Source organism: Sorex fumeus, unplaced genomic scaffold (assembly GCF_029834395.1).
Source record: "Sorex fumeus unplaced genomic scaffold, SorFum_2.1 ptg000008l, whole genome shotgun sequence".
NCBI lineage: Eukaryota > Metazoa > Chordata > Mammalia > Eulipotyphla > Soricidae > Sorex > Sorex fumeus.
Window position 1 is genome coordinate 88,771,359 of NW_026606065.1, and position 122,917 is coordinate 88,894,275.

The 122,917-nt window shown below is 43.7% G+C and overlaps 3 protein-coding genes across 14 annotated transcripts; 2 read left to right on the top strand and 1 right to left on the bottom strand.

Annotated features, from left to right (window-relative positions):
* The first annotated feature begins 37,602 nt into the window (after window positions 1–37,602).
* Window positions 37,603–74,777, top strand: SUPT20H (SPT20 homolog, SAGA complex component). Of its 12 annotated transcripts, none has more exons than XM_056109299.1 (26): window positions 37,603–37,715; window positions 39,500–39,593; window positions 42,682–42,717; window positions 43,347–43,405; window positions 43,640–43,706; window positions 45,404–45,533; window positions 46,759–46,862; window positions 47,612–47,728; window positions 47,835–47,888; window positions 48,834–48,973; window positions 52,453–52,609; window positions 52,698–52,754; window positions 53,618–53,689; window positions 54,449–54,606; window positions 56,257–56,283; window positions 56,828–56,860; window positions 58,166–58,283; window positions 61,036–61,138; window positions 61,268–61,426; window positions 63,186–63,492; window positions 63,987–64,141; window positions 66,807–66,862; window positions 69,563–69,682; window positions 72,141–72,246; window positions 73,476–73,579; window positions 74,298–74,777. In XM_056109299.1, exons 2-26 carry the CDS (start codon window positions 39,591–39,593, stop codon window positions 74,430–74,432), a joined length of 2,577 nt encoding a protein of 858 aa, XP_055965274.1. In that variant the 5' UTR covers window positions 37,603–37,715; window positions 39,500–39,590; the 3' UTR covers window positions 74,433–74,777. The 12 variants fall into 12 exon arrangements, with proteins under 12 accessions (XP_055965274.1, XP_055965282.1, XP_055965310.1 ...); XM_056109307.1 differs by having other exon boundaries at window positions 61,039–61,138; window positions 74,295–74,777; XM_056109283.1 differs by having other exon boundaries at window positions 37,604–37,715; window positions 74,295–74,777.
* EXOSC8 (exosome component 8) lies at window positions 74,689–82,908 on the bottom strand. Its single transcript, XM_056109399.1, has 11 exons — window positions 82,871–82,908; window positions 81,902–81,938; window positions 81,678–81,741; window positions 80,779–80,852; window positions 79,396–79,441; window positions 78,461–78,566; window positions 78,285–78,330; window positions 77,087–77,183; window positions 75,721–75,841; window positions 75,200–75,306; window positions 74,689–74,900 (listed from the first exon to the last, which is right to left on the bottom strand). The coding sequence occupies exons 1-11, from the start codon at window positions 82,885–82,887 to the stop codon at window positions 74,785–74,787; spliced, it is 831 nt and encodes a 276-aa protein (XP_055965374.1). The 5' UTR covers window positions 82,888–82,908; the 3' UTR covers window positions 74,689–74,784.
* A 1,004-nt stretch (window positions 82,909–83,912) lies between these two features.
* ALG5 (ALG5 dolichyl-phosphate beta-glucosyltransferase) lies at window positions 83,913–120,924 on the top strand. The gene is made up of 10 exons (XM_056109388.1): window positions 83,913–84,035; window positions 89,313–89,484; window positions 90,040–90,086; window positions 91,491–91,559; window positions 96,710–96,802; window positions 101,528–101,641; window positions 108,113–108,172; window positions 111,784–111,935; window positions 115,468–115,553; window positions 120,720–120,924. The coding sequence occupies exons 1-10, from the start codon at window positions 83,970–83,972 to the stop codon at window positions 120,833–120,835; spliced, it is 975 nt and encodes a 324-aa protein (XP_055965363.1). The 5' UTR covers window positions 83,913–83,969; the 3' UTR covers window positions 120,836–120,924.
* Window positions 120,925–122,917: the final 1,993 nt, after the last annotated feature.

Consider the following 122,917-nt stretch of genomic DNA (forward strand, 5'->3'; position numbering starts at 1 on the left):
AGGTTGAGGGTGGGGAGGAGCCCTCCTCCACATTCTGCCGGAACAGTGAAGACCCTCACTCTGGGCTCGCCTCAGCCCAGAGCCCCTGAACACAGGACGGCAACACGGAAACATGTCAATTTCTTCTCAATGCAAGTGAACTAGACGGTCACTTTCTCGAGAATGAGCCCACTAGGGAACCAGGGTTCCAAGGCAGTTGGGGATGGTCACTAGGGAAGTGAGGTCACTTTCCAGGGTTCTATGAGCTCATGAATTCCCTCCATCCAACCAAATGGCCTCCCCTGCTATGGCACCCACTGGCTGAACCACGGAGTTGAGAGCTTTCCCCCACCATCTGGAAACAGAACGTGGGTCCCAACTCTGAGGATTCAGTTAACTAGACTTTCCATGTCACCCCTGTCTGGGCAGACCAGACCCCTGGGCCCTAACTCCAGAGAAGTGGCCACCCTTCCACAGGCCTGGGAAATCTCTCCCTTCTCGGGCTCCCTCTCCTCTGAAGAACCGAATGTCACTGAGGGTTGGGAAAGGCTGTTGGGCTCAGGGAGGCAGGGTCTGTGCATGAGACAAGGGCTACTACTGTCCCCCATAGCCCCCAAAACTCAGCCCCCTGTCAGGTCATGACTTCCTCCCTCTCTGCAGCCTGCAGTGGAGGCAACTGTGCGTCAAAGTGTCCAGGATCCCAGTGTCCTACTCATTCTCCTCATTCTGTTCTAGACGCATCGCACTTATTGCCACAGCAAACTGCCATCCCTGCAAGTGCCCTCCCTCAAAAATAAGGCATGATGCCCAAGGAACATGGCCCACTCAGTGACCATGCACTGGCCCCTGCATCTGGGAATCACTTGGGATACTGCATTTCCAGATGGTCCACAGGCAAAAGGTTCTCCAGATGCCCCCAGAGAGGGTGGAATTCGAGGTCTGGCTGTCCTCTATTGGGATATGACTCGGTCATTCCCTCCTTCAGGGACACCAACCTCTCCTGCCCTCAAGCACCCTCCGTCCCTGCATCTTGCTTGATCAAGATCTTCTTCTTAGGCTGAGACTCCCTGGGCCAACAGAACGGGCCCTGTGAGGCCGCCTGCTGGGAAGTTGCTGTGGAGTCATGGGTGAGGGGCAGGTGCCCAATGGGAGACCACGACTCTCGCTTGCTAAATGAGTACAAAATGGGAGCCATGTTCAATGCCATTTTAATGATGTCTGTGACAAGAGTCATGATCTGGAAGTAATCATTGGCTAGTGCCCGAGTCCATGTGAAGCTGTGGGACATACACAGTCATCCCTGGCAGCTCAATAAAGAGGACACCTCACATTCAAAGGAACACGGGGAGAATTGGAGGGGCTCCAAAAGAAACAGACGAATGCTCAATGCTTCCACGGCTCCCGGGAAGATAAAGATGTGAAGCAGAAGGCCAGTGAACCTAGCCCTAAATCTGAGGAGAGAGAGAGAGTTATAACGGAGGACATGGTAAAGGGTTCGACTGGATGTTGGTAGAGTGCTTGTCATTCACAGTGGTCTGGGCAGGAATCTGTTCTGCCTGAAGTACCCACAGTGATGTGATCAATGTCATCTTTCAAAGTAAACTCTGTCTGTCTATCAAAGTAAACTCTGATTGCGGTCATAGCTGTGAGGTGTCAGAGACAGATGACTAAAGGCACTGAGAACGCCAAGGTGGGAACCTGGGACAGAACAGAGAAAATAGGGGATGGAGCTATGGCACAGTGGGTAGGGCGTTTGCCTGGCATGTGGCTGATCCGAGTTCGATTCCCAGAATCCCATATAGTCCCCTGAGCACCACCCGGAGTAATTCCTGAGTGCAGAGCCAGGAGTAACCCCTGAGCACCGCTGGGTGTGACCCAAAATGTAAAAAAAGGAAAAATTTTTAACAATAAAAAAAGGAATGAGAAAATAGGACAAAGCAAATTACCCTTAATGAAGGACTGCATCACATTCTTCACACGTTTCTATCAGTATCAGGCATTACGAGTAGGGGCCACGATTAGTGGGGTACTTGAACTCTCGTGAAATCCAAAGCTGTTTTAAAAGACTCATCCATCCAAAATGTAGAGTGATTACACAAAAATCTATGTGTAAGTCCATGGTAACTATCTAAGAAAGAAATGTAACCATGGTGTGTGTGTCCCTGGGAATAGAGGTTGTTTCAGACATTATTCCCTCAGTGTTTAAGGTTCAGTCCTGGTGCTGTGCTCCTGGATGACTCTGGCAGTGCTTGGCAACAATATCCAGGGTTGGCATCCAACATGGCTGTGAGGTGTCTTCCTCACTCTGTGATCTCCCCAACCCTAGAAATGTGGCATTCACCTGATTGAACACGAGGAATAGTGAACGCAGTCATGTAAGTGACTCACTGATAGGAAGTCGACTGGCTGCTACGCAATGAGACCATTTCAACAGTCCTTGGGTACCAGCCACCGAAGCTGGAACTCAGCTGAACATGCACTCAGCCCTTGAGCCCTCTCCTACCTCCAGAGGCATGGTTATTTATGAGGAAACATTGAGTGAATTAAGTGTGATAAAAGATAATATACAGAACATATGTATTTTATGTACATCTGTATAACTTTACAGGTCCAAAAGTACTGTGTGCGGTAGAGACTTATGATCTGTGTTTTCATGAATCTAAATTTCTTACACGAATCTTGGTTAGCCAAACATTATGTGGAAGTTAAACAATCCTGCTGACACGCAGTCCTGCATGAACGGGAATAGAACATTTCGTTCCTTCCTGTCCAACACAGTAGCCAGCTCTCACCTCTGGGTGTTGAAACACTGGCATGGAGCAAATGGGATTGAGGGCCCAGATATTTTTGGTTCCTTCCATATAGGTTCATTTACACATAAACACTGGCAGAGTCGGCAGTTGGGGTATCAGAGTAGAGCTCCAGACAGAAGATATGAATTGCTTTTGGATGACCCTGTCCCCTCCTCTAGTTGCTACTGTGGCTGTGACAGTCCAGGGCCCCACGCCTGGCTCTGGGGCTCACACAATCATAGTCGTGCTTTCTGGGTCTCACATCAGGCTGTAGTGCTCACCAGACATCACCGCAGTGCTCACACACGGGCACACCTGGGCTCACACTTCCCAGCTGTGGAGCACGTGTATGGGTACTGAAAAGAGACCACGTGACCATAGGCTGGCATAGCAGACCTTCTAAAGCCAGGACTGGCAGAAGCAAGATGTGTATCTGAGGCAGGAATCTGAAGAACCCTCAGGTGGCATGATTATTGCTGATTTCTATAGATGAGATGATAGGAATTTGGAAACTTCCTTTAGTGAACAACCCAATGCCCTCTTGGGCAAGACAACACCAAGAAGAACCAGATCAAATTGGCCAGGCCAGGTGAACCCTAGAGAGAGAGACTCACATAGACCTGAGTTGAGTGTCAGTTCCCAGGGTCTGCACAGACTGGGGCAGCAGCGGTTTTAGGCCATGCTGTCTAACTAATTTTTCCTGTCAGAACATTGTGGACAACATCAATATTGGGGAGCAGGTGTGGACACCCCAGCAGTCCTTCCAGAACCACGCGAGGGAGGAGAGAACCACAGCGGCTCTGAGCTGGGAGGCAAATGCCGCTGGATTCCTCAGGAACAGAGGGTGGGAGGCACCTGCCCGCCTCTCTCTCTCACTTCCAATCTCTCCAGGAACAGTTCAAATATCGCCTTCTTCTGATGCTGGAGGAGGCTTTCTACATGCCCAGAATAGAGTTGCAAAAAATAACAAGAGAGAATTGCAAACTTGGAGGCCAGTGAGGGTGCTGTAGGGTCCCTCAGTACCGTGGCTAACACAAGTCTTTGCTGATCACCCGGCCCCTTCCTAGGCAAGGACAGCCCCTTGGCTTAGCTTCCTTGCCCTGACTCTGGATCTAATAACTGTCAATTCAGTGACTTGGCCTTTTGGCCTTGGAAATCAGTGAAAGTGGGACACATATTTGCCTTTTCAGGTCCAACCATAAATAATGGACACCTGAAGCGAATTTTATAATGATTTATGAGAAATGATTTCTATGTTTCTACATCTATTAACACAGATACATCAATCTTTCTATCACTGCCACCTAGTCCAGGTGTATCTAAGTGAATGTTAAGCTTCAATAATTGTTTGAAGGCCTGTGGAAACTTGTGGGGCCAGCAGCAGTACTCTGACCAGCGTTGTTGACCACTGGCCTACTCGAAAGGACTGCCATTGGGTTCCTAACAGCCAACTCACACCTTGGTCCTCATCTCACCTTGTTCTGCGTGAGCGTGACAAGTCACAGCTGACAGGCTGAGAGAGGACTTGACAATGCCTAGAACTGACAGTGGCTTCATTCTAAAAATGCAGGTGAGGGAAGTCAGAAGAAGGAAATCTAAGAGGGAAATTAACAGAAGTAGAAGATGCAATGCAATCAGCCTCCAAACACCTAAGAGGTCCATAAATAGATTCTGTCCGCAATGTTATCAGAGCCACATCCAGAGAAAGAGCTTCCACACTCATTAGAACACAGAGGTAGGTCCTTGTTCTCATCAGATGGTAGGAAAAGTAGGAAATTAAAACTGGACTTGATCTCACTATTGTCTGGGATGGGATAAAGTGTGAATCCTCAAATCCTGCTGGGGGGAATGAGCTTATGGGTTTCAGGAATGGGGAACCATCTGGATTTTTTTTGGTTTTTTTTCCTTAAATTTTTATTAGTGAAACACCATGAGGTACAGTTGTAGACTTACAAATTTTTGTGCTTGGGTGTCAGTTATACAATGATCGAATACCGATCCCTCCACCGGTGCCCATTCTCCACCACCACCAGTCCCAGTATCCCTCCCACCCCTCATCTGGTTTTTAGGTGTGAAATCAGCATGCTGTTCTTACAATGGCAAGAAATCAAGCGGTTCCTAGTGACTTAACCTGAGTATATTTTGGTTTTGCCTCTGTGACCAGCGTTGGCAATATACCTACTCCAAGGTCCTACTTTCTCTCTCTTTTCGAGGCTCTGTTCTTGATTCCTGTCGCGTTCAGTCTATGAATATGATACTATGGTCACAGATACACTGAGAATACATTTTATCAATGGTGTGTGAGAAGGATAAAATTGAATTTTCCCCTGAAGATATGCAATTGATCATTCTTTTAGAATGGAAAGAGATTCCCTTCCTGCTAATTCTCAGAAACACCTTTGGGGTGTTGGGGAAATTGCCCAGACTTGGGTTCTTGAAAATGTCTCATTTTTCCCCTTGGCTTTTTCCAGCCTTCTGCCTCAGGGAATATGCTCTCTAAAGTTCTAATTTGTCTACTCTGAAGACACCAATGGGGATGTTGGTTCTAGACAGCTTTGCTTCTTCTGGTGTTTGATTGATTTTTGCTTTGAAGTAAGATATTGAAGCAATTTATGTGTCCATTTCTAGCAGAAATTCAAATCCTGCACTCACATCACTTTGTTGACGGACACCTACAAAGCAGTACAAATGGCAAATACTTAGATTTCAGTTGAATGACAAGGGGTAGTTCAGATGCGCAATACTGAGTGAAAATGATTTTGTTCTTTTTTTTTTTTTTATGGATAAACATGGATCACCAACCAACATTCACTAGCCATTTTCCATCTTAGAAGCCAACTACATAAGAGCCACAGAGGAGTAGAACATCACCAACCACGGATCAGGACATCATCGTCATGATCATCATCATCATCATCCTCACCATCATCTTCATCAACATGGTCATCATGATCATGATCATGTGATAATTCCATCCAGGTTTCTTATTCATGCTTATTACAGAATGGTGGTGTCCTAAGCTCTATTGTTTTATCGCTGCCTTTTATCCTCACCCCACCCTGTGTTGCAGGTATATTGACGTCCCAGTTGCACAGACGGGAAAACCAGGACAGAGACAGTAAGTATTTTTTGTGAGAATCACTTTCTTCCGTGGAGACCACAGGGTCTCAAAGGCAGTTCAGCTTCCTAGTGCTTTCTCTCTCTCTCCCTCCCTCCCTCTCTTTTTCTCTCTCCCTATCCTTCCCTCCCTCTCCTCTCTCTCTCTCTCTCTCACTCTCTCTCTCTCTCTCTCTCTCTCATTTTTTGAGCCACATCCAGAGAAAGAGCTTCCACACTCATTTCTACTGAGTGTCTGGAATCCAAGAGTTAACCCATCAAGGTAAGGGGTGAAAGGGATATAACACATGTACCAGAATAAAATCCCCAGCGCTTTACTAACATCTGTGCCACCGGGGATGACCTAGCTGGATGTGAGTGATGTCTTTACACAGCTGAGCATTGGCCTTGCCTAGGTCCACTACGTCCAGCATCTGTCTAGTATAGAGCTGTGAAGTTAAACTTAGTCCAGTTCTGCACTGACAGAGACATGGGGTACAGGGGTCCGGGGAGGGGGAAGGGGCAGGGGTACTGTGTTGGCGAGGGCAACAGGAAATCAACCAGCGTGTCCCCTGGTCCAGTGATTTTATCTGCACACTGTCTACAAAGGAGTTTGTGTCCAAAGTGGTCTGAGTGTGGAGGAGCAAAGTTCCCACCGTACCAAAACCTTGGCAGCCACACTCACACCCCAACAGATGCCACCGTGTCTCTGCCAGACTCCACAGCCTCATGACTAAGCTCCACAGAGATGCTAACCTGCCAAAAATCTCAGGTACACTGGGCCTTTTGGGGGCCGACAACTCCAGACCTTCTCAGTGTCAGGGTGGGTTACCTCTCTCCATTTCCCTGTACTTCCAGAAACTCTGGTAGCCACATCATATCCTACTTCTGCTGTCATGCAAACTCATGCAAGCTCATCTTGCATGATCTGTTCCAGAGACTCATCATTAAATCTTGAAAGTGATCAACTCCCCACAAAAATCTTTCAGATACCTAATCCCAGCTGAGACCTCGAAGGTGATCTCAGGGGCTGACGGGATCAGTGTCTGCCCTACCAAAGCCCTGGCAGACGCACTCACACCGTAAGAGCTGCCACCATGCCTTGGGCCAGACAGCCCAGTGAAATCTTCTGGATTTTCTGAAGCTTGAAATCTCCAAACTCTACAATTCTAACATCGCAGAAGGCGCACATCAGATTGGATGGGAATGTAAAGTAGAAGTCAACTAATTTCGACTAACAACAATACTGATGCAGAAAAATTAACTAGAAAACAGCTTAGTAAACCCTCAGATACGGACTTAATGTCCCCATGGTGAGATACAACAATTTTCACAAATTTTCTTTTACTTCCGTATTTTTAAAAAATTATTTCATTAACCATTTAGTGTAACAAGCAGTATAAAATAAACTATAGTGGGCCTGCTATGGGGGCAGGCTTGAACGGTGGGTGGGAAAATGGAGTCATAGTAGAGGGAAGATGACAGTGGTGGCGAGACTGGGGTGAGAATATTGAATGCCTGTAACAAACAACCCCAAACAACTTTGTTATCCACGATGTTTAAATATAGTGTGTGTGGAGGGGGAGAAGGTTTGTTGATGGAGAAGCAAGAAGCAAAAGTGTTGGGCTCTATGGAGAAGGAAGGGCATTTGCCTTGCACACATCCAATCTGGGTTTGACGCCCAGCACCCCATATGGTACCCCAAGCCTGCTGGGTGTGATCCCTGAGCACAGAGCCAGAGTAAACCCTGAACACCACCAAGTGTGGCCCCCAAACAAAACAAACTTGAACTCTCTTCCTGCTCTGTAGTCCCCTGTGGGTAGACAGGAATGCAAACAGACAGTCCCCTCAAAGGTGAGCAAGCAATGAGGGGTCGCTTCATTTGCTTTGTAACCAAAATCCCTCTTTTTCTCACTCAGGCCCTTGAAAAGAGACAGACTTTGGTCGGCCACACTCGGCCCACCACCAGGTTTGGTCAAAGACAATGAAGCAAATGGGCTTGCAGAGCTCCAGCTACATCTCCCTGGGGCAGACACAGTGACGCTCTCTTGTCTGGGGCTTTCGGTGTGCAAGGAGACAGGGCAAGTGTCACCCCGAAGGGGAACGAGCGGAGTGCTCAACACATTAGCCTTGTCACCACCTGTCACCCAGCAGCGTTCTCTCACAGAGCAAAGGAGTTTTAGAAGAACTGAGTACACTTTCCTTGTCTTATGCCGGAGTTCCCTCCAGGTGTGTATAGGGGCCAACAGGGTCACACCCAGCAGTGCTTGGAAACCACAATACAGGGAAGAGATGGAACAGGGGTGAAACTCGGGGTCGCACACAGGTAAGGTGTCTGCACCTGAGCTTGGAGCTACCTCTCGTGCCCCAACTTTCTCAGCTCCACTCAAACCTTTCCCTGCTGGGGAACTCGCCTATGCTCACCTCTGCACTCTGTCAGTCTAAGCCGAGGGGACAGGACTGTGGGCTCCTGGGTGAGAGGTTGATCAGCACTTGTACAGTCCAACACCTGCCCCTGCAGCTCCATCTCTGTCACCCTGATGAGGGTGTCAGTGGCGAAATCCTCCAGCAGGTACCTGCACTCCTGACCCCGTTGAAATCTTCACTTCTGATGTTTGTGCGCACCAGCGTCTCGGGGGTCCCTGTCTCCCCACCCACTGCCGGTCTTGGAGCTGGAGGGGAACATCATGATGCTGTAAGTCATCTGTGGTCACGGTCTCTCCTTCAACCAGGCATCTTTGCTCCTCCTCTTCCTCTTGGCCTACAGATTGTCATCCTAGGAAGAGGAGAAATGTGCTTGAGCAACTGCTGCTTCCTCCAGCACTGGAGGCACCATCACAGACCAAGAGGAGCGAGGCTTGGGGTGTTCAGCAGTCGACGTCCACCTGACTGGCTGAGGACCCCTCTAGTTGAATCTCCAGCACTGCCCTTGGACAGGACCCAGATCGTAGCAGCAGCACCAAGAGGGGAAATAAATAGTCATCGGAGGGACCTCTCAAGTGGTGTTTACAGAGCCCCTCCCAGAAACTCTGTCAACCAAGTGATTCAGTTGAAGGTTAAGGTCCACGGATGTGGTGCTGCCGAGGTTGGGGGCCAGTCATGCTAATGAGGCCACAGGATGCTCTGGTCAAGCCAGGGTCGGGCACTTGCAGGGCATGAGCCTTCACCCTGCACTAGCTCTCTGGACCCTAGAAAAAGATTTTAAAGCAAAATAGCTTAATGATTCACCCAGATTCGTTCCTATTGGGCTTTTACAGATTTTCCTCCTGCTTTCTGGCATAGAGTATTTCATATCAGCTCCCCGTGTCCCTCCCTGATACGCTTCCTGCTCCTCTCCCCCCTATCTTCCCCATCTTATCCCCTAGAATCATCTACCTGGAAAGTTCCAGTTGTTTCTCACCTTTTCTCTTCGCACCCTCCAGGCCGCTACTCACCTGCACGGCTCCCAGCACCTCATCATACTCATCTGTCCTCACATGTGGTTTCGAACTGCTGGGTTGATGATGTCACACCTGTCTCAGGACATCCCTGTGAAAAGTATCACATTTACATGTGATGAGAAGGAACTCAGGCTCATGAGTGGATATTCTTTGTTTTTAATTAAAGTTTTTAAATATATATTTCGTTCATTATCAGCATTTATTTTCATTAAGACACCATGGTTTACAAAGTTGTTCCTAATAGAGTTGTTTCAGGCATACAATATCCTAGCATCAACCCCACCACCAGTGTGACCTTCTCTCCACCAATGTCCCCAGGTACCCTTTTACCCACCAGCCTGCACCCCTGGCAGGCACATACATAGCAAATTGATTTCACATTGTTTGCTCCCACAAAACTTAAAAAGAACGGTCAATGGAAGTATCAGAAAATAAGTCAATTTGAGGCGATTGAATGCTGTAGGATTTTAGCCTATGTAAAGAAATTAAAATCATTTCATACAATATAAAGGCTATTCGCATTCACATAAATAAGTTTCCAACTCTGGAATCTAAAATATATTGCATTAGATTTTAATTTGTACTTGGATCTCATTTGTAATTATCTTAACTTCCCTTTCATTAATAAAACATTTTAAATTATGTGGTAATATATTTTCTTTATTTATTGTAAATTTATTTATTGAATTACCGTGAGAACAGTTACAAAACTTTCGGGTTTATGTCTCGATTATACAATGATGAAAACCCATCCCTTCACCAGTGTGCATTTTCCACCACCAAAAACCCCAGTACATCCCCCACCCCACACCCTCCCCTTACCTGTGTGGCAAATGATTTCCATATTACTCTTTCTCTACTTTGAGTATATTCAATATTTCCACACCAGATCCACCATTATTATTTGGGATATTCCCCCAACACTCAGACCTGCCAAAAAGGCAACATTAGACAATTTGTTTTCTGTTGCTGATTGTGAATAGCATATGATGCCCTGTGGCTGACATCATATCACGTTCAGAATGTGTAATTCTGAAATTTGAATAATTAAGTCTGGAGCGATTTCTGCTAAAAGCCACTGGGTTCCAAGATTCGTTTCTGTGTCTCTGGGATCTTGGCCATTAAACAGATTAATCAGTAGACAGAGGGGCCATTCGTTGACTGTGACTCGGAGTCTTATTGGAGCAGGGGAGGACAACGGCCAGCTCCACCCCAATCCTGTGAGGCCCCACGTGTCTCATCACTGCTGGCCCATACCTGACTGTCCAATGGCCTCTGGAAGATGGGTGCCACTGAGCCGCCAGGGGGAATAGGCAGAGGGACGACATCTTTTCCCACCTAGGGTGGCCCAGCACCAGTAACCTAATGTAAAGTCCGGACACATTTCTGCCAAAAGTTACTGGGTTCTGAGTTTCATTTCTGTGTCTCTGGGATCATGGCCGTTAAGTAGCTTAATCAGTAGCCAGAGGGGCTGTTTATGGGCAGCGACTAGGGATCTCATTGGGGCAGGGTAGTGGTAATATATTTTAGAGTTTAAGATCACTTGATCACTTGATACCCCGTTACTCATTGATTTACTCGAGCGGGTGCCAGTAACGTCTCCATTCATCCCTGTTGCGTGCTAGCGTAGCCCAATGGCATCTGCTCATTCTAGGAATATGCAGAGCCTCAAACTGATCATGCAGGGTCTTGATGAAGAAGTCTGACCATCTTGTAGGTGGGTGTCCACGCGATCTTTTGACGTCCCGTGGAATCCAGTCAGTAATGGCTCTAGTCCAGCGGTTGTCTCTAAACCTCATTACGTGTCCAGCCCATCTGATTTTTGATGCCTTGGCAAATGAGACAGTGTCCCTGATTCTTGAGCGTTGACGGAGATCAGAACTCCGGATTCTATCTCTCATTTGAGTGAAGCGTGATACTCCAAGCATAGCTCTTTTGATTCCTCTTTGAGAGACCCAAATATCATTCTCATCCTGTTTTCGTAGGGCCCAGGTCTCTGAGGCATATGTTAATGCAGGAAGAACAGTGGAATCGAAGAGATGTGCTCAGAGCTGGAGGTTCTTTGTCCTCTTAGTTATTTCTTCAACACTCTTGAAGGCATTCCAAGCCGCTCTCTTCCTCCTTTAAGATAAACTCTAAAATTTGAAATAGGTAAAACCTAAAACATAAATTTAGTAAAAGTTAAGAGAATTAAGAAAATTTAAAGGAAAAATTCTGAATGGGCCTATAAATGTACTAAAGTGCTTTATCCTAAGAAAAATAATATTGATTTTATATTAGAAAGTATTATGTTATAGATATTAAGTGTCTGCATTAATAACTAAAAGATTGTAATGAAAATCACTTTGGATGCAAAAAGACTGATCAAACATAGAATTTTCAGTATATATGAGATGTTAACTTATTACTAAATTGTTTAAAACATCCCTTAGGAAGCTAGGAATAAACATACCTTTCTTTTTTTTTAAATTTATTTTAATTTTTATTAGTGAGATACCATGAGGTACAGTTGTAGACTTACTAATTTTTGTGCTTGGGTTTTAATTATACAATGATCAAGTACCCATCCCTCCACCAGTGCCCATTTCCTACCACCACTCACCCAGTATCCCTCCCACCCCACATCCCACCCTGACTCTGTGGCAGGGCATTCCCTTTTGTTCTCTTTCTTCTTTTGGGTGCTGTGCTTTTCAAAAGAGGCATTGAGTGCCAATCATGTTTGGTCTATAGTCTACTTTCAGCATGCATCTCCCATCCTGGAAGGATCCTCCCAACACCCTTTATTTAGTGCTCCCTTCTCTATCTGAGCTGCCTTTTCCCCTAGCGTGTGTGACTGTCTTCCAAGCCATGGAGTAAACCTCCTGGTAATTATCTTGGCTATTCTTGGATGTTAGTCTCCTATTTTGTTACTTTATGTTCCCCAGATGAATGCAATCCAATCTTTCTATGTCTGTCCCTCTCTTTCTGACTCATTTTGCTTAGCATGATACTTTCCATGTAGTACCATTTGAAAAAATACCTTTCTTAATCTAGTAGAGGACAACCATCAGCATTTTGAATGAGTGTCATACTCAACGTTGCAAAACACGGGAATTTTTCCTGTCCTTTACAGAAGCTCTTCTAAAGCTTCTTGAAAAACTGGTTTCAAGACTTTGAATTCCCTCCATCTGCAGGAAATCAAATCGGTTGCTTGACTCCCCCCCCCCCCCCCACACACACACACCATTCTTGCCAGCATTCTGGCGCAACTGTGAGCTGTCCATCCTGGGGCCCCTTTTAGTTGCAAAACGGTGTTGAACCATCGCTGGTCTATCTGTCCTGCTATTAACGGAAGCTGTATGAGCAGAAGCAGCTGCCCGAGGAAAGTGCAGCGCAGGGACCTGGCCCCGGTGTCTGACAGCATCCTTCCTGCTATTGGAGTGTCACAGGGTGCTCTGAGCAAGACTCAGGCCTTTCCGGTGCCCACAATAGCACGTCTGTGCCCCACCTAAGGTCCCATCCCTCTGCTCACACTCTCAGGTACTCAACGCATTCTCATCACTGACCACAGACCAGGTCATCTGCAGCACCGCTTACTCTCCCTGCTCAGAAGGCTCCTGCGCATCCTCGTTTGACTCACCTTTATGGCCACTTCCAACATCTGGGTGAGTCACCCGTCTTCCTGAATCTGTCCCCAGGTCCTGCTTCTCCAGTGGGAACAAGCGGCGAAACACTTTGGAAACTTGGCAAACAGGGGCAGGCCTGCACTCCAGACCCTGATTTAGTGAGTCTGGGGAGATGCCAGGAATCTCAATTTGACACAAAGTCAAGACAATTCTGAAGCCGCGCCCAAAAAGAGTTGCCTATAAAAGTTCTGTATGGGGGCCAGGGACTGCTCTGAAGTCCCCCAAAACACCACTGAATGTGACTTTAGAGGAATCTGAAAATCACTGGAGTCGCCCTGATGTTCCATGGCACCTCAGGTAGTAAGCAACACTGCATCCTCATTGAAGCAGAAGCCAGGTTAGTCAAGCTAGTACAGAGTTCGGTGTTGAATTCCAAAGCTGTGTGAGTAACCACATATATCTATCAGTCCCAGGGTTTCAGAAAATTGGGGGCTCAATGAGACTGAGTTATCCAATTGAGTTTTTTCAAAGTGTGTGTAGTAGGCCAGTGAGATAGTGCAGGACAATTGGGCACTTTCCAATAAGCACTGCTGTGGGTTCAGGGGTGGACTGAAATTTTAGTACAACAAATAAGACTTTTGTGATTGAAATTGTTCCTCTTTCTATTTTAAATGTTTGTGTTTTTGTCAACAGAAAAGGGGGAGATTTAGGATAACATTGATTTTTCCTTCCTCCCTGGCTCTAGTGATAGCACAGCGGTAGGGCGTTCACCTTACAAGCGGCCAACATGGCCAACCCGAGTTCTATTTCTCCGCCCCTCTCGGAGAGCCCGGCAAGCTACCGAGAGTATTCGATATGCCAGACACAGTAACAACAAAGTCTCCAATGGAGACATTACTGGGCCCGCTGGAGCAAATCGACGATCAATGGGAGGGCCTTTACCTTTACCTTTACCCTGGCTGTAGGGAGTTTAGATTTATTGGGTTGCACCCATCACAGTGCTCCCATGACATTCCCATTCTTCTGTGTTTATTTGTAACCGCTTCCCTGTGCTCTGCTTCCCCTACCAGGCAAACACCTTTATCCAAATCAGGCTCTGTTGACTCGTAAGATCAAATGCTTAGAAGGACTCTGCATTTGTAAGTTAAATAATGCTTTTCTTTTCTTCTTATGTCCTTTGCATAGTTACTTTAGAGCAATGTCCTTTTTGTATAGACACAGGAAGACAATGATGCTTTTGTAACTTGGGAGTGAATTGACCTCGAATAATATATACTCCTGGACATCTGTTTTCTCAACTTAAGCCTCAGTTGCCCTCAGCTCCTAGCACCCCAAAAGCAGGGTCCCAAAGAGAGGCTGGATGGGCACAGAGCAAGCTGTGAGCTACCCTGGCATCGAAATGGGCCGGGCTAAGCTCCATAATACTTAACTCTAAGTTAAGAGCATGGTCACGGACAAATTCCGTCATGATCCAAAGAGTAACAACAGAATAGGACCCTGCTAGGGTTAGGAAAGACTAATCTGGCCTGAGTACTGTAGTCTGAGATCTATAACAAGATGTCCCAGAGAGCCACCCTACAAGTTTAATGTATCTATTACTGTGTCCAACAAAATGACTAATATTATTAAGAAGTAGAGTTAAGATGAATGTTTAAATGGTTGTTGGACTAAGGAAAGAAGAAATATACCCCTAGATGGATTGCCCTTAGGTGGGTCACCTTGCTGGATTTGTCCAAGGAGAAGCTTTCCCTAAGGGTAGAATTTTACATCTGTTGATCATATGACCACACCTATGTGTGATTGCTACCCCAGCCTTTCATGATTTGGGGATATAACTAAGGCTGTAAGAGTGAGCAAGGAGAGGAAGATTGAGGAGGAATCCAGGAGAATCAGGAGGAGGAGAATAGAGGAGGAGGAGCAGAGAGGAGGATGGGGTGAGGTGAGGATCAAGGAGAATCGGGAAGAGAAGGATAGAGGAGAATCGGGAGGAGAATGGAGAGGAGATTGAAATATACTGTAACTGCTCACCAACCAGCCTCGCCCAGGTTCCTCCTTCATCCACCCATTGCCTTCAGCCGTCCCAGGTGCGGGAACTAGTGCAAGACCACCACAGGTGGTGAGAGAGGGCAGGGCTTTGTATTCATTTTTTCAATACACATCATCAGTGGAAATGCTTTGTGTGTGGAGGGTTGGGCTCAATCCACAGCACCATGTGGTCTCCAGAGCAGAACCAAACGTGCTTAAAAATAGTGTGGGCAGATTTGGGGAACCCAAAATGGAAGCTCTGGTTTCCTGAGGCTGGTGTCAGTGGTGGATCAGCCATGATCTTTAAGCCAGAAAGTCAAGGGTGGGAGTCTCCCGAAACTTGGAGATCGGAATGGTTTGGGAAGTGTTCCAAGGGGCTTTGGTAGAGGCTGCAGTTCCACAATGAGGGCACTCATAGGGCAAAGACCCTGGTCTCATTCTCTTCCCACAGTCAATAGCCAAAGAAAATCCCAGTGATCAAGAAAGCTTGCTTATGGGTCAGGTTCCCAGACATGGAGCAGGAAGGCAAAGATGAAGCAAGGGCAGGGAGCCTACCTGTGCAAGCCTGAGTCTCTCATCTCAGCATCTACAAACCTCAGCAAGCCCATGTTGGCGCTTAGATGCACTGTGATGTATAGGAACTTATGCCCAAGCGCCCTCCAGCAAAGTATCACAAGGTCTCAGGGTGCATGTTAAAAAGAGGGTGCTCTCTCTCTCTCCCAAAGAAAATGAGAGCCTCTGACAGAGTGGACAGAGATCTGCATTTTCAGTAAACACACCAGGAGACTCTGCTGCGGGAGGTTAAGGAACGCAGTTTGAGGAAAAGCTGTCCTACTCAGCTCAGAGATACTTTAGACATGGAGTCCTTCCTCTGGCTTTTCTGACAACCTTGCAGACCAGAACAATTGAGCTGGGCCAGGGTGTTCAGTGGTAAGGCATCGGCCTTGCAGGTGTGACACCAAGAGGTCGGTTTCAGGAACCTCTTCACAGGCCCCTCACAGGCCCCATCAAGATCCTGGGACACTTGGGGGTATGGTGTCGCCAGCATGTTAATCTGTACCTGTGAGGCAAGTGCATCAGCAGCCTCATGGCACCTTCAGACATCCAGATATCCCAAAATTGCTGCTGTGCCTTTGGCCAGACCCCAAAAACTTGGGGCCAAGTTGACCAAGAAAGTAAACGGCCAAAAGTTAGGTGTGTGGGAAACACACCCACAAACCACCTTCGGCTCAGCTATATAATTGGAGGCAAGGCCTCTCTGATTCCTGATCGAACTGCTTAAAGGCCATGATCCCAGAGACTCAGAAACAAATCTTGAAACCCAACGGCTTTTGGCAGAAATACGTCCGGTACCTGCAGTAGGTTACAGGCACCAGGCCACCCCAGGTGAGAATAGGTTTTGTTCCTTGGCCTGTTCCCCCTGGTGGCCCAGTGGTCTTCATCCTCCAGAAGCCACTGGACAGTCAGGTTTGGGCACACAGTGACAAGCCACGTGGGGCCTCACGGGATGGGGGTGGATGCCACGCCGGCTACGGCGTCGCCCACGTAGTAACATGCTGCAAGGGGGCTCAGATAAGGGCCTGGGTCCCTGGGAATGGGAGGTTCGCAGCCCACGGGTCTATGCCTCCAGCAGCCCCCTTTTTCTGTTTTCTAGGCGCCTCTGACATGCAGTCTTCACTTGCCATTCTGTGGGAATAGGAGCCTGCTTGTTAGATATTTTTAACTTTTGGCCTTGGAAAGATGCTTGCTAGTAGAGTTAATATTAGTTTTTGTAAAGTCCTGATTTTTATATGCTTGCTAGTAAAGTAGAGTTAATATTAGCTTTTGTAAAGTCCTGATTTTTTTTAGTTTATGGGTAGGCGTTTTTAGGGGAATAAAAACTTAAATGTCAGTAAAAGTAGACAATAAAGGAATTATAAGGAACATAATATTTCACTCAGATATTTTATTGGAACAAGCGGATCTTCTGCCCTAATCTTAAAACGGAACGTGTACGTGCCCCTTGATGTCTTGGGAACAGGACCCATGGTCTGATGTAATGTGTGCTTTGCCACATTGTTTCTGTAACTGTATAAAAAGAAGAACTCTGGATGCAACAAACCGCAGCAGCACTCAACCTCTCTTGTGTTGGTGTCTGTCTGTCCGACGCGCCGAATCTCCTGCTTTCCTGTGCACCTTCGCCTGGTCTCCCCTCAGCCTGGTGGTCTTCGACCGAGCCAGTCTGCGGCAGGTGGAGCCTGCCCTTTCCTCCTTATCCCAACAAGACCCTGAGTCACCGCCTACAAATGGCCTCTCTGGCTCCTGATAAAGCTGCTTTAAATGGCCATGATCCCAGAGACTCAGAAACGAATCTCAAAACCCAGTGGCTTTTGGCAGAAATGCGTCCTGACCCGCAGTAGGTTACTGTCGTCGGGCCACCCTAGAGGGGAAAGGGTGTTGTCCCTCTGCCTGCTTCTCCTAGGCGACTCAGTGGCTGCCAACCTCCAGAAGCCTTTGGACAGTCAGGTTTGGGCCCTCAGTGACAAGACACGTGGGGCCTCACGGGATGGGGGTGGAGCCGGCCCTTTCCTCCCCATCCCAATGAGACCCCGAGTCACCGCACATGAACAGCCTTTCTGGCTCCTGATCAAGCTGTTTAAGGCCATAATCCCGGAGACTCAGGAACAAATCTTGGCACCCAGCAGGTTTTGGCAGAAATCCCTCCAGATTTGTGTTAAAATTTTGGAATTTCAAAATCGTGCAGCCACTACTGCAGCCACATGACATCATATGTTATTCATAACCAGCAGCAGAGAACAAATTGTCTACTGTTGCCTTTTCAGCAGATTCAAGTGTTGGAGTAAAATTCCACATAATAATGGTGGGTCTGGTGTCAAAATATTGAATGTAATCAAAGTAGAGAGTAATGTGGAAATCATCTGCCCCACAGGTAGGGGGAAGGGTATGAGATGGGGGTATACTGGGGGTTTTGGTGGTGGAGAATGGGCGCTGGTGAAGGTACAGGTGTTTCATTGTATGACCGAGACATAAAATCGAAAGCTTTGTAACTTCTCCAATGATGAAACAATACATAAAATTATAAAAAATGAAAAAAAGTAAGGTGGAGTTCATGCCCAATTCAATCAGCTAATCAGTGGCTGAATAAATAGCAGTACTCCTACATAAAAAAGATCCAGGGATACTGCAATTAGAGATCCCTGGCACCACAACCAAGCAAGTGACCCCCGCAAACATTTTTTTAATTTAAAAAATTTTAAATTCTTTAAAAATTCTTCTTCAAGCTTATTTATAAACATTAATTACATCCTTCTCTCATTTTTAGCATTTATGAGATTTCATTATATTTTTGACACTATATGTTCTGATAAATAGTAGGTCAGAGTAAATAGTATGGAAAGGGTAGGTCGGTGGTCTTTAGTCTTTGGTCCACAGATGTAGAAAGGTTGAAAACCCCTGTTGTACTCTCTTGATTGCCAGTGTGTAGAACAGGTCTGCAGATACGAAGAGGTTGAAGAATGCTGCCTTAGGTGGCATGGTTACAATCATCTTAACATTTATGGTTTTCATGAACACAGTTACTGCACCCCACCACCACCAAAGTTATTCGTGTTTCCTAGTGTCCTTTCCTGGAAATGTTGAAAAGACCAGAAAGAAAAGGAGAAATACAAGCATCCTACAGAGACTTCGAGCATCTGCTTTGCAGCCAATGGTCAAAAGTCAATTCCCGGCATCACACCGAAGGGATGAAGGGACCCTGTTCAAACATCTCTGGAGCTGTGATCTTGAGCACTGCAATTACTTTCTTGCTACAGTGTAGCCAGGTATGTGTAAGCACCACAAATGGAGTGTGACCCCTGCTGGGCATTACAATAGAAAATAAGGAGTGCAAGCCCTGCATGAGCACCCCAACAACCCCCACTGGCAAACATAACCTGGTGAATCTCTATGAAGTGTGATATCTGGTAAGCTCATGAGAGCACCCCAACTAAAGCCCTCAGAGCTCAGAGAATACAGCCTCGTCCCTAGCCCCCCACACTTGAGAATGAATCTGCTGAAAAACCCAGGTATGCAGGACCAGTGACTGAAAACTCCAGGCCTCACCGGTCAGTAATGGGCAGTCCCTTCCCATCATCCCGCCCTTCCGGAATCCTGGCTGTCACACCCACGAACTGTCTCTGGGCACCATTTAAGCGCATTAACCACCCTGAACCAGACTCACAAATGATTCCGGAACCAAGCAGCTTGCTGCAGGAATGACTCTGGACCCCAATTTGTTAAAATGTTAGAATTCCAACAGCGTGTGGCCACTTTCACAGCCACATGACATCTCATACTATTCATAACAAGCAATAGAAAATAGATTATTTAGCATCTACCTGTGGGTCAGGCTTGAGTGGTGGTGGGAAAATTTGAAATAATGGTGGTAGGATTGGTGATGAAATATTGGATGTAAAAAATCAATTATTGTGAACAGCTTTATGGAAATAAAATTTAAATAACCTTTTTTATTTATTTATGTTATTTATTGAATCACTGTGGGAAAAGTTACAAAGCTTTCAGGTTTAAGACTCGGTCATGCAATCATCAAACACATTTCCCTTCACCAATACTTATTTTTCACCACCAAGAACCCCAATAAACCCCCTCTCCCAATCCTCCCAATGCCTGTGAGGCAGATGAATTCTAGTTAACACTATCTACTTTGATTAGATTCATTGTTTCGACAAAAGATGCACCATTATTATTTAGAGTTTACACCCCCAAATCAGACATGCTGATAAGGCATTGTGAAATAATTTGTTTTCTACAGCTGGTTACAAGAATCAAATGATTTTGGATTTCTGGTATTTTACTTATTAAGCCTGGAAGTGTTTCTACTGAGAGTCAGATAATTATGAGATTGGTTTCTGTGGCTCTGGAGCCATGGCCATGCTGGAGAGCCGCTCGTGGGGGGCAACTCGTGACCTCGGTAGGGCGTGAAGGACGAGCTGGGAATGCCCCCCTTCCCATGAGGTTTCAGTCGCCCCATCACGACCGGCTCATACCTGGCTTTCCAAAAAGCTCCAAAGCGGTTGCCATCTTTCTTTCCAGCTAAAATAACCTTTTTTTAAAATGCTTGGTAAAGAGTGGGCTTAAATGTGCAAAATGCGTAGCCTGACAGGTGATTCTAGGCAAGCACCAGAATCAGGTGTGTACGCAACCCCCTCACTACCACGGCAATAACAACTAAAGTCCAGTGAAATGAAGGTTGGTGCTAAACAAGAGAGTAAATCAATTTATTCTTCAAGTAAGCTGTTGTATATGTGTGATGCCAAGGATCAAACTCAGGCACACATACACGGAAGGCAAAAGCATCTGATGCCAGATGAGCAGTGGTGGAGGGTCAGAGAGAATGGGATTGTGCTGTGGATGGCGCTGTCCAACCCAGAAAAAAAATGTCTAGGGCTGGGTGACATTACTGGCTGTCCCCTTTCTTCCTCACACCCTATCAGACAGAGTCGGTGAAAGGTATGAGTCAATTTTTGGTGAAAACCCAATGAACTATGGTAACAGGAGGACCAGGGTCTGCGTAGAACTACCTCTTATGAAAGGCAAATGCACACACCCAAGATTATTTGTAATACAAAAAGTCAGCAGGCCAGGAAGGTGGGTCCTGAGCCACAGAAATAGCCCGTGTTATAATTAGTTTCATGCCTGCCCCATTCCAGCATACCTACCAGAGCGCTGTGAATAGCGGTCAGAGGGCATCCTCATAGGATCAAGGGCCTAGATACCAAACCACCTCTGTGTGACAATCCACAGATCAGTGAAGACCAGGAACTTACTCAGGAGTCCACAAATAAGAAGAATGACTATGGTGAAACAGAGCCTGGAGACAAAGAGACTTAAGTGTGCACCATTCCTCACCAACCACCTGTTGTAATTTCACTCTGCCAAAGCCCTTTACACCCTTATTTATTCTATGTAGATCTTTCCAGTGCCTTCCCCACACTGACTGGTCTGGCCTTGGGCATGTGAGTTGTCACGCTATCTAAAGTGACTGATTAGAAATTTATTTTCTAGAGAACAAAGGGGCCATGTCCAGAGAAGCATGAGGAGAAAGGGCAGGGGATCAGGCGGTTCCTTCCCTCAAGGAGAACAGGGGGCAGGAACCCACGGTCTGGTTTCAGCACGAGGTCCTCCTTCCAGGAGGGTCACCTATACCTCTTTGACTTCAGTTTCCTTGTCAATAAGTGAGAAGAGTTCAGAGCTTGTAAAAATCCACTAACAACTGTTTAGAGATTTTAGAAACTGAGTTCAAAAGTTGTTGGACAAAACATGTAGCACTCTAAGAAAAGTTTACAAAAGAAGGAGAAAACTTGGCCTATCCAGGCTCAACTGAGAGGGAGATTGATCGGTGCCCACCCAACCTGTGTCACAGATGGAAAATTGTGTAAGAATTGACAGCTGAGGAAATCGGTGGAAGTAGGCCAACTTGTTTCAAGCTGTGTCATCGGGATAGCAAATTTGAGAAAAGATTTTCTCTACAACATAGGATAGAACCTTGCTCCCCTAATATTTAAATAAAAGGAAAACCAAAAAATCACTGGAAAAATTGAGAAATCAGACTATGCTTCTGCCTAACCAACTAAAACCTCCAGGTGTTTATGCCTTGGATCAGTGGTATCCAAACACTTTTACATGGAAACCCACCTCTAGTCTCTCATCCTGTCCTGTAATCGCTCCTGAAACTCTGAGCAGTAGTCCAGGGGGTCAAGGCTCAAGGGCCAGATGTCAGCTCCATGCCAGCCTCACTCTGGCTTGCAGTCAGGGCCCTGGTTGGGGTCCTGCTGTGGGATGGTCTCAACTTTGAGCTTCACCATCTCCACCTCCTCCCAGTCTCTGCTGCCGGTGCCCTGCCCAATCCCAACCATTTACCATTGCCATGCATGGAGCTCACAGGGTTCAGCACACTTCCATTTCCCAGGCTACCAACACATCCATCCCCCAAATACCTAGGAATTCATGTGCCTCAGGGTCCACAGCAGAGAACTAGAAATTCAGATGTGAATCCTCTCCTCCGTACACTAGCATAAATTCCAGTCAAGCCCCATTGAGAACCTAGGACCTCTCTGCAGGACTGAGCCAAGCTTCCCTGGAAACTCACTTGCTGCGACTCTGTGGAGGGGGGTGAAGGATGCAGGGAGTCAGGAGTTACTCCTGGCTCTGCACTCAGGAATTATTCCTGGCAATGCTCAGGGGGACCAGATGGGATACTGGGGATTGAACACAGGTTAGCTGCCTGCAAGGCAAACTCCCTCCAGGCTGTGCTATCACTCCAACCCCTGCTGAAAAACTCTTGCTAAGTTTCCTTTCCTCTTTTTTTTTTTAATTTTTATTAGTGAGACACCATGAGGTACAGTTGTAGACTTACAAATTTTTGTGCTTGGGTTTCAATTATACAATAATCAAATACCCATCCCTCCACCAGTGCCCATTTCCCACCACCACGGATTCCAGTATCCCTCCCACCCCCCATCCCCTCCCATCCCACCCTGCCTCTGTGGCAGGGCATTCCCTTTTGTTCTCTCTCTCCTATCGGGTGTTGTGGTTTGCAAAAGAGGCAATGGGTGGCAATCATGTTTGGTCTATAGTCTACTTTCAGCATGCTTCTCCCATCCGGGGAGGATCCTCCCAACACCATTTATTTGGTGCTCCCTTCTCTATCTGAGCTCCCTTTTCCCCTAGCATGTGTGACTGGTGTCCAAGCCATGGAGTAAAATTCCTGGTACTAATCTCGGACACTCTTGGGTGTTAGTCTCCTATTTTGTTACTTTATGTTCCCCAGATGAATGCAATGTTTCTATGTCTATCCCTCTCTTTCTGAGTCATTTCACTTAAAATGATACTTTCCATGTAGTACCACTTGTATGTAAGTTTCATGACTTTGTCTTTTCTAATAGCTACATAGTACTCCACTGTGTAAATGTACCAAAGTTTCTTTAACCAGTCATCTGTTCTTGGGCACTCAGTTTTTTTTTCCAGATTCTGACTATTGTAAAGAGTGCTACAATGAACAAGCAAGTGCAGATGTCACTTCAACTATTCTTTTTGCCTCTCTGGAATATATTCCCAGGAGTGGTATTGCTGGGTCAAATGGGTGAGAAAGGGACCCTCCTTCACTGCTGGTAGGAATGCCGACTGGTTCAGCCCTTTTGGAAAACAGTATGGATGATTCTCAAAAAAAAAAAAAAATTTTTTTTTTTTTTTGCTTTTTGGGTCATACCCAGAAATGCACAGGAGTGTTACTTCTGGCTCCTGCACTCAGGAATTACTCCTGGCAGTGCTTGAGGGACCATTTGGGATGCTAGAAATCGAACCCAGGTCAGCCGCTTGCAAGGTGAATGCCCTACCCACTGTGCTATGACTCCAGCCCCTTCTTTTCCTCTTTTTCTCAACTCCCAGCTCTAAGGACTTTTCCCGGGATCTCCTTTCAAAAACAGTTACAAAAAATCCCTTTCTGGAAGTCTGCTTCTAGGGATCCAACCCTAAATCAGGGTGACGGTGGCTTTTCTGAGCTGCCTCAGTATCCATCTCCCAGTTGGCTTTAGCAGCTTCACACAAGTTACCTCTTTGTCAAACATCTCAGTAGTTCCGACTCTCCTGGCTGGACTCTAACTGATAGCATGATTGATGTTTAATGACTAGACACAGTTAATAATAAAAGAAGGCCCACCTCAAGGAGGATTGACTCTCTGTCATTTTATTCATCCCAGAGATTTAATGAGCACCAATTATGTAAGGAAACAGAAGCTGATGCTTATAAAACAATACCAAAGAGAAAGGGACTCTGCATCTGTCTGCAGAGACCTCTTCACCTGCAGTTATGGGGGTTGGGGGGGGTGGGGAGTGGGAATGGAAGCAAGGATGAGCACAAGTCTATCAGGCAGGACTATGTTTTAACTGAAGATCATTATAGAGCGACCTATGCATTCCGCATCTCTCCGCAAGTTGTTCACAATCTTTAAACGACGATTTGGCAACATGGGATATACAGAGCGATATGAATGTTCAAATTCTCTTCTGGGAATTTCATTCCAGTGTGTTATTTAAAGGAGACAATGATGATGACCAGAGAGATGGTATTCAGAGGGTGCAGAGTCCGCCTTGCATGTATCCAGGATTTCAATTTCTTGCACCACCTAAGCACCACTAGGAGTGAACCCTGAGCACAGAGCCAAGAATAGTCTCCAAGCACTGCAAGGTGTTGCAAAAAACAAACAAGAAAGAAAACAACATCTTCAATGGCATGTTCACCTTCAAGTTAGTAACATCAAAAAATGAAAATATAATGTCCAAAACTGAAGAAATGGTTGCAATTATTTATTTAGAGTTAAACATTTATTATAAATTATGACTAGGCCAGGGATAAAGTTACCTGTGGAAATGATAATTACCAAAACTAATTAGCAGCATCAAAAAGCAGCTTCAGCCCAAAAGTTAAGACTTACTACCTCTATGTTAAAATATGTATCGCATGAACGAAAACTAGAAGAAAATAGGGAAATATATAGGTTAGTAAGAAGTGAATATGGGGAAAGGCTCGAAGAAAATGGGAGGGGGAGAGAAATTACTAAAACTATGAAAGACTTTTCTTTTTCTTGATCACTTGACTTCCCGTTAATTGTCGATTTGCCCGAGCGGGCACCAGTAACATCTCCATTTGTCCCTGTTGCATGCTAGCGTAGCCCAATGGCATCTGTTCACTCTAGGAACACGAAGAGCCTCAAACCGATTCTTCAGGGTCTTGATGAAGAAGCATGACCATCTCAGAGGTGGGCGGCCACGCGGTCTTTTGACATCCCATGAAATCCAGTCAGTAACGGCTATAGTCCAGCGGTTGTCTCTAAATCGCATTACGTGACCAGCCCATCTGATTTTTGACATCTTGGCAAATGAGACAGCGTCCCTGATTCTTGATCATCAACGGAGGTCGAAACTCCAGATTCTTTCTCTCGTTTGAGTGAAATGTGATACTCCAAGCACAGCTCTTTCAATTCCTCTTTGGGAGACCCAAATAGCGTTCTCATCCTGTTTGCGTAGGGTCCAGGTCTCTGAGGTGTACATTAATGCAGGAAGAACAGTGGAATCAAAGAGATGTGCCTGGAGCCGGAGGTTCTTCATCCTATTAGCTATTTCTTCGACACTCTTGTAGGCGTTCCAAGCCGCTCTCTTCCTCTTGCGCAACTCAGGTGCCAGGTCATTTGTCATGTTGACTTCTTGATCTAGGTACACATAACTGTTGCATTCGAAGATGGTCGTTCTGTTCTTTTTCTATTGACTCAATATTTTTTTGTGCTGGGGTTCAAATCTAAGCCCTCATGCATGCAAGGCATGCAATTTATTATGGAGCCACATTCCAAACCATCATTTAATATTTAATGAAAAACATAAGCTGTAAAGTGCTAAGTTTCTGCAAACTGAAGTATTCTCATCATTTCCTACAAATGAGAGAAATCTAAAAATCTTACAAAAATCCTGAAACACTCCCCTCCAGACATTGATTCTGTTGATCTGCAGAAGGTCACATGTAGCAGAACTAAAAAGCCAATCAAACCAAGCAAATGCTCAAGGTACCCCTAAGTCATACTTCGGGGCTGAGGCAATAGCACAGTGGTAGGGCGTTTGCCTTGCACGCAACCAGCCCAGTCAACCCGGGTTCAATTCCTCCGCCCCTCTCAGAGAGCCGGGCAAGCAACCGAGAGTATCTCGCCCACAAGGCAAAGCCTGGTAAACTACCCCTGACGTATTTGATATGCCAAACACCATAACAAGTCTCACAATGGAGACGTTACTGAGCCAGCTCGAGCAAATCAATGAACAATGGGAGGACAGTGCTACCCCTAAGGTGCAGCTGCTGTTTGGAACAGTTTCCCAAAGGAGACAATTCCACCTCCAGAGGAAGCTGGAATAGTCCAGGAAAGCAGTAATAGCCTTAGATGCAATTGTGGGCAGGAGCTTCCTGTCTATTGGCTGAAAGAAGGAAGGTTTCCAATGGGGGTTCTGAGTGATTTTTCATGTCTGACAACACGCAGTAGAGCCAAATAAATTTCTGGACTAGACAATCACTTTCAGCTAGATTTTCTAGGCTTTGATTGTAGAGAAAAGGGAACCAAAGCCAGAAAGCTTTCCTTATTCACCCAAAGTCGCAGTCTGTCAGTCTCAGGGTACATGAATCCAGGAGCACTAACTGAGAGCACTTTTCATATTCCATTCCCAGACTATGCTGATTGCCCTAGTCTACTGGAATTCATCAAAGACACTGTTCCTTCCCCTGTACCTCTCTGGAGTGCCTGTCCTGTGACACACCTGTGATACTCCTGGGGCACTCTCGGGAAGAGACCAGAAGAAGGCAGCTTCTTCCTCACCTGGGGGGTTGCACAAACTGAGGTGACTCATCTACTGCTGCCTCCTTCATCTTTCATCTCTGCTCCTCACACAGGGACTTGAAATCACACATAGCCTGGAAAACATACCTGTTGGCATCTGTCACATTTGTGAGATTGATTTCAAGGCCAGGAGAGAAAATTCTGACAGTTGACTTGGGTGGGGGTTAGGTTACAATCCCAAGAACTTTGTCCCAGAGCTTGGTGATGATAGTAGGAGTGAATTTATGAGATATGTTCTCAATAATCCTTGTCTGGAGCAGAAGTACTTGAAGCATCTGCAAGAAGGCATAGATGGATGGATGGATGGATGAATGGATGGATGGATGGATGGATGGATGGATGGACGGATGGATGGTGGATGGTTGGATGGATGGATGGATAGACAGGCATGACGACTGAACAGTCAGGTGGATCAAGATGTGGATCTTCATGGGTAGATGAATAGGTGGGAGGTGAATGGAGCTAAGGAAGAAAATAAAAATATCTAGTCATGAAGTACAATTTTCTATACTTAAGGAAAGTGTGATCCTCTGATTAAATCTCCTTTATCTAATCTTTTGGTTAAGAAAAGTATGAGGTCAGGAAGAGCGACAGGAAAAAGGATGAATATGAATGGACGAAGAAAGAACATTTCATTATGTTGGTGTCATCAGATAGGAACTTATTTGTCATACTTTGAATATTTTATATCCTCATATTCTTTAAGAATAATTCCTGGAAGTTTTATTCTTAAAAAATAATAAATATGAGGCCCCCATAACCATGCCACCAGACTCTGCCCCAGGCTGTTTGCACTCAGGGAGCCCCAGAGAGGGGGCAGGTGAGAACCCTCCCTGCCCCAAGGGATAGAGCTTCAGCAGCTGACATCCAAAACCCAACCACTGTCATGCTCCAGGCCACCTTCTACAGGCTTGGGCTGAGCCTCACGCATGAGTGAAGTCCCACTGAACCCAGGTAATGCAGAACTTTGTGACCTTGGACTCTGGACTCAACGTGACCCGGGAGCAGAGATCCTCTGCCTGCTTTCCCCTGTCTCTGGCAACCCTGGGATCATGCCCAGAAGCCACCTCCTTCCAGTACCAGATAATCTCCTCACCAGCAGCCACTGTCCAGAACTCATGGCCTCTTCTCCCGGAAGGGAAAATAAAATAAGGCCCCCATAACCATGCCACCAGATTCTGCGCCAGGCTGTTTTCACTCTGGGAGCCCCAGAGAAGGGGCGGGCGAGAGCCCTCCCAGCCCCAAGGGACCCAGCCCCAGCAGCTGACCTCCACAACCCAACTGCCTCCATGCTCCAGGCTGCTTTCCACACGCTTGGGCCCACATACAAGTGAACATACAAGTGAACATATTCCTGGACTGTGCTACTCATTTTCCATAATTACCAAACCATATTTGATAGGGTTCAGACTGTAGGCAACAAATCATAGAGCAGAAATATATATGCATATGCCTATATACATATTTTCAGACATATATACTAAAGCTCAGAGAGCCCGGCAAGCTACCGAGGGTATCCCGCTGGCACTGCAGAGCCTGGCAAGCTAACCATGACATATTCGATATGCCAAAAACAGTAACAATAGTATCAATAACTGCTCTTCCTATTCCTGGAGCTAGCAGATGCCACTGGGCTACACAAGCACGAGACAGGAACGAATGGAAAAGTTACTGGTGCCTGCTTGAGCAAATCAATGAGCAATGGGATGACAAGTGATAAAAGTGATACAAGAGATCCTCATATTCTTTAAGAATAATTCCTGAAAGTTTTTATATTTGCTTTGCCTTGCTCTCACCTCTGCCTAGGGGATATTGCTTTACTAGTTCTCTTTATTAATTTGTTACATATGTGCCTTGTCTTACTTAGACTTAGAATTCTCCACGGGCTGGGGACTGGAACCTGTTTCCCTTTCATCTGCCTTTCTTAACTCGGCCAATTAACATCTTCTAAGGCCCCAGTATGTCCCAGGTACAACATTAGTTGTGGCTACAGAACTGTGCCAGGAACTGGTCCTTCATACAGGTCCTCAACAACTGAATCAGGGAAAAACACAGTAAAATGGTCATTGGGTATATATCTCACCTGGGAAAAGATTTACTTCTGGAGTCTTGCTCCCTAAAACAAATTCCAGGGTCAGACAGCACTGGAATCTCATGGGAGCTGATCCAAAACTCAGGATTCAAGTGCCACCGAGCCTTATTGAATTAGCATGTATTTTAAATAAGATCCTCAGGCAGGTGGTACTCAGTAAAAATTGAGACGTATTTCTCTGGAAGCACCCAAAAAGACAGTAATCTGGAAAGAGAAAAAGAGAGAGAGAGAGACAAAGAGAGAGAGAATCATCTATTTGTTGCTGTTGTTCAGCAACTTATTTATCAGCTGGGGTCTTCAAGACCTACAGAGAAGATGCAACATTCCATGCAAGCCAACACACAAGACCAAATCTTTTTCACTGTGAGTAGGTCTTTTGATTATGAGAGCTAGACAGCACAGGGCTCATGTAAATCAATTTTTATAAATGACTAATTCTTCTTTTATAATGTTTAATTTTTTTCATTTTTTGCAATAGTATTAAAATTTATGATTTGATATTTTAAAGAAGTTGTTGCAGAGATAGAGTAGAGAGCTAGTAGAATGGGTAGGGCACTTGCCTTGCACATGGCTAACCTCATGCATCTCCAGAACTGCAAACACTGCTTCGAACACTGTCAGGAGGGATCCTTGAGCACAGAGCCAGACATGAGCCCTGGACACAACCGAGTGTATCTCAAAATCCAAACCAAGAAGTCATTGCTCCTTGTCACCGCCAGTTCCCAGACTTTCTTGCACTTTCCTTATGTCTCATGTCTAATCTGCCACTTTGTCACATGATTTTCCTTACTATTTGGTTTTTTCAGTGTGTGCTCAACACATTGATTGTCATCCATCAATATTGACATTCCCTTGCTTTGTTTCTCTACATGCAACAGATGAGTGAGACCTTGCAGTATTTGTCCTTCTCCCTTTAACTTGATAAATGGTTGCTTTTGAAATGAGTAAGTTGGATAACTGAAGATAACATGGATTGTCTGTTTAGACCAAGGGAAGAATTCCAGAGTGATTTAGGTATGATTGGAGCAAAAGAATATAGAAAAGAAAATAAAAGGTGCCTATGAAGCCATAAAACTAGTTTAGAGATTCCTCCAAATATCTACAAAAGTTCTAAGTTAGGGGAAAGAGATCAGTTAAAAAGACTACTGATAAAACACCGTGGAAGCCATCTTGAGGTCATGGTGGACATTGAGGCAATTCTTTCTGGATGAGTTCATCCTATTTGATTTTCATTATGATACTCCCCATTGTCTTGAAGACAAATAATAGAGATTTGGAAAATCCAAGAGCTTCAACTTCTGGGGGTGGGAGGGATACTGGGATAATTGGTGGTGGAGAATGGGCACTGGTGGAAGGATGGGTACTCGATCATTGTATGACTGAAACGTAGGCACAAATCTGTAAATCTGTAAGTGTACCTCATGGTGATTCATTAAAAAAAATTTTTTAAAAAGAGCTTAAAATTCCTGGTCATGCTATTTGGTTCAAGAATGGGCACATGAATTGTAGCAAAGAGGGGGGATGCCTAGATCAGCTTCGACACAGAGTTTAGGGAGAAGGACAGAGAAGGAAAGAAATCAAGGCATAAAGAAGAAGAAGAGAAAGAGAAGCAATGGATGAACAGCAAAAGGGTCAGGGCTTCAGTTATGGTGATGTGGGAGAGTGGTAGCACTGCACTGTAGCACTGCCCTCCCGTTGTTCAACGATTTGCTCAAGCAGGCCCAGTAACATCTCCATTCTGAGACTTGTTGTTACTGTGCTTGGCATATCAAATACATCATGGGTAGCTTGCCAGGCTTTGCCGTGCAGGAGAGATACTCTCTCGGTAGCTTGCCAGGCTCTTCAAGATGGGCGGAGGAATAGACTCCGGTCAGCCAGGTCGGCCACTTGCAAGGCAAACGCCCTGCCCTCTGTGCTATCGTATGGCCATATATCCAATACACAGACTCAACAACACTGAAGACATGAGATCTAAGCTGCAACCACTGTGCCTTTATAAATATGCCTGTCAAGATGGCAGACAGGGCATGGGGAGCACAGAATATGGGAAGTTGACCCTGGTGATGGATTTGTACTGATTAGTATATGCCTAAAACTCAACTATCAATATCTTTGTAAATCATGGTTCTTTAATTAAATGTAAAAATACTTTAAAAAAAGAATGGGCACACAGCTAAGACCTGGCCAATCAGTACCCTCCCCACAGTGCAGTAAACTATAATGAAAAAAATTGTCCTTCTTACAGAACTTGATCAATCATTTGATTATGAAATTTCGGTTACCTTTTTCTACTTATGAAAGTAGTCTGCCTAAGTAGGGGGTAAAAATGAATTATTGGGACTTGACATTTTCTGCTACATAGATTAAATTTTGCTCCAAACCATCACCCCTTGTGCTTTCCAATTTCCTGAGTCAAGAATTCCCCCTTCTTGGTGCACATTCTGCCCGAGCCCATGTGCTACTCGAGCCCACGTGGCCAAGCACAAGGGCGCCCAAGCACATGTGGCACCCACATCTCCCCTCTTGAGATGTGTACTTCCATGCTTTCATGCCTAATGTTGGGATGTGTGTAAGGCCTCTCTCCACCCTTGGAGAAGCCCGCTTTCTCTCTTGAATGCATTACTCTCTCTCACTCTCTCCCCCTCCACACCTTAAAACCCTCCAAATAAAATCTATTTACTTCAAAAAAAATTCCCCCTTCTTTTGGAAATTTAGCTAAGCTTATGTCACTAGCATACAGAAGAGCTTAAAATATAGAGGAATAAGGAGCCAGACACAGCTGAGCTTTCCACTAGGGGCAATTTTTGCCTCCCTGAGGGCAAGGGAATACCTGCAGACATTCTTGATAAATAAGAAAACAGGATTCTATTAGCATCTAACGGATAGATGCCAAGGGTCCAGTTAGTGCACAAGACAGTCCTGTAACAAAGAAATCATTCCACCAAGGTTGAGAACCCTGATTGTGGGGTGTAATTCACCAAAGATTGTGGGCTGCTCGACATGTGCATACGGTGAGGGCCACTTGCAGTCCTCCCCAGGCCTCCCCAGCAGAGAAACAGAGAGACAGGAAGATGGGGGACCTCAGACTGATGGTGGAAATGGTTCATTGAATGCAGAGCTGCTCGCATACTTCTGGAACTTGTGAGGGGGATTGAGGTAAGGACATAGGTGTGATTGTTCATTTACAGAGATAAAACATTTGGAGGAGGAAATTCTTTGGGGCGATTAACTCAAGGAGACACACTGTCTCCCAGAGACATCTACATTACTTTTATCTTTCCCTCTAGTTGTGTATGTTACCAATACTTGCAGTTGTTTGAATAAACACAGTAGGAGACAAAGATGCCAACACTTAGTTCTCTGGGAGCAAGCAAGGCTTTTACCGGAAATCCCAGACTAAGTGTCCTCAGGCCAGTCAGCTTGTCCTTCCCCTCGGGGGTTCTGTCTCTCAAGTCATAACAGCTTGCATCAAGACCATGCATTTATGCTTTCTAGACTTCCCATTTTGATGCCAGCGTAGCTTTGCCACGCGCCCCAGGTCTATCCTAGTCCCATTTGGAGGAACTACAGCAACTGAAGCCTGAGTCAAGTGATGATGACCAATGCCCAGGAGTAAATATATGTCAGAGTCAATCAACTGCCAAGTATTAGGAGTATGGCATTAATGGTATTTCTGTATTTAGCCAAAGAACATCGTTCTATAGTAAAATATAAAAAGAATATAGGGAAATCGAAAATCAGGTACAAATACCCAACACTTCAAATACAAATCACTACAAAGTTCAGATTTAGGGGTTGGAGATACAGCACAGCGGGTAGGGTGTTTGTCTTGCACCCAGCCGACCTGGGTTCGATTTCCTGCATTCCATATGGTCCCCCAAGCACCACCAGGAGTTATTCCTGTGTGCATGAGCCAGGAGTAACCCCTGAGCATTGCTGCTGTGGCCCAAAAAGAAAAAAAAAGAGAAAAAGTCCAGAATTACCAGAAAGTTTTGACTTATAAGGAATCAAGATTGACTTGGAGACCTGAGACAATGGGCAGTAAAACACAAAGGAAAAGTTCAAGATAAACTTTAACTAAATTAGGGATGCCAGATGAGCACGGTAAGCTTCTCTGGGAGGGGGAAGAGGGGCAATTCACTGATGAAGCCTAAAACACTTAGGGTTAATATTCAACAGGGGGAAACAGTGTCAGTCATACTCTCAAAGGTTGAATCTGGATAGCCACCTAGAATTAGAAATGATTTTCTAGTTTTGCCTGTGGGTGCTTTGCTGATGGGAGTATCAAATAAACTGAGGAAAGAAGATTGGGTGTGCGTGTTCAGTTGCATGCAACAGGGCTTTCCGTGTATGGAGGTCTGAGATACCAGCCCCTCTGGAGCACCAAATTGTGATCTGTACACCAAAACTGTAGCCCTGGCTCCTGCTACCACTACTTTTAATACCACTACTGCTACACACACACACACACACACACACACACACACACACACCCTAGAGTCCACAGGCAGCCATTCAGAAAGCGCCCATGAAGAAAAGCCAGCAGCTGCCCCTTTAATAGGCTCCTGGGCTCACATTACAGCACACCATGGGGTTACACTTGGATTGGCAGGAGCTCCTGCAGAACCAACACCTAAGTCTGGCCACAGGAAGGCTCAACTCAGGGCTCCTGAGGATTTTGGAAGGAAGCCAAGCTTGAAGGCCAACTCTTCTGAGACTAGACTTCAGTTGCTGAGAAACCTCGAAAACAGGTTCCTGAATGATTCCCATGAATTCTAGTCAAATGCTCCTCTAAGCAACAAGTGAGCAGAGGCTGAGGGTGACCTTCAACCAAGTTTCTTTCACTTATTTATTTACATAGTCACCAAACTGAGAGATAGTCTGGATCAGGCTTGGTGCTAGGCTCAGCAAAAGACACGTGGACCCCTGAGAAGGCTCCAGAGTCCCATGTGACAGCTCGTCTGGGCCTTGCCTTAGTTCTTGGGCACCTGATTACAGAGAGAGAGAGAGAGAGAGAGAGAGAGAGAGAGAGAGAGAGAGAGAAGAAAAGAGTATGCCATAGACAGCATGGAGGGTGGCAAGAGGGAAACTGGGGAAACTGGTGGTGGGAAATGTGCACTGGTGAAGGGCTGATTGTTGGAACAGATGAGCTGTATAAAGAAACCAGGTAAGGAAATAGAATAATGGCCAATGAAAACAAACCCCGAGATTCTACATACAGAACTGAAACTACCAAGTGAAGGTAAATAGAGAAGGAACCTGGAGAGAGTGGGGAAGGTTAGAGGTGGCACCCAGGAGGTGGGTGTGATGTAGCAAATTAGCATTGTCTGCACAACTGTCCTCCCGTTGTTCATCGATTTGCTCAAGCGGGCCCAGTAACGTCTCCATCATGAGGCTTCTTGTTACTGTGTTTGACATATCGAATATGCCTTCATACACTTGGTTGTAGTGTTTGGGTACTCAGCCACCCTGTTCAGGTGTTAGGGAAGACACACACATTCTGTGGTGATGCTTATACATCTGACTGCACTGAGTTCAGAAATAAAATACGTCACGGGTAGCTTGCCAAGCTATACAGTAGGGATGAGATACTCACGGTAATTTGCCGGGCTCTCTGAGAGGGGCGAGGAATTTAACTTGGATACATCAAGTGGGCTGCGTGCAAAGCAAACACCCTACCCACTGTGCTATCAATCCACCCAGAGAATTAATATTATTATATTAAAGTAGCAAATTTATATTAATTTAATATTATTTTATAATTATATCATTACATTATATTAATATTTTATGTTATAATTTTAATATTGATAATTATTATATAATATATATGATATTATATAGCACCGCACTGTCCTCCCGTTCTTCATTGATTTGTTCGAGCAGGCCCAGTGAGAAAGAATATAGTATAACAAATTAAGCTTCTTTTTTTTTAAGCTTAATTATACAGGGCTGGAGCAATAGCCCAGTGGGTAGGGCGTTTGTCTTGCACGCGGCCAACCTAGGAAACCCAGGTTCAATTCCTTCGCCCCTCTTAGAGAGCCTGGCAAGCTACCTAGAGTATCTTGTCCGCACAGCAAAGCTGGCAAGCTACCCATTACGTATTTGATATGCCAAACACAGTAATAAGTCTCACAATGGAGACGTTACTGGGTCCGCTCGAGCTCATCGATGAACAGCGGGAGGACAGTGCAGTACTATATTATACATATACATATATATGTATGTGTGTATATATATATATATACATATATATATGCCTGTCTGTCTGTTTTTGGACTTTTGTATTTCATGCTCCTTCCACCATGGTCCTGTATGCAAACACACACACACACACACACACACACTGAGTAATATTTTATCAAAGTTTGAACACTGGCCAATTATGTCTGATTTATTTGGGACACTCATTTGTTTTCTTTTGAGGCCTCACCAGTAGTGCTCAGGTGTCACTCCCAGCTCAGTGCTTGAGGGTCACTTCAGGTACCAGGGATCTATTCTGGGCTTCCTGAATGCAAAACATGTGCTCCTGCCCAACAAGCTATCTTTCTGGCTCCTGAGATACTCACTTCAAACACAAAGCGGAGAATCTTTTTTTTTTCCTTTTTGGGTCACACCCGGCGATGCTTAGGGGCTACTCCAGGCTCTGCACTCAGGAATTACTCCTGGCAGTGCTCGGGAGACCAGGTTGGGTTCATGCAATGCAAATGCCCTACAGCTGTGCTATCATTCTGGCCCTCAATATTGTCATCTTAATGGTCAAGGAGAGAATGATAAAAAGAAGGCAACTTTAGGAAGGCATGTTCTGAGTGTCGGAACACACTTTGAGTGGGAATTCTTCAGCTTGGAAAGAAGCTGAGCCTGGACCACATCTTCCAGTCCCTGGTGATCCAGTCCCTGAAATCTCTTTGTTTTAGCCACGCGTGCGTGGCATTTGTTTTTATATATGAGGTTTCAAGGGGCTACATAATAAAATATCACAGGGCCAGAGAGATAATTCAGGAGTTAATGCATTTGCCTTGCATGCAACCAATCCAGGTTCAATCCACAAGTAATGCCAGCAATGATCTATGGTTCCTGAGCATAGAGCTAGGAGTAAGATCTGAACACAACCAGGTGTAATCCTAAAATAAAAACTAAAACTAAACTAAAATACACTGGAGCTGAGTGATAGTGTAGTTAACAGCAAATCTTTATGATGCAGTTACTTCATACCAAATGTTCTTTGTATAGTGTCTACTACATTACATATTGGCAAGACTATTAACATAGTGTAATATATATGTTACTCTTCAAATAAACAGATTTGAAACATTTATTGGAGTTATCTTCAATTTGTTTTTGTCAAAACATTTCTATAATAATACTATGAAACATATTAGATTGTGAGGCTAATAGTATTTGTTTTATTTGTCACTATTCATTAGGGAAATGCAAAAGAAAACCAGAATGTAAAACAACCATTTCGCACATCATAGGAGGGTTATTGAGAAGAAAAGCAACAAGAACAGCAACAGGGAAAGTGTTGATGAGAATATGGAGATACTGCATATAATGCTGTTAACATGTAAAATATCTCAAGCTCTGGAAAAATTGTTCAATTCCTAAATATTTCAGCATATAACAACCATATGACCCTCAAATTCCACTGTTTCACTCCTAGATACTGAAAAACTCGACAAAACTTTAATGTGGCCCCTATGATTCTGCTTTATTTCCTCCCTGTGGGACCCGAATCAAGCAGTTGTATTTTTAAAACGTTCCTTTAAATCAGTTTTAGACTAGAGACAAGTCCCACCATGTTAACTCAATATCTGACCAAATTCTTCATCTCCCACAATATCTGACCAAATTCTTCATTGGTATCTGATCACAGCGATCTAGCTTAAATAAGAATCCTGTCAAGTCCATTTACCCGGAATCCTGCATGCCAACCTTATTCCTGACATTTCCTCTTAGGAAATTTCTATCCACTGACCCTTCTTGTTCCTAGGCCCTCTGCCCCCTTGTTCATGCTGTACTTGTGATTGAGCACAGTTCTACAATTTAGGTCTGTTTTCCCCTTTTGGAATCATTCTGGAATAAAATGTGGCTTTCTTAAGTACACACACACACACACACACACACACACACACACACACACATCCCAAGGGACTTGGAGAGATGAACTCCACGCAAATATTAGCTATAAAAAGAAGTAAAATAGGGCCAGAAAAATAATAGAGGTAAGGAATTTGCCTTGTATGGGGCAACACTGTTGCACTGCCAGCGGCTCACTGCAAGACCAGAAATACCCCTTGAGCAACTCCATCTGTGGTACCTCTAACGCTCCCCCACCAAATGGAAAGAAATATTAATACTGTTATATGGTGCGTAAGCCTAGAAAACGTAATTTTCAAAAAGAAGACAGACATCAAAGGATCATATGCTCCATTGCATGAAATAAATCCAGTTCATTGATGTCCAGGAGAGGCATACTTTATTGGGAAAAAAAAGTGCTAAATGGGAATTATCAAAGTGGTTTGAAACTACACATCTTTTGGTGCATACACTACAAATGTCCCAAGTGACATCGTATCCTTTGTACAATCCGCGGGGAGTCGAGCCAGGAGAGGACAGAGGCAGCAGCCGCGGGCGCAGATGCCCCCAGCACAGCCAGCGCCAAGCTTGGGCTCTGCGGACGCAGCGTCGGCCTGCACAAGCCCCGCCTCCAAAGCGGCACGTTAGCCCCGCCCCTTCCGCACGCGGTCGCCCGCTCGCCCCGCCCAGCGCCCAGCCGGAAGTGCGGGTGCGGGTGCGGGAGGCGGCTCGCGGCGGCTCTGCGGCGGCGCGTAGGCGAGGGGGCGGGAAAGGCAGGGCCTGGGCTGCGGCCGGCCGCGCAGGCTCGAGCTAGGCCCCGCCCCGGACCCGCCGGCGACGGGGTCCCAAGGCCCGCCTCGGCGGAGGCCCGCGCAGGTGCGCCGAAGCGGGTGGGCGTGGCAGCGGGGAGGTCAGGCGCGCGAGATCTGGCCGGGGTCGGAGGTGAGCGAGCGGCTTCCGGAGCGGCTCTGGCCGCTTTCCGGCCCCGGAGCTCGCGGAGGAAGACGCGCTTCTCGGAGAGGCCGGGCCGGGCGCTCGGCGGGGCTCCGCGACCGACCTCTGCTGTCGCCTCGCGCCCACGACTTGCCAGACCGCGTTTTTTTTTTGTTTTTGTAGTTTTTTTGTTGTTGTTATTATTTCCGGTTTTTTTTGTTTTTACTTTGAGGTTCCAGTTCGAGGTATTTCCAGCACCTGCAAGCATTTGCAGTAGCGCCTGGGGGCGGGGGCGGGGGCGGGGGCGGGTGTCAGTGTTGAATCGAGGCCGCTAGCTTCGTGGCCGCCGAGAGCCCGAATCGGTACGGAAGCGCAGTTCGCTGGCAGGGTCCGAGCCCGCGTTGGTGGTGGGATGCGCGGACTCGCTGGCCGCCTCGGTCACTGCAGAGAAACGAGCCTGGCGACGCGGACGCTGTCTCCTAGCTACCCCGCCCCCCGCTTCGGCCCCGGGAGGGGACGGGACCGTGTTCCCAGAACTGGTGGGGAGCCCGGGAGAGGGGGCCGCGAGCAGGGAGGGGGCGCGCCCTGCTCGCGGCCGATCCGGGTTCGGTCCCCGGCATCGCGGCCCCCGAGCACGGCGCCAGGAGTCGGGCCCGAGCGGCCCCGGGGGTGGCCCAAAGACAAAGCAGAACGCAAGAGCCCTGGCGGGAGACACGCGAAGGGGATGCTCCAGGGCGCTGCTCCAGATGGGCGGTACCAGAAGCGTGGCCTTAAGTGGGGAGCCGTCGTCCCGGCCGGACGTCATCCCGGCGGATGTCGAATGCCGGGCCTGTGGCATGGACGGGATCGAAGGGTCTGCAGGCGGGAGGAAGAGGGGGAGGTGAAAATCGGAGAGTCCGGTTTCCTATCCTTGTGTGGCCCGGGCGCACTCCTGCAATTAAAATGCAGATGACTGCGGTAGTGATTTATCCCTACGCCTCTGAAGTGTTGGTTTTTTTAAGTAGCACGCTTAAAGACTAACCTCCGCAGTGTAGGTAACAATGTAACTAGTGTACGTAGTGCCAAAGTCACCGAGCTTTTTTCACGATCCTTTATCATTTTTGCTTTTTGGGTCCCACCTGGCGATGCCCAGGGGTTGATTCCTGGCTCTGCACTCAGGAGTTACTCCTGGCGGTGCTCAGGGGACCCTGTGGGATGCTGGGGAACAAACCCGGGTCGCCGCGTGCAAGGCAGCCGCCCTCCCCGCTGTGCTATGGCTCCAGCCCCCACAGTCCTTTATTTTCAACCTAAACTGGCAAAGCCCGAGCTTTTTATTTTAGTAGACCAAAAGCCACCAAAACATTTTTATGTAGATGGCAATTCTTATGTTTGGAGCCTGTTTGGAAGGTCGGTATTTACCCCGCTGTGTATAGACATAGACGCGCGGAGGTCAGAAGGTGTCCGGTGGTTTCGAAAGCAAGCGTCTCTCGAGCAAACGAACGCAGCAGGGAGTTTGCAGGCTGCTGAGCGCCGAACCAACCAATGGGAATCTCGGAGGAGGTGGCCGCGTGGGCAACCCACTTAGGCCACCTCCCGAGTTGAGACTCCGTATTTCAGAGGAAGGAGCTGCTTCGGTGCCTGGGTTGCTGGAGGAAAGAGCTGAAGGGTGGGAGCAGTTGGGCATTTAGGGGGCTATCCTGAGTCTTGTATCGTGACGGTCAGGAAACCTGTTTTGTAAAACGGAACTGGACAGTGAGCAGGGCCATGGGGTAAGGTGCTAGAGTACCAAAAACGAATAGTAATGGTGACACCAGATTTGATACACGGAATTCAAAAACTTCTCTCTCCTGGATGTTATTTTTTAAAATATTACTTGCCGAATTTATTTGCCCTGCCTCCTTAGAAAAACTCAGTAAGAGTGAATTGTGCAACACGAATCAGTGATCATGAAGAAGTATTAGGAATATATAAGCCTTGAATAGTTTTCCTTTATTTAAAAAAAATTTCCTTTTTCTCAACTTTTTAATGGGAATTTTTCTTGTTTTTGCAGTACTCTTAAGATCTATATTCAAGAAATGGTTTTCATTCCAGTATATCAGCGCACCTAAGTTTATCTTCTTGAATGTCCATTTGATACCACAATGGTAAGCCAGAGCTCATATTTGTGTTTCAGAACGTTCACTTTTTTCATCTCCATAATAACACCTATATTAAGGGAAGGCTTATAGGACCTGGTAGAGGGACCTGGGGATCTGGTGATGTCTATGGTGCTGAAACAATGTATGCATAAAATTACCATATGCAGTATTGCAAGTCACAGTACTTCAGTTTTTTAAAAAAATGTAATCATATGCACAGATAATTTTTTTTTTCATTGTCCTGGTTGGGAGATTACTTAGCAGTCACATGCAAATGCTCTTTACAAAATATGAGCTTATTTATGTTCCTTCTTATAATCCAGATCATTAGTGAGAAGCATGGGTATAAATACAAATTGTTTGGGGTAATAGGTACGAATTTCTCTTTTTTAAAGTCTTAAATATATATTTTAAATTAGAAAACATAAGATGCTTACTAGAATTACATTAATTTTTGCAGCACAGTGTTAGCCTTTTGATGGTATATTTGTTTACTAACTTAGAGGTACTAACCACATAGGACAAGGCTATTTTTGCTTAATGACTTTTCTATTAATGATTGAAAGACAGTGAGCTAAAAAGATTGTAGAAAGTTTAAGGCTCTAGCCTTGCATATGATCAACACCAATTCAGTTCCTGCCAGGGCCTATGGTCACCCAAGCCCTGCCAGTAGGGAATCCTGAGCACCGCCAGAGGGTGTGACGCCTGCCCCCCCAGAAATTTGAATAAGAACGTTTTTGGATGTTTTGAAAGATTAGCATTTATTAGTGAAGGAATAATTACCCACCACTGTGTTGAATAAACTTTGGAAAATGAATTTATCTTCTTTGAGCTCCTGTCAAGTATGGCCCCAGTTACCCTTGAGCTCAGCCAGAATAGACCCTGAACCCCACAAAAATTTTTAAATGATACGGTTATATCCAAGATTCCCTTGGCAATATACTTAATTATAACCAAAAGTTTGGTCTTTAAAAATATAGCCCTCTTAGTGTCTGTCAGGCCAGGATTGTTTCCTACTTCCCTTGCATGTGAGGCCCTGGCTTGAAACCTGGCACCGTTCTTCCCCATCTGCCCTTCAAAGAATAAAACCTTATTGTCAAAGAGTGTAGAGTTAACGGTTCTGTTCATGTGTTGGAAGGTGGCTTATGTTCAGAAATGTAATTTTGAATATTGGGACTCTGTTCCTTACAGGATTTTAAAAAACTCATTTGTTTAATGATCTTCTGGAATGATCTGGTATTTTGTACCCTTTCTGCGTTAATACTTTTTGTTTTGTTTTGTTTTATTTTGTTTTGGGGCATACCCTGCAGTTCTCAGTGCTTATTCCTGGCTAAGTGCTCAGGGGACACTCCTGATTATGCCTGGGGCCATATGGGATAGTGGTGTTGACTGCATGTAAGACAGGTACCCTACCCACTGTACTATCTCTCCAGTCCCCACATTATAAATGCTTGATAACATGGGAGATTTTTTTTTTATTATTGCAGTCTGTAAAAAAGTTAGCTATATTTGTCATTGGAATTCTCATTCCATGGGACAAGGTTGACAGGGTCCCTTAAAAGTTTTCAGTGATTCTCAAAGACAGGGCTGGAGCGATAGCACAGCGGTAGGGTGTTCGCCTTACAAGCGGCCAACCTGGCCAAACCCGAGTTCGATTCCTCCGCCCCTCTCGGAGAGCCCGGCAAGCTACTGAGAGTATCTCGCCCGTACGGCAGAGCCTGGCAAGCTACCCGTGAGGTATTCGATATGCCAAACACAGTAACAACGAGTCTCATGATGAAGACGTTACTGGGCCCGCTCGAGCAAATTGATGAACAACGGGAGGACCGTGCTTACCGTGCTCAAAGACAGTGATATTTATATTCTCTGTCCTATCTTCTGTTTCAGTGGGTGCCATGAATTTTATCCTATGCAACTTGTAGGTAGAATTATTGAAAGCAGAAATAGAAAAATTTAGGTCATCATAAATTAAAAAATTCTGGTCATCATAAATTAAAAAATTCTGTGCCTCAGAATTAAAAGTTACTACTTTAATTAAAAAATACTATAACTCTGTGTGGTACTTACCCTCAGAGTTGAAGGAATCTATGAATATTATGTTTGCTTGTAACCTTAGTATACTCTGGTATTCCAAGTGTCACTACAAAAGAAAATTTTATAAATGAATAGGCTAGAGTGTACCTTTTTATTTCTTTCCTTTGCCTTAAATAAGTGGGCTGGAGCAACAGCACAGCGGTAGGGCGTTTGCCTTACAAGCGGCCAACATGGCCAACCTGAGTTCGATTCCTCTGCCCATCTCGGAGAGCCCGGCAAGCTACTGAGAGTATCTCGCCCGTACGGCAGAGCCTGGCAAGCTACCCGTGAGGTATTCGATATGCCAAACACAGTAACAACAAGTCTCACGATGGAGACGTTACTGGGCCCGCTCGAGCAAATCGAGCCTTAAATAAGAAATGGATAAAGGACAGGGTTCTATTGGTAGATATAAACCAGGCAGCTGTCAAGTAGTAATAGTAAAGTGTCATCATTTTAAGATGAATTTCTTTTTTTAATATTACTGAATTAATGTCTACAAATAACATGGTTGACACTATTTTTTTTGAAATAGCATAACTGATTGTATATTAAACTTAATAAAATGGGGTAATGATAATGATCATTTGCTGCATTTGTTAGGCACTGACCTAGAAATTCTGTAATACAGATTCTCTGCTTTATATAAAACTTTGGTTATTAGGTAATTAACATAATAGCACACCAATTTTCAGAACCCCTAGCAGATAAGGAGGTTATTTTACAGCTTAATTCATGTATTTTCCTGAATTCTCATATTTCCCTTAGAATGCTGAAGAAAATGAAAGTTACATATAATTCCCCCTCTCCCACTAGCCACAGAGAAAATAGTTTCAAAATTTTTTTGTCTAATTTGCTATCATTACATGTTCATGATTGCTATTTCTTTCATAAGATATTACATAGAGTGGAGTTAAGAAAGAAAACATGTTAGAACTTTTTGTTGAAGACAGAAATGTTATGTGTATTTTATTTGTGTGAAAATAGCTAATAGCCAAATATACTTGTTTACTTTTTACAGCAGCAAGCACTAGAACTAGCTTTGGATCGTGCAGAGGTGAGATGTGCCTAAGCTATGTATTGAAATAACATTGTCTTTAGTTGACAAAACTCACTTTTAAGAGATATTTGTGTATGATTGTCAAAAGGTATTATTTTAGGACAAGTATGCAAATAATTTGTTGTCATTATACAAAAATAGCAGGTGATGTTTGTGTCATTTGTTACTTGGATTTCTCAGAGTGCTACCGGATAAAAATTAAAGTACTTAGGAATAGATGCTTTACTTGCAAAAGAATATAGAATTTCTAAAATCATGTTTTCCTATTCTGACAAGTTTTCTCATTATTGAATTAAAGGGGAAAATAGCTTTAAAAATACAGACTTTGCAATTGAATATATCATGCATAGCTTATTGAAACTTTCTGACCTGTGAGATGACAGTTGTGATACTATATATTTTACAGATGCCATAGTAGTAAGATAATTGAGCTGAGTTTTATTGCATTTTAAAGTTCACTTTAGCTTAATTAAAAGTTGCCATTTTTCCTACAAGGTAGGAGTTAATACTGTTTAGACTTGAATGACTATTCTTTATAACCTTATATCTGTTTTAATTAAAGTTAATATAGTTGTTCATACAAAAGACAATCTGTTTTCATAAACTTTATTTATTTATTTTTTTAGTATGTTATTGAAAGTGCCAGACAGAGACCCCCTAAAAGGAAATACCTATCTGGTGGAAGGTATGAAAACTTACTTGTTGACATACTAGAGTCATCGAGAAAATATGATACCCAGCATTTAACCTTCTATATGGGACCTGAGCTAAAAGTACTTTGAATGTATCAAAATAAGAAGTAACTAGCTACCATATTCTATTCTACATCACCGCTAACTTTTTTGATGAAGACTTACAGAAAAATTCAAATAGTATTTGTTTTATGATGATTCACATTTTATTTATTATTAAATTTTAGAAAATCTGTGTTTCAAAAACTTTATGATTTATATATTGAAGAATGTGAAAAAGAACCTGAGGTTAAGGTAAGTATAGACTTTTTTTTTCTTTTATAGTTTTTAAAAGGAAAAAGAAAGGGTAAATTCAGAGTTTTACTTGAGTGTTTGAGTGTAATTCGGTGTTTTTGTAGAATAGACTCTCTGTAGCCATGGCTAATGCCAGCCTGCTTCGGTAGGAAAGGGGACCCGTGCTTACTGTCTCACTAGGAAGTAAAGGGAGAGTAAAATCTGTGTTATCTTTTGCTTCCCCCTCCCCCCAAGAAATTATTTGCAGACTAAAGACAGGATGGGAGAAGGGGGTGGAAAGAAATTTTTCTTCACAATCATTTCCATGGGAAAGTGAAAACTAATAAAGCAGTGTGTAGGTTGGCTGGGGAGATTGCTCAGAGCTCTGGGGCGCCTGCTTTTCAGGCTGCATTATCCCCAAGCACTGCCAGGTGTGGGCCTTCTCCCTCCAAGCAAAAAAACAGTAGGAAATTGAAGTATGATAATAAAATGTGAATTTGATCACGAAGACTATCATATGGTCAAGTTAATTCATTTGTATTTATCAAAAATACAGCAGAAATGAATTTGATTTCTTGATGTCTTTGAGACTTTTTGGTCTGATTTTTGATGTCGGTTTTGGGCGCCCCATCCCCAGTGGTGTTCAAGGTCTATTCTCGGTGCTCTTGGGTCACCCCTGCATATGCTACATAGTTGATGCATAAGGTGCCAGCTTCAAACCAGAAGCTCCTACGTGGAGATTTGGATCGACTTCCTCAGCCCTCCTATAGCTCACCTTGAATTAAATTGAACCCAGACTGTTTCTAGAAGTGCTTTTTAACACTGCCAGTTTATCTGGTCTGTCATGCCAAATTGGGTTTTCTAGATACTCAAAATATAAAAATTTTTTTTCACTATTTTTTCTTATATAAAATGGTTTGCCCTTTTTTTTTCTTTACAGTTTTCAAAATGCAGGGATTTTTTTTCTCTTATGGTGACAGTAGAATAAAGATTTGTTTCCTCTCTGTTTGACTGTATATAATGAAATATTCTAAGCCTTTGTTTTTCACCATCATGGCAAAAGTGTTTATTGACTAATAATCTATGTAAGTAAGAATTGATGAACGAAATTGCTCCATATGTTACATTTTTGTCATGCATTGCTAAAGCAATGAATTTTGATGTATGTGTATTATATTTCTTAATTTATTTTTGCTTTGAACTCCCTGATTTTTAAAGAAGCTTTTAATTTGAATTCATAGAAAATTGCTTACTTTCTCCTACCAATTAGTTATTTTTAGCATTTCATCTTAGCGCTATTAAACTTATTTGGATCTCATTTAGGACATAAAATATCTAAGAAATGATCACCTGTAACAGTGAAAAAGATTTACCCAGATTTTTATTTGTATTGATAAATGCTAAGAGTATAGCATGTATGCTTATTAACAGTGATCTGCTTATTTTTAATATTTGCTACTTTTATACTAAAAGGTACATAGTTAAGTAATTGTTTTATAAATTACTAGATTTTCTTTGTGATATGAATTAATTTGCATAAAACCTAGTAATCAAAAACTAACGTAAATGTCCTATTTGTTGGCTCTAATGTGTGAATCTTTCTCTTATAGTCAGAATTACAATGTAGGCATACCAATCCAGTTTGATTTTGTTAAATTATAGCATTATTTGTTAAGGTGTTATTGGATTATTTTAATGAACTCTACTTCTCTTTAAAGCAGAAGTTACGAAGAAATGTGAATTTGCTAGAGAAGCTTGTGATGCAGGAGACATTGTCATGTTTAGTGGTCAATTTATACCCAGGAAATGAGGGATATTCGCTAATGCTCAGGGGAAAAAATGGATCAGGTAAGAACCTCCAGAAAGCAGAAGCTGTACAAGAATTGCTCTTGCAAGTGGAATGTGCTTTCTTTAAGAAATAGTTCTTTAAGGTAGGGAAGGGAACACTAGGACATGGGGAAGAGAAAAGTGCCTGTCACAGGGCCAGGCTGGTGGGGCAGGAGGGAGACAGGATATTGGTGGAGGGTCGTGGGCACTGATGAAGGGATTGGTATTAAAACAATGGAAGCCTGAAACTCAGTCATCTGTATCTTTGTAACTTTAATTCATAGAGATTCGATTTTGTAAAAAGTAGTTCTTAGCCAGCTAAGTGATCATTCATTAGAGCAGCAGATCAGTAATAATTTGACGATAAAACTTTGATCCCAGATTTTCTACCATTTAATGTCTGTGAGAACATTAGGGCTGGAGCGATAGCACAGCGGGTAGGGCGGTCGCCTTACAAGTGGCCAACATGGCCGACCCGAGTTCGATTCCTCCGCCCCTCTCGGAGAGCCCGGCAAGCTACCGAGAGTATTCGATATGCCAGACACAGTAACAACAAAGTCTCTAATGGAGACGTTACTGGGCCCGCTCGAGCAAATCGACGATCAACGGGAGGGCCTTTACCTTTACCTTTTTACATTAGAAGTCATCTATTAGTAGTCTCCCTAAATATGCATTTGATTAGTATGCATATTCAGTCTTTATATTTGACATGCATATTTAAGCATTCTGATTAACATTTTTCATTTGTAAATATACAGATTTTACTCTAAAAGCGTCTAAATTTTGAGGTGATGGTGTTACAGGTTCTGCATGGTTCTGCATCTAGTTAAGCTTTGTTAGTGAGTTGAACTTTTAATGAAAATATAATACTAAGAAAATTTTCTGTATATGATGTTTTTGAGATTAGGTACCAGACCACTTTGGTTTTCAGATTAAGAGTAAGAAATTTTGAAGAAACTTAGAGTTCTTGACATTAGTATTTTGTCAGTCTAATTTTTTTTAATTGATTTTGTGATATGTCGAATAGTTTCCCACAGAATGTTAATTTGTTAATGTATTTTTCTTCTTTCTGGTCTCAGTCATGTCATTTTAAAAGTTTTTTTTTTTTACCAATGTATAAGGTTTATAAGATTTAATGTGTCTCAGGTGCACTTATTGGGTATTTTTTAAAATAAGTCATTTAAGTTATGCTACTAGGCTTTTCAGTGATCTGATTAATTTTAAGAAACTTTGTTTTAAAATTAAGATTCTGAGACCATTCGACTGCCTTATGAAGAAGGGGAATTGCTTGAATACTTAGATGCAGAAGAATTACCTCCTATTTTGGTTGATCTTCTAGAAAAATCTCAGGTATAAAAATTAAAATTTCTTTTTTGGATCTTTTAAGTTAATTTTGAGAGACATAGTTGGCTATGTGGAATAAGTTTTATAAGGTTATTTATCCTTTGGACTGTTTCTAAAATACATGTATTTAGTTACGTCTTCTAAGATTTTTGTGGGGTGGAGTTAGTTGGGGCCACATCTGGCATTGCTTAAGGTTTACTCCTAGCACTGCTCAGGAATCATTTTTTTTTTGGGGGGGGGGTCACACCCAGCGATGCACAGGAGTAACTCCTGGTTCATGCACTCCGGAATCACTGCTGGCGGTGCTCAGGGGACCATATGGAATGCTGGGAATCAAACCCGGGTCGGCTGCATGCACGGCAAACGCCCTACCCGCTGTGCTATCGCTCCAGCCCCTCAGGAATCATTTCTGACAGTGCTTAGGAAACTATATACTGGGGTGGGGATCAAAGTGGGTTTGGCCATGTGCAAGGCTTAACTCCAGTCCCCTAAGATTTTTGTAATGTATTTATTCAGAAATCTCGATAGCTAAAGTCAGGAAATTATTGAAGAAGCTACATAGTTCAGAGCCACTGCCAGGAGGGTTTCCTGGAGAGTTTTCTGAGCATTCCTGGGTGTGGTCCTAAAACCAAAAAAATAAATATTTGTGTGAATGACTAAGGAATAACTAAAAGTGAAAGAATCTAAAACATTGAAATAAACTTATTTCTGGAGCTTTTTGAAAAATGACATTTAAATATTTTCATTCAAAACAGGTTAATATTTTTCATTGTGGCTGTGTTATAGCAGAAATACGTGACTATAGACAGTCTAGTAATATGAAATCTCCTGGTTACCAGAGTAGACACATCCTCTTACGTCCAACAATGCAGGTAAGGCAAGTTTTTTGGGTTTTTTTTTTGTTGTTGTTTTTGTTCTATAAAATGTTTTCACATGTTTCATATGTAAATATATTTTTTAATATTTATTTTCTTCTAGACTTTAATCTGTGATGTGCATTCAATAACAAGTGATAACCATAAATGGACCCAGGTTAGCTATTTTGTTTCTTAATCCCTAACAAGAAAAGTAGAAACTAAAACAATGCTTACCTGCTCAATTAATCTCAATGTGAAATTCATTTTTCATCCTTTCTCAAACAGAAAAAATTTGTCTTTTTTGTTCCGTGAATATAAACAGATACTGATTTTCAGTTACCTAGAATGCTAGAGAAGGCATAACCTGTCTTTGTTAATTGTACTTACGTTCACCATGAGACTAGCCAAATAGCTCTTCAATGCTAGCCTCATCACTGAGTGTTCTTTAAATTCTGTGTTGCTTTAGAAAAGAATAGTTAATTAAGCCAAAGAAAATAATTAGTCCAACTATGAAATAAGATTATGAAATGCAAGTCACTTGTAATAGTAGCAATAAATTGTTTTCTTTTGGGCTATAGTCTTTTCATCAACAAAAGGCAAAAACTATTGAATGATCATCCAAAAATAAAAGCTTTGGGGCCAGAGCTTTAGCAGGTAGGGCACCTGCCTTGCTAGCAGCTGACACGGATTCTATCCCTGGCCTCTCATAAGGTCCTCTGAGCACCGCCAGGAATAACCCCTAAGCATCACCAGTGTGACCAAACACACACACACACACCCCCCAAAATAAAAAAAAAAAAGCGCAGTGGTCACTATTGATGATTGTTGGACCTTGAGTTTACTCTGAAGATTGATGATGAGAGCAATTGCAGCGTCTGTTTTGCTGTTCCTGTATGAACTGTACACTGGTGGCCCGTAGTTATTAAGAGGAAATTCTTTAAAAATACTATGGCTACTAACTAGAAAAGGAATGATAGGTTTCTGAAACATTTTCTCAGTTATTTTAAAATGTTCGGTTACTATGGTTCTTAGCAGACTCCCATGTATATTACTGGGTTGAATAATATGTATAATTTGAAAGTCTAAACCAGCTATTCACATCAACTCTTAAATGTTTCAGGAGGACAAACTTTTGCTTGAGAGCCAACTGATATTAGCTACAGCTGAACCATTGTGTCTTGATCCTTCTATAGCAGTAGCCTGCACTGCAAACAGGCTACTGTATAACAAGCAAAAGATGAACACACGCCCAATGAAAAGGTAAAAGCGCCTCTGTGGATGTATAAAACGATGTTCTAAATAGGTGGCTTTAAATTTTGCTGTTCTTCTTCTTTCCCTCTAAGTTTGTAAGTGCTCCAATTACCCTCTGTCTCCCGCCCCATAAGGTTTTAATGGATTGGGCTTTTTTTGTTTGTTTTAGAATTTAATGCTCTAATAAAATAATGCTTTATCTGTATTTTGTAGAGCTGTCTTTCCATCAGTTTAGAACTGTTCATCAAAAAAGGCTGAGAAAAAAACAACTGTGAACAGCAAGAATAATTTGCTGGTTTTGACTGACAAAAACCAGTTTACGTTTTGTTAATATTTTCAATAATTCAAAAAATTCATAGTTTTTGATTTGGTAAATATCAGTTTTAGGCATCAGTCTATAATAACCCGTTTTATAATATGGTAGGTTGTTTTAAAAGTTTCGGCTTAATGAAATAAAAATTAATATGGACTGCAGTCGATGTAGCTTATCAAGAACTCAGTGTGAGCTACAGAGATAGTATAGGGGTTATACACTTGCCTTATTTATTTGGACCATACTCAGTTTGATTCCTGGCATCACATGATCTCTTTAGCACTTTTCAGAAGTAAGCACTGATCGCTGCCAGGTGTGGCCCCAAAATAATTTATAAAGTAGTTGTTTGAGTCACCTGCATTTGATGGTTTTCATCTTCGAAGGGTCTCAAAACAGTTACTTGCTAAATTCTGTAGTTGGATGAGTAAATATATTATGAAGACAAGTTGCTCTTCGAAAATAGTAAACGGGCTGGAGTGATAACATAGCGGGTAGGGCGTTTTCCTTGCACGTGGCTGACCCAGGTTCAATTCCCAGCATCCCATATGGTCCCCTGAGTACCACCAGGAGTAACCCCTGTGTATCGTCAGGTGTGACCCAAAAAGCAAAAAAGAAAAGAAAAGAGTAAACAAGTCAGCACAGTTTATTGTCCTAAAGATTTTTATCTCTGTCCACATTCCTCCATTTCTACTCCCAGTGTCTTAGTTCACCTGTCAACATCTGCATCTATGTTTTCTATAATAAATTCCTATCCAGTATTTTGATCTCCCAGCTTCTGTTCTTGTTTCTTGGGTCTTTGCAACATCTTGTAGTATTTTATTGGGGACAGGGAGAGGAGGCACACTCAATGGTGCTCAGGGATTATTTCTGGCTCTGCTCTCAGGAATTACTCTCGGTGGGCCAGGGAGAGTCGTACAGGATGCTGGTGTCAGCTGTGTGCAAGGCAAGCACCTTATCCACTGTATTATCTCTCCAGCCCAATTCCTAGTAATCAATAAAAAAGCCTCAAAATTGGTTATTTTAAACCACTGCTTAAAATGTCCTTGAAAGAAGGGGAGGAGGGATAGTACAGAGAGTAAAGTGTCTTGCACGCTCCCAGCCTAGGTTCAGTCATTAAGACTCTTTATATTCCCTTGAGCCCCATCAGGAGTGATCCCTGAGTGCAAATCCACTATAAGCCTTGAGCACAGCAGGGTGTGGCCCAAACACAAAAGAAAAACATTTAACTTCCTTGAAAGCATCCCCTGGGTTTGAGAGGAACAGCAGATAGCTTCGAGAGCCTGAGCATACGGTTATGAATTTGAATCACTGATGTCCCACACATCTTTATGGTCCTGGCAGATCTTATGTTTGAGCCTTGAGACTCTGCTATCTTGAATCAACCCTCCTAACTCTACAGCCAGGGTTGTACTCATACGAGCACCAGAAAAAGGGGTACAACTCTAGCTAAGTACTGTAAGGAAATGAGATACACAGATTCCATGACCACGAATTGCAATCCCTGGGAGCATACATGTAAGTACTGAGGGATCCTTTTCCCCACCCTCCAACTAAAAACCTTATACCTACAGCCTGTGTGCCTCAACTAGAGTACAGACCTTGGTGAGCACATGAGGGAAAGTGCAAACCTCACAACCTTGAGTGCAGTTCTTGGTCGTTGCAACAACAAAGGGAAGGAAGGGGGCGGGGAGGAGGAGAAATATTTCTCAGAGGCCTAGAGAGAAAAGTTCAGCAGGTTGCTTGCATGCTTTACATGCAGGAGGATTTGATTCAGTCCTTGGCCTACAGAGAGCCCGAGCACTGCCAGAGTGACCCCCCGGGGTAGTGCGATTCTTGGTCATAAATCGTCCTGATCAGTGCCAGGCATTGCCCCCAGATTCATGAGTAAGCAAATTTTAAAAATAAAAATGGAGTCGGGGTGCTAGAGAAGAATGCAGAGTTAGCTTTTATAAGACCCTGATTTGATTCCCGGCCTGCATGATGAGCACTGTTAGTTATGCCTTGAGGATCCCTGAGAACAGCTAGATATGACTCGTCCCCAGCACCTCAGGGTCCAGTAGCACCACATTCTCAAGCCCTAGCGTTGAATCATCTGTTGTAGTTGACCAAGAATTGCTAGGAGTACCTCTGATCTGACACCTGTTTGGGAAGCAAATCTTGGTAATGGCCGTTTAAACATGTTATTTATTTGAAAGGCCTCTTTCTTACTTCGTGACCTCGTCTACTATTGTGTAGACCTAAGTGCTCTAAGAATACCTGTGTTCTCTGCCTTCAGATTTTAATTGTTGGCTGCACCAGCATTGCTTGGGCCCACTGTTATTTGAAGAGCACCAGGTGGGCCTTACCTGGTGCTGAAGCATTGAACTTAAGCCTTATACTAAAGCCCTTTCCCTTTAAAAAAAAAAATCATGTTTGGTGCTTATCTTGCGCTTGTCTTGCATGTGGCTGAGCTAGATTTTATCCCAGGCACCCTGCTGAGTGTGCCCCCGACTCCCCTTCCCCCAAATGAAGTAATAAAACCAGATTTGTTTTTGCTTTAGCACCTTTCGAGATTCTTCGATGTTTCAGGTACTCACTTTCTGATGTGATAGGTGGTTTTCTCTTGTCATTCATGTCTTAGGTCACTTACGTTTTTTCAAAGAATCCTTCCCTTTTCTTACCTCTCCCTAACACTGAAAACAGAACTTTTTTTTCCCTTTCTGGACTGATTCGCTACTTTTCCTCCTCTTTTCAGATTTGTTGTTACAGGAAAGGTTTTTGCCTAGGACTGTTTTCCCAAAATGGGAATTACCACCCTCTGGCCCAGACTGGATGGTAGTGATGTTGGATACAATTTTAGGCACATTTTATAATTGTTTTGTAAAGAAGGTAGATTTGCAGAGTGGTGATATGTGTATATACATACATACATATATACACACATATATAAATAAACATATACATACACATATATATATGTACATGTGTGCTGCATTTTGCATGTGTTTGTGTTTCTGGAAAGGGTTGGTTGGTAGCCCAGAGTTTTGGATCTTCTGTTCTAGGACATTGTGTGACAAGTGAGACTATTCCACAGATACTGTCGCTTTATTTTATGTGATATTGATTCATACAACCCTCTTTAAATTCTGCGGGTTTTTTTTAATTAGTCATTAGTTTCTATGTTTCTGCATTTCAGGTGTTTCAAGAGGTATTCCAGGTCCTCTCTGAACCGGCAGCAGGATCTCTCACATTGTCCACCTCCTCCTCAGCTGAAATTACTCGACTTCTTACAAAAAAGAAAGGAAAGAAAGGCAGGTCAGCATTACGACCTGAAAATTTCTAAGGCAGGAAATGTAAGTTGATTTTTAAATGAAGGTTATTCTGCCAGAAGCCTTGCTCTTTTCAGTTTTTATTTTATTAACACTACTTTTACTTTTTCAGTGTGTGGATATGTGGAAACAGAGTCCCTGTAATTTGGCTGTTCCTTCTGAAGTGGATGTAAGTCAGCTCTTAAACTGTACTTTTTTTTTTTTTGCTTTTTGGGTCACCCTGGCGACGCACAGGGGTTACTCCTGGCTCTGCACTCAGGAATCAGCCCTGGCAGTGCTCAGGGGACCATATGGGATGATGGGAATCGAACCTGGGTTGGCTGCGTGCAAGGCAAACGCCCTACCTGCTGTGCTGTTGCTCCAGCCCCAGACTGTACTTATTTTTATATATGATTTCTACGTTTAACCAACACCGCTTATACTTTAGGAAAAATAAAGATTCTTACTACTTTCAAAAACTGAATAATTGGTTTTTTTAAGTTGACCGCTCAGTTTCAGAAGCTGTGTTTTACATTAATTCAAATAAAAATGAAATCTTTTGATACTGACTTATATTTAGAGCAGCAGAAATAGCCACAACATGACATGGCACATTTTACTTAAGATGAATAAAATGCTTCTCGTGTTTTGGTTTTTTGTTTTTGTTAATATTTCATCATGATTTCCTGATGCATTTCTTCATTCACAGAATAGGCCAAATTACATAACCTTTACTGTTATTTCTTGAAGAGTGATCATATATGTATGTATGTATGTATGTATGTATTGTTTTGGGCCACATCTGGTAATCCTCAGGGGTTACTCCTGGCCCTGCACTCAGGAATCACTCCAATGCTCTTGTCTGTTAGTGCTTGTGGACCATGTATAGTGCTGGGGATCAAACCCCAGTTGGCCGTGTGCAAGACAAAAGCCCTACCTACTGTACTATTGCTCCAGCCCCAAATGTATTTTTTTTTATATGGACTAATGTAGGTTATTTTTTGGTTATACTGATTTTATTATAGCTGGTATTCTCTTGATTTGACTGCTTAGGTAGAGAAATATGCTAAGGTGGAAAAGTCCATTAAATCTGATGATTCACAGCCAACAGTTTGGCCTGCCCATGTAAGTAACATTGCAGTTTCCATTTCTCATTATGCTGTTTCTACTCTAGGGTCTGAATTTGTTAAGCATAAGTGAAATTGCCAGTAGCTTGGAATTTTTATTTTCCAAACGACTTAATAATGGTTCAGTGAATTTCAACAAGGAACTGCTATTTAGTTTTGTCTTGCATAAAATAAGAATTATTTTAGAGGACAGTTTTCTTTTTTCAGTTCATTTATTGAGATAGAAATTATTGGTATATACAGGAATATTAATAGCTGCATTTTTACTTGTAGTTTGATCATGTACTGTTCTAATTTGTTACAAAAGAGTAGTTGTTAGCCATTCTAGAATGCATTTTATTTAAATTTCCCTGATTATACTTAATTGCTTTGGGAAGCAATAAAATATACACAATGTTTAAATTAGTCTGTGAAATGAGAGATACATTGCTTTGCAACAATGAAAAGCAAATGATAGAAACATTTGCCTTCAAAAGTTTTAATATTTACATTAATAAGTCCAATGAATCACATTCTTCATATTTCACAGAGCCTTGATTATTTAAGTATTCCACTATAAGTATTTCATTAGAACTCAGTTCACAAAATTCTGTGTTAAAAAGGATCCTGAGTTTCATTCTCTTGGGCAGTTTTAGTTAGGTGTGTCGTCTAAGTGCCATTTGTTTTCCTTAGTGTGACATTTATTTCTGATTTTTCTTAATATGGTTATACATTTACTAGAGAAGGTACTTATTTGGGATGTTCCCGTCATTTTCAGGATGTTAAAGATGATTATGTATTTGAATGTGAAGCTGGTAATCAGTATCAGAAAACAAAGCTAACCATTTTGCAGTCGCTTGGTGACCCACTTTACTATGGTAAAATACAGCCATGTAAAGATGATGAAGAAAGTGACAGCCAAATGTCTCCATCCCAGTGAGTATATCTGATTGACAAAATCAGGCATCTATTGAAGTCATGAAATTTACATACAAGTGGTACAATATGGAAAGTATCATGCTAAGCGAAATGAGTCAGAAAGAGAGGGATAGACATAGAAAGATTGCATTCATCTGGGGGATATAAAGTAACAAAGTATGAGATTAATACCCAAGAATAGCTGAGATCAGCACCAGGAGGATTACTCCATAACTTAGAGGCCAGCCGGGTATCCTAGAGGAAAGGGCAGTTCAGATAGAGAAGGGAGCACCAAATAAAGGATGTTTGGAGGATTCTCCCAGGAGGGGAGATGCATGTCGAAAGTAGACTATGGACTGAACATGTTTGCCACTCAATGCCTCTTTTGCAGACCACAACACCCAAAAGGAGAGAGAGAACACAGGGGATTGCCCTGCCACAGAGACAGGGGGGATGGGGGGATGGGGGTGGGAGGGATATTATCCATGGTGGTGGAAAATGGGCACTGGTGGAGGGATGGATATCTGATCATTGTATAATTGAAACCAAAGCACAAAAAATTGTAAATGTACAACTGTAAAAAAAATAAAATAAAGGGAAAAAAAATCAGGCATCTATTTAGAGCTAATTAATTAATAAAAATTTCCCTTTGGGGATTTATTTCTTAGCTAAATGCTGCAAATAGATTTGGCGGTAGACCTAAATAAACTTATAGTCACCATATTGCATGAGGGTTATTTACAGTAGTGATTTCTTTTAAAGAAATTGATGGTATGATTTTTCTAATACTTCATTTGAAAGGTTATACCTGTGATAATCCCCTTTGTCTATTTGTGTGTTGGTATTTTTTGACTTTTTTGTGTAAGCATGAAATGTTTCCAAGCACGTTTGTTCAAGTGGCAGCAAGTTGACTACGTAGAAGCTGTTAAAGGTGCTCCATATTTCAGTATTGCATGTAAAGACCCAGACTTAGTGGGTACATGCTACTTGACTGTACACACAAACACATGCTAATCTTCTGCAACTTAAAGTCAATGTGAGGGGAAAACAGTCTCATTTTTGTCACATTTTGAGTTTTTGAATTTTTGTGTATTAAGTAGAAGAGACAAGATAAAATGATTACTGATATAAACTCTTTCCTTTAAAGATCTAAATTGTTGACTTTCTCTTGTAACCGGTAATATGATCTCATTTTTTAAAAAACTGGTTCAAGGGCCAGGTTCTGCAGAACATGGTTTGCATGCTGGAGCCCAGAATTTGATCCCTGTCACAGCTCACCCAAGCAGCTGAACCAGGAGTAGTTCCTAACCTCCACCAGGTTTGTCTCAAAAAACAAGACAAAAATTGATTTAAAAATTCCACTTAAGAGAGGAAAAAAATCCATTTGAGTGGCCTGAGTTCAGCAGTTGTAGTTCAGTAGTTGCCTTGTGCATTGCGTATGGTTCCCTGAGCACCGCTGATTGTGACCCCTACCCCCCTCCTCCCACCAAAAAGTCCACTTGATTATATTTAACAAGAAAATTAAAATTTTTTTATGCCAAGGAATCGAATTCTGCATCTTTAGTGTCTGGATAACCATTTCTATCAAGTTAGTAAATTGATAAGTATGAAGGTAAGGTTTGAGTTGTTGTAACCAATTTTTTTCTTTTTTTACATTTTATATTTCAGCTCTTCCACAGATGATCATTCAAATTGGTAATTAAGTAAAACTCATTTTAATGTTAAGAAATTATGTATGTGTGACTTTAGAGAGATTGATGTATATTTGAGTTGACGCTAAACTACCTTGTATAAAATATTTTCTAAGATCTTGGAATGTATATAAGAATCTTGGAATGTAATAGTTACTTCCAGAATTAAAGGAAAATCAGAGCATTGCTTACTTGTAATTCAGTGATTATTAATATAGGGCAGGTGCTTGCTAGAATGTATCAACAACTCTTAAACCAGGATTTGTTTTTAATTATTTAAGCTCTGTGCCAAAATAAATTTGCCTTAAGTGAGCCAAATCATTCACAGGATCATCTCATTGCTTAGTCATTTAAAGCTTAGTTCAGCTGTTTCATACGTTTCTGTGTTTTTTTGTTAGAAAATATTTTGTTAGATTGTCATATTGTCCTGGTGGATTCTAACTCAGTTTATAAAATAACTCACTGAAAAATTGAAGCCTTGTAAAATAATTCCCAGACTTAAAAGACAACTATTACCTAAATGTCTTCCTTTTTCAAAACATTTTCAGGTTTGTTATTGGATCAAAGACTGATGCTGAAAGGTAAGAATAACTTGCTTCTTTATTATGAATTTTATAAATACGGAAAACTCTTGCAGGATAGTGAGTAATCCATTTGAGCCAAACTGGTATAGTTATGCCAAAGGTGTTACTAGAAAATTTTTAGGTAGAGTTATGAAAATCAATATGTGAAAGATATTTTCTCGGTAATATTGTCACGATCACGATCATCCTGTTGTTTGTCGATTGCCTCGAGCAGTCACCATTAACGTCTCCTTCTTCCTAGCCCTGAGATTTTAAAAGAGCCATTTCAATGCTCTTTCAGGATTAGGAGAATGAGACCCATCATTGTTGCTGGTATTTAGCATATTGAATATGACACGTGGGGCTGGAGCGATAGCACAGCGGTAGGGCGTTTGCCTTGCACGCGGCCAACATGGCCGACCCGAGTTCGATTCCTCCACCCCTCTCGGAGAGCCTGGCAAGGTACCGAGAGTATCTCGCCCGCACGGCAGAGCCTGGCAAGCTTCCCGTGACGTATTCGATATGCCAAACACAGTAACAAGTGCCACAATGGAGACGTTACTGGGCCCGCTCGAGAAAATCGATGAACAACGGGAAGACTGTGGCTGTGACTGACTATGAATATGACACGGTAAGTTTGCCAGACTCTGCCGTGCAGGCAGGATACTTTTGGTAGCCTGCCAGGTTCTCCAAAGGAGAAATAAGATAATTCACGGCCATGCGCTTCCGGGAGCTGGGTTTTATGTCTCTGCGTCCTGGCCGTTGATGGGACCAACCTGGCGCTGGCGGCAGCTGCTGGGTGTGATGCCTACCTACTGGAAGATGGAGGGTCTAGGTGGAGAGGCCCAGTCCCAAAGCGAGTAGGCTTGGAGACCTTAGCCCCGGGACCCGCATGCCTGGGTTCCTCTGCCAGTTCTTTCATGCATGAGGCCCGTCCAGACGTGTGGAGAGTGGTCCCAGCATGGCCGTGGCTGGCTCTGGAGGTCCTCAGCTGCTGGGGCTCTGCTCAGGATGGGGGGTGGGAGGTTCAGGGGGGAGAGAAACTCAACCCTCTCCCCCTCCAAGGGGCCCCGGTGAGGACAGCCAGGCGCAGGGGCAGGAGACTCTGTAATATTGTAATTAGAATAAAAATGAAAATGAATATTTTTAACTGCTTAACAATTAAATAACTACCATAACTTCTGTAGTAGAAGCAAAATATCTTTTAGTTGGATAAAATGTGAGTATCTCATTGTAGATGTCTAACTTTATGTTATTTTTAATGGAATACTATTTATTATTACATAATGTTTTACTAATATCTATTTTGAACTATTATTTTAGGGTAGTTAGTCAATACCAAGAATTGGTTCAGAATGAGGCAAAATGTCCAGTAAAGATGTCACATAGCTCCAGTGGCTCTACCAGCCTCAGTCAACTTTCCCCAGGAAAAGAAACAGAAGTGAGTTTGGTCGCTTTTGTGTATGTGTGTCTTGTGTGTGTGCTTGCATCCACACGGAGCATGCACATACCTTCTGTGCTCTATGTGTTTGTGCGTACGAGCATGCTTATTTTTTGTGCCTAATGTGTATTGTGTGTGTGCGCACGCTAAATTTGTGTTTGCTTATTGTGCATGTGCATGTGCCATTAGTTTTTGTATCTAATTATTTTTTCATTAATGCTTTAAAATGGAAAATTTTAAATATGTACAGAAAAGTTTAATGAACGTTTGAATATACTGTTTAGAAGGCTTCACGTTACTTTTTGCCAGGAAAAAATTTTGTGGTGGAAACTTTGCCTTTGTGTTATTTCTTCTTCTCACTCAAACTCTTACTGTTATTCAGAAATCTTATGTATGCTGTAATTTTTTGCTTAATTTTGGTTTGAGCACCATACTCATTTAATGGGCTGGAGCAATAGCACAGCGGGTAGGGCGTCTACCTTGCATGCAGCCAAGCTGGCTGAGCCGGGTTCGATCACTCCACCTCCTCCACCCCTCTCAGAGAGCCCCGCAAGCTACCGAGAGTATCTTGCCCTCACGGCAAAGCCTGGCAAGCTACCCGTGACGTATTCGATATGCCAAACACAGTAACAAGCCTCACAATGGAAATGTTATTGGGCCCGCTTGAGCAAATCGATGAACAATGGGAGGACAGTGCTACAGTGCTCCTCATTTAATATTCAGGTCCCTCCTGTCATAAAGCTCTCTGGCTGATCCTGGAGGTGCTCAGGGAGCTATGTGGTGCTGGGGGTGGAACCCAGGCCTCTTGCATACAAAACATACTCCAGCTCATCAAGGTATCTCCTCAGCTCTGTATTACAACCTTTTGTCCAGGGATCTTATCTGAAATTGTGTTCTGTAAAATCTGTTTTCATTTCATGAGTATTCAGAGTACCTTAAATTATTTTTTCCTTAAATTCTTATTAGTGAAACACCATGAGGTACAGTTATAGACTTACAAATTTTTGTGCTTGGGTTTCAGTTATACAGTGATTGAGTACCCATCCCTCCACCAGTGCCCATTCTCCACCGCCACTGATACTAGTATCCCTCCCTCCCCCCATTCCCCCAGCCTCTGTGGCAGGGCATTCCCTTTTGTTCTCCCGCTCCTTTTGGGTGCTGTGGTTTGCGAAAGAGGCTTTGAGTGGCAGTCATATTCGGTCTGTAATCTACTTTCAGCATGTATCTCCCATCCTGGGAGGATCCTCCCAACACCCTTTATTTGGTGTTCCCTTCTCTATCTGAGCTGCCTTTTCCCCTAGCATGTGCGGCTGGCTTCTAAGCCATGGAGTAAACCTCCTGGTACTTACTTCGGCTGTTCTTGGGTGTTAGTCTACTATTTTGTTACTTATGTTCCCCAGATGAATGCAGTCTTTCTATGTCTGTCCCTCTCTTTCTGACTCATTTTACTTAGCATGATACTTTCCAGGTAGTACCATTTGTATGTAAATTTCATGACTTCATCTTTTCTAACAGCTACATAGTACTCCATTGTGAAGATGTACCGAAGTTTCTTTAACCAGCCATCTGTTCTAGGGCTCTCAGGTTTTTTCCAGATTCTGGCTATTGTAAACAGTGCTGCAATGAACAATCAAGTGCAGATGTCACTTCGACTATACTTTTCTGCATCTCTGGGACATATTCCCAGGAGTGGTATTGCTGGGTCAAATGGGAGGCTCAATTTCTGATTTTTTGAGAATCATCCATAACACAGGTTGCTTTTGTTCTTTTGAATGTGAGCCAGTCTCTGTGGTGTGAGATGATATCTCATTGTTGTTTTGATCTGCATCTCCCTGATGATTTATGATGTAGAGCATTTTCTCATGTGCCTTTTAGCCATTCGGATTTCTTCTTTGAGAAAGTTTCTGTTCATTTCGTCACCCCATTTTTTGATGGGGTTGGATGTTTTCTTTTTGTGGAGTTCAACCTGTACTTTGTATATTCTTGATATCAACCCCTTGTTGGATGTGTATTGGGCAAATATCCTTTCCCATTCTGTAGACTGTCTTTGTATTTTGGTAACTGTTTCTTTTGAGGTGCAGAAGCTTCTTAGTTTAAGATAGTCTCATTTGTCTATCTCTGTTTTCACTTGCTTGGACAGAGGTGTGATATCTTTGAAGATACGGTTACCTTCAGTGTCATGGAGGGTTTTGCCAACTTTGTCTTCAATGTACCTTATGGATTCCAGTCTAATGTTGAGGTCTTTAATCCATTTTGATCTTATTTTTGTGCATGGTTTTAGGCAGAGATCTAAGCCCATTTTTTTGCATGTAGCTGTCCAGTTTTGCCAGCACAATTTGTTAAAGAGGCTTTCCTTGCTCTACTTCACATTTCTTGTTCCCTTATCAAAGATTAGATGATCATATGTTTGGGGGGAGATGTCAGTATATTCAAGCCTGTTCCATTGGTCTGCAGCTCTGCTTTTGTTCCAGTACCATTCTATTTTAATTATTACTGCTTTATAGTAGAGTTTGAGGTTCGGGAGGTTGATTCCTCCCATTTTCTTTTTCCCAAGAATTGCTTTAGCTATTTGTGGGGCCTTTTGTTCCATATGAATTTCAGGAGTGTTTGCTTAGTACCTTAAAATTTTTAATCATCTGCTCCAGCAAATCGATGAACAGCAGGACAGTGCTACAGTGCTACTTTAATCTAGCAAGTTGCAATGGTATTAACATAAATTTCTGATTGTGTACTTAATATTATCCTCTTGTAGCAGCCTGAGACGGTGTCAGTTCAGTCTTCAGTATTGGGGAAGGGAGTGAAACATCGACCTCCACCAATCAAGCTACCCTCAAGCTCAGGAAATAGTTCTACAGGTAAAATTTTTTTTATTTTTTCTAGTGTGAGAAACATATGATATGTTTACAAAGTTTTATTCATGTATTTTCATACTTCACAGAGTTTTTAATTGTAAGTCTTTGAAATAACTTACATTTTTTTTCCAGGTAACTATTTTACACCACAACAGGTCAGCAGCTTTCTTAAATCTCCAACTCCTCCTCCTGCTTCTAAGCCACCAAGTCTTTCTCGGAAGTCCTCTGTGGATCTCAGTCAAGTTAACATGCTCTCTCCAGCTGCCTTGTCACCTGCCAGTTCATCACAAAGTGAGTGATAACTTAAATTTTTCACTAACTCTTCATAAAACTTTACATTAGTGTTTCTTATGGCAGCGTTGTTTGTTGTTCTTGGTTTTGTTTTTGTTTTTTTGACCAGTGGAATAGTGAAATCTGAATGTACTGTGTACCCAAAATATATAATTTGGAGAAGATGCAGGCAAATCTCTTGTTGATTGTATGTATTATGTGTTTATTGTAATTGTATTTGTTTTTCTGTATGTATGTATGCACTTTGTATATACCTTTTTATTTATAGACTTGCAACCTACACATCTCCTAGAAAAATTAATCTCATAGTTGTGGCAATAAGATTCCAAAATATTTTTTATTTCCGTGTACCCTAGGATCATTTTACATTTTATGTAAACTATATAGAAATATATCTATATATATTTATATAATAAGTCCTAAGAGTTTTGCTGCAGTCCGGTCTTTGCATGTATAAGTAGCCAACCACTTTCCAAGATGGTGATACAATAAACTGAAAATTGATTTTCCAAAAACACTCCTACACTCTTATAGGTTATTGTCAGTTTACTAAACTGTGGTGACAATCATGCATTCTACAGATATTAAAAATGTAATTTTTGTTAGTGAATACTTTTTTTTTTAACATCAAATAGACTTGTACAAAAATTCTAGCATTTAGTTTGGGAGAATTTAAAGTAGTAAATATGAGATAGTAACCAGTTTACCAAAAAAAAAAAAAAAAAGCATTCCAGTTTTTTAGATTTTTTTTTAGAGATATCTAATGTGTGCTGAAAGTTTTAGTACACTGCACAGTGATAGGGTGGTCTTTGCATTAGAGATAAACATCTTCATCTTGATAGCTCAAAAGGTGTAATTTTTCTGCCTTCTTGTTTTGCACAAAGAAAAATTTATAAATTTCCTGAAAGTCTTATTCTCACTTCTTATGTTGTGGGTATGGATTATGTTAATCTACTGCACACAATTGTTACTTTAAGTTAAAGGGTTGAGTAACAGCTTCTGGACATTCACATTTCTTTCCTTTCTTTCTGCAGGACATGAAAGCTAAAAAAGAAAACACCTCAAGAGCTTTTGGTTTTATTTTTTTGGTTTTTGTTTTTTGTTTTTGTTTTTTTTTTTAAAGTTGATAAACTGTGCATATTTCATTCACAACAGATTTTCTATACATTCTACATTAAAACAGAAGTACACAGTTACTGTTAAAGATGCAGTATTATCTATTAAATATTTTCTTAATTACTGTGTTTTGTAAACTTGTTTGTCAGGATACACTTGATGTGTTAGGAATTAAACATGTATATTTAGGTGCCAAATATAATTGTTAACCATATGTAATTTATTAAATATGTTCAGAATTTATCTCATTCCGTTACAGAAAATAAGCAATATTTTTAAATGAAGTCCTAAATTAGTGAATAGTAATTAACAAGAAGTAATTTGAATTCTTTTTAAACTTTTTAGGCCAAAGGTAGCATGTGAGGAACTAACTTAAATGGGTATTGTGGTAGAATACAAATGTCTCTTTTTACTGTTACTGTAATAGCATCTTTGATGGGATTTTTAGGTGATATACTGCATCCTTAATTGTAATTGAGTGTAGCAACACTCATGTATCATGTGTAGAAATTAACACTTGCAGTTAACTGCTTCTTAAAAACTAGGACAACTTGTCAGTGCTAAGTAAGATTCCATTAACCTTATTTTAAAAGGACTGGCCATTTATAACAAACTAGCAATTTTTATTTTTCTCAATGAGCAGGATCTGGAACTCCTAAGCCATCTACTCCTACACCAACCCCTTCATCGATCCCACACCCTCCTGATGCTCAGAGCTCAACTCCTATTACCCCTTCAACCACCCCTACTCCCCAAGATTCAGGCTTCACCCCTCAGCCCACTTTGTTAACTCAGTTTGCTCAGCAGCAAAGGTCTCTGAGCCAGGCAATGCCTGTAACAACCATTCCTCTTTCCACCATGGTAACATCTATAACTACAGGAACCACGGCCACCCAGGTCATGGCAAACTCTGCTGGACTTAACTTCATCAATGTAGTGGGCTCTGTTTGGTAAGTTTGTGTTGCTACCCTGATCTTTATTTTATGCTTTTAACCAATTTGATTAAAGCTTTATTTGAAGATAACAATGAATTGCCCAGCAGAGCAGCTTGAAATAATGTAATTTAGATAAGGATAAAATTAACTGACAAGTATATTTTAATGTTAGGTAATATTATCCATAACGTGCACTAAGATGTTTCTGCTGTAACACATTTATAACAGCATAGATTTTCCTGTTTATCCTTTCATCGTTGTTGAAGCACTTGATTTAGTGCTTTGTAGATCCTTATTTTGAACCTTGATAAATGTACACGACTTAATTTTAGCTAAGTTTGCCATCATTTTCTAGCATAAGGATAAAACTGATCCTTAAATTGAAATTTAACATACAAATAATACCTGCTTGTGATGTTTTAATGGTTTTTTGACACAAATCATACGTGACTGATTTTCCCCCCTTGGATGTACTGCAAGTTTTAATACTTGATCTTGTTTTCTTACAGTGGAGCTCAGGCTTTGATGAGTGGTTCAAATCCTATGTTGGGCTGTAACACTGGTGCCATAACTCCTGCAGGAATAAACTTGAGTGGCCTTCTACCCTCAGGAGGCCTGCTACCAAATGCATTGCCTAATGCAATGCAAGCAGCTTCTCAAGCAGGTCAGAATATTGGAAATAATAACCTGTGAAAAATTTAAAGTAAATGCTGAAGAAAAATGCCATTTTGATGGTTCTGAGACTTCTAATGTCCTTATTTCAGAAGGGGTTGCGTCACAAATAGTTAATTTCAAAACCTTTATAAAAGTTCTGATACTTTCATTCAAACCATCTAGCACACAACTTATGTCAAGAAACTGGTAAGCAAGAACATAGCTTTCCACAACTTAAATTTTCCATTTAAACATGATAGATTTAACCTTGATGAAAGTCTTTCTGTTACTATAGTTCTTCTACTTGAGATGAAAACATACTGTGTGTAGAAAGGGTAACATAATAATTCGAGGTGAAAACATACTGTATGCAGAAAAGGTAACATAATAAAGTAAAGTAAAAGTAAAGGCCCTCCCGTTGATCGTCGATTTGCTCGAGCGGGCCCAGTAACGTCTCCATTGGAGACTTTGTTGTTACTGTGTTTGGCATATCGAATACTCTCGGTAGCTTGCCGGGCTCTCCGAGAGGGGCGGAGGAATCGAACTCGCGTTGGCCATGTTGGCCGCGTGTAAGGCGAACGCCCTACCCGCTGTGCTATTGCTCCAGCCATAATAAGGCATCTAAAAGATTCTAAAGCTGGACTGTCTTTAGTTTGAATTAGATTTGAGCAACTGTAATCATGGGACAATTTCTTTGCCTCACTTTCCTCATTATTAGAATCATAGTAAAAATACCTCAGTTGTGAGGTTTGATGTAGGTGAAATGCTTAAATCGTACTCTGAGATTTGATAAACATTAAAAATATTGTGGCACTGGTGTTAACATAGTGGCAGTTTTAGTTATATATAGTATTAGGCTGGAGCAATAGCACAGCAAGTAGGGCGTTTGTCTTGCACGAGGCCTACCCAGCCAACCTAGGTTCGATTTCTCCGCCCCTCTCAGAGAGCCCGGCAAGTTACCGAGAGTATCTCGCCCGCACAGCAAAGCCTGGCAAGCTGCCCGTGATGTATTCGATATGCCAAACACAGTAACAAGTCTCACAGTGGAGAAGTTACTGGGCCCGCTAGAGCAAATCATTGAACAATGGGAGGACAGTGACAGTGATAGTATTAGTTATTCCATGCACAGAGAAATGTAACATGATATTGTAAAAATCTAACCAGCAATATTTTGGAGTAGCCCAACTCTGAAGAAATATATACTGCAAAAATAAACTTGATACAATAAAACCAGAGATTGGAGTGGTAGTATACTGGGCAGAATGCTTGCCTTGCACATGGCCGTCCCAGGTTCAAACCTCGGCATCCCATAAGGTTCCCCGAGCACTGCCCAGAGTAATTGCTCCATACAGAGCCAGAAGTAACCCTTGAGCCTTGCCAGGTGTGACTCAGAAACCCAGTTTAAAGAAAAAAAAAACAGTAATACAAATAATTAAAAGTGAGTTTTAAGAAAGAAAACAATGTCATTTAAATATAGTAACAATGATGTGATTTACTAATTCTTAGCTCTCCCTTGTTAATCATGTTCTAATGGAAGAGGTTCTTGGTAATACTATCCAAGTGTAGAATTTAGGATATTACCAGTTACATGTGGTTCTAGCTGGTAGCTGGCACGAGAAAGAAATCACTCGAACTGTTTCATATATGTTGAAATGGGAATGCAAATATCAGCCTTCAGTTGATATTTATAAAAAATTGATGAAGTGAAATGAAAGAGCCTTTGACTAACTAGCATCTGCCTGTAAAATGAGTCATGGCATTTCATGAGTAAGTTTCCCTGAAATGGACTACAGTATTGTAATATTTTAGTTTGATTATATATGCTTTTTTAAGTTTCTTATAAAGGCTGTGATAATACCTGTTTCCTGCTTCACCTCTCCCCCCCCCCCCCACGCCCCCCCATGTAAAATCTGTTTGGAGGCTTTTTCCACTCTGGAGAAGCCTGTGTTCTCTCATGAATGCTTGTCTCTCTTTCTCTCCCTTCACACCTCTCCCAGTACCTTTCAATAAAATCGATTTTTATTTATTAAAAAAAAATAACACTTGACTAGAGAATCAGAGAAATTTTAATTGACATTTAATTGGTATTCCACTAAGATATTTAGTGAAAATATACATATTTTGAAAGGTCAGGGAGCTGCAGCCAAAACCAGGAATGTTTTTATATTTAAAACAAAGATAAAGAGGAATCAAGTACTGTATGTGTACCAAGAGCCAACTGGAGAAAAAAATAATTGTGTTACCTTTAGCTTAAACTATGTGCTCTTTGTTACATTACAAATTCAGGGTGATGAGTTCTGAGTTTAACTGCAATTTTTTTCTCAGTTTCAATTCTTAAATGTGCAATTGAATGTTTTAGCATAACTGATAACAAACAACTTTAAAAAAACAGCATACTGGTTCTCAGAGGGTGCCAATTATTGTCACAATAAGTTTGTTATATTCACAGAGCTTGCATGCTCTTTTACATTACTTTTTTTCAGTCAGCGATAAAACTGGTGATAATTCTGTATAAATATAGAATGGAATGCTTACCTTAATACTGTCCTTGATTAAAGATTCAGTATTAAAATTAATGAAAATAATTGTAGACATTTTGGAAGTAGAAAATTAACACATCTCTGCAGAACACTCAGTTTTGATTCCTTGTAATAACCATAAGTTTTATTGAATAGGTGTTCCATTTGGTCTAAAAAATACTTCAAGTCTCAGGCCCTTAAATCTACTGCAGGTAAGCCTGAAACATTGCTTTTGATTATCAGTGTTTGTTTTTTAACTGGTATATTTGCATTTGAGATTTTGAGACCTGTTGAGAATCTTCTAAGATATGATTATGTGAGTGCTACCTTTATATGGGCTGGAGCAATAGCACAGTGGGTAGGGCATTTGCCTTGCAGGAGGCCCACGCGACCAACCAGAGTTCGATTCCTCTGCCCCTCTTGGAGAGCCTAGCAAGCTACCGAGAGTATCTCGCCAGCACGGCAAAGCCTGGCAAGCTACCGGTGACGTATTCGATATGTCAAACACATTAACAACAAGTCTCACATAGGAGACGTTAACTGGGCCTGCTTGAGCAAATCGATGAGCAGTGGGAGGACAGTGCTACATGCTACCTTTATATATTTAAGGGGAAAGAATGCTAGTCTACTTAATGAACTTTTCATTATCTCCAGCACTCTACTTAAGAACTAGCTATTCCGTTGAGGAAAATTGACAATTTCTAATCAGAACATTTTCTTCTGATAGAAGCAGTAGAAAGAATATCATTCCTCTGTCAGTTGAAGTTTTCTTTTTACATTAATGTATTATTTTTGTACATACAGATTGTCAGCTTGAGTAGATATTTTTCAGTGGGCATATGGGGCTGGAATGATCATACAGTGGGTAGGGCGCTGGGCTTGTGTTTGATTCTTGTTACCCCATATTGTCCTTCATGAGTGATCTCTGAGCCAGGAGTAAGCCCTGGGCACAGCTGGGTGTGGTTCTCTGCAGAGAGCTTTTATAAAACAAAAATTAAAAGTTATGAAGATAAAGATCTAGAGACAATGATAGACCTCTGGTTTATCGACAGATAAAGCTTTTCTGCAGTAGGGGCCAGAGCAATAGTATAATGGGTATAGCACTTGCTTTGCACTCAGCCAACCTGGATTTTATCCCCAGCATCCCATATGGTTCCCTGAGCACCACCAGAAGTAATTTCTGAGTGCAGAACCATGAGTAACTCCAGAGCATTGCCAGATGTGACCCAAAACCCATTTTTTTCCTGCTATTAAGGAAAATTAGGAAATTATTAGAGCCAAAACTTTAAACTTGTTATATAAAATGTAAACTGTCAATATTTACCTTTTATGATTGATAATTTATCTGTAATATAGCCCATTCATTGGTTTATTTAACCAACTTCTGCATTTTGTTGTTGAATTTCTCTTCAAGATCACTCTTAGTATTAAGGTATGCATGAGGGACCTGAGCGATAGCACACAAGGTATAGCCCCCAAAAAAAAAAAGGTGTGTAGTAGACGGAAGAGATAGTACAAAGAAGCTTGCCTTGCATATCTTGAAACTGGTTTAGATCTTCAGCACCACATAAGGGGTCCTGATCCCTGCCTGATACATGCCCTCCATATCTCCTGCCCACCACCCCCGATTCCCCTTAGGGTATGAACTAATTTTAATAAGCACGAAGTTACCTTATAAATATATTTCACGTTTATTGCGTGAAGGAGGAGCATTTAACCTATTATATGTCCAAATTTTCCCCTAACAATAAGCCATCCATTGTCCCAGGAAATGGTTCAGCTGGCTGTGGCCATAATATGCTAAGCATGCAAAGCCCAATAATTATATTCCCAGCACTGTCTTTGGTATATGCTGTTTTGTTATTTTGTTGTTTTGGGGGCCACACCCAGCAATGCTCAGGGCTTACTTTTGGCTCTGCACTAAGAAATCACTCAGAGCGTGCTCAGAGGACCTTATGGGATGTCGGGCAATGAAGTCAGGGAAGCTACATGCAAGACATACCCTCCCTGCTGGACTATCTCCTGAGCATTCCCAGCACTATTTGATCATCCAAGCACCATCAAGGTGGTCCTGGTGGTTCCTAGAAGCTCTTGGGAGACCTGCTTCTTAAAACAGTGAATTATCCTGGTTATAGATAATTTGACCCAAGAATAGTTGTTATGCACTTTATTATTTAAACTTAAAGCTTACTTTTAACTCCTACAGAACAAAATGTACCCCCTTCTCCCCCCAAAAAAGCAAAGATAATGTATTGTTACCTAATGGATTTGGAAAACAAAATTGTAATTTTTAATGTGAGACTTTCTGTATGCGTAAACTTTTTAAATTTGAATTTCAGCTTCCAGCAAATGTGTACAAACTATAAACATCAAACAAAGTTTGAGCATTTCTGAATTTTGGAGAAACAGATTTGGGGGCGTGAATTTTCCTAATAGATATCTCTGATTAACACCAGCTTTTTTTCATATTTTTAGTGCTTTAAATACTGTTAAGTTAGATATAATGTAACAAAGATCTAACATATTACATTTTATTATAATACATTGTACTGATGTAAACTTAAATGTATCGATATATGGTTAAATAAAAATAGCTTTATCTAAATTTGAAGGCTAATTGTTAACTTCAGGCAAAGATTCATATTTGAGAATAGTAATATCTTTGGCAGCCCAAGTAATAGTATTTAGAAATTGCTTAGAAGCAAATCTTTATATTTTAATCATTTTCTTGTTTACAAGACTATTAATATTGGTTTCTCACATATAAGCATATATTTAACGGCCAGATCTTTTTTGGTTTGGCTTCTGTTCACGGTTCCTCCTTCCCTTTAAGAAAGCCTGATACATAGTGGAAAATATTTGTAAAAAAGAAATTCAATGTGCAGTCAGCTAATTTTTTAAATTCTTAATAGCTTCCAGGTGGCTCGCTGATTTTTAACACTCTGCAACAACAGCAACAGCAGCTTGCTCAGTTCACACCTCAACAACCTCAGCAACCCACAACTTCTAGCCCTCAACAGCCAGCGGAGCAGGTACCGGTTTCTCTTGTCCCTGTCCTTTGTGCAATAGAGTAACAACATTGTACATTCATTCCAGGTATATTTCAGAACATTTATTTAGTTGGAAATAGCATTTCCCATTTGGTTATTTTTCCTTAATAGTTAATGATAGTGACTGTTGATTATTAAGGACCGTATTCTAATTCTCACATCAGCTGAACAGGTGATACCATTTCTACTTTGCCTTTCCTTTCTGTGAGGGAAGGGGGAGGCAGGGGGCACAGCCTGGCTAATTCCTGGCTCCGCTCTCAGGAATCACTCTTCACGAAACTCGGGAACCAAACAGTCCTATGGAGTAGTGGGGATTGAGCCTGGATCAGTCATAAGGCAAGCGCCATACCCACTGTACTATTGCTCTGGCCCCCTCCATTTCTGTTTTTCATAGTACAAAACAGATTCAAATACATAGCTTTATTTTTTTCTTTATGGCTTTTTGAGTCATACTCGACGATGCTCAGGAGTTATTCCTGGCTCTGTGCTCAAGAATTACTCCTGACAGCGCTCAGGCAGTGCTCAATCCCCATATGGGATGCCAGAGATTGAACCTGGGTCAGGCACGTGCAAAGCAAACATCCTACTCACTGTAGGCCCCCACTCTGGCCCTTCAGATAATAACTTTCTCATTACCATAGCAGTGAGGGGCAGAGCAGAGATTCAAATCCAGATATTTTTTGTTTTGTTTTGTTTTGGGGCCATACCCAGCAATGCTCAGGGGTTACTCCTGACACTGTTGATGAATTATTCCTGGCAGTGTTGGATGGGATGCCCGGGATCAAACCTGGATCTGCTGCATGCAGGGCAAGTGCCCTACACGCTGTACTATCAGTCTGGCCCCCACAAATCCAGGTTTTAACTGTCCGTATAGGCTGTGTGTTCTCCATTAAGAAAGAGATGTCCTGTTATCATGAAGACTGGGTAGTACGAGGTCTAAAAAAAAAAATTAGCAGAATGTATAAGGAGCATTGAACAGGAAACTATGCTTGTTACTTCTGAACCTTTGCTAAACTTTGAAATTATCTGAAGAACTTATAAAAAAACGCTGATTCGTTCCTGCTTGACACCTTCAGAATTTTTCTTAGTTCACAAATACACTGTGCTGTGGCTGGAGGGATAGCATGGCAGGTAGAGCGCTTGCATTGTATGCAGCCAACCCAGGTTTAATTCCTCCATCCCTCTTGAGAGCCCAGCAAGCTACTGAGAGGATTCTGCCTGCATGGCAGAGCCTGGCGAGCTCCCTATGGTGTATTCGATATGCCAAAAACAGTAGCAAGGGGCTGTAGCGATAGCACAGCGGGTAGGATGCTTGCCTTGCATGCGGCCCACCTGAGTTCGATTCCCAGCATCCCATATGGTCCCCTGAGCACCGCCAGGGGTAATTCCTGAGTGCAGAGCCAGGAGTAACCCCTGTGCATCGCCAGGTGTGACCCAAAAAGCAAAAAAAAGAAAAAGAAAAAGAAAAAAAAAACAGTAACAAGAAGTCTCACAATGGAGATGTGACTGGTGCCCGCTGGAGCAAATCTGTGAACAAGAAGACAGTGCTACAGACAGTGTACAAATATAAAATGTTCCCCATAAGTGCATCTTGCAAAATTGTTTCAATCAAGTACTGGCTGGAGAAAGTTTAGTTTGAAAGTTAGTAAATGTGATTGACTTTTTAATGTCATCTTGTGTTACTGAATTTGTAGTTCTTAGAATTTTTGTAATTGGGATTTTAATAGAGAGCCTTGGAGTTTGCAAATAAGGTGGTGTTTTCATTTTTTACACTCTGCATTTTTCTTTCGGGATTGGGGGAAGCACTATAGGTCACACCTACTGGTGCTCAGAAGCTTTTCTTGGCTTTGCGGTCAGCAGTGATCCCTGCAGTCCTAAAGGGATTATTCGTATTGCTGGGAGTTTGAACAGGGTCATCAGAATACAAGCTGACTCCTTAATCCCCAGAACTATCTCTCCAGCTCCTGTATGCCTTTTTTCTTGACCTATTTCTCACTAAAGATTTTTGCTATATTGCAAAATGATTTAAAGCTTTAAAAAAAAAAAATACCCAGGGGCCAGAGTAGTAGTACATTAGGTAGGGCATTTGCCGTGCACACGGCTGATCCTGGTTCAATCCCTGGCATCCCAAGCACCACCAGGAGTAATTCCTGAGTGCAGAGCCAGGAGTAACCCCTGAGAATCGCTAAGTGTGACCTAAGAGCAAAAAAGGAAAAAAACACCCATAGATCTGGTGAAGCCTTACGGGAAACAGTAATTATACATCATAAAAACTACATAAATTGGGGGAAATAAATTATGATGATTCTAATTGCTATTGAAGTTTTTTTCTTATGGTTCTCTTTATAAGATTTAGTATAATTTTTTTCTGATTAAAAAAATACTAACTTTTCGGTCATTTGCTTTTCCTTTTGCAAGTCATTGTATTTTTTTCATTTAGGTGTCTGAACAAGGTTCAACAAGTCAAGAACAGGCCTTATCTGCTCAGCATGCTGCTGTTATTAATCTTGCTGGAGTAGGAAACTTCATGCAGTCACAGGCAGCTGGTGAGTATTTCCATAACTAAGTAAGTTTGCTCTGAGTAGCTAATTGGTGTGATATCTATTATGTCTATTTTGCAAAGAGTAATTAGGAACGCAGTTATATTTAATATGCCCACTGCTTAGTGAATTTTATTCATTTACAATAGTCAATTTAAAATGCTTTGGTTTCCGTACATTAACAGCTATTTTCTCCTGATGTTATGATTTGTTGGCAAAATTTTCTATTTTCTTCCCCCTTATACTTGAAGGGAAACTATAAAACCAGTAAACTTTGCTGGAATAAACATTTTCTAAATTACATAATCTTTGTCTCATTCTGATAACTTGTAATGATTTAGATCGTAGTTGTCAATAGTATTAACTTCTATGAGTTACTTTTATAATTAGTAGAAAATGAAATGACTGAATGATTGTGCTGCACTTGAAACAGTTTAAGTGGTAAACCAAAGGCTTACCTTTAATAAATATTATCTTACCAGTTGATAACTTTACATTTAACTACAATCAATAATCAAATGTTCAGGATTGTGGTATAGCAAGCATGTCAACGTTTTGCTTTGTCAATCACTGTGGGCTGTTCACTCAGTGTCTGAATTTAGAAGTCTTTTAAGCTTTTACATAAACTGGTATTTAGAGCTAGTAAATTTCCAAATGTACAAATTATGTATTTTCAAAATTTACCTATTGCTAGACCTGCTACTTTTGAGTGAATCAAAAAACATTTAGACAGAACTTTTCTCATCTGAGGGTGACCCAATAGCTTAAAGGAACAATGTGGTCTCAGTTCACCTGTGTTGTTAGTGGCCTGATACTAACTGTAACTCAATTTTTATGTACCAGTTCTGTGCTTTAGAGTATTTGCTTTCTCCCCTGCCTCTACTTAACTAGTCACACTGTAACATGATGTGCTGTATCTGACATTGTGTGAGAAAGCCTTCAGAACAGAACGGAACCTGTTATCAGTAAGCATCCATAGGCGAGAAAGGAAGGCTAAAGGGCTCTTGGAAAAGGCTCATTGCTCCCTTCCCTTTCATGTCCAGAAGTTCTATAACCAGTGGTACCTTGACTAACTGGAGACTATACTAAATTGACTCCCAAACTGTCTGGATTTTGATACTTAGATTAATCATACTGATAACTTTTCTATTATTTCATTTTCTGTGTTGTCCTTTTCTAACCTGTCAGCCTTCAAACCTTTTGACTGGCCTGCTTTCCCCTTCTCCTCTCTGTAGTGTTGTCTCAGCTTGGCTCTGCCGAGAACAGACCTGAGCAAAGCCTTCCTCAGCAGAGATTCCAGCTCTCCTCTGCCTTTCAACAGCAGCAGCAACAGATACAAGTAATCCAGCAACTTCACTCTGATTACAGTTGAAAAATACTCTGCTCCAAAAGTACCTCAAAATATATTCTATTTTAGTGTTACTTTACTGACTACAGTAAATGGTAAATGATTTAGCAAGTTTAACGTAAAAGTGACATGTTCACCAATTTGGAGCACTGAATATATTTTGTACACCTAAGCCATATTCTTTCTCTAAATACCATCTTTCATGAAGTGCTGGTGGCACATTAACATACATTTAGTTTCTAGTCGATTTTGCAAGAGAGACAGTTGCAAATGCCAATGGCTAAATATTTCAATAATGTACTAGAGAAAAGGCCAAGACAAACTAGTGTACCTGTTAGCAAATGTCCTTATGTTAGAAGAATGTTACAGCATATTACGAAGTATATTTATAGTCTTTCTGCAAGGTAGTTTTATATTGCAATGAATCCTTCTACAACAAATGGTCACCGAAGTTGCTGAGTTTACTGCAGTATGGACTGGCAGGCCAAATAAAGTCTTGAGGTTGTTCACCCAAGAACCATTTTTAAAGCCCGCAGAAGGCTTCTGTGCCACTGGTGCTGTGTGACTGTGCGTTGTCTCAGTGTTAAAGTCCCTTTTGTTACCTCGGTACTTTCTCCCTTTCAGTTTTGTTTGCGTCACTTCAGGAAAAGCACCTTTCTGGAAGCTGCCTACACGGAACTGAACTTGTCCTCCCTCCCTCTTTCAGCAGTTGCGATTCTTGCAGCATCAAATGGCTATGGCGGCGGCAGCGGCACAAACAGCTCAGCTTCATCGTCACCAGCATACGGGCAGCCAGTCAAAAAGTAAAATGAAGAGAAGCACACCGACCACTCCAAAATTCTGAGTCTTGTATTTTTTCCTTTTTTAAATGCATACACGCATCGGATCAAAAGAGTTTGAGTTCCTATTTCGTTTTTGTTGTTTTTTAACGTGTCAGTATTTTGCATTGCTAGGTGTATAGACTTTATACAGAGGCACAACCCTATGATTTTTAAAAATGGGAAAGATTTAGCAAGCACTAGGGTTGGTTTGCTTAAGTCATTGCTTTATAAAAATGTTTCGCTGTACATAACACATGGAAGTGAAATACTAGAAACATCTTTCAAAAGAATGTAGTTTGATATTTATTTAGTATAAAAGGTTTGTGCACAGTGTAACAAATACAGTTTTTACAAATTTGTTTTGAAAACGTTTATTCATTTGACTTTAATACTCTTAGTTACTTCATCCATCAGTTTTTTTACTTCTTTGTGTCTTGTAACTGCTCTGCTCATACAGTCCTGAAGTTTAGCTCCGGTCAGCCCACTGCCACCTGAAATTTTTTGCAACACTTTTAATATTACAATTATTTTACCATGTGAAAGCAACATCATGTTAAATTAAAAAATAATAGTAACATAAGACCATTGGCACAGTTTTTCCCAGGGATGCTGATGCTTCCTTTGAATTTGAACCATTGATACTAGGGCACAGGGATATAGCTTACTTTGAGAAAAAAAAAAAAGATGAGGTAAATCATAGGAACATCACAGTCCCTGATCCTTCTAATACAAAAAGCTTATACTGAGCTTTTCATTTACATATTTAATTACTGAAATGGAAATAATTTACCTGGTTTATGAAGACAACATAGTTTGCCTTCCTCATCCATTACTACTGTCAAGGTTCCAGTTGCCAGATGTTCTTCCTCTCCAGTGGGATCAACTATGAGCAGAGTGCTGTTTTTTAAAAGCAAGTGTAAATTATGTAACCCATTTACAGAACAAATTTATGCATTTTGATACAGACATTTAAGTTTTATTTACGAATGTTAGATTAAAAAAATAAGAACAGAATTGGCAGGCAGTTTATATATAGCATGTTATCTGAAGACTGGCAGTACGAACACTGACAATAGTCTAACGTAAATCTTTAGTGAAGTAACTGAAAATTAACATTACACAGGGATAAGCAAGTCAAGGAACTTGTAAAAAACAAAATTAATCATCCAAATTTTACAGGGACAAAATGGGCATTTAAAAGTCTTATCTTCCACGTATTTTTATATATTCATATACATTTATATATTATGTTAATATACATTTATATATTAATATCTTCCACATACGTTTTTATACATTTGATTAACTTACTCATCAAATACAGCAAAAGAAGTTGCAATTGGATGAGTTTTAATATTCAAAAAATGTTTCTTCTTTAAATTAACTTCTGCTAAGGCAGTTTCTTCATTTATAGTAACTTCAGGCAACTGTACTACAAAAAGACATAGGTAAAGTAAGTCTGGTGAGTTGTGAAAGAGTATAGCTTTCTCTTCAATCTTAATTCACTCTGCCCTCCAACCTTGTCTATAAGCATTCTTTTAAAAAGGGTAAGGTAAAGGCCCTCCCGTTGATCGTCGATTTGCTCGAGCGGGCCCAGTAACATCTCCATTGGAGACTTTGTTGTTACTGTGTCTGGCATATCGAATACTCTCTAATAATTTAATATTGGTATAATGCACATAAGCATTAATTTTTAAAGACATCTGTCCTGCCTAGAGCCTATGTGAAAAAAAGAAAGTGCCTTAATGATAGGTCAGTCCTGGCCCCACTGGAACAACAACACCCTCCATCCACCTCAACCTGCAGCAGCAGTGGGTGTGGCACAAAAAAACAGCAAGAAGCAAAATTCAAGAAACCAAAAAGATTGTATCTAGCTACTTTTAAGTATTTTCACGCTTTTGTTAAATTACATACCAACAGTAGCATGATAAAGTAGGTCTAGCCGATGGATTAATCTTAGCATGATGGTGGGGCCAGGAGTCAAAGTAATCACTTTAAATACTCAAGTATTACTAAGCTCACTCACTGTATTTTCAAGGAGGTACAGTTACTTCAACAATACCTGTCATCCACAACCCAAAACAGATCAGTGACCTAAGATAATTCTCCTTACTATGAAGCAGTATTTCCAGGCAGGAGAGGTAAGGTACAGGAGGGTGAGATGCTTGCCTTGCACACAGCAGACCCAGGTTAGATCCCTTGCACTATATATGGTGCCCAGAGCACTGCCTGACCACTGCTAGGTTAGGCTCAAGGTTCATAGACTGACCCATTGAAACTACTATTCATGGCGATATCTATGACATTAAAAACATACTACTTTTAGTGACATTCAGTTCTTAAAAAAAATACTTTGATCAGCTTAGGCAACCTCCATCAGTGCTTTCTGGTCTTCTAAACCTAAGGATCTGATTTTACTGAAAACAGCTGACCTAGATCACAGATATAGTATTTAACCACAAAGCCTGGTGTCCTTGAGGAGAATCTAGTCCCCAAATAGAAGGATGTAGTTGAGGCACCACTCTAAATGTCACAGAGAAAAATGAAAGACTACATATGCTGGGGAAGTTGTTTTGTATTATATAAGAAACTAAGAAAAATCACATATTAGAAACTCATCACATACGAGAAACTGCAGAAGAGAACATTCTGACACAAACACTGTAAGGTCACTTACCATTTTTCAAAGCCGCTAACAGAGCAAATGTACAGGCATCTAAAATGTTTCCATCATAGTCGAGGCAAATGAGATCACAGTATAGAACCCATGCAAGCTAAAATACAGTTTAAACACAGAAAATTTAAATCTTCTAATAGGTAGAACATGGTATTCAGTTCATAAACCAGAAGACTGTTGATTAGGTAGGTAACCACTTACATAAAACAGAAAATCAAAACAACAGGCGTGCTTAAAGCTGCCTTTGATTCCCCAGCCGACACGACTCCTCCATTTCCCTCAAGGGAGCTAAATTAGAAGAATGTTCATTCTGTTGTCAACTCAGCAGATGGAGAGAAATTTTTTTTTAAAGAAGTACAGAGTGATGGGATCAAAGGAAATGAGACCAGGGGCATGCATGCCTTGCATGCAGCCAACCCACGTTCAAATCCCTGGCATGTGTATGGTTCCCAAGCACCACCAGGAGTGACGCCTCAGCGTAGAAGGGCATGGCCCCAAAACATTCAAAATTCAATTTTCAGCAGAAGCTCTTATTTGCTTTTTGGGTTACACCCAGTGATGCTCATTGCTTGCTCCTGGCTCTCCACTCAGAATTCACTCCAGGCAGTGTGTGGGCAGCCATATGAGATGCTGGGGATCGACCAAAGCTGGCCAAGTGCAACGTAAGTCCCCTACCAACTGTACTATCTCCAGCCCCACAACAGAAACTTTGATACATAAAATACTATGTTTTACATTGCTAACTAGTGTATAATCAAAACCCTAATTCCAAATCAACCTAATTACAAATATTTAAGCAGACTAGGAATTTAGCGTGTCCTTTAACGTATCAGTGAATCAAAAAATATTGAGAAGATTAAAGAGGCCTGCGCATACAAGATAGCTCCACAGCAGATAAGTCAAAACCAGTTGCTTACAGCTAGATGGATGATAATTTTAATTCTGCTATTCATTCTCCCTACAAAACCACCTTAGAATCATTAAAAGTTCACAGGGGCTGGAGCAATAGCACAGTGGGTAGGGCGTTTGCCTTGCATGCAGCCGACCCAGGTCCGAGTCTCAGCATCCCATAGGGTCCCCTGAGTACCGCCAGGGGTAATTCCTGAGTGCAGAGCCAGGAGTAATCCCTGAGCATCTCCAGGTGTGACCCAAAAAGCACAAAAAAAAAAAAAGTTCACAAAGTCTTTGTTCCTCTTACCTTTCCTGGAGAAATGCATAAGTCCTCTTTCTGAATAATCTGTGAACTTGATTTAATGACAAATAATACAGTAAGCAAAAAAAGTTTCAAATCATAAAATGAATACATATAATGTATGTATTCATTTATGTATACATAGAATGAATACATAAAATGAATTATCAAGCAGATCTTACTTTTCAATGACGTCTGCAACAAACTGGCTAGCAACTTGGGCCTCTTCACCAGGAGGTCCTGATCGAAATCTTGATGAACACAGAGGTGGCAGGTCGACATTAGGCACTGAAAGAAACTGCAGCTATGAACTAAACCACCTGGCTTATGGAGGCATTATAAATATTACTGCAAAAATTACGATACCCATAGGATACAGGTTTTTCCATGTGGAAAGAATTAAAATTCTTTTTGATCTTTCTAAGACTCCCAGGCTGATATGAACTTCTTTTCTCCACACAATAGCAAAAATTAACTAAGGCCTCAATCTTTCTAAATCTACAGCAACTTTCTAGATTTCTTCCAAAATACTTAAGTCAGTAACAGAAGATGGCCCCTCCACTAATAACCAGTTAACATTTTTGCCAGGTGGTGTAGGGGTGGAGGTGTTATGTTGCAGGGAAACACTTGGCAGTGCTCAGTACTACTACTGACACAGTTCTTAGAGGTCCATGCAGTGCCAGGGATCAAACCTGGGGCTCCCTCATGCATTCCAGTCCTTTGGGTCATCTCCCCAGGCAGTTCTGAGTTTTTTAAATGTTGCTTCTTACCATATAGAACACATGTCCAAGACAATCACTGTCATACAAAAGTTTGTAGAAGACACATGAAAATTGGCAGAGCCTCAAAGTCTGTTTTCTTTGTTAGTAATGTATAGACAAGATTGATGAACAGTTTGTGAAGTGCTATTTCATAGATAATCGCTATTTTGTGCTATCTTTTAACTTTTCAGGAATTATGCATCATTCCTATATTTCCGAAATGTTTCCTTCAGCTTCACTATAAAATCAGCATTAGATTAATATTTATAAAATATTACTATAAGTTTATAAAATTAAAATATTAAATTTACGAAATTACAGTATTTGCATTAAAATTACAAAATCATTTCACTTACCAACATAGCCTTTATCAGGGGTATCAGCTGGTGGTGCTGCAAATTCCTACAAAAGCACATAAGTTTCCTGTGAAAAACACTCTTAAATTGTGAAGGTGATTTATTTACCTTCATAAAAAAATAGTCTGCCTACTAGTGTCTTGACTAGCAAACGACCATATGAGCACATACTATGCTTGGGGTGTGCTTTCTGAGTCTGTACATGCATTGGTGCAAATTATCTCTGTAAAGCAAGTAGATGGTAGAACGTAGTTTATAGTGCTCGTCTTCAAAAGTGCCTGGAGTGAATGAGCTTCTGCCCCACCTTCTGTTTCACTCATTCAGTATTCAAGAATCTGAATTTAAACCCCAAGTAATCCTGACACAGGCATATTTAGAAAATGCTTGTATAGTGGTCAACACTAAAAATTCTATAATCACTATCTGGATTCAAATGTTAGACCGCCATTCTTCAACCTTTTCATACTTGTGGATTGACTCCTATACCAAAGTACTAGACCTAGGGCCAGAGCAACAGTACAGCAGGTAGGCGCTTGCCTTACCCATGGCCAACCTGGTTCACTTCCCATCCCAGCACCACACATGGTGGTCCGAGCCTGCCAGGAGTGAATCCTCACTCACTCACTGTCCTCCCGTTGTTCATCGATTTGCTCCACATAACCAAATACCTCAAGGCAGTCAACCGGAGATTTTCAACTTCCACCAGTCAATATCCTCAACAAACTCAATTTATTCATGTGCACAAGTTAGAATACATAACTGGACACAAGGAAATCATCAAAAATCCCAATTGGCTGGTCTGGAGGGCTGGAGCAATAGTACAGCAGGTAAAGCGTTTGCCTTGCATGCAGTCAACCTGTGTTCAATCCCTAGCATCCCATAAGGTTCCCTGAGCACTCCCAGAAAAAACTCTTGAGTTCAGTGCCAGGAGTAAGCCCTGAGCATTGCCGATTGTGGCCCCAACCCTCCCTCCGAGTGCCCCCCCCCAAAAAAAATAAAATCTTAATTTGGGCCAAAGAGATTGTACAACAGATAGGGTGCTTGTGTTGCATGCAGACAACTCAGTTTGATCCCCAGTACCATACATGGGTTCCTGAACAATACCAGGAGTGATCCCAGTGTGGCTCCAAAACCAAATCTCCATTTGCTAAATAATAGCCAAATTGTTTAAAATTTAAAAGTTGCAGATTTTTTAAACATTCATTTTAGTATATCTAACAAATACTAATAAGCTCAGTCATTAAACATAGGTTGCGAAAAAAAGCTCTTGGTAAGACTACAGAAAAAAACACAACTGCTTAGTAGAATTATATGCATAATACATAATATATGCATATATGCTTTGATCTAGTATCTGATGCTAATTTGGTAATTTCAGCTTACCGCTTTAATCCCACAAATTACTGTAGTATTTCCCAACTTCACTAAAGCAGAACCATCTGCAGTACTAATTGAACCTAAAAAAAAAAAGGCAAGATGAAGTACAGTGTTCATTATCTACATGTCATCTTATTGCAGTTCTTTATAAAAAATTTCCCTTCATAAATTTTAAATGGGCCGGAGCCATAGCACAGTGGGTAGGGCATTTGCCCTGTATGTAGCCGACCTGGGTTCGATTCCTCCGCCCCTCTCGGAGAGCCCGGCAAGCTACCAAGAGTATTCCTCTCGCACAGCAAAGCCTGGCAGGCTACCCGTGACCTATTCGATATACCAAACACAGTAACAACAAGTATCACAATGGAGATGTTACTGGTGCCTACTCGGGCAAATCGATGAACAACGGGACGACAGTGCAGTTTTTAAATGACCTAGTTACTGTTTTTAGGAATTAGTCACAGGCTGGAGCAATGGCACAGCATGTGAGTGAAGAGCCAGGAGCATCACGAGGTGTGAACCAAAAAGCCAAAAAAAAAAAAAAAATCAGTCACCTATCTTTAATTGGAATCAGTCACTTTTTCATTATCACAGGACATTGTACAGGTAAAACTGTCTTTAAAAATCAGTGAAGTCCTTTACACATGGTAAAATTTGGCTGAAACCAAGTGGCTCAGAGGTTAAAAAAACTTGGGAATGTTGTACAGATAAGTAAAAGTGGAAATTTTCCAGTTACGTCCAAAAGAACTTAGTACAAATGTCTTGGAGGTTTGTAAAGGAGAAAAACACTATAGTTATGTCAAAAATCAAAGTTTTTTAAAAATCACAAATGAAAATTCCTTACCAGTATTCAAAAGCTAAGTAAGCAATTTCAACATCCGATACTCTAGAATTCAAAATACACTCACCTATGTTGACGGTTGTGGCTCTGAATTCACCAAGTTCCCTCCCATCCGGACGGCAGTTCTCTTTCTACACATGAAAGCAAGCCACATCTACATGTATATTTTGTACACAACACGGAAAGCGCTTAAACCCGTAACTTCAGCAGAATCACTTAAGACTTGTCTGAAAGAAGCACCACCACCTTGTCACCAAAAAAAACAAAAGCAAAACAGCCAACATGACTTACCAGAAATCTCCTGTAGTACTCCAGGGGCTCCACGGTCCTGAAACGGGATCAGTTCGAGAAAAGTGAATCCTTCACATAAATCCAGAGGGGCGTGATCTCAGAAAGGGGATCGTGGTGCTGCCTAAGCCTCCGCGATCCGTGCCGCTCTGTGAATGGACCTCGGCGTTTGTTCGTCACCACCTGGCACTGACCACGGCGGCGCAGCCCTTGCAGCAGGGCTCACAGCCACGCCGGACTTCTCCCGACTCCCGGGGCGACTTCGCGGACTTCGCCACCCCCGGGGTCACCCTGCGAAGCCTGGGCTCGGACTCCTGTGCAACCAGGAGGACGGCGGCGTCTCCATTTGACCCGACCCTCGACGTGAATTCTCATCCCCTCCCAGATCCCGACCACCGGCGAGAACCCGGGGCGCCGCCACCGCGCGCCTCCCCCTCCGCGCGAGGCCGGCTGGCGCCGCGGTCCGTCCGGGCCTCGGCCACCGGGACCCCACTAGCACGGGCCGCAGCTGGCACGAATCGAGGCCGCCGCGAGCCGCTCTGCTCTGTCCTCCCGTTCACGCGTGTCCCCTGAACACGCGGGGCACAGCGGGGAGGGCGCAGGCCCGCACGCGCGGGCGGCCCGGGTCCGATCCCCGCCCACCCCGTGCCCCGCCGGCCGTGCCCCGGAGCCCTGAGGGAAACGGCCCCGACGCTAGAAGCCGACGGACTCCGGGACGACGCGCAGAAAAGGCTCCCCGGGCCCCTGCACGCCGGGGCCCGCGCGGCCGGGGGCTGAGTCCCCTCGCGCCCTCTCCCCTGGGGACACAAGCCCCCGCCCCGCGCGTCGCCACGACCGCTTCGGGTCCCCCTCCCGTCGTCTGCCTCCACGGAGAGAAGGGACGCCCCGCCGGGGTGGCCTCCGAGGGGGCCCCAGAGACCGCCCCCGCCGCCGCGCACCCACGGACGCGCGCGGGCCGCCGCCGGCACTCACTTGAACCCGGCCGCCATCTTCGCGCCCGGCGTCTGCGCCTGCGCCGCGGCCCCGCCGCCCGCCCCGTCCGCGCGCGCCCCGCCCCCCGCACTTTCGACACAGGCGCCCGCGCTGGCCTCCGCGCCCGCCCACCCGTCCTGCGCGCCGGAGGCGACCGCCACGCCTAGCCAGACGCTCCCTGGGGTCTCCTCGACTCCGCGCCGGGTGACGAATCTGCCGCTACGAAATTCACAAGTGCCGGTAGCAGGAGTCGAGTTGAAACTTAGGACCGGGCGTTCAGTGCGGGGCGTTCTCCCAATGTGCCTGCGTCCTTCCCTCGGGTCCGCCGCGTGCTGGGCCCTGGGCTTGCCTCCCCCAGGTAAAGCGCTTCCTTCTCCACGGCCGGAGACTGAAGTCCACTTCTCTGCGCGTTCGTCGAGCCGCGCCGGGTCACCCTTTGCAGGTCCCGAAGCGCCTCCAAAGATCTGCCCTGAGTCGCCTTGAATGCCCCCACCCCTCTCCAGTACCCGATTGCCGAATAAAATGCAGGACGCCCAATTAAATCTCGGTCACAACTAAACAGTGGATTTTTTTTTTAATTACAGTGTGCATGGTATTGTGACCAAGCAAGGTTTGGAGAACGCGGCGAATCTTTTAGAAATAGTGATCATAGTGGCACAGCGTGGATTGAGGCCACTGTATCGTGCATTTAATGTGGGCGGAGTAACCAAATTTTATTTTATCACAGCTTTAAAAAAATACATATGTGTAGACCAAAAACTTTATGATGTGTTGGATAGCCTAGGAGCTCTGTTTCGTAGAGGTCGTTGAAGCTGAGTTGCGTGCCTGGCACTCCAGTTCAGCTGGACGCTCTGGGATTTTGCTCGCTCGGTTCGGCTGTGGAATTCGACGCCCGCGTGAAATCCTGCCACCCCGGGAGAGCCGGTCGCTCGCGTTGGCCGCCGAGTGCTCGCCTCGGCCGCGCGGGGGCGCTGCGGGCGGCGGGCGCCCGGCTCGCCGGCGCGGCCTCTCTGGGCGGGGCGGGGCGGGGCTGCGCGGCGCTTCCGCGTGTGTGGAGCCGCGCCATAGGGCGGGCGGCGGCGGCGGCGCGACATGGAGGATGGCGTCGCTCCTGCTGCAGCTGGCGCTCCTCGGCTCGGCGCTGGCGGCCGCGGCCCTGATACTGGTGAGCGCGGGTGGGGACGGACGCGCGCCTGCTCGCCGCTCCCCTGCAGACCCGGCGGGCTCGGGCACCGCTCCTCGGCCGCCCGCCTCCCTTTCCCGGCCTCGCCCCCGTCTGGAGCCCAGCCCCCTCCCCCCCCCCCCCCGAGTTTGCGCTCGCCGACTCTTTGCCTCTCGGGAGCCCCGCGGAGCGTCGTCGTCCCGCGTGCCCAGAGCCCGGCTTCCCCGTGTGTTCTTGACGGAGCGTCGCACCGGCCTTCCCTCCGCCCTTGGCTGGCCGCGGGTCTCCAGGCCTGGGACCCCCAGCCCTGCCAGCGCCCACCCTCCGAGCCCCAGCCCCGCAGCCCCCCCCCGAACCCGCCCTGCAAGTCCCCACCCTCTGAACCCCGGCTCTGTCAGCCCCCTCCCTCTGAACCCCAATCCTGTCAACCCCCACCCTCCGAGCCCCAGCCCCGCAGCCTCCCACCCTCCGAACCCCAGCCCTGCCAGCCCCCACCCTCCGAACCCCAGTCCTGCCAGCCCCCACCCTCCGAACCCCAGCCCTGCAACCCCCCCACCCTCCGTACCCCAACCCTGCAACCCCCCCACCCTCCGAACCCCAGCCCTGCCAGCCCCCACCCTCCGAACCCCAGCCCTACCAGCCCCCACCCTCCGAACCCCAGCCCTGCCAGACCCCACCTGTTGTAACTTCCTGCAGACTCCGCCGCTGTCATGGCAGCCCTCTCCCCGAAGCCTGGAAGCCCCCCCAAAGTTACTGCTGTCTGGCCTCTCCAGAGTCAAGCGACTCGAAAGTGCTCACAGCACAGGCAGGGACCCTCGGTTCCGCGTCCGAATGAATGAACAGACCCTGCAGACCCCTTCGAGACCGGGGATGACAAGACAGACAAAGCCTGGGGTCACCATATGTCTGCATGACACTGGCCATTTGCTACCCCTGGAAGGAGGCATTCCTGTCCAGGGGCAAATTCAGACGTTGTCTGCCAAGATTTGGGAAAGCCCAGAAACTCCACTGGAAGCTCTTGCCGACCGCAGGTAGCGGGAATTGTTCACAGTGAGTTTTCTCCCACAGAAGAGAAGTCCTTGATACAGCTCACAGGCTCTTGGCGATTGGGGCTTTATTAAGTGATGGCCTCTGGGGCCCTGCGCTCAGACAACAGTTCTCCAGTTCACCTTCATCCCGGATTCTTTTTTTTTCTTATTAGCTTTGAGGGAAGGGCGGTGATCTGCAGGAATGGGCGGTCATTTGGCCCCATCGTGTCATCCGACTAGTAAATAGAAAGTTTCCGCTTCCTTGACTTTCCTTGACTTCAGCAGCCTTAGATAATATTTAATGTCTCTTAGCTCACCTGCCACCCCCCAGGATCCATGAATTTAGAGTCCAGAAGCAGCAGTTCAGATAGGAAAAAAGCTAGTGCATTTGATTTTTTTTTTAAGTTATTGTGTTCTGTAATTTCAGGGTGTTTGGGTTTTTTTTGAGGGGGGAGTAGTTTGGTTTGGGGATTTTTGTTTGTTTTTGAGCAAGTCATGTCTTTGCTGTAGCCTTTTGATTCAGTCTAGATTGAGGCTGTCCAGAAGTTGAATCTTTTGCACAGATTTGAAATGTGTTATACTGGGAGTTTGGCCTGAAAGTGATAGTAAGATCGACCAGCTATGGAGTGCACAGAACGAACTGGGTATTGTTTTAAGTGTTGAGCAGGAATGATCTCATTTGAACTGTAAAAAGACCCAGTGACATAAATGTTACACTCCACTGGGAAAGAATACTCAGAGGTTACACAGCTGGTGGGATTTTTTGGTATTTAGTGCTACGTCGTGAATAATTTTAAAACACACGATTCATCTAGATCAACTCTCCATACATAGTTTATTCCCATCCCTTTATTTTGAAGCACGCCACATTTTATCTGTAAATTCTCAGCATGCATTTATAAGGACCCCATCTTAAAATGGGGTTGTCACTGACTTCGTTTTAATCTCATCATTATCCTCTGATGTCAACTGCCCTCAGTTGTCTCATGTATGTCTTTGATTAGTCATTTTGTTCCGCTCATTGTTCTCTCACGCCACCTGATAAGTTTCAGGTTCTCCTACGCACCGCTTTTCAAAGTAAAATCATTCAATTGATGGAAATTGCTTCTAACTCTTAGGAGAATGTGAAATTCAGAGATGGGGGAAAGGAAGACCAAAAGAAAAGGAGATTTGTTCCCTGAAGAAGAACATGAGCGGGTGCGGAAGCAACATCCTTGCACACAATCCCCTCCCCGCTGGGTTTGATCCCTGACATCTCCGGTGGTCCCCAGAGCCCCACCAGGAGTGATCCCTGAGTGCCGGGCCACGAGTCATCTCGAGCAATGCTGAGTGTGACCAAAGAAACAGAAGGAAAATATAGAAGAAGAATATTGAAACAAATGCCCAAACACCCTGAAATTACACAACAGAACACTTAAAACCACATGCCCAGGGTGGGGTGTCGTGCAGAGGACACCCTGAGTCAGCTGTGGGTGACCCCAGAGCGACGTGTGCCCTTCCTCCTTCCTCCTTTCCCTTGTCCCTAGTGGGCACCTATCCTTTGGAGTGGCTCCCAATCTGCTTCTTGCTGCTTAGCTCCCCTTCTCGCCTTTCGGTGGGGAGGCAGCGTCTCCTTGTTGGTTGTCAGGACCCAAGGCCACTCATCCTGGTGTCACAGGCCTGGCTGATGGGCCCAGAGCTCTGTGCAGCACCTGGTATCCTGGGCCCCAGAGCTGCGCCCTGCGTTCGGGGATCACACCGGCCGGCATCCACTCCAGCCCTTTGTGTGGTCTGCCCCTCTGGTGCTCGAGGGTCTCTTCCTGTGTCCCTTTTCCCCTCATAAACTGGCAGTTATAATGTAGAGACTTGTCAGTCACATATATGCATCTTCTGGTCAAGGAAAACGGTACTGTGTTCAGTGGTTCTACATGCTTTTACATTATAAAACGTCACATCAGTTGTAGAACGTTGACTTTCTCTGGTGTTAAGTTCTGCTGAGATTTCAGGAACTGTGATATGAATCTGACCCACGATCTGTGTCCCTGAGCATCGTGTCATTTCCTTAATGATTCTAGTAGTCACTGGTAATGGTCCTACCGTTAGTAAGATCCTACCATTTCATGAGTAGGTCTATAATGTTCTCTCATGCAAAGTATTCTCATTGCATCACTTCCTCTTTGTATTATCTGGGAATCTCTAATACTTTATTCTAAAATACTTCCCCTTATGTAGTTCCCCTGAAATACCTTTGATTCAAAAAGCGTAGTAAAAGACAAGATTTTAAAATAACGAGATTGTCCCCTAGTGTCTTTCAAAAGTGGCAAATGAAGTTTTTAATCTTAGTTTTTACTGCGTATGCACAGTCTCAGATATTTTTCATGTGTCTCAATCTAATGCACTAATTAATTACTCTTTCTGATGCTCAAATCTTCCCCATCACAGACCAGAGGAAGCCCTGGAGGCCAGGCACTTTGTCCTTGGGTGACCCTTCTGACAGTTGTCCTTGTTTGCCTTGTTTTCTGGTCTGTCCCACCAGTGCATTGTTCTTGCCCCATTCCTGAATGGGGAGATATTCTGTAATGTATACCATGCCTATCCATCATAGGAGCTCTGGTTGCTCTCAGCAGGAAATTGAGCTTAGCAGAGACAGATTGGACAAGAGTCTTACCGAGCAGGCGCTGGGAGAGGCTTGTCTGAATCCAGTTTGTCTGTACACATACTAAACAGGCTCATGTTGATTTCACTCTGCACTAACAGGGTATTGTAAGTGGCCACCACTTGGTCAGATCATTCAAAGCCCTGCAGTTCGTATTTGGCACATGGGAAGTCCAGTTGGATCCCTGCCATCACAGTCCCCTGAGTACTGCAGGGAGTGAGCCCTGAAGCACAGCCCTAGGGGTTACCCTACCCACAGCAGGTATGGCCCCAAGACCAGCATAAGTAAGCACACATAATTACCAAGCATCAAGTTACAAATGCGTAGCTTGTGGAAACAAGTTAGTAGATTCCTCTCGAAGCAGAATGTATACCAGTAGAAACACTTATGACAAGGAAGGGTCCTTTCCTACGCTATCTTCCAAGATAGGAAAAAATAAAATGCTAGTCTGCCACCTGCCTATGAGTTTAATACTTTAGAAAACATTGTGAATGAAAATCCAGGGCAAGTAGGGGAAGAAGCAATAGTGTAGTAGGTAAGGCGCTTTAAGCACCTTGCACACATCCAACCCGGGTTTGATTCCCCACTAGTAGGTAAGGCGCTTTAAGCACCTTGCACACATCCAACCCGGGTTTGATTCCCCACTATTGTGTTTGGTCCTTCAGGCCCATCAGGAGTGACTCTTGAGTGCAGAGCCGGAAGTCCTCCTGGAGCACAGCCAAGTGTGGCCCCAAAACCAAAAAAACCGACAGTTAAATTCAAGGCAGTTACAAAGAATACATGCTTCAGCATCTATGGTCCTTCCTGTGGAAGTTGGCAAATTCTTTCCTTTATAACCGGGATTGGTCTAGTTGGGGCTGAGCTCTGACTTTGCCGCACACATCGCGCCTGCTCTCTGAACTTGCTCTCTTGCCACACCCAGGCCTCAAGGAAGGGTGGGGCCTGGATCTGCACGTGCCAGCGCTCAGAGGCTTGGGACGTCAGGAATCAGTTGCTCTGCTCTGCTGGCTCTCCCTGTTAGGCCCGGGAGCAGCCAGTGCTGGGGAGGGACAGCAGAGAGCACGGAGAGAGCCTTGTGGGGTACTAGAACTTGCTGAGAGAAGAAGGCGTTCGTTAGTTCACGAGGAGGGACTGTCTGGGGTTCAGAGTTACCTCCACACCACTGGGATTGTATGAGCTACTTTAGTAAAACCACCTCAAAGGATGCCTTTCGTGGGCAGGAGAGATAGTACAGGGATTAAGGCATTTGTCTTGCATGTGGTCAATTTGGTTTGATACCCAGCAGAACATGAGCACCGTCAGGTGTGTCCAAAGCACACGCCCACCCCACCCCACTCATGACCACCTCCAAAACTAAAATTAAAGTATTCTAACGTAAGAAATGTAAAACAGGGCTGGAGAGATTATACAGTGGGTTGGATGCTCTTGCACACAGCCAACCTCGCTTTCATCCCCAGCATCCCCAGGGCCCCTCAGCCCACCAGGCATGACAGCTGAGTACAGTGCCAGGAGTAAACCTAGAGTATTGCTAGTTGTGGTCCAAAGACCAAAACAGAACAACAGAAAGAAATCAAAACATGGATCAGCATAGTAATGTCTGCACATGTCTGCTTATAGGTTTCCTTTATTGCGTTTATAACTGCTGGAGAAATGCCCCGCCTTCATCGACATGAACAAGAGAAGTTCTTCTTAAACACCAAAGGCCAGAAGGAAACTTTGCCCAGCATATGGGACTCACCTACCAAACAGCTCTCTGTTATCGTGCCTTCCTACAACGAAGAAAAACGGTGTAAGCCCTATTTGACGTTGGGAGAAAGGGGCAACTTGGGAAGAAAGGGAATGGAAAGTGTTAGACTTCATTGCCGCTGCCAGAACATTAAGGGCTGTGCTGTGATGAGTGCGCAGTTGGTAGCTGTTGTTCAGAAGGGGGAGACAGATACTAGCCCTGAAGGAAAGGCGCGGCATCGTGAAGTGGTAGGCCGGGAGTGTTCCAGGCACTGGTGGGCAGGATGTGCTCAAAGGTGGGAATGGATACTGGGGAAAGTTCCGGAGAGTCTTGTCGAGAGTATTTAGATCAGGGGCCGGAGCAATAATACAGCGGGTAGGGCATTTGTCATGCATACAGCCGGCCCGGGTTCAATCCCCAGCATCCCCATATGGACCCCCAAGCAGCACCAGGAGTAATTCCTAAGTGCAGAGTCAGGAGTAACACCTGAGCATTGCTGAGCGTGAGACCAAAAAGAAAAAAAGAATATTTAGATCACTTTCTTATATAAGTTGAGTGCTAGGATGCTTAAAATCATTTTCAGAAGCAAGTTTTAATATCTTTTTTTTTCCCCCTAAGTGCCTATAATGATGGATGAAGCTCTGGACTACCTAGAGAACAGACAGGTACCACGTTTTCTCCTTCACCCTAATCTCTGCAACTAAAACTGCTCACCCAGTATGGGCCAGGGATGTGGCTCCATTGTTAGGGCATGTGCCTGGCATGTGGTGATCCCTAGCTGTGCATGGATCTCTGAAGACCACCGGAGGTGGCCCCCACAAATGGTCTTCAGAGATCCATGCACTGCCAGGGATCACCACATGCCAGGCACATGCCCTAACAAGACACTAAACCAAGGCACCAACCCAACCCCCTCCCAGCTCACGGGAGATCCCAGCACCCAGTATCACTGCCTCCAAGGGCAATTGCCTGTGACCCCAGAGTGAACCCAAAAGGCTGAGTTCCGTTTTTCTTTTTTTTGTTTTTAATTTATTTTTTAATAGAATTACAGTGAGATGCACAGTTCCAAAGTTGTTCATGATTGGGTTTCAGTCATGCAATGCACCAACACGCATCCTTTCACCAGTGTATATTTCCCAGCACCAGTGGCCCCAGTTTCCTTCCCGCCCACCCCCCACATGCACACCTGCCCTATGGCTGGCTTTCTCTCTCTCTCTCTCTCTCTCTCTCAAATTTTCATTTTTCTTAATGTTCTTCTAATCTGTTTTTATCCTTGCATGCCTCATAATTTTAAATTAAGTGACTGTCTGCAATCTTTATATGCTTGTATACATCATATACTATCATACATGTTTTCAAAAAGTCATTTTTGTGACTTTTTACAAAAGATGTCTGTTTGGGAAAGACATAATAGGGTGATGTTGGTTTTTTCGGATGTGTCCTCTTCTTTCCCTGCATAGTGAGAAAGAATTAGTTATGTTACTCTTTGGGTACCAGTTGCTCTTCAAATTCTCTTGGAGAGTTTGAAAAAATAAAAGTAAATTTTGGGATTGATTTTTTTTTTTCTCCCTTAGAAAATTTCTGTTCTGATTTACTTTGATTTTAGAGTTTGTGGTGTAACGTGGTGGTGGAGGATTCCCAAAAGATGGGAGATGTCTTTGCTACTCAGAAATTAAAGGGGAAGAGAACTGAGACATTATATTCACAGCTGGTACCACTTTCTGTTTCCTCTTTTCTTCACTCATGTGGACCAGGAACATTTGCTCTTTGGGGAGATGTTAACGTGGCCATAAGCTGGGAATAGTGCAGCCAGGTTAGATCCCCAACTTGAGACTTCATGAGCTCTTTTCTTTGGCTCCTTGGGGCTCCTTGGATGTGCTCTGCAACACCAGCTGCTCTACCTGAGGACATGGAACTGGGCAGCCCCCGGGAGAATGTGGGCTTATTTTCAGTTATCTCTACATGCATCAATAATAAAGCAGTTGTTTTGTAAGTTCCTTACAGTTTCACGATAGAATTCTTGGCAGCCGATGGTCCAAATCATAGTACTTTATTTTGGCTTCTTGCAGAAACAAGATCCTGCGTTCACTTATGAAGTGATAGTTGTTGATGATGGTAGCAAAGATGAGACTTCAAAGGTAAGTTGGTCACCTTGTTTTCAGAAATTACCAGCAGTAGGAACTCTAGAATAAATAGCTGGCAGCATATCGAATCTTTTGTCCATTTCCCAGAGAACTCTAAAGCCATGCCCTATCCTTTGCACTGGCTATTGTGAGTAAGAAAAATTAGAGATTTTGTGGATGGGAGAGCTGGAAATGGAGCTGTAGGCCCACCACTCCCTGAGGGTTGCTGGAGCATTCCCTTGACAGCAGAGCCCCCTCCCCTCCAATGCTCACTCTCTGCCAATTCCTGCCTCCTTTTCTCCATCTTCCATTCCAGCTTCTAAAGCAATCATGTCAATAGGAACCATGTCTTCATGTCTGTGCCCTGCGTAGCGAGTGTTGCCTTCAGCACAGAGCCTGTCTAGATTGACCCACTAGAGGTAATGATGTTTGAGAGTGTCAGACTCTCCCTCTTGCATGCCTCGACCTGCCAGGCCCAGCTGTACTAATCTTGTCGTGGTTTGTAAAAATACTACCAGAGGTCTTGTTGAATTCGTTTCCAAGCACCTGCAGGTGTTTAGGTTTAGGAATACTTCACGTTTTCTTCTTTGACATTCATGTGTGCAATCCAAAAAAGTTCAGTGCTGCTCCTAACATTCTTGCTGGTAGACCTTAAATACACAGAGAACTGTCAGTTCACTTGATTATTCATCAGTAATGACTCGTGTTAGTGATGCTTATTAAGTAGCAAGTGTATGCTGAAGGCCAGGTGCTGGTGAACCAAACAAGCACGTGAGCTTGTGCAGGGAGCCTTCGGGTCAGCTAGAGTGTGTGCTGCAGCTCTCAGACTCGAGAAAAGTGGGGCCAGAGGAAAAGCGCTGTGAAGAACTTAGCAGGAACAGGGGGGCGCTGGAGCAATAGAAAAGTGAGTAGGGCCCTTGCCTTGCACGTGGCCGACCTGGGTTCAACCCCCAGCATCCTATGTGGTCCCCCTCCTCTCAATATCAACCGGAGTATTTCCTGAGTGCTGAGCCAGGAGTAACCCTCAACATCACTGAATGGAGCCCAAAAGCTGAGGGAGGGATTAGCATCTGTTCGTTTCTTGAATTTGGAAGTTCTCCTCAATGACATCCTTGAGCCATGAGTTTTGCCACAATCCTTAACTACAACCTAACTGCAACCAATCCCCATCCAGGATTTTTCCTTTCTGTCTGCTTGGAAGAGACCTGCCATTCCCTAGGTTCTCCTGGTCATCGGCCTTCACACTGACACTGGCCCATACCACTGGTGGCTCCTATGACTGTGGCTCGATTGATGCAAATTACTGTAGCACTGTGAGCATGTGAATCGGGGCAGTGCGTGTTGGGCACTTAGCACTTCCCTCAGCCGCATGTCCTTGACTCATCCCCGCTGGATACCAGTGTGCAGGAACAGGCAAGCGCTTCCCTAAGGTGCCAGCAGCTCACAGAGCCCCCATGGCGTGAGGCTTCGCAAACGAGGCTTGGCGCCTCTTGGGAGGTCTCAGCCTCTGTTACCTCTGGCAACAAAGCCTTCCTTGGCCTTAGTGGTGGGGTCAATTGGAGCCCCCCTGGGAAGATTCTAGTCTCATGGAAAGTCCTGAGTCTTTCCCATGCAGCTGGGAATGAGTGAACTAACCCAGATGGTTAGAACAAAAAACCTGGGAGCGAGCACGTCCGGGTGTAGCAGCTGGCGGACTCAAAGGCCTGGTGGCCCGGAAGCACTGGGAGGGCTGGCTTTAGGAGGAGGACGCGCTGGGCTTTGCAGCACGCGTGTGGTAGGAGAGTGCTAACTTCAGTGGCTTGTTACTATGTGAAGGGGGTGGCACGGAAAAGGAACGTTGGGCAGCAGACAGTGGCGCTCACAGGCGCAGCCTCTGCCCAGCAGGGGAGGAACTTTTCCTGAAGGACAGTTCCCGCCCCCACCCCCCTCCGCCCCCAGGCCCTTTGACTTGTGTGTGGAAGTGGCTGTTCTGGATGGATCTGTGAGGGAGAGGAGCATTTGCTCCTGAGGCGGAAAGAAACAAATCTTAAAATGGTATTTAGTAGGCACTTTTTATTTAAAAAACAAAAACAGTTTCCTCTTAGTTGAGTATTTATTGTCTGCCTGTCTTGCTCTGCCCAAAAAAGAAATCTTAGCTATAATTGTCATGAGGAGTTCTGAACTAAAGAGATCAAGACTTGTGTGCAGAATCCTGCACTGGAGAGGTAGCACAGCGGGTGGGGCATATGCCTTGCATGTGACTGACCCAGGTTTGATTTCTGGCATCCCCTAAGGACCCCCAGCCCAGCAGGATAAATTCCTGAGTGCAGAGCTAGGAGTAACCTCTGAGCATCACTGGATGTGACCCAAAAACAAGTTTAAGAAAAAAGAAACCTGTATGCAAAATGCAGTGAAGGAAAGTATTCCTGGGCCTGGCAGTGATAGTACAGCAGGTGGGGGCTTGTCTTGCACGTGACCGACACTGGTTCATCCTTGGCACTACAGATGGTCCCTGCGCCCTCTGGGAGTCATCCTTGAGTGCAAACATCAGGAGTAACCCCTAAACACTGGGTGCGGCCCAAATTTGTTTTTAAGATAAAGGAATATATTTAGTTACAAGACACCAGAGAACTAAGCACTCATGAATCTCTGTTCCTAAGTAATGAGCTTGTGATGGTCAAGCTGGGAGGAAGCTAGAAAGTTTCCCTGTGGTCACGCAGGTGGAGCGCAACGGGGTCTGTTCCTTCAGAGCCAGACGGAAGGAGCCACTTTATTTAGTCAATAAAGTTTCCTTGAACTCATTCAACTACTTGGCCAGTGGCTTTAGCATCCGAGTTCTGGAGTTTTGTGATGGATGTTCAATTTCATGCCATTCAAGAACAAGCATCTGCAAGTCAGATGTTCTCCCAGTAGAGCTGTCTGAGCTGTTCCCATGGGTGGTAGACCTCGCCTGCTGGTGGTACTGAAATGCAGCGCCAGGCTCCTCTCTGCTGCAGGGAGGTTGCACCCGCTACTGGAAGCGCGCATGGGCAGAGCACAGGGTTTGAAGTCAGCGGGAGGCAGCTGGTGGGAGGAGAGGAGCTAAAGGGCCCTGGCTGTCTCGGACACTCCTTCAGCGACCCCAGAGCCCAGGATGTCTAGGCGTTGTGTCGGGAGTTGGCTCAGCGTTGGGCAATCACCTTTCTGCAGCCACATGTTTATCGTTTGGGTACCTTCCCTCCTTCATCCCTGAGTGCCCAGGCCCGCCCACATTACGTGTCCTGAAGCCCTGCATGACAACCAGGATATTAAGAATTATTTTGTCGGCCCTCTCCTTTTTGACTGAGGGTGGATGTCATTACCAGGACTTCACGTTCTCCCACAAACCTGCCTTAGCGTTTTCGAGCCAGGAGCTCGGTCGCATGACCTGCAAAGAGGTCTGGAAAAGTGCTGGCTAAAAGGATTTAGATCAATTCTGATTCAGCTATGAGGACTGCACTCATAGTTGCTAATTCAAGTTTAGGGCCATAAGAGGGAGGAAGGAGGCGTTTGCTGAGTACGCCGCTAATTTGTCTTTTTGTTTGTTTGTTCCATACCTAATGTTCAGGGCTTATTCGCTGCGTGCTTGGGGCAGGCGTGGGAGGCCAAAGGGTTCCAGGGATCAAACTGGGTTGGCGTCGTGCAAGGCTAGCGTCTTACCTGCTGTACTGTCTCTTTGGTCCTCATCACAGTGCTTTGGTAGAAATGTGTACAAAAGACTTGACTGCAGTTGTTGACTATGATTTAGCACTAGAAACAGGACTCTGCCTCTATGACTCACTGCCTTGTGGGAAAGAACTGCAGTTACATTATGGGACAAGTGACAGGACAGTTGAACAGGAAAATGCCTTGGGAGCACTTGATGTCCAATGGTTCTTTCCTAGAGGAAGCAGAGGCAGGACATAGAAGCTCAAAAGAAGTGTTGGGCTCTGCCATAAGCTAATCTGACACGGGTGCAGTTCGCAGATGGAAACTTCACAGCCTCCTGTATGAGTGTCAAAGGCAGAATAGGTTCCATTGGCAAAAAGAGGTCAGATAGAAAGGTGATGTGATGTGGAGGGCTAGGGCACAAGTACAGTGGGAGGGCATTAGCCTTGCACGTAGCCGACCCAGGCCGACCTGAGTTCTATTTCCTCCGCCCCTCTCAGAGAGCCCAGCAAGATACCGAGAGTATCTCGCCCGCACGGCAAAGCCTGGCAAGCTCCCCGAGACAAACAAACAAACACTATCCTCCCATTGTTCATTGATTTGCTCATGCAGGCCCAGTAACGTCTCCATTTTTGAGACGTCTTGTTACTGCTGGAGCGATAGCACAGCAGTAGGGCGTTTGCCTTGCGCGCAGCCAGCCCGGGTTCAATTCCTCCGCCCCTCTCCTAGAGCCTGGCAAGCTACCGAGAGTATTCAGTATGCCAAACACAGGAACAAGAAGTCTCACAATGGAGACGTTTCTGGGCCCACTCGAGCAAATCGATGAACAACGGGAGGACAGTGTTTGTTTGTTGTTACTGTGTTTGGCATATTGAATATGTCACGGGTAGCTTGCCAGGCTTTGCAGTGCAGGAGAGATAGTCTCGGTAGCTTGCTATCGCTCCAGCCCATTTATATACATATATAAGATTTAAGAATCTTTTTTTCGAGCACATTTGACCCTGAGGAGCCCATGGTTAGGGAGAGATTGAAGAGGAAAAGGGATATTTGCTGTGGATATTTGCTAAGAGGGAAATTTGAGAGAAGATGGGGGAGGGGGGCAGAAGTTCAGGCTTCAGGTCACCTCTCTGGGTTTGAGTATCACTGGTTGCTGACAAGTATACACACCTTCAGCACTCGGGACCCCAACCACAACTTCAGGAGTTGGTTAGCACAGTTACTTTGTCCAGCAGCCCAGTAACTCTCTACTCATCTGCCTAAAAGACAATAATACAGTTGTATTATTTCTGTTCGGATGATTCCTCTGCAAGAAATGACATCATCTTAGAACACCAGTAGGTTACATTTTGATATTCCAGAGGAATTCATCAACTCCTCTGGAATGTCAAAATTCTGTGTATAATCTAGTCATTGGAAAGACAGCTGATACAGTATTATTTAAGTTCAAATGAGAAAACAGTTTTATACCCCTTTTGTAGAATGCAAATTAATTTCATTCTACTTTCATATGATCTGAACAGGTTGCTTTTAAGTATTGCCTGAAATATGGAAGTGACAAAGTACGAGTGATAACGCTGGTGAAGAACCGTGGGAAGGGTGGAGCAATTAAGATGGTAAGACCTGGTTTCAACATTTTCATCTAAAGTAGAGGTTTATTGAAAAACTTCTTTTCGCAGACTAGAAATGCCAGTATTTCAAGTTGTTGGCTAATTACTTTAGTAAGTCATATATATATATATATATATATGCATATATACTTCACTTAATCACTTAACTTCCCATTAGTCGTCGATTTGCTCAAGCGGGCGCCAGTAATGTCTCCATTTGTCCTTGTCACGTGCTAGTGTAGCCCAATGGCATCTGTTCGCACTGGGAACATGAAGAGCCTCAAACCAATCGTTCATGATCTTGACGAAGAAGTCTGACCATCTGGTAGGTGGGCGGCCACGCGATCTTTTGACATCACGTGGAATCCAGTCAGTAACAACTCTAGTCCAGCGGTCGTCTTTAAATCTCATTACATGACCAGCCTATCTGATTTTTGACACCTTGGCAAATGAGACGGCATCCCTGATTCTTAATCGTCGACGGATGTCGGAACTCCGGATTCTTTCTCTCATTTGAGTGAAACGTGATATTCCAAGCATAGCTCTTTCTATTCTTTGGGAGACCTGAATAGCGTTCTCATCCTGTTTGCGTAGGGCCCAGGTCTCTGAGGCGTATGTTAATGCAGGAAGAACAGTGGAATCAAAGAGATGTGCCCGGAGCCGGAGGTTCTTCGTCCTCTTAGCTATTGCTTCGACGTTCTTGAAGGCGTTCCAAGCTGTTCTCTTCCTCCTGCGCAGCTCAGGTGCCAGGTCATTTGTCATGTTGACTTCTCGACCTAGGTAGACATAGCTGTTGCATTCGGAGATGGTAGTTCCGTTGAGAGCGAATGGGGCGTCAGGAACAAGGCTGTTTCTCATAAACATTGTCTTCGTAAGATTCAGCTGTAGTCCTACCTTTCCACACTCACGGTCAAAGTCGGCCAACATTTGTGCCGCTTGGCTGATGTTTGGTGTTATTAAAACAATGTCATCAGCAAAGCGGAGGTGGTGTAGTTGCCGACCATCTATCTTCACTCCCATTCCTTCCCATTCCAGTCGTCGCATGATGTTCTCGAGGGTGGCACTGAAGAGTTTCGGTGAAATGGTATCACCCTGCCGCACCCCTCTCTTGACATCAACGATCACTTCTTTGTAGAATGGTGAGATCCTGGTAGTGAATCCGCAATACAGCTCACGGAGGATCTTGATGTATTGGGCTTGAATGCCCTGATTGGCTAGGGCTTCCATGACCGCTTCCATCTCAACAGAATCAAAGGCCTTCTTTAAATCAATGAACGTTAAACAGAGCGGCATCTTGAACTCCCGAGAAACCTCAATGAGCTTGGTTATCGTGTGGATATGGTCGATGGTGCTGAATCCTTTGCGGAACTCAGGTTGCTCGCATGGTTGTCCTTCATCTAGTGTTCTGCCAATCCTATTTAGGATGACTTGAGTGAACAACTTGTAGATGACAGACAATAGGCAGATCGGGTGATAGTTGCCAATGTCATGGATGTCTCCCTTCTTGAACAGTAGTACGGTCCTGCTGGTTTTCCATTGGGACGGAACCTTGCATTCAGACAGGTAGCGAGTGAAGAGCCGAGCCAGTGTATTGATGAGTACTGACGGCAGGTTCTTCAGGTGTTCAGGTCTGACCTTGTCTGGGCCGGGTGCTGTTTGTTTCTTTACCGACGAAATGGCGTGTCGGATTTCGGAAGGGAGAACGTTGGGAACGACATATCCATCCTGTGGAATTTGGTATGTCGGCAAGTGGACATGGCTATCGACATGGCTATCGAAGAGATTTGGATAATCTTCTCCATTGCCGTTCTGGAGGATGTGATGGATCCATCAGGACGTCGGAGGGCAGTCATCTTGGTCTTGTAGTTGGCGAAGGACAGGCGGGTGTTCCGAATACTTTTCCCAGCTTCTGCCGCATCTACCAGTACTTCTGCTCTTCTCTCTTTGAGGTCTTCCTTGATTGCATCTCTGCACTGCTTTGCGAGCTCGGGAGCTTGCGGTTGCCTGAGGCATGCGCCAAACCACGATGGCGAATTAGCTCAAGAGTTTTCGAAGACAGGCGTTTTTTGTGGCTACCTCTCTCTTGGCGTTCCTCGCACATTCATGGAGGTGCTGAACCAGTCGATCCCATTCCAGTCGTCGCATGATGTTCTCGAGGGTGGCACTGAAGAGTTTTGGTGAAATGGTATCACCCATCAATGTTCGTCAATGTTGTCAACAATGGCATCTTCCCATGTTGCCGCAATAGTGCCAAAGAGTTCCCAGTTGGTGGTCGTTCTGGGAGTTCTCTTTTTGAACTTTGCAGCCCTTTCTCCCCACTCTGTGAAGTAGAATTTTGCACGAAGGAGACGGTGGTCCGATCCCGTTCGAAATTTTGGGACAACAGCGACATCGGTCAGGCAAAACCGTCGATTGAATATGATGTGGTCTATTTCGTTGTGGAATCGTCCACCGGGAGACTCCCATGTCCAACGTTTAGATTCTGCCTTCTGGAACTGTGAGTTACCATGGATGGTCCTGGTCAACATGATGAACTCAGACAGTCTCTCACCCTGTTCGTTCCATTCTAGGCCATGTGTCCCGATGTGAAGTTCTTCAGCTGATCTTCTCGGTCCTATCTTGGCATTAAAATCACCCACAATGATCTTGTAGAAGGTGTGGTCTTCTTTATAGAACTTCTCCAGCTCCATGTAGAACTTCTCGATTTCTCTTTCATCATAATGAGATGTTGGTGCGTAGACAACGAAGATAGAAACTGCAGGCAATGAGCCACATCTATTCAAATGTAAACGTCCGATTCGGGTTGTTAGGCATTCGAATGAATCAATGCTCTTGGCCAAGTTTGTGTTGACAAGGACACCGATGCCTCCGACACCTCTTTTATCACATGTTCTGAGGAACAATTCTTCTCCAGTGTCGAAAACGGCATGGTGAGATTCGTGCCTTCTTAGTCTCAGTCAGACCAATGATGTCGTACTTGATCATTTGCGCTTGTACCATTAGGTCCTCGATGGATGCATCTGATGCTAGCGTACGTGCATTGAAAGTACAGACGATCATTTTTGTCTCCCTTCGTTGTGGCAGCCTAGTTCGGCCTTGAGGTTTTGTCGGCCTCTCCTTTCTCATCCTTCTCAGTGCTGCCATGTCGGTGAAGCCTTCAGGGTCAGATGAATGAGACCAGTTGTAGTTACTGGTTTTGGCATATCAAATACACAACGGATAGCTTGCCAGGCTCTTCCGTGCGGGCGGAATACTCTCGGTAGCTTGCCAGTCTTATATATACATATATATATATATTTAGCTCTGAATCTAGGGCTGGAGTGATAGCACAGCGGTAGGGAGTTCACCTTGCATGCGGTCGACCCGGGTTCAATTCCTCCGCCCCTCTCGGAGAGCCCAGCAAGCTACTGAGAATATCCCGCCTGCATGACAGAGCCTGGCAAGCTCCCTGTGGCGTATTCGATATGCCAAAAACAGTAACAACAGGTCTCACAATGGAGACGTTACTGGTGCTCGCTCAAGCAAATTGATGAACAAGGAGGACAGTGCTACAGTGCTACAGTTAGATCTGATCTGGAATATGTAATATTTGTAACATATTGGGTGATTTGGAAAATGTGTTTGTCTTTTTTTCCTTTGCTGTTGGGCCATAACCAGCAGTGCCAAGGGGCTGTTTTGGCTCTGTGCTTTAGGGACCTCCCAGTGGCACTTGGGGGCCAGTATGGTGCTGGGGATCTAACTCGGGCTCCTCCATGCAAACGCACGTGCTCAGACTGCTGCGCTCAACCTCTCAACCCCAGAAGTGCATTATCATAAAGGAACTGAGAGGCGTCTAACGCTACACGTAGTTTGTGGCAGAGTCATATAACACTGTGATTGTATTTATTTTTTGTGCTGTGCTTGAACCCGAGGCTTCACACATGCACGGCATGTGCTCTACACTGAACCACCGTTGTTTTGGGGGGTTTTTGGTTTTGGGTTTTTTTTTTTTTTTGGTTAATTAGATTTTTTTTAACAATTTACAAAATGCTTTTGTATGTTTTAAGTTTTACCTATGTAATAGCACTGTGCAAAAGATTCAGTGTGAACTAAAGTGAGTCTGATACTGGTATCTTTTGAGATATTTGTGCAAAATGTGCATAAGTTTAATCTTAATGTACATTCAAAGTAGTCTCTGGCCCTTTTAAGCGTCTCATGAGATGATAGGAATAATATATGCACATTTGTAGTATATGTGATAGGTATTTTGTATTTTTCTAACAATTATAGAATATTTTTAATTTTCCAAACTTGCCTGGAGCGATAGCACAGCGGTAGGGCGTTTGCCTTGCACGCAGCCAGCATGGCTGACCCGAGTTCGATTCCTCTGCCCCTCGCGGAGAGCCCGGCAAGCTACCAAGAGTATCTCGCCCTCACGGCAGAGCCTGGCAAGCTCCCCGTGACGTATTCGATATGCCAAACACAGTAACAACAAAGTCTCCAGTGGAGACGTTACTGGGCCCGCACGAGCTTTACTTTTTATTATAATAAGTTTTCTCAGGCATCAATATAGAGATACATTTGGGAAATTCTTATCATTATAATTTAGGAAACTTGAGCCCTCTTTCTGCCATTTCATACCAATGTTTCACTCATGGGATTTTTAAGTAAAGCAGAACATATATGCTGTTGAATTTATACTTAATCTTAATATCAAAACCAATTTTCTTTTAATTGAAAATTTTATTACAGGGTATCTTCAGTTCTCGAGGAGAAAAAATCCTTATGGCAGATGCTGATGGAGCCACAAAGTTTCCAGATATTGAGAAGCTAGAAAAAGGATTGAATGATCTACAACCTTGGCCTGTAAGTAAAAGAATATAGTTTAAATGTTAGTCAAACAAGGGGCTGGAGCAATAGTACAGCTGGTTATGTGCTTGCCTTGCGTGCAGCCAACCCTGGTTCAATCCCCACATCCATATGGTCCCCTGCACACTGCAGGAGTGATTCCTGAGTGCAGAGCCAGGAGTGTCCCTTGAGCATTGCCAGGTGTGCCCTCCCCCCCATGCACTGCACTGTAGCACTGTCCTCCCGTTGTTCACAATTTGCTGGAGCGGGCACCAGTAACTTCTCACAACAAATTGTGAGACTTGTTGTTACTGTGTTTGGCATATCGAATACATCACGGGTAGCTTGCCAGGCTTTGCCGTGCGGGCGAGATCCTCTCGGTAGCTTGCTGGGCTCTCCAAGAGCGGCAGAGGAATCGGGTTGGCCCTGTTGGCTGTGTGCAAGGCAAACGCCCTACCCGCTGTGCTATCACTCAGCCCTCCCCCCCACACACAAAAAAAAAGGCCAGACAAGAATACAGAGGGTATGAAGTAAGATTAAATGGAATTTGCATATAAGTTCAAAAATCAAAGGTGGGAGATAGTATGGAATTCCCACTCACACCCCAGAAATGTGCATCATTTTGTTATAAACATTTCAGTAAGTATCTAACATTTTCTAAAATCTCTCTGACAGTTACTTATTTCGATATTCTTGCCATCTCTCTTTTTAGATGCAAAACTTCTACATCTATTCTGAATATTCAGCTCAGACTTTCTCCTAAAAACTTAGATCAGGGCCAGAGAGATAACGTAAGGGGCTGGGCAGCGCAGTGTGCTCTGCATGCATGAGGCCAAGGTTTGATCCCTGGCACCACACCGTCATCTGAGTACCACGGGGTCTGGCCCAAAATCCAAAAATAAGAATCAAATAAATGCTTCAACCACCTCAAGATCCTTAGACTTCCAGGCATGTTTGTGAAGTGACAATTTGGGGAGCTAACTTAAAGGGCTTAAATACAGCACCAGGTTTGGTCGTCACCCCCACCCCCACCCCACCCCCCAGCATCTTATTACTAGCCTGAGCAGTGAACTATCCGACTGCACATCCAGGTCTTAGTTGGTGGGGATGAGCCCCAGGCCCCCAGAATAGCATCTAAACAAAGCTTGGGAAACCCCACATCCCCGCCCCTCCCCCCTGCGCCCCCCAAGAGCAAAAACAGTTGTGAAGATAAGAATTCAGCAATGTAGGTTTTTGGGGGATAGATGGCAGAACAGCAGAATATTATTGAAAGACCAGTTATAGAAAGAACAACAAATTGAGGGCCCAAATAAGATCAATAAATAAAACTATCTAAAACCAAATGTTTTGTAGCTGTTAAAATAATCTCCTTTTGTTTAGCGCAAAAGCCAAAAGGAGAAAGAGTTAAACACACAAAACCCATTAAACCCAAACCACCCTAACTAGAAGACTTGCTATAAAAATTCACCTTCTGGGGCTGGAGCAGTAGTACAATGGGTAAGACCTTTGCCTCAAGAACTAACCGTAGGCCGTAACCCCTGAGCATCACTGGATGTGGCCCCAAAACAACAACAACAGCAACAGAAACCCCTCACAGTTCTATGCTGTTTCCTGGAAATATTTGTGTCTTTGTGGTTCTGAAATATTCTCTTTCTTTCTTACTGTTCCCCACAGCAGGGTGCTTTTGTTTCATTTTGTTTTTTCCTCTGATGCCCCCAGCAGAGCCAGGGCAGGGAGTCCCCATAGGAAGCTTCGCAGGTGTGCGTGGTGGGGTGGTGCAGGCCTGCCCGTGGGGGTTCAGCCCAGTGGTTCAGAGCCGCTCAGGCCCCACTGGGCTCAAGGCCGCCGGCCACACCAGGGCCACGCATCGAAGCAGGTTGGGGAGGGGAGGAGAGGCGGAGACACACGCTGCAGTGCCCCAGACTCTGGGTCTGGCGCGCGCCTGCCTTGTGCTCTGCAGTTTGAGCTACTTTTTTGGCCCCTAGAAGTGTTTTGCTTTTTTACAATACTAAGTTAACTAGTATAATTTACAAGAATTCGTTCTGAAAATACCATTTTACCTGTGCTGTTTGAATTAATTAAAATCAAATGTTTGGCTCCTTAGTTTTACTGGCCACATTTCAGATCATTATGGTCAGTAAGTACCTTATTGGCGAGCACAGATACTGAGCATTTCCATCGACACCAAAAATTCTGTTGGGCAGTGCTGCATTATACCGTATGGTATGTAACGGGGAGTGGGGGGAGGGAGTAGTTTTTGAACCATACCCAGCTGCACTCAGGGATCCAACCCGATCGGCTGCATGCAAGGCCAGTGCCTACCCACAGTGCTCTCTCTTCAGCCCCAATGATGTGAAATTATTATTGGATATGTCACATGCTCATCTATCTAAAAAGGAATTCCTTCTTTTGTTTTTGTGTTAGTGGGCTGGAGTGATAGCACAGTGGGTAGGGCATTTGCCTTGCATGCGGCTGACCCAGGTTCAATTCCTCCCTCCCTCTCAGAGGGCACGGCAGAACCTGGCAAGCTCCCCGTGGCGTATTCAGTATGCCAAAAACAGTAACAAGTCACAATGGAGACGTCACTGGTGCCCGCTCAAGCAAATCGATGAACAATGGGAGGATAGTGCTACAGGGCTTTGTGCCACACCTAGTCATGTTCAGGCAGGGCTTACTCCTGACTCTGCTCAGGGATTACTCTTGGAGGTTCAGGAATCATGTGGGTGCTGGGGATTGCACCCAGGCTGGCTTTGTACAAGGCAAATGCCCTGTCATCGGAACCATAGCTCCAGCCCCAAAAGGAATTTCTTGACATACTCTTTTTCCTTAGATTCAACTTACTGTATCATTATACTCTGTTAACTTTTAAAGAGCTAAGGCACGTGATTGTAATTAAGCCATTAACTCACAGTCTTGGTTTATAACCTTGCTTTTTTAACTGCAGATTAAAGCCCCATACACACAAAAAAACTATTTTAAAATAAATGTATAATTTATCATCAGTAAATGTTTTATTTTATTTTTTTGTTTTTTTTATTTATTTATCTATTTATTTAAATGTACTTTTTAAATTTATTTATTTATTTAATTTTTTTTTATAATTTATTTCTTTATTGAATCACCGTGGGAAAAGTTACAGAGCTTTCAGGTTTAGGTCTCAGTCATGTAAATATCAAACACATTTCCCTTTACCAATACTTATTTTTAACCGCAAACCCCAATAGAACCCCACCTCCCACCCCTCCCAATTCCTGTGAGGCAGATGAGTTCTGGTTAATACTCTATCTACTTTGACTAGATACATTGTTTCGATAGAAGATGCACCATTATTGTTTAGAGTTTACGACCCCCCCCCCAATCAGATATGCTGAAACAGTGTTGCGAAATGATTTGCTTTCAACAGCTGGGTTTAAGAATAAAATGATGGTTTTGGATTTCTGCTGTTTTACTTATTAACCCTGGAAGTATTTCTATTAAAAGTTAGATAGTTAAGAGATTGGTTTCTGTGCTCTGGAGTCGTGGCCGTGCCGGAGAGCCGCTCGGGGGGTGGGGGGCGGGGGGGCAGCTGGTGACCTCGGTCGGGCGTGAAGGACGGCCCAGAACGCCCCCCTTCCCATGAGGTCCCTGCCGCCCCCACCCCCGGCTCAAACCTGCTATCCACAAGGCTCCCGTGCGGCCGCCATCTTTCTTTCCAGAGAGGCAAATGTTTTATTTTAATGTGACCCAGGGACACATTAAAATTTCTTTTTTTTTTTAGACTTACAAAATTTTTTTTTTGAATTTGTACAATGCTTTGGGGAATATTGTAATTATTTTTCTTTTTTTATTAGTGAAACACCATGAGGTACAGTTATAGACTTACAAATTTTGTGCTTGGGTTTCAGTTATACAATGATCAAGTGCCCATCCCTCCACCAGTGCCTGTCATCCATCACCACGGGTCCCAGCATCCCCCCCACCCCCCATCCCCTCCGTCCCATCCTGCCTCTGTGGCAGGGTATTCCCCCTTGTTCTCTCTCTCTTCTTTTGGGTACTGTGTTTTGCAAGAGAGTCATTGAGTGGCAATCATGTTTGGTCTATAGACTACTTTTAGCATGCTTCTCCCACCCTGGGAGGATCCTCACAGCACCCTTTATTTGGTGCTCTCTTCTCTATCTGAGCTTCTTTTCACCTAGCATGTGTGGCTGGCCTCCAAGTCATGGAGCAAAATTCCTGGTACTAATCTCAGCCATTCCTGGGTATTAGTCTCCCTTTTTGTTGCTTTATGTTCCCCAGATGAATGCAGTCTTTCTGTGTCTATCCCGCTCTTTCTGACTCATTTCGCTTAACATGATACTTTCCATGTAGTACCACTTGTATGTAAATTTCATAACTTCATCTTTTCTAACAGCTACATAGTACTCCATTGTGTAGATGTACCAAAGTTTCTTTAACCAGTCATCTGCTCTTGGGCACTCAGGTTTTTTCCAGTAACAAGGAATCAGAAGTTAACAAAAACTTTTAAGAAATCCTTATCTATAAGTAATACTTGAAGAACAGCTAATCCATAGTAGCCCGACTCACTTAATCACTTAATCACTTAACTTCCCGTTAGTCGTCGATTTGCTCGAGCGGGCGCCAGTAACGTCTCCATTTGTCCCTGTCGCGTGCTAGTGTAGCCCAATGGCATCTGTTCGCTCCGGGAATATGAAGAGCCTCAAACCAATCGTTCATGATCTTGACAAAGAAGTCTGACCATCTGGTAGGTGGGCGGCCACGCGGTCTCTTGACAACCCCTGGAATCCAATCAGTAACAGCTCTAGTCCAACGGTCGTCTTTAAATCTCATTACGTGACCAGCCCATCTGATTTTCGACACCTTGGCAAATGAGACAGCATCCCTGATCCTTGATCGTTGACGGATGTCAGATCGTTGACGGATTCGTTCTCTCATTTGAGTGAAACGTGATATTCCAAGCATGGCTCTTTCTATTCTTCTTTGGGAGACCTGAATGGCGTTCTCATCTTGTTTGCGTAGGGCCCAGGTCTCTGAGGCATATATTAATGCAGGAAGAACAGTGGAATCAAAGAGATGTGCCCGGAGCCGGAGGTTCTTCGTCCTCTTAGCTATTGCTTCGACGTTCTTGAAGGCGTTCCAAGCCGCTCTTTTCCTCCTGCGCAGCTCGGGTGCCAGGTCATTTGTCATGTTGACCTCTCGACCTAGGTAGACATAGCTGTTGCATTCGGAGATGGTTGTTCCGTTGAGAGCGAATGGGGCGTCAGGAACGAGGCTGTTTCTCATAAACATTGTCTTCGTAAGATTCAGCTGTAGTCCTACCTTTCCACACTCACGGTCAAAGTCGGCCAGCATTTGTGCCGCTTGGCTGATGTTTGGTGTTATTAAAACAATGTCATCAGCAAAGCGGAGGTGGTGTAGTTGCCGACCATCTATCTTCACTCCCATTCCTTCCCATTCCAGTCGTCGCATGATGTTCTCGAGGGTGGCACTGAAGAGTTTCGGTGAAATGGTATCACCCTGCCGCACCCCTCTCTTGACATCAATGATCACTTCTTTGTAGAATGGTGAGATCCTGGTAGTGAATCCGCAGTACAGCTCACGGAGGATCCTGATGTATTGGGCTTGAATGCCCGACTCACTTACATTAATTTGAACTCCGTTTATTTCATTTCTGGGAGAGAGATTACAGTGTTCGGGGACCATTCTTGACTCTGCTCAGGACTGAACCCTGGCGGTGCTTGGGGGATCATATGTGATGCTAGGGATTAAGCCAGGGTCAGTTGCAAGCATCATACCCTGTCCTTGAACTTCATGATTAAGAATTTTAATCGATATTTATCATTTAACACTTTTTGGAAGACTGGCAGGCAAATGACCGGTAGTCATTGTTCCATTATGAGCCCGGTAAACCCAGACACTGCCTGCGTTGAGCACTTCACCCATATCCCAGCCCCACTTATAGCACTGTGCTACGGTTGTTCATCGATTGTCTCGAGTGGGCACCAGTAACGTCTCCGTTGTGAGATTTGTTGTTACTTTGTTTGGCATTATCGAATACATCACAGGTAGCTTGCCAGGCTTTACCGTGTGGGCAAAATACTCTCGGTAGCTTGCCGGGCTCTCCGAGAGGGGCAGAGGAATCGAACCCAGGTCGGCCACGTGCAAGGCAAAAGCCCTATCCGCTGTGCTATCGCTCCAGCCCCACTTAGGCTTCTTGAATGGCTCTGCATATTCTCAACTCCTCAGCAGGTCTTTAAAACATACGATCTCGGGTCGCAGAGATAATACAGTGTGGAAGGCCCTTGACTTGTATGCAGCCCACCCAGGTCCTAACCCCAGCGTCAGACATGGTCCCACAGCAACACCATGTGTGGTCCCAAAATGAAACTAAATATGTAAAACCTTTTCCTGAGTCATGAGCTGGTCACATTGGAAATAAGTATTTTTGTGAATGATGATACTGAAATTGTGTTTTGTTGCTTCTCTTCTCAGGATCGAATGGCTATTGCATGTGGATCGCGAGCACATTTGGAAAAAGAATCAATCGCTCAGGTGAGGCTTTCACTGACCGGCACAAACCAGAGAGCCTGTTCCCCCTTTTTTATGTAGATAGAAGCAAAAGATAAGCTTTTGCAGCTAATCGTATAAAAATGAGGCATAGCTTTTTTAAAGGAAGTAAGTTTTTTAATTTTGTAATTTTTTGAAGGGTTGATATATTTAGAAATTAATACAGAAGAATGTAGACTTGGACTTAAATTTCAAAAGATCTTTTCTTTAAACCACAGTCCCGTTCAGGCATGATGCAGGCAGACTTTTCTCGATGCTGCATCTTAGACTAGCAGTTGACTCCCACAGAGATTGTCATGGGCCTGTTTCAAATCCAAATGATTCTTACAGACCTATACCTTTCCTATAGAAGGTCCTTTCCAAGAGGCCAGACACCGGTCCGACATGCCTGAAACACCATGGCATGCCTGCCGTCTCTGCACCACTCTGGGTTTCTCTGATGTGCTGTGGGTCAGTGGTTTTCAACCTTCAATCTGTGGACCATGCCGAGCCACCCACCTAGAAAGGTCTCAGTGGTTACAGCTGCCGGTCTGTGGACCGCGTGGAGACGGGAGCCCATCCTTGGGTGTATATGCCGATCAGTTTGTGGGGAAGGTATAAGCGTCAAGATAGCAGTAACCACATACTCGTAGAGTTTTCGGACATAGCATTCCAAAATACTTCGATTCATATCCTTCGTTTATAATTCCACCTCCCTGCTGCTGTCCGGAGGACAGACATTCGTACTCTAACACCTATGGAATCCTACAGCATCCTAACGTGTTCACGTCTCCATGTGATCTGTGAGACAATTAAAACAGCAGTGTATACGGTACATGGATATATTTGAATGTGTCATTTAGAAAAGACCCAAAATAGAACTAATTTCACATTTATTTGATGTCTTTAGTTTTTCCCTAGCAAATCTCGCTTCAGTCATGATGTCTTCTAACTATAGGCCTAAGGAGCAGGTTTAGCAGGCAGGACATTCATTTGCAGGTGACTGACTCTGATTCCATCTTTGATATCCATATCGTTCCCTAAGCCCTGCTAGGAGTGATCCCTGAGTGCAGAGACAGGAGTGAGCTCTGAGCACAGCTGGTGTTGGCCCCCAAACAAAGTAATAAAACTTTTAGTCATTTTGAATTTCACCTTTTTTGCTTATCATGAGCATTCAAGAAATTATTGTTAAGATTCTTTTTTCTTCTTGTTTTTAAATTTTATTTCTGAATTTCATAATTTGCTTTTGACTTTAACTTCTTATGTTAAATGTTTATCCTATTTATCCTTAGATGTTTTGTAAGCTATTTAGATATTTTTGCTTGAAATGCTTTTAAATGTTAGAAGTCAAATAAATTGGGCCAGAGATTTAGTGCTTGCCTTGCATGTGGCCTGCTAAAGTTTGAATTCCCCCCAACACACACACACACACACACACACACGCACGCACGCACGCACGCACGCACGTATGCACAGGCATGCACCATCAGGGGTCACTCTTGAGCACAAAGCCAGGGATAGCCACTGAGCTACTCAGGGTGTGTTGCAAAAAAAAAAAAAAAAGTTAAAGAAAAAGTGCATAGAAGATATTTCATCAATTGTATGAACACATTGGATTTGGATTTTGGGGGTTTGTTTTTTTTTGGGGGGGTGGCTTTTTGGGTCACACCCCACAGTGCTTGGGGGTTACTCCTGGTTCTCAAGAATTATTCCTGGTGTTGCTCAGGGTACCCATAGTATGGGATGCCAGGGATCGAACCCTGGTCAGCCACACTCAAGGCAAATGCCCTACCCACTGTACAATCGCTCTGGCCCACATTGTTTCTGATTTTTTTTTTTTTAATAAAAAACCTAAAGTCTTCTATTAACACCCAGCAAGAGATGTCAGATGTCATGAATTTTGTGATTTGATAACATATAAGCTCTCTTAAGTTATATTAAAACTCAAGGAGAACAGTTGATAGGTATTAATTTTCTACCTTTTAATTTTTATTTTTCCATCTTTCAGTTTCTATTTGTTCCTTTCCTAAGCATAAATGTTCTTTTGGAGGCTTATCAGTCACCAATATTAATTGCCAGTGTTTTATGTGGAAGGCCCTGGGCATGCTGTCGTGAGATCCCGAGTGTTTTTATGATGAGGCTCCTGCCTGTCTGCTTAGTGAGGTGAGGCATCTGTATAAACATAACTCATGCTTGTGGGTGAGAAGAGAGAAGTGCTGAGTCCTTTAAAAACCCTGAGATTCTCACATGCTCATGAATAAGTTATTTTATTCTTCCTTTCCTTTCTGCCCTACTATTTAAACAAGTGAAATTATGGTCAGGAGGTTAATGTAAATTTTCAAGCATTTCTTTATAGAAAACATTTATTGAGTTCCCTTACTTCCTGTGCCAGGCATTTCGCTGAAGACTTCAGTGTTTTCTCATTTAATCGGTGCAGTAATACTGAGATATTTTCATTCCCATTTTATGGATAAGAAGTATAAATCAGAGAAACTTGCTCAGGTCATACTACTAAGGTATCGATGAAGCCAGGGTTCAACTGTCAGGCTGCTCAGTGCAGTGTCTTTTTCTGCTTTGCGATGTTGCCCCAGTTCACCCATGGTTCTTTCTGATGGTGAAGGAAAAAACCGTGTGAATAAAGAATGATACTATGGGTTATAATTTAGGGAAACAAAAGCCAAGAGAACAGATCCTTACTTTATAGTATAAGATAGTAAATATTCTTAAGTAGATTCTTAGTAGGTTTCTTCTGTGCATATAAATGTCCTATATAAGTGTGTAGCCTGTTACCTTAATTGCAGAAAATTTTAAGAGATCCTAGCTTGTTAAAAAGCTCTTCCAGAGAGATATTACAACGGATATGGTGCTTGCCTTGCACAAACAGGACCTCGGTTTGGTCCCTGGCACCCCGAGTGGTCCCCCAAGTCCCACCAGGAGTGATTTCTGAGCATAGAGCCAGCAGTAATTCCTGAGCAATGCCAGGGGTTACTGTTGGCACTAAATTTAAAAATCTTAAATATAGTAATATTGAGAATCTGTTTTAAAGTTTGCAGTGTTTTATGTTATGTTTTATGTTTACTTTACGTTATAATGAGATGTTATGTTCTTTACTAATAAAATTGATCACTAGGGGGGAGGGGGCGGAGAGATAGTAGGGCATGTAGGGAGTTTGCCTTGCACAGGGCCAACCCGGGATTGATCCCCCAAGCCCCACCTCGCGTGATCCTGAGCACAGAGCTAGGAGGAAGCCCAGAGTTTTTCAAAATGAAACTGTTTGGAGAAAAGAGGCACAAAATATACAGGCAAGATGCTCATAGCAGCTCCAAATTGCTGTTCCTGAAAGAGTAAAGTTCTCATCACTCAGCGATCCCATCTAGGTTCCTTGTGTGACTCAAATCTCTGTGCAGTGAGTCATTACTCTCTAGTGCCTCTGCCAAGAGGAGGGCAGTGTGCAGCCTCAGAGTTTCTAGAAGATACTTTGCTAGTAGAGCTAATGGAGCATGGGAGTTCATATCTGTCCATACAATTGAATATCCAAATGCAGTTGTTTGTGCCAGGTGGGTTCAGTGTCTCCTTTATAGGCCGATGGAAAAAGTCATTCCTATTTTGTTTTTCAGCGTTCTTACTTCCGCTCTCTTCTCATGTATGGTTTCCACTTTCTGGTATGGTTCCTTTGTGTCCAAGGAATCAGGGACACGCAGTGTGGGTTCAAATTGCTAACCCGAGAAGCAGCTTCGAGGACATTTTCATCTCTGCATATTGAACGATGGTAGGTTCCCAAATGGAATATATTTAGTACATCTTATAAAACAGCAGTTATTCCAGGTAATGAAAAGCAGTCTTAATCTCCTAGAATGAATATTTAGGCTTAAATAAAACTGACACATGTATATGAACTTAATCAGGACCTTTATCATTTAACGGGATTTGTATATTCACCTTAGCTGTAGACATTGAAAACATTACTTTTCGGGATTTCCTTAAACTTCCTCTTTCTTTCTTCCTTTTTCAGAAATAGTTCTTTCTCCTGCCCTAAACATTCTTTCAGCCACTATAGCGCCTTCCACCTTAAGCACCCAATTTTTTGTGCTTATTTTCTCTCTTTATTCAGCCTTTTCCTATCGAATGCATCTTTTCCAACACTTCTTTTAATAGGAAAAAAATAAAGTTGAATTTTAAGATTTAAAAATTTTTTGATAGCACAGCGGGTAGGGCGTTTGCCTTGCACGCAGCTGACCGGGGTGACCCGGGTTCGATTCCTCCACCCCTCTCGGAGAGCCGGCAAGCTCCTGAGAGTATCTCGCCCGCATGGCAAAGCCTGGGAAGCTCCCCATGGTGTATTCAATATGCCAAACACAGTAGCAACAAAGTCTCACAATGGAGACATTACTGGGCTCACTTGAACAAATCAATGAACAACTGGAGGACAGTGCTACAGTGTTATTTTCAAAATTGTAATTTTTTTTAAATTACATTAAAACAATTTTTTAGTTAAACTTTAAATTTAGTCATTTCCTGGGCCCAGTGCGATAGTACAATGGGTAGAGTGCTTGCTTTGCATGCAACCGACCTGATTTTGATCCCCAGCATCCATTATTGTCCCCTGAGTACTGGCTGGAGTGATGCCTGAGTGCAGAGCCAGAAGGAAGTCCTGAGTACCTGTTAAGTATGGCCCAAGAATTTTTTTTTTAAAGTTACTGATACACTGTATTTTGTATGTTACATCTTTATTTATTTTTTTGCGTTACATCTCATTGACTCAGACCCGAATGGCCCCTGTAGTCCATCTTTGTCTCCAGGGTTTATTACCCACGCCCTTCTGTTTTATTAGAGCAGATCATCAGATAATGTCCTAAAAATATAAGCAACCTAGAGAATGTATGTGGGAAAGTACTTTTATTGTACTTTGCATTTGTTTAATAGCTAGACAAGCAATTTTTATGAATTGGAAAACATTTTTCCTTAGAATTTTGGAAGCATTGTTCTGTTGTGTTTTGCATTCAGTGTGTCTGTGAAGTTCAAGCCCAGCTATAATGAAAATCTTGATTCTTTTCAATGACTTGTGCTCACCCCGACCCCTATCCACACCCTCCCTCAGAAGCTTTTTTTCCCACAGGGTTTTGAATAAGTTCTGGCACTTAATGTGGCTCTTTGTCATGTATTTTGTTCAATAATGGCTCTATCAATCTGGAAACACCTTTCTGAGAGATGACCTTTTTATTACTTCCTTGATAATCTCTTCTGTTTTTGTTTTTGTTTTTGTTTTCTCTTACAAAACCTCTTACCTATTCTCTAATTTTATCCTTTTTTTCCTTTTGGTTTTTGGGTCACACCCAGTGATGCACTGGGCATACTCTGTACACAGGGATCACTCCTTGCGGCCTCAGGGAACCATATATGGTACTAGGGATCTAACATGCGAGGCATGCACCTTACCCAATGTACTATCATTCCACAATTTTTTTTGTTTGTTTTCTTTAAGGAAATTTCCACAATGTCATTATCTAACCCTCTTTTTGAATTTCATTTCTGCTTTCAAAATTGTAACTGCATGTAATTCCTATTTTCCAGAATCCATTGTTTAAAATCTTTATCTTACTGACTTATCACTATAAGTTCTTGCACTGTGCCTCCTTTATTTCCTTTATTTTCCTGCTCTGTTTCTGCTAATCCTCTGTGCTTGTTTTTGTGTAGCATTAATACTTTCATCAGAGCCTGGAGGAGAGACAGCTCGAAAAACTGGAGCACATGCCACCAGTGATTGAGGCCCATTAAAAGTGACACACATTAGCTCCCTTGAATCTTAGCATCACCTGCCCACCGGAGCAGCTGAATTGTGCAGGGCTAGAGCACCAGCAGTCAGAGCCTCCTTCACAGCCAGGCTGATTGTCAGCAGGAGTGGCCACTGGTCCACAGATACTGCAGTCCCCCTCACTGCTCCCCTACCCCCCGCCCCCCATACACACATACTTTAAAACCCAGACCAGGAGTTTGGAATATGAGATTGAAAAAGTGATTCAGGAATGTAAAACAGTGAAGAAACTGTTTAGAGATGGTCGAAAGAGGATGAAGAAGGTTTCACATATGGTATTTCTCTCCAGAACTTCATGTCAGGGGAAGGAAGGAAGAAGCTGGTACCGAGGAATTTCATAGGCAAATGAAGGAAAATGTCCCGGTGAAATAAGACTCAAAAACTGTAGGAAAAGCAGATGGAACGGAAACCACGGGCTAACGGAGGAAGTTTTTTAAGAAAGGCACGGGGTTGATGGAGTGAGCATTTTAATAGAGTGCAAGCTGAGACCAAACAGTGAACCTCGGTCTTGTGCTTTTCTCTAGTTGTTCCCAAAGAAGCGCTTCAGAGTAGACAACTCTAGTGTCACACTGGCAGAACAGAATTGCCAAGCACAGATAGGGAAGTGGGAAGTCCCCAGGAGTGCTGTGTGTAGAAAAGAACCTGGGTTCTTGGGTGGTAAGACTCTGCTCGGGCTGGAGCGATAGCACAGCAGATAGGGCATTTGCCTTGCTTTGCATGCAGCCAACCTGGTTTTGATTCCCAACATCCCATATGGTCCCCCGAGCACCGCCAGGAGTCATTTCTGAGTGCGTGAGCCAGGAGAAACCCCTGTGCATCGCCGGTTGTGACCCAAAAGGTAAAGGTAAAGGTAAAGGCCCTCCCGTTGATCGTCGATTTGCTCGAGCGGGCCCAGTAACGTCTCCATTGGAGACTTTGTTGTTACTGTGTCTGGCATATCGAATACTCTCGGTAGCTTGCCGGGCTCTCCGAGAGGGGCGGAGGAATCGAACTCGGGTCGGCCATGTTGGCCGCTTGTAAGGCGAACGCCCTACCCGCTGTGCTATCGCTCCAGCCCCAAAAGAAAAAAAAATTCTTCTTGCAGTGCTCAGGGCACTGTTTGACCAGCTCCCTGAGTAGCTGAAAATATTACCAGTTCTGTGCTTTGCACAGTATCAAGTCTGGGATTGAAGAGTCAATTCTTAACCATTTCTAGAATTAAGATTTCTCTTACTGTACAAGAGGCTATTACTACTTGTGGGAGTTTCTTAGCTGAGAGGGACACTGTGTATTTTTAAATTTTTGTGCTGTGATGCAGGAACTCATTTTCTTTACCTGGAAACTTCTGAACTGTTACCTTTTGTTTGACCTTTTGTGAATCTGATCTTCACTTTTCTAATGAGGACTGACTTCTGGCATGCCATCTTTGAAACTTGCCAAGAGAGATATTTAATTGCACTCTACTTGTCATTTTGTAAAAAATAAATTATCAATATATTTTCTATTTCAGGGCATTTGATGTAGAACTGCTTTATATAGCACAGTTCTTTAAAATCCCAATAGCAGAAATTGCTGTCAACTGGACCGAAATTGAAGGTGAGTCTCATGATGACGTTCCAGCTGATGCCAGTGAGGTTTTGGGGGGAGTGTCGCAGAGCGTGGCTGCCCAGTAGCCTTGAGAGTCATTGGGCCCCCTGCCCCATCAGGACCCACCAGCTGTCTTGACTCCAAGCGCGAACTCCCACCAGCCCGCTTCCTCTCTCTTTTATGCTCTCTGTTTGGGGGTCTTCAGTCAGCCCCCCACCCCGCCCAGGGAATTGAGAAACTTGCCGCAGTCAGCGGGAACACAGGGATCTGAGGTCCGTAGTATCGATTGACATCCTGCTTCATCAGAGATAAACTGGATCGTTTGCATCACCCATTTTAAAAATATTGTATGATTTCATTACTCAGTTGAATGCTGGGGACCAACAAACCACCATGCAGAACTAAATTAGAAATAGATTTTTTTGCTTCAAGCAGTCAGAGCCAATTTTGTTGTTGGTTTGTTTTGTTTTTGCTCCAGGCTTACTCCTGGCTCTGCCCTCGGGGGTCACATGCAGTGCTTCAGGGGTCAGCTTTGAACAGCGCAGACCACCTGCTGTTCCGTTTTTGGGGCCCTCAGAACCAGTGTTTTGCTACTGTCTGTTCTTATATTTAAAAAACATGTAGAAACTGAAGCAATCCCTTAAAGGGCTAGAGCATGAGTCGGGCGTGCACAGGGTCCCAAGTTTGATTCCTGACCCTCCCCGAGCACTGCCGGGTGTAGTCCTGATGACATCCAACACTGCTGCCTGTGAGCGCCAGCCTGCCAGCCCTACTGACAACCACCACAGTGACTGCTGGGCCCTAAGTTTTGGGGAGCCCACCTCCCCCCAAGAAATGTAGTGGTCTTACGAGTTATAAGTTCTATAATCATGTGCTATTTATCATAAATCTTAATTCCTTTCCAGGAAAGTATATGCAGTGCTGACTGGGTGTGTTGTAAAAGTAGAGTCTTCTCCTTTGCTTAAATTCAGAGGAGCTGGAGTGGTAGCACAGCGGGTAGGGCCGACCTTGCACACAGCCGACCCGGGTTCAGTTCCCAGCATCCCCTATGGTCCTCTGAGCACCGCCAGGGGTAATTCCTGAGTGCAGAGCCAGGAGTAACCCCTGTGCATCGCCGGGTGTGAGCCAAAAAGAAAAATAAATAAATTCAGAATGGAGACTTTACCTTACAATAGAGTGAACTTTGAGGAGGATAGGGAGGCTATTCGGGGGATACTCCTGGCTTTGTTCAAGGTACCAGAGGGGATGCTGGAGATCAAACCCAGGTCAGGCACATGCAAGGCAAATGCCCTCCCCGCTGTGCTGTCTCCTCCTGCCCTCAACAGGAGACATTTTTTTAGAGTCTTGCTTCTCAGGGAGCAGGGCCCTCCTTGCAATGTCATTGTCACAGAAACCATGGCTGCTCTGTAACCTCAGATGTTTAGGACAAGATTAAGAGCCAGTCTGAAAATGTACCAAATGTGGAGTCTTGTAGAATAAAGCAGAGTATCTAGAAGCTTCTCTAATTTCCATAATAGTGACCTCAAGCAAAGAGAACTGGGCTGCTCAGGGCTGTGATCATCAGTTCTGTTGCTGTTTATGCCCAATGAAGCGTCGATGGAAGTTAAAGTAGGGAAAGATGGGAATGTGTTTCATATTGGGGCTGGAGCTATAGCACATTGGGTAGGGCACTAGCCTTGCACGTGGCTGGCCTGGGTTCAATCCTCGGCATCCCGTGTGGTCTCCTGAGCACTACCAAGAGTAATCCCTGAGCACAGAGCCAGGAACAACCCTTGAGCATCACCAAAAAATAAAAAAAGTATGTTTCATATTTCTGATTTAGCTTGTTTGCATTGTAAAGGTTGTGTCCTGCTATAAATTATTGCTCGAGCGGGCCCAGTAACGTCTCCATTTGGAGACTTTGTTGTTACTGTGTCTGGCATATCGAATACTCTTGGTAGCTTGCCGGGCTCTCCGAGAGGGGTGGAGGAATCAAACTCGGGTCGGCCATGTTGGCCGCTTGTAAGGCGAACGCCCTACCCGCTGTGCTATAGCTCGGAGAGCTATAAATTATAAGTTACTCAAATTCCTGATTTGTAGAACGACGATATTTGCCCCTGATGAATAATACAGAATATAAATCCTAAGAACAAAGTGCTTTAGTAATCATGTTTTCATTAAGAAAACTGCTGTAGATATTCAAACCAGTAAAGGGGTTTCTTTTGACAGTGGAGATAATGAACATGGTGAGGTAATGTTATTTTATTGTATTAGTATTTTTGTCTGCCTCTATTGTTTAATTTTTAAATTATCTTACTGTCATTCAGGCATCACAGTTATAGTGTTACTATTTATGTCCTCAAGTGTGAATTACTCTCCACCGTTGTCATGCAACTTTAAAAATCACCTGGCAAGGGGTGTGGTATGCGGGCCACCCCAGCTGTGTTCAAGGCTCACTCCTGGCTCTGTGCCTAGGTATCACTGCTGGTGGGCTCAGGGGACCATATTGGGTGCTATAGATCAAACCAGGGAAAGCTGCGTGCAAGGCAAGAGCTTTAACCCCTGTACAGTCTCTTCAGCCTGGTAATGAGATGTTCAGCCTCTTAACATTTGTCCCTGTACCAGTAGGTTTGGGGCATATGAGCATTCCAAGGCCCTGCTCTGACACGTGGCTCAGACATTTAATTCGGATTCTGGTACCTTGAACAGTGAGGTCTAGACAAAATTTCCTAACTCTGAGGATGAACTTTATATTTTTCACCATTAGGTTGAATTCATATGAAAAGTAATCTTTTCTTGGGAGGTCCAGAACTGGGTCTAAGGGGAAATTACAGGGAAAGGAGGCCCAGGGAGCCGCATGCAGTTGTTGGCCACCAGGTCAGCATTTCACTGCCAGGTCCCTCGGGAGTGGCGCTGCTCAGGCCCCGAGGTGTCAGGGACTCCTGCCATCCCCCCTCTTTTTTTAAAATTTTTATTAGTGAAACACCATGAGGTACAGTTGTAGACTTACAAATTTTCGTGCTTGGGTTTCAGTTATACAGTGATCCAGTACCCATCCCTCCACCAGTGCCCATTCTCCATCATTTACTTTTTTACTTTTTTTTTTTTTTAATTTTTGTTAGTGAAACACCATGAGGTACAGTTGTAGGTTTACAAATTTTTGTGCTTGGGTTTCAGTCATACAATGATCAAGTACCCATCCCTCCACCAGCGCCCATTCTCCACCACCACGGGTCCCAGCATCCCTCCCACCCCCTATCCCCCGCATTGCACCCTGCCTCTGTGACAGGGCATTCCCCCTTGTTCTCTCTCTCTCCTTTTGGGTGTTGTCATTTGCGAAAGAGGCATTAAGTGGCAGTCACGTTTGGTCTATAGTCTACTTTCAGCACGCTTCTCCCATCCTGGGAGGACCCTCCCAACACGCTTTCTTTGGTGCTCCTTTCTCAATCTGAGCTCCCTTTTCCCCTAGAGTGTGCCTGCCACCCCCTTGGTACCAGGTCTCTCCAGGGATGCCTCTGCCAGTGCGTGGGAGCCCTGGTGTTAGGGATCCAAGCAGGACCACTCTGTGCTATCTTCACCCTTGTCCTGTCTTTCCAACTCCCCAGGACACGTAACTTCACCTAATCTCTTATGTGTGATCGGTTGTTTATATGTCGTTTTTATTTTTTATTAACCAGCACTCAGTCAACACTGTCTGGTTAGGCATTCTCAGAACCCTCAGCCATCTACAGTTCCACACCCCCTAATTCAAGGGTCCTCTAAGATGTTCACAATTTAGAGCCACCAAGTTTCATTTCATTTCAAGAGGATTTGTTTACTGTTTTTAGAAAAACTTGTCACTTTGAATTGAACTTCAACTTCGAAGAAGTTTCTTTCATTCATGTAAATCGGACCATCCCGCTGTGCACTCCAAATGCATTTCCATTTCATTTGTTAACTATACCTCAGTCCAGTCCAGGTTGAGTATGGGTGAAAAGAGAGAAAGCTGCTAGCTCAGCATTTGTACTTCATCAGAAAATCGTCAGCAGTTGTGACCTTGGCCATGCCATTTTACTCTACCTGTCACCCCAGTTACCTGACCTGAAAACTGCAGGAAATGGCAAGAATTTCTGTTTGTGGTTTGGTCGAAAACAATTCTGGTTTTTTTTTTCCTGCTCTTGCTTTTTGGGTGACACCTGGTGATGCTCAGGGGTTACTCCTGGCTCTGCACTCAGGAGTTACTCTTGGCAGTGCTCGGGCGACCATATGGGATGCTGGGAATCGAACCTGGGTCGGACGCGTGCCAGGCAAACACCCTACCTGCTGTGCTGTCACTCCAACCCCAGTCGAAAACTATTCCTAAAGGGTAAAATCAAGGAGTAAACGTTTTTAAAACATGCAAAGGAGGCAAATTTTATGTACTTAAACTGGGTTTGGTAATTGAGCAAACTATTAGATAGTAAGATATGGTGTGTGTAAGATGGTATTTACCTGATTGAGAGTATTGGAAGAGAATTGAAACAGAAATTGGGATTTTTGTCCACAATTTCTTTTTCTCTTTCTTTTTTTTCCTTCTGGGTCACACCCAGCGATGCTCATGGGGTTATTCCTGTCTCTGCATTCAGGAATTTCTTCTGACGGTGCATGGGGGACCATATGGGATGCCAGGGATCAAACATGGATTGGTCATGTGCAAGGCAAACGCCCTCGCCACTGTACTATTGTTCTGGCCCTTGTCCACAATTTCTTATCTCAAATTATCTGTACTTATGAATAGAAGGGTGCCCAGATTTCTAGTTCAAAAGACACTGAGAAATAACATGTAAAACATGACCAAAATCACTTTTAAACATGCAGATAAAATTGAATGTTTCAGGGCCAATATGGCAAGTAGGACACTTGCCTTGCACACAGCTGTCTCAGGTTAAAGCCCCTATACTGCATAGAGTCCTCAGACACCACCAGGAGTGATCTCTGAGTGCAGAGCCAGGAGAAAGACCCAGGCACCACGAAGTATAGCAAATAAATAAATTTTTAAAAAATTTTAAATGAAATGTTTCACTTACATGTGCAGATACTACAGTACTTGTAAAAGTTAAGGCTCCTTTTCACAAAGGTCATGTAGACTGAGTTTTAAAACACAGTTTTTGAACTAATATACTTTACTCTGAGTTTAAGGGGTTTTTTTTCTTTTTTTTAACTATCTTTAAATTGCAGGTTCTAAATTAGTCCCATTTTGGAGCTGGCTACAGATGGGCAAGGACCTGCTTTTTATACGACTTCGGTATTTGACTGGTGCCTGGAGACTTGAACAAAACAGAAAAATGAATTAGGGTATTTGTCATCTCTAATTGTATTCTTACATAACAGTGTCACATATTTCATTTGAAATTAAAATTTTAAATAAAGTTGGTATAAACCTATGCCATTGTCTGTCTTTTGTTAATTTTTAAAGAATTAAATGCTTATAACTAAAATATTGTATCTTTTTTTGGACCCAAAAAAACCTTGTTTTGGACCCCCCAAAAAAAAGGCCCATTGTTTAAAAGTGTAACAGTCAGGTTTTTGTTTTGCTTTAACAGTTTTATTTTCATTAAACATCATGATTCTGAACAATATAAGTTTGAAATAGATGACAGAAACAATTACACTTCCATAAGTGCATACACACACACACACACACACACACACACACACACACACTGTAGCAGTGTCACGGGTAGCTTGCCAGGCTTTGCCATGCAGGCGAGATACTCTCAGTAGCTTGCTGAGCTGTCCTAGAGGGGCGGAGGAATTGAACCCGGGTCGGCCTCGTGCAAGGCAAACGCCCTACCCGCTGTGCTATCGCTCCAACCCACACACACATATATACATATATATATGTGTATGTATATGACATACATAGTTTGGTTTTGGTTTGAAGGCCACTTCCACCTGTGCTCAGTGCTCACTCGTGCTTCTGGTCAGATATCCCCTCCTGGGTAGTCAGAGGTCACTCTTGGAAGTCCTGGCACTGGATGCAGGGCTGGGGATTGAATTGGCATCAGCCACATGCAAGGCAAGTGCCTTCACTTCTGCGCTGTCTCTAGCCACGTGGACTTAAGTATAAACCATAAGCCTTGTGGACAGCAGGTTTGAGCCGGGGGTGGGGGCGGCAGGGACCTCATGGGAAGGGGGGCGATCTGGTCCGTCCTTCACGCCCGACCGAGGTCACCAGCTGCCCCCCACGAGCGGCTCTCGGGCACGGCCACGGCCCCGGAAGCACAAGGACTTAGCACAGAAAGTCACCCGCTTGGAGCAGAAAAGCAAATGGACTGTGTTAAACCGCGCCAGCATGCCTGCCCGGAGGGGAAAGGGTGTTGCTCCATTCACCCCCTCCTCTCTGGAAAGTAGGATGGGTGCCCCGCGGGAGCCTTGTGGACAGCAGGTTTGAGCCGGGGGTGGGGGCGGCAGGGACCTCATGGGAAGGGGGGCAATCTGGTCCGTCCTTCACGCCCGACCGAGGTCACCAGCTGCCCCCCACGAGCGGCTCTCCGGCATGGCCATGACTCCAGAACACAGAAACCAATCTCTTAACTATCTAACTTTTAATAGAAATACTTCCAGGGTTAATAAGTAAAATAGCAGAAATCCAGAACCGCGCGGCCGCAATAGCATCATTTTATTCTTAAACCCAGCTGTAGAAAGCAAATCATTTCACAATGCTGTTTCAGCATGTCTGATTGGGGGGGGGGGGTCGTAAACTCTGACTAGATACATTGTTTCGATAGAAGATGCACCATTATTGTTTAGAGTATTAACCAGATAAGTAGATAGAGTATTAACCAGAACTCATCTGCCTCACAGGAATTGGGAGGGGTGGGAGGTGGGGTTCTATTGGGGTTCGCGGTTAAAAATAAGTATTGGTAAAGGGAAATGTGTTTGATATTTACATGACTGAGACCTAAACCCGAAAGCTCTGTAACTTTTCCCACAGTGATTCAATAAAGAAATTATAAAAAAAAAAGTATAAACCATAATTGTAGTTCAGTACTCAGGGATTTTAAAATCATAGTGTTTTATTATTAGATATATAAATTTATCAAGATTAAAGGAAGCTATATGTCAGCCTATAAAACTGATGTTAGGTGGTAAAGACAGCTGCATAGGCTTAGTCACAAAGTTCTACAATGTCTAATATGTCATATTATCTCCTACCCTTATATGTGATCCTTGTACTTACTTTGTGGCAATGCTTCCCTCAGAAGTCTAATATTGGCAATTATTTTCTTTAAAAAAAGTTTAATTGTTACGTTTTGAGGCCACATATGGTGGTGGTCAGGGCTTACTCCTGGCTCTGCTCAGGGGTCACTCCTGGCAGGGCTCGAGGGACCATATGGGGTGCCAGGATCAAACCTGGGTCAGCTGTGTGCAAC

Bases quoted from the DNA above. Each gene is read 5' to 3' on its own strand.
- EXOSC8 (XM_056109399.1), bottom strand. The intron at 78,567-79,395 runs GTAAGTGAAATG...AGTTTCTTTCAG, and splicing joins CCCTGATAAAGGCTATGTTG to TGCCTAATGTCGACCTGCCA. The intron at 74,901-75,199 runs GTAAATTATTTC...AAAAAATTTCAG, and splicing joins ATGTTGTCTTCATAAACCAG to GTGGCAGTGGGCTGACCGGA.
- ALG5 (XM_056109388.1), top strand. From the start codon at position 83,970: ATGGCGTCGCTCCTGCTGCAGCTGGCGCTCCTCGGCTCGGCGCTGGCG. The intron at 101,642-108,112 runs GTAAGTAAAAGA...TTCTCTTCTCAG, and splicing joins ATGATCTACAACCTTGGCCT to GATCGAATGGCTATTGCATG. The intron at 108,173-111,783 runs GTGAGGCTTTCA...TTTGTTTTTCAG, and splicing joins AAAAAGAATCAATCGCTCAG to CGTTCTTACTTCCGCTCTCT.
- SUPT20H (XM_056109283.1), top strand. The intron at 43,406-43,639 runs GTATGAAAACTT...ATTAAATTTTAG, and splicing joins AAATACCTATCTGGTGGAAG to AAAATCTGTGTTTCAAAAAC. The intron at 47,729-47,834 runs GTAAGGCAAGTT...ATTTTCTTCTAG, and splicing joins TCTTACGTCCAACAATGCAG to ACTTTAATCTGTGATGTGCA.